Genomic DNA, 105,739 nt, shown 5'->3' on the forward strand with positions numbered 1-105,739 from the left:
CGCTGGTAGGCAAATCTTGTTACCTTAGTACAGAGCTAGGCTAACTGTTTCCACTATGTACGCAGATGCTGGCTGAAGTTTAATATTTAATGGACAGTTGTGAGAGTGGTATTGATCCTCTCAGTAAGAAAGTGACTACAGACGTGTCCCACAATGACAAAACAGTTCCATTATTTGTCACACAGCTGATTTGTGCACCTGATGGCCTAAATTCATGCTGTGTGTCTGCATGTGTAGCCTGTAAAGTTATGTTGTTTCTTAACTTCCTGGAGTTTTTTTTTTTTGCCTGGCAAGCACTCAGAGCCAAGAAGTAGCCCTGCACATAACCCCAGTAAAATGGCAAATTTATGTTTTACATTTGGTTTGAGTACAGATTAAACAAACAAGATATAGTTTTAAGAGGGGCTGGTAGGTGCATTTTGCCATCTTCAGACAGAGCCAGAATAGCTTTTTCTCCCTGTTTCAAGTTTGTGTGCTAAGCTAAGCTAATTGACTGCTGGCTGTATAGCTTCATTTTTCTGAGAGTGGAGTCTGTCTTTTCATCTAACGCTCCACCAAAAAGCAAATCTATCATATTTCCCCAAATGTCAAACTATTCCATTAAAATCTCAAATTTGTGAACGCTGCTCTGTTTTTACACAAGATGACAGATGAATATTTGTATTATGGGATTAGTCAAAGCGGTCAGAGTTAAGGTTGCAAGTCTTGAATTTGCTGTGTGCATGATTTCACTTCAAGCCCATGCTCAGTATCGTTTGAGAATCCACACAGGTGAGCGCGTGAATGCACAGGAATGCGCGTTATTTTAACATTATCAGCTTGTCAGTCATTCCTAAAGGGCAGTCATTCAAAAGCCTATAGGTCCCCTGTAAGGGCCCTGCTTCTTGATAACACCTGGTTTTAAGGAGATCAGCTGGAGGGTTTGTCAGTACATGACAAGAATGGACACTAATCCCAAGCTATACCCACTGGTCCTGCATGTCTCTTGAGTGGGATAATTGATTCCCACACCCTTCTTAAAACACACTCGCCCCCTCTTCTCAGACCCAGCAACCAAGAAAACAGAGCTTGTTTCATTCTGGTGTCGAGGGAACATGGCCGTGAGGACAAAAGCGTGTGGGTTTCTTTTTTTTTTTCTTACCAGGGCCCCTATGAGGGTTGAACTGAGGGCTGTCATAAGTGTTGTAGGTGGTAGCAGAAATTTGTTTGGTAATGGACACTAATCTCTTTAGGCTGTCAGGAAATTTTTCTCTCCCTGCTGTGGGAGATACTACCTTACCCTCCTCTACCATTTTCTGCCTCTCAGAGTATCTATCAGAAGCTAACATCCATATGTAAATTAACAAAATGCATTATAGATGTAGATATTATAGATCCTTCCGAAAACAGCATATCAGATATCCATGGGAAAGTCACCCTTCGGTAACAGAGTAAAAGAAGTCAACTTTGTTTCAGCTCCAAGTGTGACTGGAATACTCACTTCAGATTAAAGCGTTAGCCTGCAGTGTTACATTTCTTTGCAATTACAATGAGGTTCCTCTGGGCATTGAGGTCAGTCCATGCACAGACTATTCAAATGAGATGGAATGTGCTATGGGATGGTGATGGAGTTTGAGTTATTTCCTTGAAAGGTACGATATCCTAAACTGCATACAAACCATCTCAATGTGCAGTACATATTTTTGACCAATACTGTGTTTAAGGCATCTGCTGTATGTCCATTTAAATTAGACAAATCAATAGATCTGGAAAGATGTAGATGGTATAACGCAACACAGGTTGTAACATAGAATATGGTATCATATTGTACATAAAAAAGTAATTTTGAGTCTAGAACAAAGATTAGATTCCTCTTGTCTCTCCTCTGAGTCCTATGTATTAGCCTTGGTCTGACCTTGCCTTGATATCGCATCCCTGGAGAGGAATGTAAATCGTATCCGTCCAATCCCAACCCAGTTACCACCAAACTCCTCGTTCTCACCACCCCTACTCCGCTGCAGGGCCACATGATCTTTTCCATGTACCAGACATAATTTGTGGCTTAGGTTTGGAGGCTGACGGTGCGTCTGCGCCACTCTGCTGTTTCAGGCGTCGGGTGTAACATGTGCAGCAGTTCTCAGGATTCAAGAAAAGTCCATCCTCAGGGGCTGGAGAGGTAGCTGTTGTTTTTGAAACCTCAGTAAAAGCACCCTCGACCTCCTGTGATGGTCTGATTGCATCACAGAGAAAAAACAAATCCGATATTGCTAATAAATACATTTTAACTGAGGTTGAGGGGGAGCGAGGAGCAAAACAACTTTTCAAAATTCATAAAGGACATAAGGAAAGATACCACTAAAAACGGAGTTCTTTCCCCCAGATTTACTAACAGAAACCAAACAGTAGCTGCAGTTTAAAGAAGGAGCCCCTTACTATCAGAAAACACTGTAGTGGAACTTAATCCTGGTGCTTCATTTGTGGCATGTAACCTAAGGTCCATGCACATTTTCGAGTGAAGTGTTATGACACACTCGAGCCAAATTGTATGTGAGCATGTGGCAGCTTGTCCATTCTTGAAAGTGTTTAAGTAGGCACATCTAAGCTGCTGCTACTCTTTAACTGTGGGAGGCAAAATGGTCGGTTGCAGTAAACAAGATCTTCCAGAAGAGACTTACTTTTGGCTTGGAGTGACATCGAAGAAATGATCTTTACTAAAGCATCTTTTGCTTTATTTTATTAAAATTTCCATGCCATTGGCGGCCAACGGCTTTGCTCGCTCAAACATTAATTACATTTCCTGTCTTGCAAACAATGACATTATTATCTGACATTAATATCAAACCGCAGTCTGCTAGGGTTTTTATTGCCAAAGTCGCATTACGCTATCCACTCTTTGGTTTCCCAGCAACCTGTGAAACACCCTGCTTCATTGCTGTTTACAGAATCGCAGTTTTCTATTTGCCCTTGAACAAACACGGCCATTCATTCCAGGTTCACTTCATCTCAGTCGAGGAAGCATTTACAATCACACAACATAGTCTCAACAGTAAAAAGTAGTGACATGTGAAGAATTTGAGCCAGGAAAAGTACAGGTTGCTGGACAAAAACAGACAATATTGTAGGTGTATAGTGAATGGGTGGTGCTCTTGACCAGCAGGTGGTGTTGATGGAATGGTGTGATCTGCTTTACTTAGCGTTAATGAAACAAGACGGGGTCCGGCGGAGCAGCTGCAGTCTGCGCAGCCTCCCTCTCAGCTGATTGCGACCCGGGATGACCCAGAGAAAAGTGTCATTGTGTGGAAAGGACCAGAGAAGAAGAAAGTGAAAAAAGGAGAAATGGAATCTCAGTCTGTTTCTCTCAGCATTTGATAGAAAACACTACACCCTGATATGACATGCAGGGCTGTTCCTGTAATTAAAGCTGCGTTGTCTCTTCTTGTTTTCTACCCTCCGGATATTCTTCCCGCTGGCTTAATATGTGACCTCAGTGCTAACACAACTATCTGAGTCCCTCTGAGGAAAAATCTTGTGACCAAAGACTCCCACCACAGACTGTTTAAGACTTCAGTTACAGAAAAATAAACCAGACTTAACAGCCTACACATGTGGACAGACAGAATGATGAGATGAGGCCTTCAGGTGCATCTACGTGCTTCTCGTGACTCCTTCTTTAGATTAAAGGATTAAAATCAAATCAGATGTCTGCTTTACCATTTTTAAATCTTGCCACTGCTTTTGATACATGTGGACTGCTTGATAATAACTGAAATCTCAAGGCAGAATGGGTAGGATATGTTGATCACAGTTAAGCCTTCCTCTTGGATGTATTCTTACGATCTTGCACCTGGTCCCAACATTTTTAAGGAGATTTGCCCTCACGCCCTGCATAGTAGTATTGACTGTGGGCCTACACACTCATTGCCAAAAGGTTAATCCCAAGGATCTAAACACAGCAAAATTAAAAAAGAAATCTAAAAAGAAGTCTATAGTCTTTTTTTTGTTGTTGTTGCTGTTGTTTTTGAGGAATAGCCCACTCAATCTGCCTTAAGTACTGGGTAGGTGTATATTGGGTGCTGTTTTAGTGATTTCACATGGAATTAGATCTTAGCGATAATGATTTAAGATACTTTCATGTGTAGTCCTAAATCATAATATACAGGTTTTTTTGCAATGCAACCTCAGTCTGAACACTTGTATCAAAACCTGGGCGACTTTTACATCACCAGCAACTGGCCACAAGCATCTCTTTGACAGATGTAGTTAAAGGTAGCCCGTGACATGCTGAAATTTTGGATTAAATCTGTTTCATTGAAGCCATTCATGCCACAACCCAAGCAGTCCTGTGTCTGACTCCGTGCAGAAGCAGCAGCCATTAGCAGCTAGACAGGACATTAAATCATCAGTTGCAGTCACGGAGTTCAGCAGGGATCAGTGCTTGGTCCTTTACTATTTTCTGTGTATATGCTGCCTTTGGGTTAAATGTTTTAAAAGCAGATTGCAGAAAAAGACTACTGAGACAAGTGAATTCTGAAAAATCAAAAGTCCAGACTGATCACTTAATCACATTAATGGTTGTTGTCTTTAATCATTACTCTTCACTGTCAAAACTTCAGGTTCACGTTAGATAACAGGTTTAATTTTGTTCATCATATGAAGTCTGTTGTCCAGTGTTGCCTCTTGCTAAAAATCTTGGAATTGCTAAACTTAGAAATTGTAATTTATATTTTTTTTGCATCCTGATTAGATTACTGCAGCTCCCTCTATCAGTAAAATTTATCCACACTTCTGGTGTTTTTATGATACGAGGAGCAGAGGACATCAGCCCTCATGCTAAAATAATATACAGTACAATAAATGTTGTATGTAGGTGTGTTCTCGCCTCAAAACTAACAAACCTCAAGGACTATAAAAACAGTTTACACTAAGATTTGGAAGTTGTGTCCCATTATTTCTCTTATCAGAAGTCTTTTTACACCCTGTATTACCAAGAGGCGAGCAGGCAAGATAGGGACGTCAACGCCTGTGGTAATGCCCATCCTGAAGATAAAGTCTACGCAGAGGCAGACCTCTCACTTTGTTTCCCATGTCCGAAGACCCACAGGGATGAACAAAGGAAAGTGATGAGTTGTTTCCAGGTGTAAGCTCGCAGAGTGCGTCACAACTTATGGAGACTCAGCTATCCTCCCTTTCCCTTAAAGGGTTGTAACTCAATCTGAATCACATAAAAAGTAAGAATCTTTGTTTACAAGGCGTCTCTGTGTGCTTTTAGTCATCATCTCTCTGTCTCTAACTCCACATTTGAGTTTGTTTCTGATGATTATGTGCATAAATAAAGCATTTGGCACAACAGATTAAATTGGATAGTAAACGCGAAAAGATATTAACTCAAGTTATTACAATTCCTAGACCATATTTGCTTTCATTTATTTTGTTTTATTATGTTTGCTTGAACTTAATATTAAAAACTGATCAAACATTCATAAGGTCCACTTCTAGATCTTCCACCAAGAAATCAACACAAAACCCTCTAAATTCTAAAAACAAATTTACAATATCACTCTGATGATAAAAACTGGAATAATTCTGAACATAAACACATTTTCCAGGAGAAGTTAGACCAGGTCTTTTTTTTTTCTTTTTTTTTTTTTTGCACTTGCTGTATTTATATTTTACTCCTATTTTATTTATTTACCTAGTTTTACCCAATTTTAATGTATTTTAATGTCATTTTTATTTTTTGTATGTCATTTTTTTATTTTGTTTTATTTTGTTCTATTTTGTATTTTTATTTCTTTTTTTTTTGAACGCATTTCCTTTCTTTATCAATAGACATTGAATTCTGTTTTTGAAAGGTTCTATAAAAATACACTTCTTATCTTAAAGTAAATAAACAGTATACTGTATATGTGTGTATTTTAAAGTTCAGCAGTGACAATAGATTGTAATTCCATAACAATGCTGACATCTAGTGGTGCTGTCACATTTGTACACAACAAAGATCTTCAAAATCATGATACAGAAGCTGTGCTTTGATTTTATTTGTAAGCTGTGTCTTATTAAGACACTTGAATGAACAAATGAGCATGAGCAACAGCTTCTTGGTACACCAGGAAAATATTCATGGAAAACTCAGTGAAGTAATGAAAATGTGATTAGTTCAATATTTTTGTATTGCATGATGTTGATGTAGCTGCGTTATGTCAAACAGAGGGAGTCTGACTGATGCAGAGCAATGACAAGACTCACTTGTCGGACTTGCGGGTAACGGCACTTTGCTAAATGACATCATCATCGCAGTGAGGTCACCGTGGGCACACAGAGGTGCCATGATGTCCTTCTGTTTGCTCAGGGGAAAACCTGAATGGATTGACTGCAGAGACAAGGCTGGTGTGATGAATGTGTTGAAAAGTGTGGAAAAGTGTATTTATTGTGTGACCACTTGATATAAAATAACTCGACTGATTTTTATGGTATGCAAAAGTTAAACATGCTTTATGCACATTTAATCACTTATTAAGCAAACTATATGATCTACATTCAGTTGCCATAAGTTGAACAGGCATCACATTTTTCTCATGCATTTGACACCCTTGCTGACTTGGCCTCTGGGTCAGTGCTGACAGCTACTGGGGAGAAAACAGGCCCACTTCACAGCTGCCCTTATTTCCAGACTTCCTCTCTGCAGCCACCCATACCCTCCAACTTGTATGTGGAGCTCCCCGCATACTTATCGCATGCATGGAGGTTTGGTCATTCAGTGACACTATCTGAGTTAGTCAGTGTTACAGAATAAATGCATACTTGACGATGACGGTTGCAATTATTAGCAGCAGTCAAAGTGAAATTGCTGGACACAGCAGTCACAGCATTAGTAGTAGTTTATAACTTCTTGAATTTGTTACTATGGCAATTATTCCATTCAGTATTACTATTACTATTATTTTAATCTCTGGATGGCTGACTGCACTTTTGGTGTCCTATCAAAGTAATGTTAATCTTATGTGAGCAGTACTGAAAAAACATTCAGTCCTTGCACTGCTTAAACTACTTGGTAAAAAAAAAAAGCAATACCACAAGCGAAAGTTTTTCTTAAGTAAATGTACACATAGCGTAATGCAGCAAAACAGCCCTGTCAGTCTTTCTAAATATTACGTTATAGTAGATTATAGCTAATGCATGTAGCGTTCTAATGTTGTAGCTGATCTGGGTGGCCCAGTTTGAAATACTTGATGTAATTTTCAGTAGTTTAATCTGGAACAAGTAATCATATTTTATAGAGTGATAATCGGTTATCTATGTAAAATCTGCAAAGTAACTATTAACCATGGCTGTCAAATAAAACGTGTCCCGGTGAAATGTGGAAAATTTAAGATAAGATAAAATAAGATAAGATAAGATAAACTTTAGCGATTTCACATTGGGGAAATTCACTTGTAGTGGCAGCTCACAAGAACAGAATTTAAAAAAAGCAAAAAGTTGAAGTATAAAGTAACAGAAAAATCAAAATACTCCACAGTACCAGTGTGTGAGAAACAGTGATAAACTGTGGGTGGGGTTCTTATGTTTCATTTATCACTTTCACGTGAGGAGTTTTAATTTAAAGTTTTTGTCATGGTTGCAGTACATAAGAATCTCCACTAAGTGGCGCTAACATCCTTTTCCCCGCAGCCCGCAGAGGCTTTAGGACGCTTCTGTCATGCGTTGTACTTTCCAGACGAGTCGTTAAAGTTTCGTACATGAACACTCTTTGGAAATTAGAGGATAATGACAGGTTTGTCTCAGTAAATATCGTACGAGTTAACGATGAGTCACTGGAGAGCATGAGGAATAATACCGCACAGCGAAACCCCGCACAGATGCATTTCCACAGGCCTGCGTGATACACACAGCGCAAAGACGTAAACACTCTCAGCCCATGTTGACATGATACATGTGGCCTCGATGAAGATGTCAGAATTAGCTCGGACAGATTAAATAAACTTAGAAGAGTCGTATCTAATTCATTTCTGTGACAATTTTGGTTGCAGAAAGTGGATACAAACAAACAAAAATGCACCAAGAGCTGAATGTCATTCTGCTAAATTATTCTCATTATTATTAGTCATAGTAGCAACAGTAATAGTATTACATAGCCTTCTAAAGAACATCCTCTTCACTGAAATAAATGGCAGACAGCGAGATAATTCAACATCATTCATTTCTTGCGTTAGATTTAGAGAACTGCCTTCAACCCTGATGTTGCACAACTGGGACTGCTCTTTTTTAATCACCAGGTAAGCATCGGTGCCTGTAAATGGAGAGACAGATCAGCTATCAACAGCCACTTGACACTGAGGAAAGGAAACAGACAGTCTGACATTTAAACTCAGCGCTGCGGCCAATTTGATCGAATATTTTGGTTGGAATAAGCAGGCTGACAGCTGATCGTGCGGACACTTTTTTAAGGTTGGGCTCCTGAAGCTGTGAGCTGTTATAACACTGCAAGTTACACCATATGGAGAAAAACTTGCTTCCTTTTAAATGAGTGTTTTTGTTTTTTTGTTGTTTTTTTTTTTTACAAAATAAATGCCAGACAGAACATTAACATCACTGTTTTGCCATTTTATAATCCCAGAGAATGCTTTAAGATTATAATTTTACAGCATACTGAATGAAAGACGGGTTTTTAGTTCACATGTTAAAGAATAAATAAATGCAATATAGGGTCAAATCATTAGGGACATCTTTGAAACATACCGATCTAGTTTCATTCAGTTCATTGTGGATCCATCAGTCTGAAGGAAAACCTTCCCAACTTCTAATTTTACATTCATGGCAAACAGGGACAAATAAAGGGCTGGAGACCATAATAATGGTCCCAAGCAATTCACACATATTTATTTCTGCATTTTAGAAGCTTCAAGCCAGGGAGTGAAATCCGGACAGGTTGTTATAGCTACGCAATCCACAGGGGTTCCGATGTCTATTTAAAACCCCTCAGACCCTCCCTCTCTCCTTTAAACAACATTATATATCACACACACTGCATGCTAATGCGACCAATTCTCAATGAGCACTAAAACACATCTTAAAATTAGCTCATTCTGGTGTCTGAGTTCAAACTGCCTGACTAGGCAACAGCGGGAACATATCATCAGAATTCCCCCTTTGGCAATACCTGCTGATTGGGTCCTAAAAAAAGCAAGCCGCTTTTAACTTTTAATATTTGGCTCCCGAGTTGTGCCACGAGTAGTCGCGAAAGATAGATTTTCCTTCAGTTTTTTTTTTTTTTTTGGAGGATAGAAATTAAAAAAAAATCCATCAGCGCTGATTCGTTTTGGTTTGTTTTGTTTGTTTTGTTTTGTTTTTTTCTTCTGCTGTTAAAAATCTGTGTGCGCATATGAGCGCGCATGTAGGCTTTCTGCTGGAGACGTTTTGCGAAACTTTAAGGATGATATACCTTGGATGTTTCCTGTTGCTCTGCGAGCTTACGCATGTCATGGCAAGTTATCCCATCTGGTGGTAAGTTTTATTTTCATTATATCCCGAACAGATGGCGGCATATTTATTTTAAATGATAAGATAAGCATCTGGTGATCCGGTTGTAGTTTTAATTTCGTGTCTGTCAGCAGCGGAACGTTTGGGTGCACTGATGGTAAAGCTGTTCCAGCTTGATTTTGAGACGTTTGACACGAGTGTTAACTTTCTGGGGTGCAAGATGGAAGTAATTCAATGAGGGAGGGGGTGGCGTGGGGGTGGGGGAGGAAACACGTGAGTAAATGACGATTTTTTAATTTTAAAACTATAGCAGAGGAGCTGCCTGTGGAAACCAAAAGCATCCGACGAAAAGGCACATTTCTGTCTCGTGTTTTCTGTGTGTTTGTTATGGCGCGGACCTCGACATTTGTAACGTGAACGATGCAATTCGACTGAAAGCGATTTTCATATCCAGAGTGCAGCAGGTGCAAAGTTTGCGTGCTTGCAAGTGAGTGGCTATATGTGTGTGTGTGTGTGTGTGTGTGTGCACGCGTGCGTCCTCTCGTGTGTGTGTGTAAAAGTATCACAGCATAAGTAGGCTATGATATCTTGGCCAGGGTTCAGCCTTGATGCTTTGTACAAACTGGTAACATAATGAATGCATTGTCCATTCTATATGTAAAATATCATTTAGATTAATGTTATAAGAATAATCAAAGCAACTTTTTTTTTCTTGTCGTTCTTGGAGCTCTTTTAAACATTACTGCAGCTGTAACAACCATATATGCTGTGATGAATATCATGGGTAGTGATATGTGATTTTTTTTAATGCATGTCTTCACTTTCCAAATTTCCTCAAAATCACTAAAAATAGCTGATGTCTTCTCGTTTTCTTCCTCTTTTTAACCACACAAGAGGCACACACTTACTGCAGACCATGCACTCATGAAATTGTAAATAAATAGTGCAGCAGGCTTAATTACTCCTCATATTTAAGAAACCAAGGAGTGACTTTTATTAATACTTTTTTTTCACTTTTTAATTGTTTTTGGATAATTGGACAGTCACATCTCCTGGTGATGTTCAGTGTTCATACATGATCCCACACACACGCTACCACAGATGTCTTTTTAGCAATAACACTTTTAGCACTGTCTGTTTTTAAATAAATCCTTCACTATTTAGGGTTGCTTTTAGGCGTACCCTAATCTGCTTCCCTTGATGGGTCCCCTCGTGGTAATACTGATGAGAAACTAATTACACGCACAGCTGGAAGGAAATCCTGATAAAACAGCGGACCCTCTGCACCGAGAGGTGGAACAAAAACTGACCCAAATCAGTACACGCCAGGTCCTAAAAGTTTGTGCATGCAGTCAAAACAGATGCTGTAACAACTCAGCTGATGCTCAGTTTGTTTGGTTTTTTTTTAACTATACCGTATATCTTTTATCGTCTGATATGTCCATGTTTTGAACTTTTTTTCTTAGATGCCAGTGTATGTGGTGCCATGTCTTAGCCTCTGTTGATTGACACACTCGTGCACACTGACAAGAAAGGTCTTGAATTTCAATCTCCGTAAGAGCTTTTTCTTTTTTTGCGGAGCCAGTTATGAATGACACAATAGAGAGAAGGTTTCCATTCTGTCATAACAGAAATGCAACTTACTTCTGTGTTGATGGTTTGATGGTGGGGGGGTGGGTCAGGCCATTGACTGAGCATAACTGCAGAAGCAAAAGAGAGGCAAGAAAACATAATGGGAGCAGGTTTACTGTACTCCTACCAATACAAACAATCTCTGACTGCGGAATTTGCGCATGGTCTCACCTTGAGTTGAACACTGTTGATGTAGTATTGGAGTTGTTGGGTTTTTTTTTCTTGCAAGAGTAAATCTGATGTATTTTTTTGTTTCATGGCAACTCATCCCAAGTCAAATAGTGCAGTTCCTTTTGGATTGCACTCAATACGCCTGCATTGTCTCTCTGTTTTCAATCAGCAGGTCAGCTGTCTAAGAGCTGTCAGTTCTGTGAAAAGCGACCTGTCATGTTTTGCTGACACACTCTGCTGAACTTGGCTTCGGGTGGCCATTGGAGCTGCATCACTCTCAACCCTCTGTGCCACAGTAGTCTCTGGGGATAGGGATATGCACTAAGACAGGTTCATGTCTGTTTCTTCTCGACCTGCCATGACATAGCCTGGCTGCACCCGCCACCCCTCCACCCCCTTCCCTAGTCCACCCCACCTTAGAAGATAAATACCTGGAGGTGAAAGCTTGCCGCACATTCCTTTTCCCAAACATATTCTCTTGATGTCAAAGTCGGCTCCAAGGCCCCAGGGCCCACAAGTAAAGTGGTAATTCTAAGGTACCCTGCTTGGGCTTGCTGAAATATGCATTAAACCTGCGCTGGATACACTTAGATGAGAGGGGGAAAGTCTGTACTGAGACAAAAATTGAATGTGATATACGTTTTGCTTAAGTATTTATTTGTAACAGTTTTCACTCCAGTGTTCAGCTGACAGCTTAAAGTTTAATAGCGTCTCTTTATCAGTTATGTTGAATATCAGTATCCTGGGCAGCTGGTGTGAAGAAGATGAATACTAAATACTAAATACTAATAGATGCCTAAAATTTATGTTAAAATACTTGTTAGAGCTGGTATCCAACAACGCTGTTCTTCATGCAATAGCTCCTTTAAAAAAATCATAAATCATCTCTGGTGGAACATGCCCTGCCTCATCTCTTAGGCCATTTCCTAACACAGGAAGAGGCGGCGTGGATTACTCAGCTCCGCTGAGACAGACGCTGGTGATGAGCATGAGTAGAATAACCTAAGCACAATGAGTCACAATGGTTTTGTTTGACACGCTTTGGGGTGATGACCCGGCAGAAATGCATGCAAAAAGACCATCACAGATGTAGTCCTGATGAGTATTAAATGTCATTATAGACTACAGAGAAGAAGAAGAAAAATATTCATTAATGCAAAAGTCTCTTTTTGAATATGAAGTTGTGCCATTTAAACTTGAGAGTTGCCACATTCTTTATCTGTAAAGGAAAACAAAGCAGAGGGTGTTTTAATACCAGACTGACAGGGGACTGCAACTTATTAAAAATGCCAACCTGCAGCGCTTGAGTGAAGTTGTACTTGCTTTTGTTAGCTATGTTTGTTGTGCATTCTAGAAACAAACCAAAAGTCTATACCAGTTTGGGATGTGGACTCAGGTTTCTGCTCGGGGAATGATGTGCTTCAGGGTATATGGACTGACAAGGGCCAAAGAGGGGTCAGCTTGTAATAGGAGTGCCCTTGTTTACTGATGGATGTTGCAGACAAACTGCAGACAAATGTGATTTCCTCTGAAGTCATTTTCAACTTGCTATTGCTGACTTACTGGGTGTCTCATTTATGATTAACTATAGCAGTCTAGTCTGTAGAAATTAGGTAAGAAATTCTGTTAAAAACCAGCGTGACACATAACTCTGACATTTGCTTCAGGGGAAATAACAGCATTTAACCCGCCAGGTCCATCCGAGGGCTTACATACATCTTGACACTGGACAGGGAACATTAAGTATAATACTGAAAATGAAACCTTTAAATCTGAAAATATGATTGAGGTATTCAAGGTCAACATGTTTCGCTGCCATGTTGTTAGCCAGGGGGCATTCGGCTGAAGAGTTCTTTTCTTGGACTGTGAGGTTCTAAAGAAAGCAGCCTAAGGCCAGTGTCAGGAGTTTTGGTAATCTTGTTGTGATCAGCAATTAGTCCTTGAACAACGGTGAACAGGTCAACGGATAGTGAGCTAACTGAGCCACAAAAGACTGCACACCTGCTCTAGTTCTGCCTTTGTGCAAAAGCTACAGTAACTGTTATCAAGCCCATATCACTCATGGGAGGATCAGCAGATTACTGCTGCCAGCGTTCAGTCTTTAATAGACAGTCGAGGTGAAATGACTTGACTCGATTGCCAACAAGCTACTTTGTAGTTACTCTGCAGAGCATTTGCCAAAGATAATAGGAACTCTAGGAACGCTATTAAAGAATCAAGTAGTCAAATATTGATTTTGGTGACATTTCAGTAAAAACTGTACAGCTCGGGTCAGCAGGTCATGTAGTTATACAATAAATAGCATTTATTTATCTAAATTACATTTAGGCTTATGTATCTGGTAATGCCTAAGGACAGTGCAACAACATGTTTTTCAAAATTGTCTTAATTTCATACTACACAATGATACAATGGATCTCCCATCCCTGATGATTGGTAGTGATTGCTAGTTTAAAAAAGTCCTAATTGAGAGGACACAGAAAATGAAGACAGAGAGACAGAAAGAAAGCCATAAAGGGAGCGACACAGAGAGATGTAATCAGTGAACCAAGTTTGCACTTGTTATATCCCAGAATACCTTCCTCAAAGGAAAAGGGGGGGTTGGGTTCTGTGTTACACTTAATACACTCTCTGAAGTTTCAGTGTAGGGTTTGCACACTTATTACCCTAAGCTGAAGACCTGTTAAGTGTGCGGACACTTAATAACAAGGTGTAGCTTTCCAAGTTGTCAGCTTAAGGTCTACGAAGACCTCTCGATGCATTGTGGACTTTCATCTTAGACAGAAACATTGCCTGATTCTGTGGTAGCAGGACTGCAATTTCAGTGAACTCAAAGGCCAGGTGTCTGCAGAGAGGGTAGTTGAAGGGATAAAGATTGGACACCTAATGGTAGCATCGGATACACCAAATAAACACAGACAATCAAAGATACTCAGACATAAAATTACATTGCACCTGGAGAGGAAAATTAGTCTCCGACTTGAGTGGTATTAAATTAGTAAATAAAGTCACAGGCAGGAAGATAAGATGCAATCGTGAAAATGCACCAACAATGTTGACTTCCCTTCTCGTTGTAGGTCACTAGCAGTGGGCCACCAGTACTCATCACTGGGCACCCAACCTATCCTCTGTGGCAGCATCCCAGGTCTGGTGCCCAAGCAGTTGCGTTTCTGCCGGAACTACGTGGAAATCATGCCCAGTGTGGCTGAGGGGGTGAAGATTGGCATCCAGGAGTGCCAGCACCAGTTCAGAGGCCGGCGCTGGAACTGCACCACAGTCAATGACAATCTGGCCATTTTTGGACCAGTATTGGATAAAGGTAAAGTTACAGTGCAAAGAATTGTAACTTTTAACAAGATGTGCAGTGTGCTCTTGTTAACATCATTGTAGTGCATATAACTTGCCTTTGATGCTAATCGTTCATGCAAAGAACCTGTCAGTTTACCATCCCCGTGATTTACTTGACATGTGTGATTAGCATGCTAATTAAGAGAACAGAGGTGAACCAATGTAAGTAAGAGGTGGCCAAAAATCTACATTACCAGGACAAAATATGACAAACATGGCAGCAACACAACATCATGTAAGACCTAGATTTATGTACAGATTGTCTTTGGAAAGAATAATTCTTTTGACGACAGTAAATTGCGCCTTACAGTACTTTTAGTTTGATGAAGTTGTCTGACCCTCAGAAACCCGAATTACATTTCCATTTTTTTGGACGTAATACCCCCTACTATGATCTTAGACGGTCTTAGTTCTTCGAAACAACAGCAAGAAGACTAGAACTGAAAATCATTATCATTTTGCTGATTAACTCTTCCATTAACAATTCTATATTCTCTCAGGCTTATATTTGCATTAGAGAAGCTGAACTCCCTGCGTGCATCATCCATTATGCTCAGTCAAATCCTTGTTTAAATAGACTTTAGACTGAACAAGCTCTGAGAAGCCTGTATGCATGAAATAATGTACACAATTAAGACGAGTGAGTTCTGTCTTGTTGGAGTTTTCTTTAGGAGGGAATTCCCTGTGATTGCTCTGCTGTACAATCCTCTGAAAGGCCTTACACAAAATTGTAATTTGAGTTATGTAGCTTTCCAAAATGCATTTTTCCACATTATAGTCTGTGATGATGTGTTGTGACTTCCATGACGGGCTCAGACTGCAGAAATCCCCACAGTACAATATAAAGTTTGAAGAAAAAAAAACAAAAGTCATGTTCATTTCTCTACATTCAGGTATTGTATACTTTGTGGAATTAATCACTTGAACATTATGCATCTTAGAAAGAATAGTTTGACAACTGGGTAAATTATTGCCCAAAGTTAGATAAGAAGATTGAAATCACCTTCAAATCTAGTGATATCAATCTTTTCATCAAACTCTTGTCAAGTAAAACAAATGAATGTATTTCACAAAATGCCTTTGATGCCTTTGGTAAGTAGAGTAGATGATTTTTATCACAAAATGTTCAAAGTGTCTCTTTTTTGTGCGTTCTTCATTTCTTGCTAAGTCTAAAATGATTTACAGGCTTGAGAATTGAGAATGAGCGCAAAACATAGGGGTTGAGGGTTGAGGATCTCAGACTGTCACCTTGTTTACGGAAGATTGATGCAAACACAAGGGGTTGGAGGTCAGTCAGGGCAATTGCTTTTAATAAACTCCTGAGCCAGTTGATAGAAGGGGCTTGAGCTCAAGTAGGTGGCTAACGATAGGGGTTCTCAATCCGAGCCCCATTGTGGTGCAAAATGCCACCACATCTCTCCCATTGCCTTCCCTCTCAGGACTAAATTGCAGGGATACAGAGTGGAAAAGGGAGGCAGCTACTGGGCTTCAGTGAATCATTTTGATTGGATTAAGGTCACTGAGGCCCTTAATAATGTGAGAGGTCAAAGCAGCTGGATTAAGTGCTTTTGTCAGAGACCAAGGAGAGTGCCTCTTGGGCTCACAGACCTTTGATAACGCTGAGTAGGAGAAGGTTTCCATTTCATTGGATCTGATTGATGCTGGTGTTTGTCTGTGCAACAGGGCCATTGTTCTCACTGGTGTCTGTTTGTCTGTGATTCAGACTGTTCTGTGTTGGTTTCCTTCTGCCTTTTTGGGAGCTGAAGCTGAAAGTAAGGGTAGGCACCTCTACAGGCTCCAGAGGCTTAGTTCCTAACATTTAGCCTATCACTGCCCAAGTCCCCTTCACCTTCACAGAGGACATTAGAAGTTTGTTTTACAGAGGTGGATTAAGCAGAGTACCAGAGGAATGAATGACATACACCATTAAGGAGAAAAGGTAGTTCTATGAATTGAGTTGAGGCAAAGAATAGAAGATTTTACATTTTACAGTTTCTGCTTGTGGCAAAATGCTTTAATCACTCACACAGCTTCCTTTCAAACACACATGCATAAACCTGCTTGTGCCAATCACACATTGGCATGATAGAGTAGAGTTATTCCAACCGATAAAACGGACACAAGATTCTTCTATGTGCACGCTCCCAATACACGATTTGATCCTCTATGTTTCTCTCTCACTCCACACCCCAAATCATGAGCCCTAGCTCCAGGCTATGTCTGCGTCAGCACTCATTAATTTACATTAACCAAAGTGTCAAAACATGCACTGCTGGAATCTGCCTGTGATGAAAGGTAATAGAAAGCTGCGCAGGTGTTCTTAGGCCGCAGAGCCAATCCCAGAGCTGTTTCGGCATCCTTGGTATTTGCAGAACACCTACCTACTATATGGGTATAATCAGGCTCCAGTTTATGAGTCATATGATAAAATTATTGAGGGCAACTGTGCTACAAAGAGTGGACGGTCACAGTTTCACAAGTGTTACCACCCACACAGGTATAGACATGCACCGTCACTCTTCTACTTGAAACCATTAAATCTAAGTGAAGCTCATAGGAAATTCCTATTACATAATGTGTAGTGAAATGTGGAAGGGACTGCAACTATTCAGGTTGCTTTGGCTCTGGCTTATCTACACTTCATTTCCTGTAAGTAACCCTTCCTTGTCCAAACTCTCTATACTAGTTAATCCTCCTAAGGAATTAACCAGAATCATTAAGTCTCATCTAAACTAACTGGGCAGGGGTCGGGGGATGTGGGTTACGACCTATGACCTGAGGATGAGAAAGTGTAACTATTTAGGATGAGCTAAGAGGTCTCTGCGTTTCATGAGACGTATGTCTCTCCATGCTGGGGGAGGGAAGCAAGCACACCAGTATATCATTAACTCTGGGCAAGAAAGAAAGAAGGGGTATGGTAAATGGAGTTGATGGGGGGACCTTAGCCCCACTCCCTGCTGGGCATTGCTCAGAGCACAATATCTTTGCAACCATGAGATTAAGCAGGAGAAAAACTGCTTTTCCCCATTCACACGCCCTTTAGATTGTTTTATTAAACCATTTGAATAGGGATTTCCCCGTCTGCCGACAAGCGGGGTCCAGCCAATGCATAGTTCTCTGTTGCTATGACTTAACTTGGTCCCCACTAATCACTGGCCAGGGCAAATTTCATATAAAATATCTGGGACCATTGTGGGACTAACACAGCATGACAGTGGCAGCACAATAGGGGATTCAACCCCCCAGCAGGTTGTAGGGACCACTTGGCCTGTCAGGGTCTGGCAAAGTTTGGTGGAAGAGCGCTGTCAGTGTCCTGAAATACCACAAATTGGTTGTAAAGCAAAGAGACAACTTAAGAAAGACCAGGTGTTTCCAGGTAAAGAAAATGCTATCACAGGTGTATATAGCCTCAGAGTTTTATATGAAACACCACGCAATGTGGTGTTGAGGTTTATATAGAAAACACACATCTCATAAATGATCTATGTTCTGTATTTATGAACATGAAAATGAAAGTGAAGTTAGAATGAAAACGGCCAGTTTCATCAACTAAAAAGTATATGTTTGTAACTTGTGATGAAGGTTTTTGCACAGTCACATTGTTATTATGATTATTATTATTTGTAGATACTTGAGGAACTCCTTTTTTTCTGGGTCCACATTTCTTTGCACTTTTCATAAATCAAGCTCAGCATTTCGTGACACATTCAATTAAATTCTGTTAATATGCTGATGATACAACCTTGTATTGCAGAGAAGAATGTGACTAAACTGACAGCAAAATCTTGGTTCAAATGAATTGTATAGGTAGAAACTTTTATTCAGTATGAAATGTAGTTAAAGAGTTCCTTAACACCTTGAAGGGATATTTTAAGTACCTTGACATTTAAGACCTATGCAGTACTAACACCCTGGACTTCAACTAATTCATAGTTGCAAAATGAAAATTATGAATCACTGTAGACAGCTTTCTCATACTGTGATTTTATAGCCTTCGGCTACCTTGATTGCAGAGAAACTAATAAATCCAAATGATACAATCTGTGATGGATGCAGAAAGTGGGATCTGAGGAAAGACAGCAGAGGTTATATTTTGAACATTAGTAACCTTGTGAGTATACAATAGTAGATTGCCGTGGGTGGTGGAGGATGCCAGTAGACCTTTTCTCTTGCATCATTGTTTCTAATGCCCTTTAGTCCTCAAACTGGTTGGGACCTGCTGTAAGGGAGGAGCTCCTACTACTGCTTTATACTCCTCCCTTCTTTCTTTTCTTTCTTTCCCTCTGTCGCTCTTGTTCTTTAGACAGAAGCATGTGCTGACTCTTAATCTATCTCATACGCACGCACATGCACACACACAATCCCAAATTTCACTATTGATCTTTAACCCTCTGTGTCCATTTCTTCGCTCTCTGTTTGTTCATGTGTTGTCTTGTTCTGTGGGGTTCTTTCCTTGTGATTGTGCAAGACCATACAAGTACATATATTCAGGGCAACCTCTCTGTCATGATGAATTCTGTTAGAGCAGAGAATTCTCAAGCAATATCTTTGCTTCTACAATGCTGAAATGTTGTTTGAAATTGCATATCTGGACACTACAGTCCCATCTCCATGTTGAGTTGTGAGGACAACTCCATGTTGAGTTGTCCTCACAGTGTGAGGCAGTTTCCTAACCTTTCAAAAGCTTAATTGAGTCTCTTAATTATAGGCCTGTCAGGCCCGTCTCTTCCTCTCATCTCTCTGGAAGATCCTGATCCCTCTGACTCATCTGTTAGCTATGTCAGACAGAGGCATAGAGACCTTGCTGGCATTATTCAGAGACAGGACAATTGATGTTTGGACTAAATGAACTTACACAGTAGAACACCTTGCTAGATACCTAAACACATGTAACCAACAATGGTAATGTACTCCACAGTATGTATAGTTTGTTTCATCTTGTTGTCTTGGCTTGGGTTGGGAAATATTTGCTTATACAATCAAACGAGACTGAGCACAGGGAGATATCCATCGAAACAGGCGGTGATCTACATTCTCTTGCAATTATATTATACAACTGTTATGAATTAAATCCTGAAAATAATCATTAACATCAGAAACACATTACTCATGTGACAGTCCATGATTATATAATACTGCAGGATGTTGCTTCTGAGCATTTTTCCAGTGCTCTGTGTCTTACAGATATCTGAATTTCTCTTTCCAGCCACTCGAGAGTCAGCATTTGTTCATGCCATTGCCTCGGCGGGAGTAGCATTTGCAGTGACCCGTGCCTGCGCTGAGGGTTCAGCCACTATCTGTGGATGTGACACACGCCATAAGGGCCCCCCCGGTGAGGGGTGGAAGTGGGGTGGCTGCAGTGAGGATGTGGAGTTTGGGAGCATGGTGTCCCGGGAGTTTGCTGATGCAAGGGAAAATCGTCCTGATGCACGTTCAGCCATGAACCGCCATAACAATGAGGCAGGAAGAATGGTGGGTTTTCTTATAGCTTTGCTGATTGTGTTGTAGAGGTTTTTCTAGTTTCAGCTGGTTGATTAACACATTTTTTTATGTTTAGTCCCTCAGCGACAACATGTTCCTGAAGTGTAAGTGCCATGGGCTCTCGGGCAGCTGTGAGGTCAAGACGTGCTGGTGGTCTCAGCCTGACTTCCGAGTTATTGGTGATTACATGAAGGATAAGTATGACAGCGCATCTGAGATGGTTGTGGAGAAACACAAGGAGTCCCGCGGATGGGTGGAGACCCTGAGACCTAAGTACAACTACTTCAAACCCCCCACAGAGAGAGACCTGGTTTACTATGAAAGCTCACCCAATTTCTGTGACCCTAACCCCGAGACGGGCTCATTTGGCACCCGTGATCGTGTCTGCAACCTGACGTCCCATGGCATAGACGGGTGTGACCTCCTCTGCTGCGGCAGAGGTCATAACACCAGGACTGAAAAGAGAAAGGAGAAGTGCCACTGCATTTTCCACTGGTGCTGCTACGTCAGTTGTCAAGAGTGTGTGAGAGTCTACGACGTGCACACCTGCAAATAAGGATGTCTTGTCTTTTCTCACCCAAATTTAAAGACTCCTGTAGGCAAAAGAACAAATACAGCAATTTACCTACAAGAAATGAAAGACTGTCTCACCAGTCAATAGAATCCAGTGGCAGAGATAATAGCCTTGTGTTTTGTGCTGCAATGCTAAAAAGAGAAAAAAGTGCTAACAACAAAAAAAAAAGAGCCAGTCTCTGCCTCAGTCGACTGAAACTGTTATGATGTCAGATGTCGACATCACAAAGCATCGTCCATATGAACTGTGATGATGGTAATGTTGACAGCAGTGTTGATATCTCTTACTAAGACGAAAGGGTATTCATGTACTGAAGTAGGAAAGGAGAACTGTCGGCCAATTGACAAACACCATATTGGTGATTTTTTTTTTCTTCTTCTGTGTTGTAATTACTTTTGTTGAGAATAATACAGCACTGCCAATGCTTTCAAGTCTGTGGGGCAAATAATGAAATGTCACATTTTCTTCAATGTTTAATAATCATTTATTTTTGCCAGAAGCAGATTTATGAATAATTTACTGGACACTCAACAGCATGCATTCTCCTCCTCGGCATTATATGTATGTATGTGTATATCTGCAAACTAACACATCATTGTGTGAATGAGGTTTTTTTTTGTTTGTTTGTTTGTTTACTTTTTTTCTTAATATTGTTAATATGTTACTGTTGTTTGGGTAAGAATGCACTTGCACCTGAGTGAATGTAGTTATAATGCTGCAATGTGTTTACGTACACTGAAATTCTTAAGCTAATGAGCTAATATCTGCTTCAATTGACTAATTTTATCTTGAGAGTAGACATGAGCCACATCCACTAAACATCCAGCAAAACTACAATACACACAGTCTGTACATTTCCTGGAACACCTGAAAACACTGAAAGCTTTTTCTTAAGAGTAACAATGCTTTGAACAACATCAAGAGTTATGACCAAAGACAAGAAAAGAAGACCTCCTGTCAAGTCTGCGCTGGAGTGAGAGGTGTAAACGAATCTGAAAGGTCAGCACTTGTGTCCCCTTGAGAAATATGAAGCATGTCCTCCTTGTTTTTGTCAGTATTAGCAATGTCTCATGACTGGGTATGGGAAAGCTTATTTATAAAAGAGATTGTTTCATTTACACACATAAGATATTCTTTTATTTTATTATCTGCTGAGAAAGAAGTAAATTCTGTTCTCCCTGGTAAAGTAAAACACAAATCGCAAACAAACCGCACTCTAAGCTGTATCATATAAGCTCTGTATAGTGCAGTACAATTTGCAGTTGTAGTAAAATGATGACCAAAACCGGTGTATGTGATTACTCTTAGCTGTGGCTTCTTGTTCCCCAAACTAAACATGACAAGCAGCATCACTGAAACTATCAATACTTCCCTTATTTTAATGCTGCTAAGTAAAGATAATATTTGTGTGTGTGTGTGTGTGTGTTGGGGCGGGGGGGTTGAAGTGTGTCTGTGTGTGTTTAGGTCCTTAAATACAGTGTGTCTTTGCCTATCTGTGTTATATTCTTGCATCTATTGATTCTTTCTATGAAAGACATTTATTACGTATGGTTTGGATAAGAATGTGAAGTTTTGACTAATTCTTGCATAATGTAATTCCAATTTTAACCAAATAGACCAAAATAGATTTTATGTTATTTTAGTTGCTATGGTTTTGTAGTCATTGCTAAACATCAGGGCAAAATTTGTTCATGTTGCTCTTTTGTTAGAAAGATTTGTTAGAAAAAATACAACACAGTATTTATTTATTTGGACAGTGAAAAACTACTGAAAGCTGAGACAAGACAACTTAAACAGGTAACATAGTGTGCATGCCATTTCACTAATAACCTTGACCGTGAAGAGATGTGTAAAGTCACTGATGAATTATTGTTTACAGCCAACGTCATGCCATGTCTCAGGCATGTACAGTTCTCAGATTTTAATCAAAATTGCCCATCCATGATTACTTTTCATCCTGAATGAAAATATTAATAAGCAGCCGTAAACACATTTTCATTTTAAGTCATCTTCAATAAACTATACAGCAGCATTGTCAATACAAGATCTGTTATCTTGCATTTATTGCTGTACACTTTATATGTTTTGATTGCTTTTGTGGACAGTTTGCCTGTGTTCTAATTTTTTTTGTTAATTCTTTAAATCCAAAGTTTTGTACAAACTAGTTGCATTTTTATGGATTTCTAAAATTTGATGGTTTTTTACAATTATTTATTTCATGCTATGTACATATTAGTAAGTAAAGGTATATATTTGCAGAAATACATTTTTTTAAAACAGTGTTGTGACTTGTAACACTGTAGCTTTTTTTATTTTTGCCTCAACTCTGTGTTTTCCACTGACTGCACACAGGTATCGTTTGTCATGCTGCCTGTAGTAGATTTCTAAAGTTAACTCTGTAACACCAAAATAAAGGAATATAAACAACCCGTTCTGTTATCAGTGACAGAGATTAATGCAGTTGCTGATTTTTGTTAACAGCCAAAGATGGATCAATGGCCAGTGCCCATTGACCTCCAACCTCTTGGTGCTTACATGTGTATGTGTACGAGTATGTGTATATATGTACTAGCTGACTTTAAAGGTGATGGCACAATGTGAAATAAATAAGTAACATTTTCCTGAGTTTTCAGCCCTCAGATGCATTGGACAATGAAGGGAATCTGTTTTACAAATAACACTGACTCAAAACCCTGACTTTGTCAAATTTAGACCATTTTCATCAAGCCATCAGCTTGCTCCGGTTTCCAGTTTTTGAACTTGTGGTGGGTGGTGTGAAGCCATAACTGTGACTTTCCATCAGCAAGAAAAACTTGTTGGGCAGTTTAGTTTTGTTGTAATTAGTTTTTTTTGTTGTAGTTAAGTTAGTATTAGTGGTTGAAAGAAAGATAAACTGTTGGAATTTATTACAAACAGCCCCGATGGGAAAGTGAGAACAGTATGCGTTTTCCCAAACTGAACACAGCTACACTGTATAGACAAAGGTGTTGGACCACTTGACTATCGCAAAAACAGAGGACTTTAATGACATTGCATTCTAAATACACTGACAGCTTTGTAGCTGTAATAGCCTCTACTCTTCTGGGAAGGCTTTCCACAAGATTTTGTTTCTGCAGGAATTTTTGGCCATTCATGCAGTAGAACATTTGTGAGGTCAGACACTGATGTTGGACCAAAAGGCCTGGCTCACAATTTCCATTCCAGTTCCTCCCGAAGGTGTTGGATGGGGTAGAGGTCAGGGCTCTGTGTGGGCCAGTCAAGTTCTTCCACACCAAACTCATCCAACAATGTCTATGGACTGTTGGAAGTTGGAAGCATTGCATTGTCCAACATGTCTTGGTATGGTGACGCATTAAGATTTCCCTTCACTTGAAGGGCCTAACCCAGCACTGTCGCCTCATAGGAAGAGGATTCCAGGTTTGAATCTTGGCCCTTTTATGTGGAGTTTGCCTGTTCTCCCTGTGCCTGTGTGGGTTTTCTCCGGGTACTCCGGCTTCCTCCCACAATCCCAAAAACATGCACATTAGGTTAATTGGCTACTCTATATCGCCCCTAGGTGTGAGTGTGTGGTTGTCTGTCTTTGTGTGTTGGCACTGGCGACCAGTTCAGGGTGTACCCCGCCTCTCCCCCATAGTCAGCTGGGATAGGCTCCAGCTCCTCCGCAACCCTGACGGATAAGCGGTATAGAAAATGGATGGATGGATGGATAGTGTATATACAATGGCACACTGTTTGACAGAGGAAAGGATTATGTGTTGGAAATGAAGCATGAATGATAGCGTGACATCAGTCAAAATCAACTTTTGAAGAGTGTAAAGTAATATTTAACAATTTGAGGCGACAGTATCATTACGGTCGCCCTGGGACCTCAACTCACTGCAACACAACACATCACAGACCACAGCGGAAGCTGTTCCCAGAGAACGTTAAAAAATGATGCACATGGCTGGGACCTGTTGTTATGTTTGTGACTCATGAAGTTACTGAAGCTGGCTACACGTGAGTGGTGTTGGAAAATTAGTTAAATTGTAAGCTTTTTCTGTGAGATAACAAGACTCTTCCTGCCATGTCTGGGCATGTGCATCACTTTTTAATCTCCCCTGGAAACAATTTCGGTTGTCGTGTATACCACTGCCGGCACTTTTGTATTTGACTGAAATCTGAGGGCCACTAAAGAGATCCCAAAGATGATTGGTCCAGGAGCACCCTAATTTGTTTAAGAATTGCAGCAATAAGTAAGTTTTATAGTGGTTGTAGATTATATAGATTTTGATGTTCACAAGTCATGCAATCTCCTGTAAACTTGTGTGCTCCAAATAACTGAATAAGCTGCAGATGGTGCCACTCGAAGAAGATAATACTGCATCCCACCACAGATCATACTGATGTTTTACATCAGTTTCTTAAGCACAAAATGAAAAATGTAATCACAGCGACACACTTAAAATATGGATGAGCTGTCAGTCATGAAGACTAATAGATTTAGGCCATAATACCTTAACATGGGCTATGGATTTGTCATAGGACAAAAAGAAGGAGAAAATAAAGCTGGACTAATAATTGGATTCCTTGGAAAGACTGCAGAAGCCAGCTGTGCTTTTTGGAGAAACAATAACAGGAAAAAAAATCTCTGTGATGAGAGGTTAGAAATAGATGAAGCTTTGTCAAAAAGAAAGATCTGATCTGAAGATAGATTAGGGTTTGGATGTGAATAGAGCCCACCAGTACCCCGGCTCAGCCGCTGGACCCCTGATAGTCTTTGAGCCCTGCAACAATGTCACCACCAGAGGCCAGGTCTCACTGCTATCTAACCCCATTATCTCACAGAAAGATTGATACACACCCCCTCCAGAGTGGAAGCATCACAAAAAGTGATACCCTTCCGTTCTCATTCATGTGATTTCATTAGTCTTGCCCACCCCCACATCAAACTATATTTTAAGCTGTCTTTCACAGTTTGTTCTACGACTAAACCTCATTGCTTGGGTGAACTTATTTTCCCAGACATACATAAAAATGCTACGGCATTCAAACTGTGCTTTGTGACGGGAAATGAACAAGGACTTGTTGAAGTGTATGAACTCCTGGGAGCTAGCCAGGTTCAGGTTTGGTTTAGTAACTGGGAGGTTGTCAGCAGCTCATTCCACACCTCGACCTTTGGCACTTTTCACACCATCTGAATGGGAAAAAACAAGTACGAGACATGAAACAGATCACAGGATGGACAGAAACTCCGGCCCTGCAGCAACGCTGTCTTTTGGTTGAAGGAAATGGGCCCTTCCCTTCAGCCATACCCACCTAGCAGCTTTGTCACCCAAGTGAGATGAACATTGTTAGCAGATAGTTGCCAGAGGAGGCTACAGCGGCTCCAGTAAGGGAGATGGCATCCTGACTGTGAGAACTTTGACGCGACCAGACTGTAAGAGGCACCACCCAATAACCATATAAATGAGAGACAATGGGCCTAATTGCAATCAGTGTCCTCTTTTCATTTTATGTCCTCAGTTTCACCCTGACATTCACAAGAGACCAGTGCATGCATTTCAATAAAGCCATGCTGTTGTAGGGCAGACGGAAGCAACATATATACAGTGGAGTGGTGCAAAGGCCCACACTCAAATGACATGATGCAAATACTCCCACTGAAGTCACACTTTGGTTACAGCCACCTTCTGCTTCACTCTTCTTGAGGTCTTTTGATGCTAAGTTGAACGGGAAAAATCACTGTGAACAAGCACGCAAGCTGGGATGATTTTTGATGCCTGTTTAATTTGGTGTTTCGTTTGGTGTTTTTTGGTGCAAAAACTTTGAAATCACAGTTTTAATGTCAAAAGAGGACAGACAGCTGCTCTAATGCTGAAGATGAAATGTGTTTGACTGTAGCTTTGAAGAATGTGATTCTCAATGCTCTTCTTGTTTATGATGTGGCTCACACACACCAAAGGTGACGGGCCAAAATGAAGCTACAGAGGGAAGTGCAGTGTGTGGGCATTTCATTATGTAACTGACTTTGAAGCCAGTCTTTTGATGTCTATGTGTTCGTCTGACTGAAACTAGATCACTCCCTTGGATACTTCTTCAACATATTTTTTAACACATTGGACCATTCAAAATTGGAGATTATTGAAAGTAAAAATACATTTGTTGTAACAGTTATTGTGCACTGCCACAGGCTGATTTGAGCAACTGATGCAAGCAATTACTGTATTAAGTAAAATATCATAAATTAATCCTCCATCACAATGTTAAAATGACATTATTAAGCCTTGTTATTCCTGGCCTACAAGTGACGATATTTCTCACTTCTTATTTTCTAAATAAATAGATCCTGACAGCACTCACACCTTCACCCAACACTTCAGCCACTCAATTCTAACTTAAGAATCAACAATGTGTTGTTTATCACACAATACTAATCACTTTTTTTCCCCTTTGCTTCTTTTAGATAAACATTAGACACAGTGGTCAGACAAAATAATCCTCTACAGATAATTCTTTACACTGAGAAAATAAAACCTCTCTCTGTAATTTCTGTGTTAAAACATCTTAACATCTGTAGCATGGCATTATGTTTTCACATTTACAGCCAGGGAGGGGAACGTGCGAAGTATGTCACCTGCCTTGAATGAGGATGATGGGTTATCTGTAAGATTTCTAAAGAGGACAGCCATCATCAGAAAAGATGTGACACCTGTAAAGCAGCCTTATCCCCTTTTGAAGTGCCTGTTTGTATTGTTGAAGCCAACAAAGGAATTTTGCCACCTCTGTACTTACAAGAGAACTTTAGTCAAACTGGGGAGGGAGGGGGGGGATATGGGAGACAGAGTAATGCACCACACAGTCGACAGGTGTGTGTGTGTGTGTTTGCAAGTGAATATGTGCACATTTGATTACCACGCTGACTGCTCTGTTCTGGCTCCTTAGTTAAAGAAAGAGTTTTTTCGGGGGAGTCCCCTGTCTTCAGGTATCCTGCTGTAAGATGTGGTCTGGTAGTAGTGGTGGTGGTGATGGTGGTGGTGGGAGGGGGTGTCAAGCCTGGAGGTTGACAAGGGGTCATCATCCAGATCAGTGTGGGCTGGGGATGTAGGGTGGAAAAGAAGGCAGACATGATCACTCATTAGTTACCTTTTCACCTCCCTGTAGCTCCCAGTGATTCAGCAGGCAGGTTGAGTATGTACTTCCAGTTTCAGTCAGATTGACTAGTATTTATTTGTTCCTTAAACAGCTGTACAATTATTATGTACCTCTTTTCATACAGCTGTGCTTCCACTTAGAAATAAAGTTTCATTTCCCTGCAGACAGGACCTGATTGAGAAATTTTAGGGCCCTAGGAGAATGGGTCTGTTTGGGCCCCTCCACATCTTCATCATATTTTATTGCATCCAAAAACAGCCAAAGCGAGATGATCCTGTGTAGCTTATATATAAGTCTTGGGTGAAGTAACCAATCTGAATATCACGCCCCAAAGAGTTGAGCTTCTTGAGCATTCAGTGTTCTAATGTGAGTGAGGAAAATTTAAAATTCCCCAAAATGCTGATGTTTGATTGTCAGCTTTAGCTCTTCTGAGGCCTTGTTAAATAGCTAATGAACCCACATTCATACAGAACGTTTCCAGTTTAAAGTAAGGTTTGAAAGCAGAATTTTTACTTGTGGTTGAGTAGTTTCACAGTACAGTGTAAGTACTTTTACTAAAATCTCAATACTCCTTCCACCACTGAGTATTTCAGTTTAGCAGCAATGGAAAGAGTTATTTTGTCTGTCAGCAAAGCATAACATAGGGTCAATGGTATTTTCAGTCAGTTACATGTACTTGAATAATTTCACAACAACCACAGCAAATAAAAACCTGTCCTTGCAGTAATAATTTAAGCAACAGGTTAGAATTACTTTACTGGTTGTTAGAAATATAATTGCTGATTGCTGATTGTTTTGTTTGAGAAAAAACGGTCATGGCCAACAGAAGTGAAAAAATAAAACTTGTGAAAGAGCTTTTTCTGATTACAGCTAACACTGCAAGGAGCAAAACCTGAATGTAAACTGCTTAACAGAGAAAACAAAAAAAAACACCTTCAATTTCATCCCTTTTCTATTCCAGTTTCCCGTTTGGTTTCCATGCATTTTTCCATACAGTGGCTCAACTAGGAAACAACTCATTTAGATTTAGGAGTCTAGAGAGAAATTTTGTTTTAATGAAACCATATTGTCAAACAATTTAATCAAATATTACTCTAATCAATATATTAACAAACTTGATTTTATTGTGTATCCACCTTTTTAAAGCTAAATTGTCAGTGGCTGAAAACATGAGCTCAGTGTGAACATGAGGCCAAAATGAGGGGAAATAAAGATGTGCGTTCGAATTCATCCGCATTACTGTGGGCATCTCCTGAGTGAATGAGATTGGGTATATCAATTACAAGGTGGCTAGCAGGGGAGAGGAGCTGGGTTATCATTAGCAGGGACTGGCGCTGGCCTCTGGTAGTTCCAGTAATTACCTCACAAAGGGTGGTGCTTGCCTTCCCACTGCTTTTCCCACACTGCACTGCAGGCTCAGAATTCCAATCGGCCCCAGACCTGCAATCTCCTCAGTTTTAGACAGCAAATTACTGACAAGTCCCATTCTTCACAGCACTGTAATTGCTTTTTAGTGCTGTTTTTATTGAGGCATCCCCAACCCCCTTGCCCTTCCCTCAATAAAGTCAAGTCAGGGAAGGGGCGAAGGGTTAATATAGATAACATTAGTACCTAATTGGAAGGTCTTGGACCTCAGGAAAGTCTCTGTCATTTTTTGAAATCTCTTCGTAGTTCTTGAGTGAATATAACTGTATTTCTTTAATAGATGGTTTTATAATAATAAAGAAAAAAGTTTTCTTTGAAATCAATGCATAATTAGTTCCACATTCGTTTTAAAGATATGTGCAAACACTGCAATAATGCTCCTACATGTGTCTGCTCGAGAGAAGCAATATCATCAAGGCTCTTCACATCACATACAAAGAGAGACACTGATCATCTTGGCTACTCTACAACTTAAATCACTTTGTGTTGTCTTTCCCACCCCTGCGCATTACTCTCTCAATCTATTACTTTGTGGAAATCATTAGTCTCCATGTCAATACAAGCTCCGAGCAGAGAAAACATCTCATTATGGGACTTAAAGAGATCTGTAGCATTCTTGGCTCTGTCAAGCTGTTCTTCCTTTCTTCAATATAGTTACTTTCCTTTCACTGAGAGGAGAAATTCTCAACGTTCCAATGCCGGACAACCAAACAGTTGCCATTTGAGATGGGAAAAGGAGAAAGAATGGAAAATGGCTGAGGGATTAGAGGATCTAAACAGGATAAAGGGAGAGGAGATTCTTGGTGTGATCTAGTTTAGTTTGAAAGATGGAGAGTCTTAACAAGGATTTGAGACTTTAGAATTCATTGTGCCATTATTTCCATCCTGTGCAGTTTCAGTTAAATTGTTTGCCATTTTGTGGCCCTTAGAACCCATGGGTCTTCGATCTTTACGTGCAAGTGCACGCACATCACATAAAATTATTGTGACACATTTTGCTAATTATTCCTTTATTCAGAACCATTTCCAGTTTGCTCCCCCCATGTACGTATTTGAGAAGTGTTTAAAAGATCTCATGCAACTGGCATTATCCTTTCACCTTGCAGTCTTTTCAAGTTTTTGATCCCCCAAAGATGGAATAGCTCTACAAAGACCTAAGCCAAACAATGACAAAGAAATCAAGAATATATGAAGAGGCAAAATGCAAAACACAAAGATCAACGGAACAAGGTTTAAATGCTGAAAAGTGATCTACATGTCTCCTGTTTTCTGTCTATGCATCAAAAGCGACTACATCCGGGCTTTATTGGTGGAGCAGCCCTAGGGCTACAACCTGCAATTGACTCGGGTAGCAACATAATTCGCCCGTGCCTTTATGTGTCCATCTCCCTGTCAGTGTGAGCAGGTTGACACCTCTGACCCTGTCAGGGTGTCAGATAGCTTGTCAGAAGCCTTCAATAAAGTACAATGACAAGCCCTCTAATGCATTACCACACGAGTTCTACCCAGAAATGAGAGGCCTGTAGTCTTTCCAGCCTCAAGGCAGACAGGTGCGCTGTCAAGTAACACAGACCAAACACGCACACTCACCTACACACACACAAACACACACATACACATACACAAAGATCTCCTTGTGAAAACAATGACCAACAAAAAGACAAGTTTTCATGTTAAATATCTGTATCAGCATTTCTGGATCAAACAAAACACCATGATATTAAGGAGAAAATACCAATTGTTGGAATTCTCATTATATTTTTTGACCTGTGATGATCACACTTGAATGCAATGTTCAATATGTGTCCAAATTCATTATTCAGTCACTGAAGGATTATCTTTAAGGGGCTTACATAACCAGGAGAGAGATCAGTTGTCAGTGGCAATAAAAAAATACCTTACCTGGACCACCTTGGGAGCATGTTATGCCTTTCACCATGAGACCTCTCCAAAGGGCCCACAGGGCCACTTACAGTCAACTTATCAATGTCATGGATGCCTGAATCTTGGGGTAATAAGGTGAAACCATGTTACAAATCATTTGGCATCAACATGACAAGCGAAAAATCCCAAACGCAAGATCTGGACACCTACCTGGTTTTGATGCCACAGGTTTTGGTTGGTGCTGGTTGTCCTCATGGCCTTGCTTCGACTTGCTGTGCATTCCAACCAATTATCTACCCCAAGGTGCAACAGGTTCACACTTTAATCTTTGATGCCTCTTCCAATGGGATATAGTTGGATTTAAAACAGGGAACAGGGGTGGGACAACCCTTAAAAACCTGTATACATAGCAAACATGAATCAACTTCAAACCAACCCACTGAGGGAAACAAAAAAGTCTTTCAAAGACATACTTTTATCCTCACCATTGTTTCATCTTGCAATGGCTCGTCATAGCCCATGTGGATGCTTGAAGCAAGTTTCAAAGAGAGAGGTGCCGACATTACCTCAAACATTACAAAAGTCAAAATGTCCTTTGGGTTCATGTAGAAAGGGGTAAAATGCTCTAAATGTAGGTCATTTAAAGGGTGCTGAGAATTTGAAGAAATGGAGCATGGTAACGTCACGTCCAGTCAAGTCATCCTTTACCAGAAAATCCAATTCCCTGGCATGGACGTTGTGTTCTTCCCTTACACCTTGCCAGTATATCCACATCCTGCAAGCCAGCAATTCTCATTGCTAATACACCCCCCTCTCCCATGCCAGAGGCCCCCATGTTCTTTCTGAAGAAGTGCGTCCTTGAAGAGCTTGTCTCAACCATCTGTCACGGATGTCCCAGGACATCTCCCATCAACACCAATGGCTCCCACATATAGTGGACCAGTTGTCATTTGAGGAGTGAAAGGGTTACCAGTATTTAAATTACATCATGCAAATAGTTTCACATTTGCTCACAGTTAAAGATCATTTGTGGCTTCAAGATAGAAGAAATTTGTACTTCACAAGAAGGTTCTCCAAGCAAAAGAGTTATGGCTGATAAACTTTATAATATTTCATTTTCTTCTTGCCTAGACTCACGGTTTACTATTCATACACTTCACTGCCATTAAACTAGATTCATCCCCTTGCCTTTGTTTCCATAATCTGTGCTGTCAAAATGCATGAAAACCTTCTTCATGCAGTAATGACTCAATATGGAATCAAACATTTCCGCATGTACCCGGGGCGGAGTGCAAAATGTTATGTAAATCCCCTTAACGACCTTTTCAGGATGCCGACAATCACCATACAAAGGTGATTGGCAGCCGACACTGGTGCACATTTATCCTTTTGCCCCAGCGTGTCTCTCTCTGTAGCGCCCCCTACTGTGAGTGGCTTGGGGTATGGTGCCCAGTGGCACTTGTTGCCAATGGAAGAAGCCAGCATGGATCCTCTCATGGCAACGATGCCGGTTGTTGTAATAATGTTCGGTTTGTTTCCTGCTTCACACCTCCTTTGGGATTTTGCCCGACCTATAATCCAGTACATGAGACGCAGAGGGAGGCATCCCATGCCTGTCCATCCGAGTTCCAGCACTGCTCGGCCCAAACCAGCTCCTTTGTACAATCCACACAGCGGTCTTTTGGTTGCCTGTGGGCCATTTCATAATGTGAGTCTATTATCATGATTTCAATTATTATTGAGACATACAAATTCCAATTTCAAAATAAGGAGGCTTAAAAACTGCAGATAACATTTGTCTCTTATGCATACTCACATATTTTCTCTCCCTGTCTCGGTTGCACACACATACACACACCAGATCAGCGTTCCCAAGCCCCTCACTGAGCGTTTTTATCCTTACTAGGCCTCGGCTCAGAGGGGAGTAAGGCCCCTACTGAGATCCTTACCCACTTCCTACTGTGAAGCCTATTTGGCTCCTTGGCAGCCCTCCTCCATTCACAAACTGCCATCAATTTTCTTTGATTTGGGTATGACTGACTCAGTGACTTGGACAGCGTCTCTCAGATGATGATGTTGCAGTACACACTGCCAAAAAATTTACTAAAAGCATAACTTTTTCTGCAAAATAATGTATACTTCTTTGAAACTTACCAGAGTCCTACTGTAGCCGTCCCCTCTGCGGTCATGGCCCCGGGGTGGGGAAAGGTGTTCTGGGGACAAATTTGAAACAAATAAAGAACGGATTTTATAAAAGAGAGAGAGTGCACACATGGGTCTGTGTGTGCGCATGTTTGTGCATGTGTGTGTGTCCACAAGTGGTGCCATTAGAATTTGTTTGTGTGTGTGTTTGAGGGGGTGTGTGTATGTGTGTGTGATATATATACACCACCGTTACTGTCCTATTTCTATTCCTCTGTCCACACATCACAATAGTCAGCATCTAGTGAGATATGAAGCCGAAAAGGATAAAGGTGGAAGGAGGCGAGTCGTCAAATGGATATTACCACTGTGTTTACCTGCAGGTCATGGAAAGGTGGATTGAGCGCTACCTCTGGACCTTTACTGTACCCTCCACTCACTATATGGTATGTTGTAAAAGTATATTTTGACAACGTCAACCCAAGAAAGTTTGCTTTTTAACATTTTATTTTAAAACCTTGTAAAATAAAAAGAAGGCTCAACCACCGTTGGAGATGTTCTTAAATTCTGAGACTATGTGATGGACCACTGAGCGTTATTTCTGTTCCATATATGTCGCTTAAATTTCAAGTGTACATCTTAGAAGACAATAATAATAATTCATCTGCAGAGGTTTTCAGTCTAAAGGTATAATATTTCAGAAAAAGTTATCTGAGATTCCAGATATGTGAATTGGCTACAGTAGAAGATACAGTTATAAAACATAGTTTTGACAGGTTTCGTTGCACGTGTTTGCCCTGATCTCTGCTGTCACACCTGGCTGCACCTGTGCTTTGACTGTGCAAAGAATGAGAATGGAGGTGGGGTTGTGGGGGGTGCCTTTTTTTTCCAGCTGCAAGGAGGATCACCTAGCAGTTTATAGCTACAGTCGACTTTTTGTCTCGTTACACTGTCCGACTTTTAAAAGCTGTAGTATTTTCCATTGAGGAATGACAGAAGCGCTTATGTGTTGATTCATATTGGTCCAGCTGATACAGTTAAACCCTAAAAGGAATGTCAGCAGCAAAAAATTAAAGATGCGTAACAGTTCCAATGTTGAATGACAGTTGAACAACAGGTTTTCCTTTCATAGCCTTGTTTTCATGTTGATAAATCTTGGCATGGTATTAGATTTTACCATTCCAGAAAATGTATGTGTTTTAGCTAATTAGACAAACAGTACAATGAGGAGAGTGAAACGCAGATTTGACCTTCCAAACTATTCAGTACTGTGCAAACTTTGGTGAGTGTCTAATTTACTAAATACTAGGGAGAGACTGACTGTCTGTGACTGACTGTGGTTGTCATTCTTTAAAAGAAAGAGACACCCACAACACGACTGTGGCTGTTGCAACACAAGCGAAAACACCACACTATGTACATCAGTGTATTCTAGATAAGGCAACCCTTTCTAGAGCTGAAAAATATTTTCTTCAGTTTACTGTCAAGTGTTATTTATTATGTGGAACTGATTTTGAGAAGGTTAGATAAACCCATAGACTGCAGAATTTCCTTATATCAAACAAATGTATGTCATTTCGTGAATTTAAACCATGACACTCATCAAAATTGGTTTGGTTTTGTTGTTTGGTTGTTTTCTTATTTTCATGTGGCTACCTGTTTAGAATTTAAACAATCTGTAGTAAATGTTTTGGCAGTATGTTCAAAGACCTGCTTCCCCTAACTCTGCCAGCAAAGTGCTTTTGGTTCAAATGCTATCTGCAAAAGACAAATATCAAGAGAGAGGGTAAGATATATTATAAATGCTGAGGGCTTTGTTACAGTAAATCAGAATTTGAAACATTTCTATGTTTGATTGTAACACTGGCTGAAAATGTAGAAAAGTTTCCTACTGAAAACTGAGTAAAATGTGTGGATGTACAAGAATGTAAACAATTGCTAGTCAGTAAACACCTTCCACACACACAAAAAGTCAGGAGTTGCTGTGAAAATATGCTGAAAGCGATCACTCTGGCATTTGGCAGGGCAAAACCACAAATTATGGTTGTAGAGTGAGACAGCATTATGAGCCTTCACTGTGTGGTCCATGACCAGCTATAGACCCTGCTCCCCTGCTGCTGTTCTCTCCTGCCCTTCTCCCCTCCTGCTGCCCCCTCTGCTGGGGGTAGCAGGCATAGTTGACCCTGGTTAAAATTCAACCGGCCCAACAATAACATGGTCGGACCTTTCCTTAATGACCTGGTCATGGATCAAAAGGAAGTGGAAGTTGAAGAGTTTGAAAACAAATGCCTCTATAGATTTAAATGAATTTAACCTGCGCAATACAACAGAGAACAGGTCACCACCAAGGTGCTCCTTTGGCAGTAAAAGATTTCCACTTTATAAACTTAATCTAGAGTTTAGAAGATGTATATACAGGGAAAATTTAATCATTTCATGGTACAAATGAAGTTTTCATGCTGTTTCATATCAGACTTCAGATGTATATAATCAGATTTAAATGTGTACAAATGTCATTTTTGAACTTTTAGATGCATAATTTACCTCTTTTTATGATATATGTATTGTAATTTGAATTTTCTATTGCAATTAATTTGGGCTATGTCATATCACATGTGGCATATTTAGCCAGTCAGTGACTATTCTATATTTATACATCACTCCTTATAAAATATTAAGCATAAAATTTACAAAAATGTGATGTAGCACTGCTTCAGCAGAGCTCAGTATCTTGCTTGACGAAAAAGAAGAGGAGAAGAAACAGGATTTAGATGAACTTTCCCAAAAGAAGAAGAAAACGCTGAAACAAGATTCAGATCCAGTTTTTCAAAGATGATTTTTCTTGGGCTACAACAATTCAAAAAAGAATTTCACTGACAGAAATGTGGCTGCATTTTCGAAGGGTTATGGGGGTAAACATAGAAGAGCCGATCCATGTAATTCTCCTTTCAGCCACAGGGGGCGACACCTCCCAGGCTGGTGATCACGGAAGTTTTTGGAGTTACGGAACCTCTGACGTGTCAAACTATCGCCATTTTCCTGAGGAAGGAAACGCCTAGAAGAAGGAAGGAAACGTATCAGCCGTGTAAGTGTGTTAGAGACGTTTTCATGAAGCCAAATTATTGCTGTTTTCGCTGAATGTGGTCGCACAAGATGTCAAGCGTTTGCTGACAAAATCGTCTGTGTGACGGAGGTTGCGATTGTCAGGACGCTGAGAAAAAAAGCGTGACTTGATGCTATGAGCTAACTTTACCAGCTAGTTAAGTTATTTGATTTCCCATCTTACATTTGCTTATTTTCTACTCATGTGAACAGAACCTGTAATTTCTGATGAAACAAAATGCAATAATTGTTTTCATGATACTGCAAAATAGTCTGTGAATAAACTGAAAAACATCTGAACACGTTGGACGACTGTTAGCATTACACATTAGCAAGCTAACGTAATTGTGTTTGTTTACGTAGGTCAGTGGGGTAACTGTTAGCATTGCACCTCGGTAAGCTAAATGTCAGAGTACTCCTGTGAGCCATCTTGGGTCTCCTAACATCTAACTTTTTAGATGTTTTTAAGCAGTTTATTTGCGAAGAGCAGCAAATTGACAAGGTGACTGCTGCTTATCAGAGGCTAGTTCTGCACGCAAAGAACGCCGTGAGAAACATCAGTATGTAGCCTAGCAAATTGAGCAAGTAGTTGTTTCATTTGCGGCTACAGTATTTGTTTGCAAGAGAAAAAATACGCGCAACTTGAGAAAGAAGTTAGTGGCAAGTGTTGCCCAACGACCTTGTAACCAATATGTTCCAAAACAAGAGATGCTTAGCCCTATTACTGGGATGTAATTTCGATACATCAAAGGGAGTAACTGAGGTACAAAAACAGTGTTTAAATCCATTATTTCCAAAGACTCGATGCATGTTAAAGTAAAGAAGAAGAACATATCGAGGGCAGTGGAAACATTGTTTTCATCAGAGGTGAGAAATGTAAAGATCTGTGAATCAATAACTTTCAGAGGCCCGACCCACTGCTAGAAAACAGGTTAAAAATAAATATCAAATTCGCCCCGAGGTTTGCCCAGGAATTGTTCTGTGGTTTATGTGAAAGTAAATTGTAGCGATGGGTGCAATAAGTGGGTGACGTTTTGCATGTTAGTTGAGGGAGAAATGGAATGGACGGGCAACTCATCTCAGTGTATTTGCCAGTTGATACATTGGTCTGTAAAAAAGAAAGTCAAAAGTAGTCAAGCCAAGATCTTCAGGTACTTTGTTTTGTTCGACCAGCTGTTCAAAACAGAAACACCTTCGTTTTAATCTCACGTAAACAAAGATATGCTGTCAGTTTTGGGTTTTTTTTTAATATCAACTGACTGACAGCTCTACTCCAAATCATGCTGGACTATTAATCACACTCTTCTTTATGCCACCCTAATTTCGACTACTGATGTTATTGATGTCTGATGTTTTATTCATTTTATTTTCCATGGTTTCTCCTCAGGTGTTTTAGATTTTTTTTCTTTGTTTTCTCTTTTTTTCTTCTTGCCACAGTAGGTTCTCACCACCAGCCGCCATGGGGAACGTGTTTGCAAATCTTTTTAAAATGTTTGGTAAGAAGGAGATGAGGATCCTCATGGTTGGTCTGGATGCTGCTGGAAAGACGACTATTTTGTACAAGCTGAAACTTGGCGAAATTGTGACTACTATTCCCACAATAGGTAAAATAATGATGTTTTGCCTGGGGTTTTGGCTGTTGTGTATTTTACATTACACAATTTTCACATGTTGTGTTCTTTTGTTTTTTCTTTTAGGTTTTAATGTAGAGACAGTAGAGTATAAGAACATCAGTTTCACAGTATGGGATGTTGGTGGCCAAGACAAAATTCGACCACTGTGGCGTCATTACTTCCAGAACACGCAGGGTATGTTCAGTTGTGTCTGTATGTCAGTATTGTTGGCTTATATCTGTGACTTTGGAATGGGCCTTTTTCAAATATTCACTGAATTTACACTGCTTTTATTTTAAAGTTTACATTGCATGCAAACCCATTTGTTTGCCATTTTCTCCTGCTCTAGGTCTCATCTTTGTTGTGGACAGCAATGACAGAGAGCGGTGCGAAGAGGCTCGTGAAGAGCTCATGAGAATGTTGGCAGAGGATGAGCTGCGTGATGCTGTGCTATTAATATTTGCCAACAAACAAGTAAGTGATACTTATTAAAACTCTGTATGTCATAAATATTTCGCTGTAGGTTTTTCTTGTTGTGTTCACAGGACTGGCTTCTGATGTTTTCTCACTGTACTGTTTGTAGGACCTTCCAAATGCTATGAATGCAGCAGAGTTGACAGACAAGTTGAATCTTCACCAGCTACGCAACAGAAACTGGTACATCCAGGCAACTTGTGCCACCACTGGGGATGGCCTCTATGAAGGACTGGACTGGTTGTCTCATCAGCTCAGGAACCATTAACAATAATCTGCTATCCACAACTAATCTACTCCACCCTGACCTTACTCTCTACTCCTAAGGTGTTGAAACTGAGTTACCTTATCCAAAAAAGTACTAGATGCTGTTATTTTCTCAAACATATGGGAAAGAGGTGCAGGTGTTCTATTCTTGTAAAGCTGTTTTTTTGTTTTTAATTGTGAATATATTTGGTAATGGGGCAGCTTATTGCACTGTTACAAATGGATATTTCTCTTTCTGGTTGTCTGATAGCCATGTATGCATTGAATATGAAAAGGGAAGAGAGGGAGTGAGAACTTGCCAGCACGTTAGCTTCAGTACCTCAGTGCAATTTGATGACTTGCTGTCATTGAGTGACATAAGATCCATGAGGTGCTTCGAATTTTCTAAAAAATTGAATACTGACGCACTACTTTCAGCTACTGCGGTTACTTTAACCAGTGACTACCTGTACCAGCCCTCATATTTTACCATTTCTTTAAAACTGGCACTGACTGTTTGTACTGCACTGCAAGCCCTCTGTCAGAGTAGAGAAGTCCAATCTGTGGACACTTACCCAGCGTTTGTGATGCAGTATGTTGGCTTGAATGGAGGATTTCAGTGCATTGATCTCACATCTGTCTGCTTTATGAGTGTTTGAAAGGCAGGTCTGTTGAGTCAACGTTTTTCTATTTCTGACACTCAGGTTTATTATGTGCAGTCTTTGCAATATACTTGTTATTAAATCTGCAAGATGCAGGCTTGGTGGTGTTCAAGAACTACCATATTTACTGGGTGTTTACATCATTAGGCTGCACAGGAGCTACTTATTTCAACAGCCATGTACTGTAACTTGTTATGAGTACTGTGTTAGGTAATTGTAACTTCAGAGAGTTGCACACTGCAGTGGCCCTGCTGTTTTTTTTACTAAAGGCTTTAGCAAGAGTGCCTTTTTTATTATGTTGGCATTTTAATGGCAATACAGAATCAGTTTCAGCTTTGTTTAACACAATGCCAGTATTCTTTTTGTGCTTTTACCTTCTTATGCAAGACATGTCGCTTCTTATTTTCAAGCTTCTTTTCTAAAATTTGTGGGTATGATTTAAGTGCTCTGAAGATGTCTCACATTTTTTGATTTATTACTGCCTAAATATTTAAAAATGATTTTAAACAAACTTAAGAGATGATTCTTTTTTTTTTTGAGGAAAAGGCACTGGAATTAAAGTGACTTGAACAAAAATGTTTCTGCATGAGATTTTCATTCTTTCACTCTGTGCAATAAGATTGCTGAATGTTAACAAGTGGGATATATCTTTTCTAGCTGTTTGGTAGTATTATTTTGCATTGAAAATTTGTGCACCCCTGATTTTTTTACTTAAGTACAGTGCTCTGATGACTGGTCAGCTAACAGAAAAAGGGATCAATACATTTTTTTTAGCTATTTATCAAGCAAAGAATGCTCTGTTTCCAGCTACTCAGATTGTAGCTGCTACTTCTCTGTTGAATAGTTTCTAAAAGACATTCAATTTGACTTAATAAAAAACAGTTCCATTTTGATTTTTGCCTGTTGTTGAGAAGAAGTAATAAGGAAATGTCACTTGGCCCTGGACCTTATTTGAGCAGTTTTCACAATTGTTTCAGGTTCAATGATAAAATACTAAAATTTTACAACGAACCCTGAAAACTTGTTTTATGGCAACCTTTCCGGGCCGTCACCCTTTGACCCAAAGAGAAATGTGGTTCCCCAAGGTGGTGTAAACCACCTAATGTTTGGGTTGAAGCAGTAATGTGGGGAACACACCCTGTCACATTGTGTTGGGGTGGCAATGTAGGACAGCATTCTTGCAGGTTGATTAGGCTGCTATGGTTAATGCAGCCAAGCCTATAAAACATGGCAGGAGAGTATGGTGGTGGTGGAAGGGGAGGGAATTTGAGTCCTGGGTCCCTCGTAGGGCTGCTTTGTGTGGCCTCCTCCCCTGCTGCTCCATCAGCTTGGTTTGTGTGTGGCGGTCTAACGGTACTCGGTCATATAAAAGGACCAGTCTGGTTTTTTGCACTCTTCTTTATGAATGCCTTGCTCTTTTTTAGTGCACCCCCCCAGGTGCCAGCCCGCAGAATACTCTCTTTCAGACCAATTCAAGGCAAATGCAAACACTACACTCTATTATAACCAGTGGAGAGCATTCCTATGGTATCACACCAGCCAGGGAGCTGAACGTAGAACGGTGAGGGATTAAGGAGCGCTGGAATGATTGAGAAAAGAAAGAGCCTGGAGCTGCTGAGTACCGCAAGAGGAACAGCGGGATGAAGGAGATGTCCAAGGACCAGAGTGGCACCTGGAACATCTCAGAAAAAAAATTAAATACAGAAACAGAAACTCACTTGCTTGACTTGAAAATGTAGGCCAAATACTCCGAGAGATAGCTACAACGTCCCATGCTTAAGTGTAAATATTTTGATATTTGATGATGTTAAGTCTCTTGAAGAAAAGCTGCAAGGTGTATGATGCTTTCATTCGGTCTGTATCAGTTTTTGAGATCTTTTACTTAAGCTGTCCTAAACAGAGCGTCAGGGAAGCAATTTCTGGGTAAAAAAAAATCTCACAACATTAAAGAAATGATTACTGTTGCAGCAACAACGTTCTGAGTTGATTGTCCAAACATTAACTGCCACCAGACCAAGGCCAGACATGGGAACAAAAGATCAATGTGTTTGCTTTGCAAAACAAAAGCACTGCAATCTATAACAGAACACACAGTATTTGTTGGTTTATTCAGTGTTAAGAAAACCAAAAACAAAGACAAAAAACACCAGTGTCCCATGACAACTGACTGGGTGAAAAAGTTAAAACGAGGCCAACGCCTGTTAGTCAGACACATCGACCCATCTCCATCCACGAGGTCTTCAGGGCCAGTCAATCTGCTGTAGTGGCTTCTGTCCACATTATGCGTCTTTGAATTGGGGGGTGGGGTCGGGGGGGCATCAGTCGTCCGAGTCTGTGTCGTGGCGCCGCCTGTGGCTTTGTGCGGCACCAGCAGGGGCCGTCTTGTGGCTGACAGGGTTACGGGGGACAGGAGACCCCCCATCAGAGGAGTCTGTGTCATGTCGCTGCTGCCGGTGATGGGGGTTGGAGGGCTGTCGTTCAGCCTTTGCTCCCCCCCTTGAATGGCTGTCATGGGGTCTGGCTCCACTCTGACTATGGTATGATGGATTATGATGATGGTGGTCCTTTTTCTGCCTGAAGAGAAAAAGGAAACAAACGGTCCATGATTGGGTCGCGGTAGATCGGGTAAGATGTTGTGATGCTGGGGAACAACAAGATGCCAGACATTGACAGAAAACACCAAATGACTGCTGTAAAGGAATACAACTGGTTATTTTGTGGACACACTTCTGTATATTTAACAATTTATGTAAGGAATTCTGGACCCCACCACCATATGCCAGTTTATCTTATGACTCCTCTCTCACCAGCCCAAATTATTGAAGAACATGAAGCAGATAATTCAGTTTGGTATGTCCCCCCATTCTTATACAAATTATTTACAGAATGTATCCATGACACATATCCAATTTGCACGTGTTTGCAAATTTGAAAAGCTGATACGTTAAGATGCTGTGTGTAGGACAGTAGCTTAGTGCCATCTAGTGATGACTCGGGCCAGAATACAGAAAGGGGAGCAAATTTTGATTATACTCTAATAAAATATAGTACAATATCGCTCATTAATGCAATCTTATAGACCCCTGTCATAATTAATTTTGATCTTCTGAAGCCACACTTTGAAGTCTTCCTGTGATTCTCCTTAAGGAACAGGTGCACGTGGTGAAATGAACCAACCTCTTTCGTTCATCATCCGACTCGGATGAGGACGAGTCTCTTCTGTGCCTTTTCTTCTTTTTTTCCTTCTTCTTTTTCTCCTTTTTGCTCTTTTTTTCTTTCTTTTTCTTTTTGCTCTCGTGCCTACAGAGTTACAAAAAACAAAACAAAAACAACAACAACAACGGTAACCAAAAGGGGTCAAGATCATTACAGGGTCAAATATTGTCCAGTAGAACTAAGTGTTTTTAGTGTCGTGAACATCACATAGGTCTGGTGGAAACTAATAACATGCACACTCACCGCTGTTCCACGTCCTGTTTTTCTACACTCTGAGACACCGTTTTTGTTGAGGTTTCTGGACCAGCCTCTGTCTTGTGGTGCTGTGAAGAAAGCATTAATCTTTGTATCAAGTTGTAGAGTCAATGACATGAAAGTCTCATCTCTTAAAGTCTCCTAACTACAACAACATAAAAAAAGATATTCAATTGTATTTTTTCTTTAATTTGCGCATTGTAGACAACTGAATGATACAGAGTCTTCATCTTAAAAATGGTCAGTGACATTTTTACTTACTGTAAAAACAGGCAAGCCGATTTTTGCTGCCTCCTTTTCCTTTTGCGAGAGCAGCATTTTCCTTGACCCTGCACTGTAGACAGAATCACTTGTTTATAAGTGAACACTTAGCAATCACAGTGCATTAAGATAAAGAGCTCTCTTGCCACCACCTAAATGTCAAGAACATTTCACTGAATTGTAACAGAACAAAAACAAGCCATAGTGAAAGGCAGAGACAGATATTCTCTTTTTCCTTACCCATACAAACAACACTATTATCAAGATAACCTTGACAAACGGGAACTTACTGAACTGAAACTCTCTGTAATGCTGTATTTACTTATAAATAGGACGTTACGTGCACAAAAATACTCACATTATGTAAGTCAATACTTGTACTTTCTGATTTTTTTCTTATTTATTTATTTATATTTGCTTTGTATATGAATCGTTACAGTATATCAAAGTATTCAGACCCGCTTCTTTATGGGGCTGTTTTTCAGGAGTTGGGCTCAGTCCTTAACTTCCTGTGAAGGAAAATCTTAACGCTTCAGCATACCAAGACATTTTGGTCAATGCTATGCTTCCAACTTTGTGGCAACAGTTTGGTGAAGGCCCTTTTCTATTCCAGCATGACTGTGCCCCAGTGCACAAAGCAAAGCTCCATAAAGACATGGTTGGATGAGTTTGGTGTGGAAGAACTTGACTGGCAAACACAGTCAAGTCCTGACCTCAACCTGTAAAGCTACATATGCATTTAGAATGTGATGCTAGTAAAGACTGTAATGGTCAGGTGGTTCAACACTTTCGTCTATACAGAGTATTTGCCAAAGTTGACAATGTTTTAAAAAAAAAAAAAGAAAAGAAAAAAAAATCTACATCACCTGGAGCTTCCCAAGCCTGAGACACGGTCCACATTTCTCTCTTCACCATCAACCTCTTCCCTCCTGCAAACATCTACAAGGTCCTGGGATGAAAATTCAAATCATTTAACATTTTCAGTGAAGACAAGTTCGTTAAAAATGTTCACAAGCTTTTGAGTGAAAGTAAATCCGAGCAAAATGTACCTCTTTAGTCAGGCCAGTTGGTTGTCTCTTTATATTCTTGTGCCCACTAGATGGAGAATGGAAAAAAAAACAGAGTATAGTTATTGGCCCACACTTGCGTTTATCAGCCATTTCTTTTAGGAAAGTTATACGTACAGGGCAGCCATCAGTGCCTCGTGCTCTGCAGCCTTGATGGCAGCAAGTTCTTCTTCTCTGGACAAAACTTTCTTGCCTTTTTTGTCTTTTGCATACCATGTCAGATCTTTGCCTTTTTGCCATCGTCCTACTGGTGCCATCAAAGAATTCCCTGAAAACCAGAGAGAAGAATTTATCTTATCTTTATCTACTGTACTGCACAGCTCAGTTTTACACTACCGATGTAGACAACCCATGCGGCTACTCTACGGACACCAAATAAAGACGCAAACTGTATGCTCTAATTGCACCCTTGGTGATTTTGATAGATGATTCGCATTTGTCATGTCAAGTACTGCATTGAGGTAAAACACACGAATGAAGTAACCCGCAAAAAAATTAAGTCACTCAGTTTAATTTATTGTCAATGGAGCATCTCCAAAGGATGTCAACTGATGATTTCCGTCACTTCTGGGAACTATTGCATAAACATAAAAAAGAATGGGTGAAAGTGCGATAACAATTTCCAACACAAATAAAGTCAAGACAAAAACAAACAAACAACATTCCCTCAATCAGTCATTTTCTTTAAGTCGACTAACTGACTAATCACTACAGCTCTGCAGTGGTGTTGGTGACTGTAGATACAGCCTTGACTATACAAACCCACTTGTAAAAAATTGTTATTAAACTGTTTTCGGTAGACTTTTCCATTTGATGTAACACGTGAAAAGAGACGATTTTACTTTGGAAAAGTTGCACATTTTGGCTCGCGTCCTCTCCCTGTCGGTAGTCACAAAAACCTTTTCTTTGGACCCGCAACACACTGAAATTTGCGCAACAAGTTGTGTATTGTAGTTTAATCGCTGGATGCCAAACACGGCTGTGAGCGCTACGTACTTCAGGTTCGACATGCTGACAGCGGTGTGCTCTCATATAGCGGAGAGGCTACGTGTGTCAGACAGAGGGAGCAATATAAACTCGGACCTGGCGTTAGTGGTGGAGTGGACAACGGGACTAACACCAGCCCAGTCACTGTGTGATGAGGGACTCTACAACAAAAGGTACTGAGAGGAAGCATGTGGAGTAGTGAAAAGCACGGTGTGTTGTTTAACTGCGATCTGAAGTTTTGCTCTACGTGGTTGCAAGTTCACGGAGTGCTAATAGCAACGTCTCTGCTTAGCGCCGATAACGCTTATCGCTGCCCATCTCTTTTTAACTTACCAAGATAATTTTCTCTGTGTTTATCAACTTTTACGTCATCCCAGTTGAACTGGTCCTGGCCCCCTCTGACTCCTCCAGATCTTGAAGAACCAAACATTTTAGCCAGTTACTGTGCAGACTTAGAAACAACAGCGTCCCGTTAGCTCGGCCAGCTGAATTTAGCCACGTTAGCACATTAGCAGCACAGTTGGTCAGGCCTTCGGTATTCGCTCATCCGGGGAGTTTTGCGGTGAGTTTAACTTCCCTGTGTTGATCGGAACAACTTCTTTTCCTGTTGTAGTGTTTACTTTGACCACTGACATCAATCGGGTAACTGCTGGTTTCCAGAAAGACCTACGGGGAAAAAATAGCTTTTTAAAACAACTCAAGCTAGCCTATGCTATATAGCTGACGTTACTCTGAGGCCTAATAGCTGTCGTAATATGTGTCTGGCCGATAGTATATGTGTCCATCCGTTAAGGAAGAAACTATAGCTACCAGTCTGTTTACGTATATATTTAAAATGGCTGCACGTATGTCGTCTACTCGCTTTGACTGATGTTGTCAAAAATCAACGTTTCTGTGTGTTTCTCGCGCACATTTTCGACGCCCGCGAACGTAACGTGTTGATGTTTTGGCCCGCAGTGATGACGTAGGTAGCACAATTTTCCTTAATGGCTCTCACAGGAAAGGCACAGTGGAGTGGAGGGGAGAGAACATCCTCCGGAGACGGACCTGCAGTCTTGGATTAACGTAACTACCGATGTACATGAGATATTTTTGCAGGCAGTTGGCAGGTAGGAAGGAGGGCATTTGTCTCGTTTCTCTTGTGTTTGAATTGTCTGCCATATCACTGTAGCTAAGGCTGCCATTGATTCCCTTCAGTGTGATAGGAATCAGATTGTTTCTTCTGCGTCGTTGCAGAACAAGGCGGTTTCCGGGTAATTAGTGAGCAGGAAGTTTAGCTGATGCATCATTACTTGTAGTTAAATAATCAGTGTTAATTGTTACTGCAAAAGAACGCTGTCTTGCATAGGTCTTCATGCTCCCAGTACTATTGCTGTAAAGCAGCTTTAACGCCGCAAAGAATGATAAGACAAATGCGTTAGTCTTTGCAGATGGGAAATCATCAGTGATAACTGTTATACTTTGTGTCATTTATTTTGAAAGCAGTCCCATGTACATCTGTTTTAGTTATTGTGTAGACATTGTACACACTATATTGATATTTCAAAAAGCCCAGTTTCCCCACTGATTGACTGATTGACTGAATCATATACAGTGATCCATTAGAGCCTAATGATGAGGTGTTTGAAAGCCCTGTCTTTAACACAGCCAGTACTTTCAAGGTCAGTTAGTTTATGTATGACTATAAAAGTTATCCAGAAATCCTGCCCCTCAAAATCAATGTACTTTGTAAGAAGCAATCACTTACACTTTCTTCAGGAAATGTCTTTCTCCAGTCTGTATTTACAATCCTAAAAACAATAAGCAGCAAATCACACCGTTTTTGTTGTGCTTAGCAGTGAGTCAAAGTGCACTTTGCGATGCCTGAGTTTTTATCTGTTAGATAATTCTGGCGCAGTATTACCAGCACTTCTAACATTCACTCGATGATACTAAAACCATGCAAAGTGCTACTCTGCAGTTTCTGTGTGATCTGTTAGGATTAACGCAAGATAAAAGTGCGTTGCAGTCTCGCTGTTAGGCTGAATGAGGGTGAGAAATGATTGAACTTGTGCCCACATTGTGCACATATCACTTCCACATTGGGGTAAAATGGCCTAACACTTCTGCTGTATTGACGTTGCTTGCTGTATGTTGTACTTTCTGCAACAACTTTTCACTTCCGATTAATCTGTCAGTTGTTTTGTTTCTATGAATCAAAAACTTGTTTGTCGACTTATCAGTTAGTCGTTCTAGCTCTCCTACTGAACACCTAGCAGGCTGCATCCAGATGAAAGACTTGATGGATCTCACATGATTTAAGTTTCGCTTTGGGCAAATATCTGTCACATGAGGGTTTACTACACATGGTCAAAGTTAAGCACTGTGCAGCTGATTGTAAACTCACATGCCTCTCATTTCCTGTCAGGCAACCTCTGTGTCTGTCAGTCAGATTCATCTGCAACTTTGGTTAATGTGTGCTTTGTCTGTTTTTTTTTGTTGTTAAATAAATTATATTCCAAATACTACTGCATGAGGGTGAAGAGAGAGAGTCTGTAACCATAACTCTACAAATGTAAAAAGAGATGTGGAATAAATTGTTAACTGAAAGCATAGAAAATAATAATAGAGTAAAATAGAAACTAAACAAGGCCAATTAAACTCACATTTACAGCCTTAGTATGCTTTACTGGTGTTGTAATGAGACTAATAGTGCAATAACATCTCAGTATCATATTGAGAAACAACAAGAAAATGTTGCAGCCCTAAATCTTTCAGTATGGATACAGGAAGCCAATACAGTTTATTCAAATAGAATCAAGGAAAACTTCGGAGGAAAATCCGGAAGTGGAGGTTTTGGTGGTGACAGCCGTTCCAGGGCCGAACTCTAAAAATGTTGAAGCTTCTTGACTGGTTTGTGAAAAAGGAACTCCTGCACCTTTAATTAACCATGTTGCTGTTTACGGGAAGCATTCAAGAGGCAATGGAGAATGCCTCTTGTCATTTGCACCTGCAAAGACAACGTCGCTGCATCTGGTTAGCCTGGAGACAAGAAGCCTCATAATGCTGTGATTTTTTTTACTCTTGGCTATAAAAAGATCTTGGAGGCTTGACAAAGTCCAACACAATTTACTTTTATTTTTAGATGGACTAGGCTAATATATATATATATTATTTGTAAATAAATTTGTCATCATGTCATCTGGAATACCTCATTTTTGGACAAATTGCCAACTTGTCTGATACCTGACATTGATGTAAGTAACAGGCCAGTAACCATGATTGATGTTAGCTTTTCACTGTAGCTCTTTTAGTAGCTCAAATCTCACTGCTGTGGCTGGTTTCCTGTTTCTAATATGTGTTTGGATGATGTTCATAGTTGCAGGTCAGCTGATCCTCCTGTTACACGGCATTCTTTTCTTCATCCATGTAGAAGATCATAAACACAGTTACAGTAACTTAGAAGAATGGAGGATTGTGTCTTAGCCTTTGGAGTAGAAATAAAACACACACGTCTTTTCTGTAACATCAGATCTTTGTGGCTAAACATTTTCATACATCAGCATTTTAAATTTGTGTTAGTCAGCTAAATGTACCAGTATGTAAACATGGTCCTGCCCTCCATTTTTATCTCCTCCCTCCTGCACTTATAAGCAATCAATCTGCCAGCACACGATCACACCCTCCATGTCCGGTTGCATTCCCAGTCCGCTTGAGCTCTGTGTGTATTGATGAAAGGTAAGGACAAACACGGCAGACATTACTTAATTTTTAACTTGAGAAGCTTACCTTTAAAAGTGTGGGTAATAAAAGAAAGGTTATGAGGTACATATCACAGTACAGAGGAGGAAAGTTGTTGAAGTAGCTTTTTTACAAAGTACTACAAGTAGTATACTTAGTCTGTACGTGTGTCATTAATTGGATGACTGCGTTATTTAATTTCAGTGAGTTTAAGTTGTTGTTACATGAGCCCATATCTATATTAAACGCAGTTTTTCTTTCCTATCCTCTCCTGTCGTCTGTCCTTTTCCTGTCATCACAACCAGAGTAGGGCTCTCCAATTAGTGAGTAATTGCTCCTCGGAAACCTGACGTCTTGCCAACCAGTTGATTGCCTCTGCTCTTGTGGGAGATGTTTTTGTCCTCATCATTTCGTTGGCCTTTGAAAACTACTGGGTTTTCATTTTATCATGTTTGTCCCACTTGTCTAAACATGTTAAACTGCTGTAACAGGTCTTTTTTTTTTTTTTGGCCACGAGCAACTTTGGTTCTTTTATGACTCATGCCGTCGGATTCCAGTGGATGTATGTGATTTCTCCAGCCTCACCCACTTGTTTTCTTGCATGAATTCACTTCTCCATCTCTTCTTCAGCTATGGCTGGACCCAGGCCTGTGGTGCTTAGCGGCCCGTCCGGGGCGGGGAAGAGCACTCTGCTGAAGAAGCTCATGAAAGAATATGACAGTGTCTTTGGCTTCAGCGTCTCCCGTAAGTGTTTCACGCCAGGCCTGAGCACTTAACAGTAAATTTGACAGCACTCTGGCCAGTCATGGGGCTTATAAGTGATAAAGTACTGGCAAACCTGTAGGTCTCCAAGGTTTTCTTGGAGATGTAGATGTATGCATGTCACTCATAAAGGCAAATGCAGTTTATTTTTTATTCACATAAGGCTGGGACTAATGGTTATTTCATTATTTTCGTTTAAGCATTTCATCAGTATAAAATGCTTTTTATAGTTTGAGTTTTGTTATTTTAGACCACCTTTGAGAAACTGTTTTGTTTTGTTTTTTGCATTGCATTGCATTGCATTTGCTGCCACAATTTGTCAAATAATCAGTTTAGCTGATTGATTAATTAATCACAAGTAATCAATCAAATTTTAATTGTTAAAAAAAGGGACTTTTTTCATACATAAATATTAAATGATAGATTAGACAATGATGAAAATCATCGTTAGCTGCATCCCTAGATTTGCTAGGAAACTTCTTGTAGACTGATTTTCTGTTGATCAATTGAAGGATTCACAGATAAATTCTGTTGGCTCTAGATTGAAACAAAATACAGACTATGACATAAATGTCTTGTCAACCCCCAGATACAACAAGAAATCCTCGACCGGGAGAAGAGAACGGCAAAGGTACTGCACATTATCCTCCTTCATGATCATCGTCACAGTTAATGACATTTTTTAAGTCAGTAGTATTGTAGCTTTCTTCACCTGTATTCTTTATTCTGTTTTGATTGTCAGATTATCATTATGTTACACGGGAGGTGATGCAGGCGGGGATTGACAACGGCGACTTCATTGAGAACGCAGAGTTTTCGGGGAACATGTATGGGACGAGTAAAGCTGCTGTGCAAGATGTACAGGCCAAGAACCTCATCTGTATACTTGACATCGACATGCAGGGTGTGAGGAACATCAAAACGACAGACCTCAATCCTATCTACATCTCTATCCAGCCGCCGTCCATGACAGTCCTGGTAAGCGCCGAATGAAATGGGTAGCGGGTTTCGCGCGCTCTGACTATTTGAATGCCTTTTGGACGTTGAATCAACATTAATTCATTGGTATTGTTTCAGGAAAAACGTTTAAGAGAACGAAAAACAGAGTCAGAGGAGAGTCTCCAGAAACGTTTAAAAGCAGCCAAGGTGGACATGGAGTTTAGTAAGTGACTATTGCTTGTTTGCAAAAATGTAACCACATAAGCAAAAACTCCACTCTTAATGTAATTTTATCTGCTTCTAGGTAAAGAGCCTGGTCTTTTTGATGCTACAATTGTCAATGATAATTTGGAGGAGGCCTATGGGCAGTTAAAACAAGCTCTCCTTGAGGTGAGTTAATATTGCAGAATACAGTCCTCAACATTAGCATTGACCTTCTCATTGACATTTGCACACTGAATGAAAATGTTTTTATGTAAACATGATTCAGTTAAAGTGAGACTGTGACTTTCGTGAACGTAATGAAATTAGTCTGTCTGATGTTAGCTTCAAATGTTAGCATAGCTGGCAAACTTGCTTACTAGCCCACATACAGTAGTAACCCAGAAGTAGTAACTGAAGCGGTCAAGGGTTAGCATATCAGCAGTTGTCTACATTTTTTGTGAGATTAGAGATTACCATCCAAAATCTTGTTAGAGTTTGTTTTTGTAGTTTTAGCATTAGCCTACTTAAGTCTTTTAATGATTCTTTGTTTTGGCCAGAGATGGCATGTTCAAACAACTCGTCAAGCCAACATGATCTTAATTAGCCAGTTAGCTACAGTTCATAAAACTGACCATTGGTAACCAGTGTCAGTCAGTTTGTATGGCTCTCTGTTTAAGCACTTGTTACACTTAATTTTAGCATGATGTGTAAGCAACTTACTCGTGAATGATGGGAAATGATGGCAAATTCAACGTGCCATTGTCCTGTAACTTGTTGATAGAGTAGTCACTGTATGTCAAAAGTTATGCAGTCTTACTTTAATTTTCTTAGTCCATTGTTGTAGATTTGAATACATTTCCTATGTGTATTATAACATATTTTCTTCTCCTTCTCTAGGAAATTAATAAGGTCAAGAAAATCAAGATGTCTTTGTAGGAGACAGCATCACATATTTTTATTCTCATTCAGCCACTCCTCACGAATCTGCAGACCTCCATTCCAGTCGTGAACATTCCCTCAGGTGGTGGTCTGTTAACCTCAGACATCCCTTAATGGATACACACAAATATGTAGGTTTTACATGGTTTTTAGGGGTAGTTATTATCAAATAACATGCTGTTTTTTTTACTGACAAGTGCTTTCCATATTTTTTATTTTCATTTGTATGAAGAAAAGATACTCCAGTAATGCTTACTTGATATATGATTGGTAGGGTGTGCAAGATGTTTTGTTGGACAGGGTTTAGCGAATACAGATATACTGCTTGCAGCGTTGTCTTCTCACCAATCTGGACTAACACAAAGAGTACCATAACTCATTCTGTCATGGAATTGGTGGGTTTTCAAGGGCGTGAAAAAGTATTCCTCGATATGTTGATTGGAGGCAGCGAGTTATGTTACTCTTACAGTAAATTGTACTGTGCTGATGGTATAAAGATTTAGAGATAGTTAAATATTTACTTTTATCTGGATCAACATAAGCTGTTACAATGCAACAGCTGCTCTTCCTGGGGTCCATACTGGTGTCAGACACAGTCAAAGTCATATATCAGCATTCAGGCCCCTGCACACATTTAGTTAAGGAAGGAAACCACATCAGAAACCTCAGCACTACAACTGATTTCTGGAAAACATGGCAGGTAGAGTAACATGCAAGTCAACTGTACTGTGGAGATAATGAAGCTATTTCAGTGCTGGTAAATGCTTTCCTTTTACAGGTTTTTATAATGCGCCACAGAATGTGCTAACTTTGCTTCGTAAATATAAACACTGTTGTGTTCTAGTAGGATTAAATCCCACGATAGAGGCAGAAAATGTTGCTTAAAACAACAAAAAAAAAGTCACTGTGGGGCGTTATAACAGAACAGTTTAACTGTTTGTTTTACAGTTGTAAATTTGTAACTTTTATATTGTGTGACTATCATTTTGCAGCTTCACCTGTACAGTAAAATGACACTCAGTGGACTGTTTTGATTCCTAACTAAAGGTGAGATTTTTAACTTCGAATGAAAATGAAATGGTAGTGTTTCTTTTTTATATATATTGTTTAGAAACAAGCACACAAATCTCCTTTTACTTGAAAACAGAATATTTAGGACCCGTGTGTAATTTGGTATTTTTTTTCCATAATACGCGTCTTTTTTCAGTTTGAAAGTGTTCACTGAAATACCGTAGTTAAATGTTACGTCACCATCAGTGAAATGCAGTCCCTTGGTTTGCCATTTGAACACGTAATAACTTCTAATAAGTATGTGCTTGTTGTGAAAAAAATGCCATTATGTATTCCTTCAATCCATTAAATGTTCAGCAGTAAGACTATGTTGTCTGTTAAAACTTAAACAAATGTTACAAAACTGGAAGAATTATCTGTATGTGTGTCATAAATAACAAAGTGTGAAAGAATCTGGCCATAGTTACTATTTGCGGTACATTTATTTCATTTAGATTTAACACAGTAACACAGTATGCAAACATGTTTCTAAAAGCTACACATGTACAGTACAAGCAATTACAATCCGTTAGTGCTTTAATATTAATACATAACATGATCATTGTAACTGACTTCAACACAACACCACAAATCTTTAAGGGGACAGTTACTGTATTCTACGCACTTTTTAAATAGCAGTAAAAAGGTAGCAAATGCTGTGAGCTCAAGAACTTTGCATAAACATTTCCTTGCAGTCAAAAGTCAGACAACATTACAGATCTGGTTACTCCAGGTTTACACATCTGGTTTCGGGAAAGCAAATACATGCAGTCACTCGTCTAAATATCTGTCGCTTACTCATGAATATTCCTGTGATATCCTGTGAATTTACAGGTAATTGCACTGCATTAACAGACACAAAAATGTCTAAAAAGCAGAGAAACATTCAGTTCACAATTAATGGTAAAAACATGTTTCACAATGATAAGTGACGTAAATGCAGTCAAATGCATAAATCACCCATAAACAACTGAAGTAGTAGAGAACTTTATGTTTGATTTTGACCTCATCAGTTCTCATTAACGTCAACATTTGCTGCTCCAGGACTTTAAGGCACTGCAAATGTGCAAAAGGCAACATTTTTTGGAAAAGTACAAAAGTAAAACCAAAAAAAAAATATTCTTAGCTAATCATACTCTTATTTGTTATTTTATGAGACTCTACTAACAATAATGTTTGGATCAGTTAATAGTGGTGTGTCAAGATTCATGATTTTGCGAAGGTATGCACAAGTCAAACATTCCTTTCAAACAAAATTAAACTGAACAGAAAATGAAATTGTTCATCAGTAAAATCTTCCTGATTTCTGTCCACTATATATATTACACAGCACATACCACACATGTGTCATAAAGCAGTTGTAACAGAGCAGTGACTGCAACTTTCCAACTCACCTAGTCCAAAGAGACCATCTGACTCTAACCATTTGTCAAGAAAAAGACCCAGAGGATGAGCCTATTTTCTGATTGTAAGCTTCAAAATGGAATGGTTTGTCAAATGCAGTAAATATACTTAGGATACTTAGGTTAGGATATGTCTCATTCATCATTTAAGCAGAAATGTCCCCAATTAAGACTAATAGGGTTTGTGGTACCAAATTTAGATTACTACTTTAGTTTACTACTACTAGTCCTGATAAAGGTCGTCACTGATCTGAAGAGTGACAGGGTTGCCCACTGATGTGTAGCCATAGGTCTGAGTTGACACTTTGGTTTTAAAGCTCTGCTGCCCACCTTCGACTCTCTGCACCTCTGAGCAATATGAAGGCTTCACTTCCAGTTTAGCGTGGCTCACCGGGATGGGGACGTATCTTTCCGTCCTTGATGGGCCTCCGCTTTCTTGGGGGACAGCAGATGAGAAAAGGCTGCTGGAAAGATGTTCCCTGAAGCGACTGAAGAAGCCGCTCCTCTGCCTCGGGGCCACGACTGGCCGCCCTACATTAAGGAGCACCGGCTGTCCTACTGCAGATCCGCCGATCTCCCTCTGGAGCACAGAGATCTCACAGGGCTTATCTGCAGCAGGGTTGTGGGTGCAGGAGGAGCCGTAGGTCTCTCCTTCTTCTGGGATGTAATCCTCCAAGTCTTCGAGGGTGAGGATCCGACCTCCTTGTGTCAGAATCTGAGGCTCCTGCTTTCTGAACGAGTTACAATCATCATCTTCGTCACTGGGTTCAAAGATGACAGTTTGTTGATCGTCCTGGTCCTCGCTGTCCTCTCCAGCTGGAGTGAGGACAGATGAGAGCTCCTGTGGCTCTCCAGTAACTCCAGAGACAGAACCAGAATTGACATGACCCTCCTCTTCTTCCCAGGAGAGCTGCTGGCTGCTGACCTCTCCCTGCAGCTGGGCCTGCTCCACCAACTTGTTGTTGGAATTGTTCACATTTGGGTTTTCTGGTGGAGACCTTCTGGGCCTGGAGGGAGTGGCTGCGCGATCAGACCCTGCTGGTGAAATGCCTCTCCTCCTGGGCAGCCTGGGGGATTTATTGACCTTATACTCGATGACCTCCTCTACCTCAACCCACCTGGGTTTGCTCTCCATGGCCCTGGCTTCAGCCCCCTCTGGTTCAGTAACATAAAGGGTTGGGATGGTGGTCTTTCTCGGAGTGGGCACCCTCCTCGGCCTAGCTGTAGGAGGCTCTGGGGTGGAGGTCTCTGAGCGGTGTGCTCCAGCAACTGTCAAGCCAGGGGACCTGTGCCTCCTCATGCGTGGGTTCTTCACCACAGTGGTTATAGTCTCCTCGCTGGAAGAAAAAGAAAGCAACAACATAGACATTATCACAGCTACAGTAAGAAGTGACAGGTTCAAAAATAAATGCTGAGTGAGGAGCTGCAGAAATGAAGCTGCCAGTTAAAGAAGACAACACCATGGTGAAGACTGCCCATCCTTTCGTCATCCTTGTGATAAAATCCTTTGCACTCAGGCTTTAAATACTACACAACAATGCATACATGGGGCCAAAGTGAGAAGTGCACACATGAAAGCACTTAACTTTTAAAAAGCAATACACAGCAAAGCCAAAAATAAACTGTTCAGTGCATCTGTATCACAAAGCCAACAACTGCAGAGGACATTTGTCCTGAAACTAACACTCCTGAAAATGTTTGATGCTGAAAGATAACTTCACAGTTAGATGAAGCTTTTTCTTATAGTCTAAGTAAGGAACTGTCTATGGGAACACGTGTAGAGCAACAGACATGCTTCAGGCAGAGGGACAATTTTATCCTGTTCACACTTACATGATGATGGTTTTCTTTGGGATTCTAGTCTCCTGCTCAGTAACTAAGGGGAGAAGCAGAATAAATAAGATTTAATAGACAAAATAAGAGCATTAGTTTTAAAGTTAGAGTTGAAAAAAAAAAATATTTCCCCACACAAACACACTGCATATGTATATATATTTTGTGAAGAAAAAGTCACGTGTTCCTACCTTCAATAGTGATGGCCTGCTCACCAGTTCGAGCCATGGCAGAGGGTGGAACTAAATCAGCCGCACACTTGGCACTGCCCAGACGGTTGGACAACTGGCAAAAGCAGGGAACATATTTTTAGATATCAACTGACTTAAAATCTTGGGTGCAAACACAACTTCACAGCTTATTAAAGTGATTGAGAGTTACTCTGCAGAGAATTTCTGTCCACAGGCAATGTTTACAACTTCCCAACCCCACTACATATTAGCTTAAATAATGACCAACCTCACACTCATAGTGTCCCAGGTCTCTCTCTGTCAGGTTTTTGATTACCAAGACCAGAACCCCACTACGGGTCTCGCTGTAAGTCTGATACTTTTCCTGGTCAGTCAGCAGCCTGCCATCCTTGAACCACCTTGACAGTAAACAAGTACACACAGCCAGAGAAGACAGGAAAAGGTTAACACCTGAGCAAAATTTCAAAAGACCTCATGAATTTAAAATGTGAATAAATTTTATTGATGTGTACCCACCTGATCTTGGGACTGGGGGCGCTCTGTATGATGCATGTGAATTGAGCATCCTCACCAGCAACAAATACAGCATTCCTCATTTTATTCACAAAACGAGGAGGCACTACAAGAAATATGTCAAAATATAACATTTTAAACACTACAGAGGTTAGTCATGAGAATACTGTGCTGGAGTGTTCTCTAAAACAGCTGAATAAAACACTTCCTTGTCTAATTGCTAACACAATAAATTGGCTTCACAAAAATCTATTTCTTCATTCCAGAAGGACTTTAATTTGGCCCAAGTACAGTAGGACTCATTACTGATATTTTCTGTGTTGCATTTTCATTATAATCAAAGCATTTGGGTATTTTAGGACATTATCACACTGTACCACTTACCCTGAACGGTAATCTTGCCAAGAGTGCTGGCAGTGCCAGCTGAGCTTGTCGCAAAGCACATGTACTGGCCAGAATCATCTGCTGTCATATTATCCAAGATCAGAGTGCAGGAACCATCAGGGTCTTCAATAATGATGTGATGTGGATCTGCCTCCACAGTACGTCCATCTACATTCAACACGTAAAACAGTGCAACAAATTTGGCCTCAGATGCTGTTGGAGCATACTGTAGCATCACTCCCATGTACTGTCCAAGAGATCAAATGGTTAAAATCAAATGGCATACCCTTGTACCAAGTGACTTTGGGTTTGGGTACTCCAGTGGCTTTGCAGGCCAGTTTAACCGTCTGTCCGAGCTCTGCTGTGCAGTTTGCCAGAATTTCATCAAAGTCAGGAGGACCTGTGAAAAGAATTAAATAATTAAATTAATCATGAAATGTTATGTTTCAAAGTGGGGGAATATTAAAATGCATTCTGGGTGATAAAATAGAGAATACAACAATGGAAAAAGTCAGACTGTGTGTGTGTGTGTGTGTGTGTGTGTGTTACTTACTCCATGCAGGCACGCTGTATCGCTGCTGCAGTTCTCTAAGGTCTCTCAGCCATGAGTTCTTGATGATGACAGTTCGGGCCTGCAGGGTGTATTTCCTCACTGAGTCCTCCCGTTCATGCCAGATCTCAAAGGCGCGGTCATCACCCTCCACTGTTTCATTCACATCAATGTTGTTCAACTGCAACAGGATGACAAATACAGAAAACATAATCTGGCTGCTGATGAAAAACGATGACAGTACATTAAAAAGTACATCAAAATTACATTAATAATCTTACCTTCATCATGTTCTTAAAGACATATGCTTGTGTATCAGTGTTGCTGTCTCTCTTGGGTTTGCAGATTATACAGTAGTTCTTAAACAGGAAGACGTGACGATGGTGACCTCTAGAGGACGTCCTAATTCCTGGAGCCCCTTCCCACACTTGGAAGGGTCCCTCGTTTGAAAAAGGGGGAAAAAAAAATCAACATACATTACATTATCAAACAGAATCATACCTCTAATCACTGGGATAATCAAGGACACCACAATATCTCTATCTACCTGTCTAATTGGTTCTCCCAATACTTCCAGCGTGGCAGGATAGTTCTCGATCATGGAGACATGGTGGGTATTCTCAGAGCGCTGAGGAAGCGCAGACACCATGGCATACGCTTCTTCCAGTAGACAGCAGTTCTGGCCATTTCTTGCCTTGTTTCGAATGAGCTCCTGAAGGTGTTGGAGAAGAGATTTCAGTAAAACTGCCCGACTTATGCAAGTGATGTATTTCTCTCCGTAATGAACCTCAACAGAGGTCATATTGTGTATCAAAGCTGTTCACCTTGAGGACAGCCTTGTACTTCTGAATCCTTTCCAGTGGCTGTTGGAGGCAGGCGTTAATGCTGCGCACAGGGGGATCTGCGGGGTCTGCACTGGCTTGTGCTTTTTCAGTGTACTCCTACAATGTTGTGAAAGACAGATTCTTAGATTCATCCCCAGTCACCCTAATGATAAGGTTTTTACAAAATAGCAAATACAAAATTTTTAAGTATACAGTACAGTAAGAGTAAGACACCAAAGAAATTACAGCCTTAACTATGATGGCATATCAAATTACTTACTGCCCAAGCCACAGTATAGCAATAATAGTTCTGGCATTACCTTGAAGAAGCGGTGGACGGTCTTATCACTGACAGCAGATTCAGCCTGACCCTGACCAACAAGATACTGGAGGTACTTCTCGAAGCCTTCCTTACTCTTCAGGAAGCACATGGCCACATCATCATCTGTTTCACAGTCATTCAACTTTGGGAGGAATGTCCTAAAACAATTAATTGGGGGAGTTTTAATGCATTGAAAAGTTTTCTGTGAAGTCCATGGTCATTTTTGACATTTTTCGGAAAGGAGAATGTTCTGCTGGCGTGGAAAACACATCCTTTGTCTTCTTTTTTTAAAATATCTGACTAAAATGACAAGTCATGACAAGATCAGCTTACTTGCTATGGAAGGACTTGATATCATCAACGTTCCTGAATATGGTGTCCTTCTGGCTTGTGACCTCAGGTGGTGCATCAGGGCTGTGTGCATGCTTCAGGTGATGGGAGGTAAAGAAGTCTATCTCTTTTACAAACTCTGATTCACCATTTACCAGGTCTTGGATCATTTGGCTAGGGACAGGAAAATGCTGGTTACGATACATTCGTTGGTTTCATCATTAGCTTTCTGAGTGTAGATATGCTGTACTTACAATAATTTCCTCTTGTATTCACCCTCAGACACCTCCTCAACGCTTGTTTCTGGAAGGTCAGTTGTGTCAGCAGAGAGCTGGAAGAATACACAGTTTTACTATTAACTTTAAAACAACAAAAGGCCTCAAGAATGAATTAATAGTGATGATTAAAGTTTGGATGTTTTGCTATCTATATCTTCAAGACATACTTTGAGTTTCTTGTCCAGGTAGGCGGGTGAGACCCAGCCTTGGCGGGATGGTGTTGTTTTGGTGGGTTTGGTCCTCACCAACCATTTGAGTGGATGAGCGGAGTCCAAAACCTCAACGTACTGTCCCTCCTTCAGAGAGATGGATTCTTTGCTCGCTATGGTAGGATTGTAGTCAGCAGTTGCCACATAGATGTCAAACATCTATAAAAAATAGCAGAATCAGAATCAGAAAAACTTTTATTTCCAGGCAGGTTCCACCTAAGAGGAATTTATTTTGGCATCTAGTGCAGCATTTATACAATATATAAGACCAGTATGTTATAAAGTTCCTTATTCTTGCACAATCTTGCTTGTTTATGTTTCTACTTCTCTGTGTGTCAAAGTGTTGCTTTCAAAAGCTTACACTTTGCTGTACATGTACATTTTCCCCAATTTCCCAATTGAATTTGGCTTACAACTACTAACATTAGATCTCCTGCCACTCTTGTCCACCTGTTCAAAAAAGATCACGGACAAAGTAACATATAGAGGAAAATTTGTAATAAAAACAGTGTCAGTTTCAAGGAAAAGCATTTAATTTGGCTAACTCAGATTGCTGAATCCAATACAAAAATTGAGGTTTGTAATAAAACAAGTTTAAACATCAAAATATCACATCAAGACTGTATCTCACCTCTCCCCTGGCATCGCCCTCATCAGATTCAGAGGAGGAGTCAGCAATGAGGGAGGGCGGTCGAGAGCGACCGTGATGAGGTGATGGAGATGGGGTCTTGGTCTCATCATCACTGTCGATACCTGGTACACGTAATGAAGCTGGGGCAGCCAGGGCAGAAAGAGGAAATCAGGATCTCAAAGCATGTAAATAATTACCCCTTTTCTAAAATTTTATATGCTACTTCAAAATAATTATTTGTCTTTTGAAATGGAAAGAAAAATATGAAATCCACAAGAATACATTTCAGTCTAAATGCTTTGCTATGACTGTTAGTATCATGAGAACATGCAAGAAAAAGTTACAGCACAGACAACACAACACAGGTCTGTCTGTGAGCAGGTCATCCAGCTATAAATTGATGCAACGTCATAGTCATTTCAAAATCATTCTGAAACCCATTTGGAAAAGACAGAATTATGGATGAATGGATGGAATTTAGTGATGCATAAGGAGGTATAAAATGACAGACAGCATGGAAAGGGAAAATATTGTAGCCACAAGATGAAACTGTAGTGCCTGCACCTTAATATATAAGAGAATTCTTCTTCTGTATGTAAAAATAACTGTAAATCAAAATTGTTTCCACAAGTCTTCTGCAGGGTCATCTAGCACATCAAAAATGTCTCAATGGAAAAAAGTAAATTAACTGCAAAGCTGATGCACTTGGGATACATACTGGTGGTTTTGGGCCAAGTTTTCATCCACTGGAGCACTTCTTGATTCTGTAAGTTGTCTGAATAACAAATTAATGATTGTAAGAGCATTTAATTGTTTGGGTTGCCAAACTGATGGATTTGAAAGTGGTAAAGAAATTATGTCTGTATGAAATAATGAGAGTTTTTCAGTCATAAGCTCAAGGATAAAGCAAAACATGCAGAAAAACAAGCAGGAGGAGGACACTCCTTTGTCAAGTTTGGTGTTAAACTCAAATCTATTGACATGTGAATTCTAATTCAAGAATTGAGTGCAACAACATTCTCATCAACACTTTGACAATTCTTGAATAATACAAATGAATTCACTGTAGTTCAACCAAACCTGACCAGCAAGTAACAGTACAATTAACATAAGCACTGTTTGCAGCATAACGTGGATTACTGGTAGACTCTCAGCATCTTTGGTATTATCAAGTAGCAAAGCCATTCATGTTTCAAATGAAGTATCAGAAACTACTACACTGAATAATTTAGCAAAAGGATAGTCAACCTGCAGCTTTTTATTCCAACCACAGATAACATCTGGTGATTTTAAGAGATATGGTCTTCCTCAGGGTAAAGGCATCCACAGCATTTAAATTACCAACAGTATGTTATCTGGTCACAGTTAGCTTGCTACATGCATGATGGTGACAGGATTAATAATTTCACAATGAATAAAACAATCCGTGATTCTAATCTGACAAAGACTTAATCCCAGTACTGGATATTAGTTGTACATGCAGCATTGTTAATTTTTACCATTTTAATTAAGTCATACCGTAGCCTTTTCACTAAAAAAGTTTCAATTTAATTTTAATTGATACATATTAATAAATCATTATGTTGACACTTATTGAAGATAATTTACACCAGTTTACACACCCTGACTTGCCTAAACTAAGCATGTTTTATTAATGACAAATGCTAATTCAGCTCAGCAAATACTAATAGGCCTTTTCATATATGTAAATACAAAGGTGTGATACCTTAGCACATGTTTGATTGATATTTGGTAAGGCCGTCTGGAAGAAAATGCACCGGCCTAAAACTGAAGCAAAACTCAATGGTATTTTATTCAAAAGACTATGATCACAAGTAAAACCAAAATTTGCTGCCAAAATAAACACTGCAGTCAACTTTTCACATACAGCTAGCTTCCCCAGAGCTAAAATCTCTCCCTTTTTTTGTCCATATCTTACACTAAATGGGCTACTACTGTAGTGGGTACTACATCTAAACACCTAAACAATTTAGTGAATAACAACATACCCTTTTAATTTAAGCCATTGGCACATTGTGCTTTATTTTACTTTAAACCAGACTTGAATAAGCCTGATTGTTTTACTCTGAGCTTGGTGTGTAGAAACACAATACATTCAACTGTGAAGGTTAACTCAAGTCCAGCTTTTTCTATAAATCCAGCTTTTTTATGGCCCCTATTTTTACACTGCTGAGTACTTCTGGTGGGAAATACTGTAAACTGTGACTAAAACTGATCTCAAATTAACAGAATATGCAATTGCACAGATGTATTGATCCATAACATACACTTACCCTGGGTAATCTTTGCTGATACCATTTCAGTGATCTGGGAGGTGAGTTTCATGAGGAATTCCTCTGTACCTACTTCACCTAGGTAGGGGATTTTAGCCTCTTAAGGCACACACAGAGAGGAAAGAACTCCATAAATACTGCAGTATTTATAAATAGTATATGCCTGGGTATAGGATGACATGTCTCACCTTTTCCTCTGTTAGTCTCCTCTTCTGGAGGACTAACTGTAATCCCAAGAACCCTGAGGAAAATTAAATAACATTTGGACATTTTCTCATACATACAAATGCACTGTATATGCAGTACATATCTTTTTATGTGCTATGCCATTCTGAATCTCAAATCTCCAGAGAAACTTACTCTGAGGCTTTGGTCTCTTTCTTTGGCTGTGGTGCTAGGGGGCAAAAAAAATAGGAGAGGCAGTGGCATATATACATATAATTATATTCAAACCCAAGAGAAAAACTGCTGGTATGAGTATAAAGGTCAATATAATTCATACATAAGGCGTCTCTGCTTGACTTACTATCATCAACCTCGAGATGGGCAGTGCAGATGGACTGTCCTGCCCTATTTGTTGCAATACAGGTGTAGGCACCGGTGTATTCTGTGCCAACATCCATCAAAATGAGGCTGTGCTGGCGCCCTGAGCTTGCAATTTTGTATCCCTTGGTATCAGGCTTGATCCACAGGACATCTTCCACTGTTTCCTCCTTTAGCCAGGAGACCATAGGTGTGGGGGAACCTAAAAACAAAAAAATATTCAGTTTTTAACACAAGCTGAAAGACACTTTTAGGATGTTTGCAGATTACTGTGGGTGTTCGTGAATATTAAAACAATCACCCAGTAAACAAACCTTCGACTTTGACAGACAGAGTGATGCTTGCTCCTTGTTTCACCTTCCTGTTGCTAAACCTTTCAAGGAAACGGGGTGGCACCAGGGGCTCCTTGGGGTCTGTGGAAACAAACAAAAGGTATAAAATAAAATGACAGTCACTCAGTTGAAAGTAGTTGTACCTGAGCCAAGTCTGTAGGATAAATGTCAAAATTACCTCGTTTATCTTGCGGCATAATCTCCCCTGGACCTGTTGCAAAATACAGCTGTTACAGTATCTGTAAACATCTCAACAGCATTTTTCAAATATAACATCAAATTTTAATACTGTAACTCATTTTGTTGAGGGGGTGCAGGTAACTATTCATGCATGTGTATACATACTCAGAACAATCAGTCGGGCAGAGGAGTAAGCAGAGCCAGCCACATTGCTGATGTAGGCAGAATACTCCCCCATATCCTCTCTCTTCACCCCCATGATCTCCACACCATGAACATCTCTTTCTGCTAACAAAAGAATCCTCTCTGAAGGTCGCAGAGGTTGGCCATCTTTGAACCAGTATACTCTGGGTTTGGGGAAGCCTGGAAAACAAAATGTATTTCAGAAACAACATTCTTTAGTCATGGGTAGCTGTCTGTGAGTTTACTTCTTCTATAAGGTTGGTACAAACAAGTATTAATTAGCTACTTCAGATAAAATGACTATTGATAATGATTAATGAACTCACCCTTTACTTTGAGCTGCATTTTAGCAATAGGTGAACCTGGACTGACATGAACATCATGAAGCTCCTCCACAACTTGTGGTAGCTGATCATCTTCAGCTACAGACTCAAATGTCTCCGTTTCTCTGCACAAGGAGAGCACCACAGTACACTGCAACAATTCAATATTCACATTTATCGATATTTTTTAAATATGCATAAACAGCTAAATTCACCTGGACATGTAGCCCTTGGCACTGACATATGAAGATGTCTCAGTGGCATCAGCAGCAGTGTCATAATCTGAGCTGCAAGACACTGATAGACAACATTATACAGTGATCAGTGAAACAATAGACAATGCGTGTGTGACTATCTAATTTTTGTGTGTGTAATGAACGTTTACTCACTGTCAACCCTGAGTTCAGCCTTAGTGGCTGCAATGCCGCTGCTGTTTTCAGCTGTGCAGCGATAGACACCCATGTCAGTGGGCAACACAGAGGTAATGATGAGTTGGTGGCAGCCTTCCAGGTCTTCATTGATCATATAATGGTCATTCTCCTCCAGCAGTTTGCCATCCTTATACCAGCGAATGGTGGGAGGGGGCTTGCCAATCACGACACAGTCAAAGCTGACTGGATAACCATCTGGAACATCCTGACTTTGTAGCTCTGTCAAGAACACTGGGGCAGCTGGGTAACAATAGCAAATAGTCAGAAAATCAAACAGTTAGAAATAACCACATCAAATGTTTCAATCAGAGAAACATGAAGACCACATCTGTAGTGTGTTATGGGGGAATTTGTAGTGGGGACTTCCCCTACATTCATTTACATTAAAATGATAATTGTAAATTGCAAAAAAAATGGTACAATGATCCTAACAGCCACTCTCATATATTTCTTACCTGGAGCTCCAGCCATCAATGCAGGAGTCTGTCTATCTTGAGTCGGGGTCTGTGTGCCATCTTGTGTGTAGCCCATCTTTCTAATTCGCAGCTCCACTTTGAGATGCCCTGCTTCCAAGATAGTGGTCTCCACAGGAACCCCATGGATTGTAAACATCTCCTGGAACCTCTTTGAGGCAACCTCAGCCTCAGTCCGTGAATCAAAGCGAATATAGATGTAAGTGTCATCCTCCCGGTAAGAGTGGGGATCTGGGGGACGCAGGTCTCCTTCATCTGCGCTGACAAATGGTTCTTCCTCAACATCTGGTGGGAGACGTGTGCGCAGCAGGCGGCGGAGACGTCTGCTTGCCTGCCTCAGTGACTCATCCAGCTCACTGCCTGAGGAGCTCTCAGCCTCGCTGTCGGCGCTATAACCCACCGTCAGTGGTCGCCGCCCAGATGATTCTCTCGCCGTTCCTACTGTGACCTTACCACTGTGAGATGAGACTCCAAACTTGTTTGTGACCTCACAAGTGTAAACCCCAGTATCCTTTGTGGTGACAGCAGTGATGACCAGTGAGCAAGTGCCATCATTGTAAATATCAATATGGTGGTGTTTACCGTCTGTCAGTGGTTCTCCATCCTTCAGCCACTGCACCTTATCAGGCTTCCCTTCTGCCACACATTCAAGATGTATAGTGCCATTAGGTTCTTTGGTCTGGTCTTTGAAGACCTCTTTAAAGACAGGGCGCATGTCTTTGCGAGCTTTGTAGCCCTTGAAGGCAGCCTGAATCTTAATGGCAGCCTCTCTGAGCTCAGGCTCATCCTCCTTACTGATCTCCATGATTTCAGTCTTGTCCGTGGACACCTGTTTTTCACTTGTCTGCTGGCTTGTGGTCGTTTGAACTTCAGTCTTCTGCACTGTTTTCTGCTCTGCCATCTGGAAATGAGCAAAGAACCTCTCAGTGGTCAGAGCCTCTGACTCGCTCGTGGTTGTGACAGTAGACTTGCTGCTTTTCTTGAGATAGGACACAAGTGTTGAACCGCCAGAAACAGACTCATCCTCAGAGCTGGTGCACAAGTTGGAATCCGTGAGCTTCTTCTTTGGCACAATGACCTGCTCCTTCTCCCCTGATTTTATTTCTACTTTCTCTGCCTCCTTCAGCTCCTTCTCTGCAGACTTTCCTTTACCGTCCTCCTCAGGTTGTTCAGAGATAGAGTCCAGGGTGGGCTCTCGACTCATGCGCCGCTTCTTGGCCAATTCCTCCCACAGGTCATGAAGATCACCTTCTTCAGCAGCTTCCGGGGGCAGACTGGGCTGTCCCAGTTTCTCAATCTCTACCTGTTTTTCCTCTTTACCTACAACTGCAATGTGAGTTTTCTATGTTACCAAGGTGTTTTAAAATTTTTTATTTTAAAAAGTATCTTACACAACATTAACCTACTTAACTCTGTTGATTATGAAAAATACTAACTTAGCATCAAGGGTATTCCTAAAGACTTTAAATAGTTTGAGAAGGATATGCAAAGGGAGTTGTATGACCACAGATGAATTTCCAGGATAAACAAAACAAACCCGCATATCAAACAAACAATCTCTTACCTGAAGAAACTGCCTGCAAGGCTGCCTCTGTGTAACAATGAGAAATCAAACACAAATATCACATAGCAGTTTAGAAACATCTCTTTTTAGGTAATTAATAGCACAACACTGTACTATAATGTCAAACAGTACCAAGTGCTTTTTAACAAAGGTTTTGATCTAGTATCTCCATCTCACAAAAAAATATTGTTGATAACTAAACAATATTAAGCTAAATACTAAATGAAAAAAAAACAACAAAAAAACGGGACCACACATCCACTCACCAAGTTGCACAGTCTGAGGCAACTCAACAGGCTCTCCAATCCCAGCTCTGTTGATGGCTGCCACTCTAAACCTGTAGCCACTTCCTAGGTTAAGATTTTCAACCACAAACTCTGTGTTGCACACAGGTTCAGAATGACAAGGGAGCCAGAGGGCACTGTCTACAAGCCGCATCTCCACCCTGTAGCCCAGAATAGGACTCCCTCCATCATGTAAGGGAGTGAACCAAGAGAGGGTGACAGCTTGTTTAGTCTTACTGAGGACCTCAGGGTCCTCTGGAGGATCAGGTACAGCTGTTAAGATAGAAAGAAGCAGGAATTAAAAGTTTTATGATAATGATCATGAACTACACAGACTGCAAAGTTTATCTGTCATACTCTGATTTCTATAGTATCCTGTGTAGAGTTGCAATGCGGAGTACATAACTGGAATACATAAGTATTTGAAACATCTACATCTAAAACATCTAAAAACTAAATTCTTTAAAATAAAGATACAAAAATGTGAAATATTAAAAACACTTTCACCAAACACTTACTGATGATGGTGAGCTTGGCCAAAGAGAGAGCATCTCTAGCAGCAAATGTAATTTCCTGCTGTGGCAACAGAGGCGCCTGTCTCAAGACAAGGCGATAAGAACAGCCATCAGCCCTCATAGTCCAGAGGTCACTGGGCCTGATCTCAACTCCATTAGCATACCAGGCTACTTCTGAAGCAGGGACAGGCTCAGTGAGCTCAACACAAAACTCAGCTGTCTCTCCCACTGCAGCCACCTTGTCTTCAAGACCCTTCACAACATCCAGTTGCCAGCCTTATGAGAGAAAATCCACACAATGAAGCATAAAACCTTGTCAGATAAAGTATGAATATTAGAATGGATAATTCAGGTAAGATAAATGTATATATATATATATTGATACAACTTCATAATATTTTGGTATATTAGGATGACTCACCTTTGACTGAGAGTTGGGCAGATGTGGATGCTGTACCAGCCTTGAAAGTAACTATGCAACTGTCTTTAATACGCAATTCCTTCAGCAGGAGCAAGTGACGACGACCACTCTCAAATGACACAATCTCAGCACTCTGTGATTCCTTCACTGGTTTCCCATCAAGAAGCCAGCAGCAATCTTTGCTCTCAGGACGAGAGAGGGCACACTCAAACAGCGCTTCACCTCCATCAAAGGTCTCTACATTCTCCAGGCCTTGGACAATGTCAATGGGTTTGGCTGTAGCAAACAAATGGAAGAATAAGAAAAAAAGAAAAAGAAAGAATGATCAAAAAAGCACAATCAAAAAAGATTTGAAGAAGACTGCGATGTTTAAGCTAAAGGGCAGAAAGTTTGTGATGATCAGCAACTGATCAGTTTATTTAGTTGTATAACTGAGATATGAGGGAGCAGAGGAGACTCCCTAAAGTTTGGTGCTCTTTCCATGTGGAGGGAAGCTCACCTTCCACATGAAGCGAAGCAACCACGCAGGTCCCCTCTGCCTCACAGGAATATGTGCCCCTGTCCTCAGCAGACACGCGGCTAATATACAAGCGAGCCACATTCCAGTCCTGCTCCACTACCACCCTTAGGCCATCGGACTGCAATGGCTGCCCGTCTTTCTTCCATTGAGCTTTGACCGGCCTTGAGTACTGGCAGATGAACTCAGCCGGTTGGTTTTCAACCACCCGAAGGTCCTCCATCTCGCTTACCACTTCAACTGTGGGATCTGAGGTAGGGGTTAGGGGTCATAGGGTCAGGTCTTGGCCATTAGATATAACGATAAGAACAGGGCATGCCGAAGGACATATGGGCTTTATAACCCCCAAAATAACGTTGAAAAGATGCTTATAAGTGAGTGATGTTATCTTTTTATAGACTGTCCAGCACAAATTTTATGTGCCATGGTAGAGTATCTTAAAGTATATTTCACAGTTTATTGTGACGACTGTCTTGTCCATTATGGTTTATTAAAATGAACAGGGGTCAAAAAGCCCAACCGTCAAGGTTCAGGGTAATGATCACAGTCAAGGGCCAAGAAGTGCTGGCAGGAGGGGCTTATACATGGACACAGATGCCAAACTCATAAGGTAGGTATAAGGGGATTAAGGGTTTTAGTGCTTGAATGTTAGGGGTCGGTGGGATGGAATAGTGGAAGTTATTAAACAGCAGCCGGCCTGAATGGATGGGTGGAGCAGCACTTTCCTAACACAAAATTGTTGCTAATCAGTGATTCACTAAGTCTGTACAATAAAACTTGGACAAAACCATAGATACTGAACAGCAACATCCGTATCTGTGGATAAAACCATGAAATTACCAAACCCATGAATACTGTATGTTATCCACTGAATCTAATCACCAAATTTGCACACACAGGGCTGTACCTTTAACCATACAATAATCACGATCATGCTTTTGGCTCTTACCATTAAACCTGAGAAGGCACCACTTGAGAAGTTAAGAGTGATTATTCTTAATCAATGACTCAAGAGATTCCAAATCAACGATGTTAGGAAAATCCAATCTCTTCTTATTCATTTTCATGATCTCTATAAATGCTGAGGGAATTCTGAATGGGTTGCAACACTGGATTGTCATCGGGATTGAGAGGTCACTTATATGAACCAAAGGACATTGCTTCAAATACATCGAACAGGAAATTACAAAATAGCAGGGATACATCAGAGACATCAGTGAACAGGCAGCATCATCCACTGCCATTGAGCTAGCAGGATTGCTAGCCTCAAGAATATGGATTGACTCTACTGACACTATAAGAATACAGAAAACAACAAATGCCAACTGACACAGAACGAAGGCTGCTGAGGCAGTCTAAGAGCATGTCATTTTCTGCTCTTATGTGGTTGCTAACAATGGTTGCACAGAGTAGCCACCAACAGTAGTACATTCTTACAAAAACAAACAAAAGTTCAGCCATTGTTGTTGCGTGGTTGATGTGTATTTTAAGGTCACATTAAAATTCATGTACCACTTTTATGCTAATCCCTGAGGGTCATCATGGGTTCAACCCAATCCCAGCTGACACTGGGTACACCCAAGAAAGGCCAGGAAACACAGGGCTGACACATAGTGACTGACAACCATTCATACTCACATTCACATTCATATACAGCCAATTTAGATTTATTCTGACCTAAACTGCATGTCTTTTAACTGCACCCACAAGCAAAGGGAGAATATGCAAATGCCATAGACAAAGCATGTCACATCTCATTTTGACATTTTTTGTACAATCAGAGCAAATCAGCAATAGAGGAAGCTTTGAAAAGTTCAAGAGCTACAAAGCTACTATGTTCCCAAAGATAAACAAATAGTTGTGACAAACAATCATGGTCTCCAAAGTGAGAAACATAATCGTGATTATCATATATTTATTATTTTGGCAGCCCAACATACAGCACAGAGGAAGGATTCCGAAAGAGTAGCCAAAATAAAGCGTGAAGTGTATAGTATAATTAATATTTTTTTTCAATTGACATTAAATGCTGATAATGAAACTTTACTGTGGTGCTGCACCCAGTTTTATGTTTTGGTGGTATCAAAGCATACAGCATGGAAGTCTTTACTGCCATTACTATGGCTGATGAAATGAGAAACAATGCTGCTCATGCACGATGAAGCACCAAAACGCAAAAATATCCAATTACAATTCTGCAGTCTGAAAAATCATCTTTATCACACGATACCTTTGACTAAGAGCTTGGCTGTTGATGTTAAACTGCCAGCTTTGAATGTGACAGTGCCAGAGTCGTCTGTGGCCAGGTTCTTTAAGGTGAGCGTGTGGATGTGGCCTGGGCTCAGTCCTATCTCACTAAAGGGGCTGTTCTCCAGCATGGTGCCATCCAGCCACCACTGCACCTTGTTTGGTGCCCTACCAGACAGCTGGCAGGAGAAGGTTGCCCATTCCCCAACAAAGACGTCCGTGGTCTTAAGACCACACACAATGAAGACTTCTTTCACTGTTGAGTGAAGAATACACATAGGCATACACTATGCGTCTAACTTGCAAATTATCAGCAACAGAACCACATATTAAACAAGACAGACAGAAAATAAAATCACAGATTACAAAGACGAAGTCCGACAGTCTGAATTAATCTAATCAGACTGAAGTAAACAGGACAGACGCTACAGTATAGAGAGTGGCTACCTTGCACAGCCAAAGAAGCTGTAGTGAGTTGGTCTCCTGCATCACAGGTGTAGTAGCCACTGTCTTCAGGCTCCAGGTTTCGTATACAGAGCTCTTGAATGCACCCTTCCTGTTTCATCTCATACTTCTTACTGGGCTGGAGGACGATGCCTCCTTTCCTCCACTCAACACGAAAACCTGGCTTAGACAGCTCACAGCGCAGGGTGATATCATCACCCTCTATGGCATCCTGGTTCTTGAGCTCTTTGCGGAAGAACGTTGGGGCACCTGATGAGAGTTTAAAATGGGAAAGTTTTGCATCAGATGTTGAGATGGAAAGTTTGGCATCAGAAACTGAGATGACAACACAAACATCTCTGATGGACTTTAGTAAAAGTTTTGCTGATACAGATTGATGCCAGGCTGTTTGTGTGGTTGAAGGAAGTGGATGTTCAAGAATATTTCAGATGTTCATTTCATCCCTATCTTGGTCCACATTCTTGAATCTGATCAACAGGAACGAGAGTTTTTTTCTTTTTTTTTTTAAAGACGTGGCATCTTTCTTTACCTTCCACAGTCAAGGTGACGTCACAATGTGCATCTCCTGTGTCACAGGTGTACGTTCCTGAGTCATCAGGCACCAGGCTGTGGATGCGAAGCTGGTGAAATGCTCCGTTGCTCTTCAGGTCATACTTGAGACCTGATTGGATGTCCACATTGTTTCTTCTCCAAGTGAGAGTGGCCTTGGCGTCAGAGATGGTGCAGGCTAGAGTGACAGTTTCACCCTCTAGTGCCAAAGTGTTATGTGGCTTCTCTAGTATCAGCACTGTGAATATGGGAAACCCGAAACTAGACTTAATAATGGAAATTATTTAATAACTCATATGCAGTCTTTCCCTTTTCCCTCCCTTTACAACCCTGACATAAATAATTTAAAAGCCATAGAAACAAAAACACATGCACGCATGCAGTGACTATTTCATGTCATTTTACATATTTGACAGCATAGTGAACAAAGATCTGCCAAGATATACTAGCATCCTTTCAAGTTAGTTATGTAAAAACAAAAAACAAAAATCCTATAAAAGTGTATTGAAAACAATCCATTGTCAAAAAACACTGTGCTCCTTTAAAAGGAATATTTGTGTTAGCATTTTGATAGAATTTGTTTCTATCTCAATACAGAATACAAAGAATGGAAAAGTGTCTAAAGGTTAGGATGGTGAGGAAGACGGTGTCAGCAAATTTCCATTTGCCAAGACAAAGCTGGTTGATGGAGATGGATGTGAGGAATAAAAATCTCCAGTGGCCATGTCATCTCCTTTACCTTTGGGTTTCTCCTCCACTAGAAGACAGGCCACACTCTTCTCTTCGCCCAATACGAAGGCAACATCCCCTGATTCATCTGTGGTCACCATCTTCAAGAGCAAACGGTGCACTCTGCCCTGACTGCTCATTTGATTCAGATCGTTATTTTGGAGGAGGTTGTCACCCAGCCACCATTCCCCGGTTGTCACGCCCGAGTGTGACAACTCAACCTCAAAGACAGCATCCTGCCCAGTGGTCACAGTAACATCGCAGAGTTCTCGAAGGATGCGCACATGCTCTGAGGGTGAAGAGGATGATGGGAGATCAGCGATCAGATCTCACCTAATTTTCCAGGAGGCATCAATAAGAAGATGGAGCCTTAACTAAGAACCTCATTTTAATACTCACTTAAAACTTCATGCCTCAGGTTTGATCTCAGGATCATGGACATAGAACTGTACCATTTTAATGACTGTCAGCAATACTAATCTGACTGTCAACTCCCAGAATCCTCTGTACTAGACTTTGCATGAAATGTGAAAGTTAACTATACCAGATACTACAAATTGAACAAACCTTTAAAGAAGACACCTATTTGTATTATTTGTAATTTGATGGCTCACAACAAATATGAATGAAAAAATAGTAGAATAGAAAAGTGTAGCCAACATCAGGTAAAACTGGTAAAACTCCAACTACATGCCAACATTACACTTAAAACTCCAGGAAATAGATGCTGAAGATGCTAGAAGATATGATCCAGTACTTCTTAATGGAATGGATGAATGTAAAATGAACTTCAGGAAGGATGAAAACAAGTAGAAACAAGGCACAGGGATGAGATGAAAGTGTTACCTTTCACAGTCAAGGAGGCAGTGCTTCTCTTGTCCCCTGTATCACAGGTATACTCTCCAGCATCCTTCACAGTCAGCTTGTGTATGACCAGGATGTGAGTAGTAGCTCTCTGCTCAATACTGTATTTTTCTCCTTGAGTGAGCACAGTTGAGCCCTTCAGCCAGGTCACCTTGCAGTCTGGACTCGATGTCTCACAGGATAGGGTGGTCTTGTCTCCTTCAGTGGCCTCTTGACTTTCCAGCTCCTTTTTGAACAGTACAGGTGCAGCTGCCAGAAAGATCATTATTGGTTAGAATGACTGATTTCAAATTTGTCTTGGGTAAACACCACCTCTACAGATATACACTGTACTCACAAACAACATTCTTTAAACTATACAATTCTACCAATTCCATAACATCAAGAAGCTTAAACCAGAGCATGAAAAGGGCTGTTTCAGAGTTTAAGGTAAATGACTGATTCATGAATGATTCAGAAAAAGAATCTGCAATTGAGTTAATCATGAAATGCATTCATGGACAAATTATTGTTTTTGTTAGCATAAAACAACACAAAGAGTGTTGATTTAAGAGTGCTAAAATAAAATGCAAAAATAATCTTGAAAATCAGAAGTATAAATGTACTTTCTTGTAAGGACAATATACAGGTTACAGGAAATAAAGGGAAGAGTTTGGGGATGACATGCAACAAAGATTGTTTCATCATCAATCAGCATAAACCCTCAGATCAACACCACATAATTATATATTTTCATTTATTAAATAGCATAATGTAATCAATCACTGAGTGAATTCTGATGTTGTACATCAAGTCATTTGGATGCACAGTGAAAAACAACCAAGAAAGTTTACAGTGCAGAAAATATGAGGTAAATCAGTAACAAGGGAAAGAATCACAAGGAACCAAAGTGATCAACATGACCAGCATGTGATCTGATTATTGAATCATAAAATAACAGAGAAATGTTTTTAGTTCAAAGTCAAATGTAAAGAAGAGTGAACATGCAAATACTCCAGAAATGTCATGGAAAAGGCAACAAAGTGCAGATTTTATTCAAATATGGATGTGAGATGAATGGATAATAAATCAGTAAAGTGAAAGGAAAATTTAAATAAAAAAATGGAGCCTCAGGAAATTGCAAGCATCCATGATTTGGGATGCTTTAAAAGAACTTAAAAAAATGGAGGAAAGGAGTCCCACAAGGAAGATGATATAGGCAAATGATGTAAAAGTCCAAATGTTACTATGGAAGGAAAAGGGCAAGTATTCATTCTTGTCCCAAAACATAAAATGAATGACATTTCCCTTACCTCTGACTGTCAGAGACGCAGTGGAAGTGTGGTTACCCACAGTGAAAGTGACTGTTCCTGAGTCAGCTTTTGTGACACCTCTGAGTGTGAGGCTGTGTAATCGGCCCTCGGTCGTGATCAGGTTCATTTCATTATTCTGCAGTGGGATATCTTGGAGTTTCCACTGAGCCAGAGGTGCCTCCTCATGAGAAACCAGACATTCAAAGCGGACATCTTCACCTTCGTATACCACACAGCTTTCCAAGAATTTCAGTACGTGAACCTCGACCTCTGTTTGACAAATAAATTCCTGAAGTGAGCATGTGCTTGATAAAGACGTAATTCAAGTTGTTCAGGTTGTGATCAAAGTGTGATTAAACATACAAAGATTTCCATTGAGCTGGAACTGTGAGACAGTGAAAAGTATAGGGTGTGTTAATGCTTGTGAAGAGAGATCAGAGACAGGCACAAAGAATGAGATGAGACTGGTGATCAAGCCCAAAAAAGTGTTTGTGTGACAGACACAAGTGCTTTGAAAACACTAAACTGCAAAGCAAGAACACACGTGGGATGAGAAATAACACTTGAACATGGGACGGGATCTCCGGATGAACGGTCATGCTCAAGTATTGGAATGATGTAAGACATGCAGAAAGACTCCAGATGATGCACAGAAAGGACAGTCTTAAATGCAGCAGCTCCTACCCTGCACAGTGAGGACAGCTGAAGTCCTATGGCTGCCTGTATCACAGGAGTATTCTCCTGAATCAGCTCCCTGCAGTTTATAGATGATAAGCTCAGCTATGGTTCCTTCCTGTTTCAGGTGATACTTGCTGCTGGATGCCAAGACCCTGTCACCACACCTCCAGACCACACTGGCTCCTGGCTTTGTGGTCTCACAGCGGAGACTAACAGTTTCTCCTGCCTGTCTTTTAAGATTCTGCAGCTGGGTTTTAAACAGGACAGGTTGGGCTGCAGTAGAGGAAATGAAGGGAACGTAAATAAATTAACATTGTTAAATATATATATACATATATACACGTGTGTGTGTGTTATGATATAGAGTAAGCTGTCATAATTTATAGCTCTGCCCCACACATAAAACTGCTGTGTTAAGTCAAAAAGTACTTTTACTTCAGTAAAAGATCTGAGTACTTCTTCCAACAATGAGCATAACTAAAAGAAAAGACAAGCCTCTTATGTATTACAATTCTCATCACACACTTATCGTACACAATAATGTATAAACACCTCATCATTAACTAACATTAGATAAGACAAAAGCTTGTATTTTTTCATTCCATTATTACAGAAACAACCAAGTCTTCAATTAATTTGCAACTTAAGTATCCCCACTACAAACAACAGGTTTTAATAAGCATACCCTTCACAGCTAGATGTGCAGTGCTTTGACAGTCCCCAGCGTCACATGTGTAACTCCCAGAATCCTCTGGGTCTACATCATGAATTACTAGTACAGCCAGATGTCCTGTCTGTCTAATGCCATACTTGGCACAAGGACAAAGACCAAGTTCTTCTTTCCTCCACTCCAAAGGAACACCGGGTTTAGAAAGCTCGCAGTGCAGCCTTACAATGTCCCCCTCATCAGCCGTTTGGTTTTCAAGCTCTTTTGTGAAAGTAACTGGGGCAGCTGATAAATGACAAAGAATAACCAGATGTTTGTTCACAGTAAAAGGTCAAAAATGGCAATTAAGAAATTGAATGAGTTCAAAAAAGGGTGTAAAAAATGAAATGAAAGACTAGAAAACAGCATGAGATGATGACAAGGTGGTCTCCACCCTACCATTCACTACAAGAGAGGCTGAGCTTGTTGTGTCCTCTGAACAGCATGAGTAGCTTCCTGTGTCTCCAGATCCCAAATCAAAGATTTGTAGTTCATAACTGAATCCCATCTGTTTCATCTGGTACTTTTCTCCACAACTCAGGATTTGAGTTTCCTTTTTCCACTCGACAGGAAGCCCAGGTTTAGAAAGCTCACAGTGCAGAGTGACACTACCTCCTTCTTCAGCTTCCTGGCTCTCCAGGCCTCGAACGACTATGACTGGAAGAACTGGGAATTCGATCAGTTTGATGATGTATTGAACTGGCAGGCTTTCAAATTAGATACCAGATGAAGACTACAGTGTGCTTTGTAGAAAGCACACACACAACAACAACAACAACACTGATGATTAGCCACCAGCTAAGTATTTAACAAGCCTATCAAACATACCTTATAATTCTTCCTATTATCGAGACAACAATCAAGAAATCAGCAAATATGGCATTCACAAATGAATATAAATTGAGCAAAAACATGCTAAACTGATTACACAGCAGAGAGACGACTTCAGACGCCAGAGGCTTTTCAATGTATGCAGGTGGAATTAATTTAACTGGAACTTAATTAGCGAAAGAAATAAACATAGAGGAGCACAATTTAAGAGTAGTAATTCAATATCAAATGAATAAAGGAACAAAGGATCCTGCCAAATTGATAAATTAGACAAAACACACCAAAAATTATGAAATCAATGGAGGGGATTGATTGACTCCAACTAAATGAAACTCCCAATATGCAATTTCCAACTAAACATCCAACAAGAACAAATGAGCCAAACTACTGACAAAATGCTCAAGACACAAGAATGCTCTCTCACAACATAAGAGTCTTTGGCCAAACTCATGCCTTCAAAAAACCTGCTCAAACAGAAATCTTTACAACAAAACCACAAACCTTCAGCTGTCTCAGTGGATTTCAGTTCAGGCGTTCAGTGAACTCGTTCATATTTTGGGCGAACGTGAACTGAACGTGCTGTATTTCCGTTTGATGAACGTTAACGTGAACGCGTTCATTCTGGCGTTTGTGAACGGCGCTCTCTCACAGTATAACTTCGTAGAAAGACTAATACTCTATTTGCGTTATATTAAATCGTTTTTGACCTAATTATTTTGCACTGAAATGAATTAATCTGTCGGCTCTGACAGCGTTTTCCATCACGTGCATCTGCGCAATATCATAGTCCTTGATTTCCCAAAATGCGATAATAATAATAATAACAACTGACATTTCGCATGTCCTCGCACAGAGCGAGATTGAACGCAGCTCAGCTTCGCGGGACACGAATAAACTGTTAACTTAAAACTTTTAAACACAAAAGGCAAGTTTACTTTAAGAAAAAAATATTTAGTAAACAAACCAGATCAAGACGAGTGCAGAAACGAAATAAAGTGCATAACTGAAAAATAAAGTATAAGCTCAAAACAAATAGCCTACAAACAGTGAACACAGCGAAACTACGCATTAGGCTAAAAAACAAACAAACAAATTAAAAAACAAACAAATGCAAAAATCCAATAAATAGCGTGGTCTGGGTGTATCGGGGTGCTGCAGTTGTTGCGAGCGGGTGCACCTGCAGTTATAAAACGATTATTAGACTAAAACATTGAAATATGCCAATTCTGATATATACTCTAAACGGACGGAGCAACCTAACGCAGACAAGCTAGCTTACCGTTTTTAGGTGATATGTCATGTTTGTAGTTGAGCTGTGATATGCAAACTGTTGCTTGCAAACTTCATATTCGACTGTTTTTTTCCGTTATCTGTTTTTATAAAATGCTGCCACACTGCCGATGTCTTTGACATGGTAGAGACGGACTGATTATTAATGAAACGCTCAAAATTAAATAAATATTTTTCAAACCACCGTAAGTCTTCTACTACGTTCTTCAATCTGTCTCTAGTGGGTTGGACTAATCCAAAATAGTGAAAATAAGGGGGGTGTTCTGAAGACAGACTATTGCCTGTGAAATCGGGGTGCTTTGAAAACACCCGCATTAGCATTTGGTACTTTCCTCCTGATTAAATTAACACGACAAAAAATCGACCAATCAGAATTTTGGTCGAGCCAGAACGTACCGACCAATAAATCGACCAGTCGACTAGGGGATTACAGTCCTACACAATATACAGTATGCCTCACAAACTCACGTGTCTTAAGAAAGAGAAACGCTGTTTTTCTTCTTCATAGTATAATAACTGCTTTCAAATTTCATAGTTCCTGCAGTCATTCAGTTATGTCATGTCTACCAAAAACCACAAAAAGCACAAACGCAAACACAAGAAACCACTGTGTGAGGACAGTGGGAAAACATCACATAACAGCTATGGCCAGGTATTAGTAACAACATTCAATACTAAACCATCTCTCCCTACATTCATTGTGACATTCTATTAAGCTAATTAATAAACCAATTTTGCCCCTTGATATAGTACAAACAAGTTGCAGCCAAACAACGTGCTTGATACGCGACATTTCAGTAAAAACACGCATGAGCAAAGACAGAACACCTGCATTTGATGGTGCAGGAGATGTGCCAGGAGACGATGAGGAAGCACAAGGCCAATAAAGAGCAAGAATGTCAGCGTACCTTCCACTGGCTCTTTGGTCTCCTGCCTCTGTGTATCTTGTTTTGCAGCTTTTCCAGCAGCACTCTTTTCGGCTGGGACAAAACACAACATTAACCTCGCAATCTCGCAGTAATGAGTTTTCTAAACTGAAGACAGCAGATGACCATAGCCAGTAAAGCACACAAATGGCCCAGTTCACTCAGGCTACTGTTGCCTATTTACACCTTGGCATACTGACTAACCCTAACCCCTCCTTAGCATCAAAACAAGGGGTATGCAAAATCTGTGAGAACAAAAAGCCATCAAAATCAATAAAGCTACAAGCAAAAACAATAAAGCCTCTCTTTCCTCCCACAGATCATTATCAATGATCAAACAAACAGCAACACGCTAACACAGAACTACCGTGAGAAGAGCTATAAACACGTAGCATCAATATGTTCACTCAACACAGAGCTGGAGTAACCAAAGCATTAAAACAACTGGACAAAACACAGTATTTGCCACAAAATGGAGTATTTTTCTCCAGAGTGCATCAGGAATAAGACAACTGGCGACCATGTTTACAGTACTGACAGATGTCACAGAATCCGACAAAAGACCATGCAAATATGTTTCATTACCTTCACCTCCCGAATGGAGCTCTTGTGGTACTCTCTGAAGCTCCTGTTTAAGGAGCTGCTGTTTAGGTGTCTGTCCAGTAGATGGCAGGGTCACAGCTAGGAAATTGAACATTAAACTCACAAATCGAAATTACCTTAGGATACCACTGACTACATGCAATGTAATATAACAGTGGGTGGGAACAAAAACACCACTCCTTTCCAACAGGTTTCCATGCAGCACGTGACAAAGACTCCAAAAAATCCACAGATACTGAGACTAAAACGATTTTCTTCACACAAGCACAGATCATGTGACAAGTGAATTAAAAAAAAGCATAATTTACCTGCATGCAGAAGATATAGCCATACTGAAACCACATTTAGCCTTAAGGCAATTGGATGAAGCAACATCACACCATGTAAGCCAGTTCATGAACCAAAATGTTTCTAAGCAACCAAGACATAGAGTGCCAATGTTAAGTACTGAATAGCTTAATGTGTTTGTTTCTCACTTTTGTCTTACAAAACGATGCATTAATTACACATGAACATGGGCAAAATAATCAAGAAAAGTTAAGAGTCCTTAGAGAATTGCCTTCCACTGTCTCATGTATCCCTTTTCTCTTATGCCTGCCTTTAGCAGCTGCAGATGGAGACTCAGGTATCTTGGCTCAAATGCAAACATGAGATGGAAATAGAAATGCCACATAAACTATAAATGGCAGCAACCAGTGTCTCCGTCAGACCTACAGTTGATATGAACACATGAGCGCAGCTTGGAAATGGCACAAATTCAAAGACCTTCAGTCTTCTAAAACCGACACAAATAAGATATGAAGGACAATGAGTCATGCTAGACTTAAGTAAATTATGCACAAGTAAACTTTAAACAACAACAGATATCACTCTCAAATCATTAACATGCTAACGCTAAGTGGCACAAATACAAGCGTTCTTATTTATTCCCTCTAAATGATTTGACTTAGCTATGTAGGAAAAAGACTCGCATAAAAACTGCAAACACAATCCAACAATAAGAAGGAACAGTTGACACAGCAGAGGCACACAAAGCACAACCAAAAGAATACTGCAAGAATACATTCATCATAACCTACACAGGCCAGAATATATAGGCCCAATTTAAGGGGAGGCTGCACATGGAAACACAAGGCCATTATCAAGATGGACAGAGCACATAAAGCCGAAAGTCAAGCCTGGATATTGCCATCTTACTTCCATACCTTCTATTGTTTCTTTGGTCTCCTGACTCTTAGATTCCAGTTTAGTGGCTGAAGGAGCTGACAGCTTCACAGCTGAGAGGGAACAACTTGAAATCAGAATGATGTAGCATACTTGATCATCTACAGTACTGGGCCATAATAAGTTAAATTTCACCTTACAAAATGGCTCACAAGTTGTAAATTAATTTAAATAAAGAAATCAGCAAGTACCGTTAACCGATCATCAAGATCAAGATGATAAGATAAAAGAAGAATATTTTATGGACCAGCATACTAGTACATACATTATCAATGGTCACCACTGTTATCAATTAAAAGACAATGATGAAAAATTCAAATTGACAATCACCACAGACCACACTGCAAAAAAGCTATGTAAGCAAAGACATCCAACCACATACAACATGAAGGAAGAATCTGGTGAATCTGACATAAGACAGACAGATAAACAAAGACCAACCAAGTACTCTGACATTTAATGTGCCAGCACACAGACAACAAAACAGCAATAGAAGCATCACAGCAAAAGCAAATGCTTCAATATAAGTGCTTCAATGAAGAAAAAAATCAATATGGAATACAAATATTCCACCACAAAATATATATTCTTAATTACGATGACATATTTCAATACACTGTAAACATCTGAATTACAAATCCTCCTACCCTTAATATTAATGCTGGCAGTGGTCTTCTGGTCTCCACACACACAGCTGTAGTCTCCACTGTCTTCTGGCAACACTTTGTTGATAAGAAGTTCGTTCACCGAGGCCTTCTGCTTCATCTGGTACTTTTCTCCAGACTTCAGGACCTGTGTTCCCTTCTTCCACTCAACAGGGACTCCAGGTTTAGAGATCTCACATCGCAGAGTAAGGTTAGCTCCCTCCTCAGCCTCCTGGTTCTCCAGCTTCTGTTTGAAGGTCACTGGTTGGGCTGAGTATGTATCAGTTGGTTAGTAACCACTGGCATGCCAGTAGATGAAATGTAAAAATGTGTATTTAAACAAAAACACTGACAATTTACAATCCACAATGACATGCAGACACAGTCGCAAACATATTTAAATGTGTGCATATAACAACCTGTGGTATACAGTTTTTTGTAAATCTTCCACAGACCAACTCTTTGAAAATCCTCTTCCTACCCTTAATATTAATGCTGGCTGTGGTCTTCTGGTCTCCACACACACAGCTGTAGTCTCCACTGTCTTCTGGCAACACTTGCTTGATAAGAAGTTCATTCACCGAGGCCTTCTGCTTCATCTGGTACTTCTCTCCAGACTTCAGGACCTGTGTTCCCTTCTTCCACTCAACAGGGACTCCGGCTTTAGAGATCTCACATTGCAGAGTAAGGTTAGCTCCCTCCTCAGCCTCCTGGTTCTCCAGCTTCTGTTTGAAGGTCACTGGTTGGGCTGAGTATGTGTCAGTTGGTTAGCAGTCAGTAGCATGCCAGTAGATAAAATATAAAAATACATATAATGAAAGAAAAAAAAACACTGAAGGGTAGCAGTCCACAACACGCAGATTTCAAAACAAGCATGTCTAAACAGGTACATATATAAAGCTGTTCCAAGCAATTAAAAAAAAAAGTTACTCAAACCAACTCTTTGAAAATCTTCTTCCTACCCCTAATATTAATGCTGGCAGTGGTCTTCTGGTCTCCACACACACAGCTGTAGTCTCCACTGTCTTCTGGCAACACTTTGTTGATCAGGAGTTCGTTCACCGAGGCCTTCTGCTTCATCTGGTACTTTTCTCCAGACTTCAGGACCTGTGTTCCCTTCTTCCACTCAACAGGGACTCCAGGATTAGAGATCTCACATCGCAGAGTAAGGTTAGCTCCCTCCTCAGCCTCCTGGTTCTCCAGCTTCTGTTTGAAGGTCACTGGTTGGGCTGAGTATGTATCAGTTGGTTAGCAGTCAGTAGCATGCCAGTAGATAAAATATAAAAATACATATAATGAAAACAAAAACAAAACACTGAAGGGTAGCAGTCAACAGCACGCAGACTCCAAAACAAGCATGTCTAAACAGGTACATATATAAAGTTGTTCTAAGCAATTCGAAAAAAAAAGTTACTCAAACCAACTCTTTCAAAATCTTCTTCCTACCCTTAATATTAATGCTGGCAGTGGTCTTCTGGTCTCCACACACACAGCTGTAGTCTCCACTGTCTTCTGGCAACACTTTGTTGATAAGAAGTTCGTTCACCGAGGCCTTCTGCTTCATCTGGTACTTCTCTCCAGACTTCAGGACCTGTGTTCCCTTCTTCCACTCAACAGGGACTCCAGGTTTAGAGATCTCACATCGCAGAGTAAGGTTAGCTCCCTCCTCAGCCTCCTGGTTCTCCAGCTTCTGTTTGAAGGTCACTGGTTGGGCTGAGTATGTATCAGTTGGTCAGCAGTCAGTGGCACGCAATTCCATGAAATGTTAAAAAACAATAAAGCAAAAAAGGTCAAATACAGAAAAAAAATGACATATAAACTCCAAAACATGGCTAAATATGTACATGTAAAAGGCGATTCCATACATTTTTTTCAATATTACTTCATCCAACTCTTTGAAAAACCTCCTCCTACCCTTAATGTTGAGTCTGGCTGTGGTCTTCTGGTCTCCACACACACAGCTGTAGTCTCCACTGTCTTCTGGCAACACTTTGTTGATCAGGAGTTCGTTCACCGAGACCTTCTGCTTCATCTGGTACTTTTCTCCAGACTTCAGGACCTGTGTTCCCTTCTTCCATTCCACTGGGACTCCAGTTTCAGAGAGCTCACAGTGCAAAGTGACATTGGCTCCCTCTTCAGCCTCTTGGTTCTCCAGCTTCTGTGTGAAGGTCGGCGGCAATGCTGTACAATCAAGTTTTTGTCACTTGTCAAAATCAGGTGAAATAAACAGCTTAACAAAGGTCGTAAGAAAACATAAGGGCAGCAACAGGAGCAGAACTCCTTTGAGAAATGCAAAAATAAATACATAAAACTTTGCTGAAAAAGACTTCATGAATCCGTACCAGTAACTTTCAGAGTTGCAGAGGTCTTCTGGTCCCCACACACACAAGAATACTCTCCACTGTCTTCAACCCCTAAATTCCTAATCCAAAGCTCACAAGAGGTCTCCTTCTGCTTCATCTCATACCTCCCTCCAGCTTTGAGAATTTCAGAGCCTTTCTTCCACCAAACATCAGCAGCAGGTTTTGATAACTTGCAGCAAAGTGTGGCAGTCTCCCCTTTGTTCTTCTCTTGGTTGTTGAGCTTCTCTTTAAAACTGGCTGGCAGGGCTAAAATAAAATGAAGAATGGCTTGATTAAACAGGGTGTTGAATTTTGTTGGGTTATGATGGAGAATGGAGAATGATAATAGGCGAAGTTGATGTATGAGCTGTCATGTTCCAGTTATCCAAAGTTAACCTTTGGAATCCAAAATGATTTCCAGAAGTTGGTTGTTGTGGTTCCTTGCAGGTTTAGCTATGACAGTGCACACAGTGCGAACTCTCTTAATTAAACACTACAGTATGATAGCTTTTGAAAGGTACAAGGAATTACCAACAAAGACACATTAATGCAGTATGCAGTCCTTGCCAAACGAGGCAACAGGTCACTTTGGAACTTTGTATATGTTCATGGTTGTTGTTCACACGTTTTGGATGTGCAAACAGTTTCTCAGTCATAAGATTCCAAAACAAAGAGGACTGAATGGTGCAACAAAGGAGACTGGTACGTGACTGTGAGCAGTGTCAGTTAAGTTTGTCAACTGGGGATAAGTATACTTTCTGATCCCCAAGCAACCACAGAGATTGTGCTGGAGTCCCTGGGCTGTCTTATAGTAGAGCATGAGGGGGCTTGCCCACATCAGGCACATGATCTGAGCACCACTCAGTGAAGACATGTTCACACGTTCACTTCCCTTACATGGGGTTACTCCTTGACCAGCTTCATCCACTCCTGCCTACCCTGCTCTACGAAGTAAGAAGTGAACGTGTGGTGGGAATCATTTGACTGGTCAACACTAGACATGGCATTCTACTGATTACTGACTATTTTTGACAGCATTTTTGCACAAAACATCTATAAACAGAGGTTTCAAGAGTCCACAAAAGCAGCCTGAGTGCGAAAAGGAAGGCCAAAGTTGGAGCGCAGGACATCAGTGCAAGCAAGAACATATCTGAGTGCAAGCATACAGTTTGAGCAAAAGCAAAGTAACTCTGTGTATAAGCGGTGCGTGATGACAAAGTTTTGCGAGAAAGCTTTACAAAATCTGAAGGTGAAATCAATAAGTAATGGTCTTATATTGCTCTTAAATAAAGACAGAAAAAAGCCCCACACACCATACCATTTTTTTCAAATTTAAGCCATACAGGACATTTAATATTATAATAAAAACTAAAGTTAAAAATTCATAAAGATGATCAAGACGAAAACTTACCACTTAGTTGTATATATACATTCTTAAGTTCTTACCATTGACTGTGACCTTTGCCATGCTCTTGGCAGTGCCCACATCACAGGTGTAGATGTCAGTGTCTTTCTCCTCCAAATGTTTGATGGTGAGAGTTAACAACCCCCCCTTCTTGGACATCTCATATCGACCTTCAGCCTTGAGCTCAGTGTGACCTTTAAGCCAGATCACAGTGGATGGGGTTTGTGCAGTCTCGCATTGCAGGGTCACGGAGCCCTTCTCTTCTGCTTGGCTGTCCTTCAGTGCTTTAGTGAATTTATGGATAGGTTCTGTAAAAACAAAATAAACTTGTTATGACATAAGATTAATAGGTAAGTGAGTGACTGCTGTCATGGATAATTCTTTTATGTTGTCAAAGATAATAAGTGAGACGAATACATAATCTTGAGTCTCACCCTTGATTTCCAGCTTGGCTTTGGTGGTTGCACCTCCAACAACTTCACAGCTGTACTCTCCAGAGTCCTGAGCAGAAACATCATGGATGGTCAGCTTCATGATCTTCTCCTCTTGGGTAATGTCATACTTCTGGCTTTTTCTGATGGCTTGGCCTCCCTTGGTCCACTTTACGGTGGAACTAGCCTGTGTTACTTCACAGGTAAACACAGCATCTTCTCCTTGAACAGCACTAACATTCTGCAGTCCTTTCGACACAGATGAAGCTTTGCCTGCAAGAAAGGGCAATAACTGCACTGTCTTTTAAAACCTTAATATTTGTATTCCTTTTTCTAGGTGTCTTGAAAATATATAAGCAGCTTACCTTCAACTGTTAATGTTGCTTTGGAGCTCAGGTCTTTAATGTTGAAGACCACCTCTCCAGCATCAGCAGGAGTGACGTCTTTAATGGTCAGCATATATTTGCGTCCTTTACTGGTGATTTTAAAACGGCCTCCATTTATAATAGTTTGGTCATTAAGGGTCCAGGAACACTCATCTGTGCTCTCACGAGACAAGATGCACTCAAAGCTACAAGCCTCTCCTTCATTCACTTCAGCTGATTTCAGCCATTTGGTTATCCCAATGCCAATCTCTACATTTGTGACAGAAAGCATATGTTCGTGACAATGAAAAACTATATTATTAAGTAAGATGAAGGCTAACACTGTAAAACTGAATATCCCAAAGAACAGTACCAACCTCTTACAGTGACCTTCGCTTTAGAAACCTCAGTTCCAAGATCACAACTGTAGTCTCCAGCATCTTCTTTGGTGACATCCTTGATGATCAGCCCCAAAGACTTGCCTGTGTGCAGGAGTTCATACTTTGGTCCAGCCTTCAAGACTTTACCTTCTTTTCTCCATGTGGGAGAAACTCTGGGCTTAGATGCCTCACACGCCAGAGTTATCATGCCCCTCTCCTCTCCAATGACATCATCTAGAGACTTGAGGAACACGGCACGTTTCTCTGGAAGGGAATTGAAAAAGTGCAAAGAGTAGAGATACTGTAGGCAGCATGGGACAAATGTCACTTATGAACAAATGCTTCAATCAAAGTATGACTTCTGATTAGGGCTGAGCGATCATTTATATTTTGATATTGTTCAAATGATTGATATGATCATCAAAAGGCATTCAAATTGTTGTGAGGGATGGTTTACATATGGCACATTAGTGAAATGCCAGCATGGTCTTAATGTTGTTCCACCATAACCATTTCTAAATGCACAGCAGGGTGCAGATTATTTTTATAACCTGATATTCATAGAGTAATTTTATTTTTTGGTGTGCTTGCTCAAGCAGTGCACGATATTTCTTACCTTTAACCTTAAGTGTTACAGACTCTTTCACCTTGCGGACTTGAAAAGTGATAGTCCCCCCATCCTGAGGTGCCAGGTTCTTCAGTGTGAGCTTGTGAACCTTCCCTTCATGAATGATGGTGTTGACTTCATTCGTGAAGAGCACCTTGTCATTCAGAAGCCACTGTGCCTCTTCATCTGCATAGTTAATCTCAACTGTGAACACGGCATCGCTGTCTTCGTCAACCTCCATGTCAGCCAAGTGCTTGGTGACCTTAACTTCACGCACTGGACAGAAGAAACAAGAAACTTTTAGTTAAAGACCACTAAAGTCCAAAAGAAATCCAAAACAGTTGCTTTATGTTATTATCTCGATGAAGTATTTAAAGATCCATACAGTACCTTCCACAGTAAGTGTGCCTTTAGTCTTAGCGGGTCCAGATTGACAGCTGTACTCTCCGCTGTCTTCCTCAGTCAACTTTTGAATGGTAAGTTGAGCCCTTGTAGCATCTTGCTTCATGTTATATTTATCTGATGCTGTCAGAGGTACCTGACCTTTAAACCATTTAACCTCTTTGGGAGTGGCAGAAAATTTACAGGTGAGGATGGCTGAGCTTTTCTCCTTCGCCTTCACATCTTTGATGGGCTCTGCAATCTCAAGCGGACGCTCTAAATTTGAGGAAGAGTATGTGATTAGATATATTTACAGTATCTAACACAGTACTCAAGTGGCTAACTGCTGTATGAACATGATTCAACACATTTACCTTTGACCGTGAGCTGGGCTGCAGATTTGCTCTTCCCTGCTGTAAACTGCACAGTTCCTGTCATTGATGCTTTGGTCTTTTTGAATGTGAGACGGTGCATAGTGCCCTCTTTCTCCATTTCAACATCAGCGCTCTCCTGCACAGCAACTCCATTCAGAGTCCATGTAGGAGGTTTCACCAGTTCCATACTGATTTCAACTTCAAAAACAGCTGCAAAGGGTTCAGTCACTTCGACTGAACTAAGCTCCCGCACAATGCTGATGGACTGCTCTGAAGGGGTCATGGAAAGATAAAAGTTTCGTTAGAAGTCAATGGTAATACATGATTTCATAAAATAAATGCAATGTTGATTTATAGTGTCGGACCATACCAACAGTTTAGTCTTTTTAAAACTCAAATCAAATTTCAAATCCCATATACTATAGTATATTATGTATAGTATACTATTCTATACATTTTGCCAAATGCCATACTAGTGGTCAGAAATCAAGGAATGGCATCCAATATTTTGCATGCTCTATACAAATAATCTATTCTCCATCCATGGACTTTACCGGAATGACCTCTATGAGTTAGCTCAATGAGTATTTTCCACTAAACTGAAACCTAAGCGGAGGTATAATCAGTGAGAATGAATGAAAACACTTGCGTGGGTTACTTCACTTGCATCGGTAATACACTTTTGTTAATTTCTTTCTTGCACAAGTAATTTTAAATACCAATTAGTATATTAATTCATTTATAGGGTCAGGCTTGTTCCATAACGGCCAACAAATAAATCAAAAGACTGACAGACTCACAGATAGATAGAAAGTTAGAAAGATCGATAGATAAATAGATAGACAGACAGATACCTCATTGACTAGGAGTCTGATGGCTTGTTTTGCATAAATATCTTCTAGTATGTACTCATTACACAGTCATAGACATTAATTCCCTACAATCATAAACCTGACACTAAATCACAGTCAACCGTTGTCATCTTCCATCATGTTACCTTCCACAAGTAGTTTACAGGAAGTCTTATCATCAGCGGCATCACAGGTATATGTGTCTTCGTCACCCTCGTCCACGTCGTTGATGGTCAGTTTTCGATACACATCTTCACTTTTGATCTCGTACTTCTTGCTGGGTTTGATCTCCGTCTTGTTCTTGTACCACTTTACCTTTGCATTGGCCCGTGACACTTGGCATTCAAGATGACCACGATGCTTGTACATCGCTATCTTATCCCTGAGTCTCTTCACAAACTTGACTGGCAGCTCTACAGTAACAATAACACCGAATCAATGAAAACTATAATTTATGCCACAGAGCAAGATTAAAGGGTATTGATGCCAAGGCCTTGGCAAAGCCCTTTTCTAAACTCACTATAGGACAGACAGTGTTCATAACTGAATTACATTATATCCAAAAGCAAATAGGGCTAATTTGTAATGGAACATTAATGCTCATGAAGCACCATCACTTCCAATATTATTAGCAAAAGCTACTGCAGATAGCAAGAATCTTGTCTTGTTTATATGTCAGTGTTTCTATATCAGACACTGACATATAAACAAGAAACATCCTAAACAACAATTTATTTTAACTTTTTCTCCCATCACACTCCTGGAGATTTCTAATCATAAACTCCAAAAAGTCCACACTCACTGGACCTACCTACCTCCATACCATACCATACATTCATTGGTTGTGTTTCCTTTGCCATCAGGCCTCAATGAGGCATAACAATATAAATGCAAGTTGCAATTGGATTTCATTTAATCATTTAGTGTGACCCTTTACATTCGGCTCACAAAATCATTCAAAATGTTGTGGGCAGCTTATAAAATGAAAATTTTGATTATGAATGCAGACTGTTGCCTGCTATAATAATTTGCAAAATTTAAAATAAAATATGGCCTAAACTGTTTTTTTAAATATTTTCTGCTCTTTAAGAGATTTTGTCATACTGAATAAAAATAATCCGTTTGCAACCACACCTGAACATTGTAATTTAATAGTTAGCGTATCCATGCAACAATACACTGTATACTGTGTAGTGTTATGTGATTTCAGCACATAGCACTGACTTGTTTACCTTTCACTTTCAGCTTTGCAGTTGAAGAGGCCTTTTCAGCTGTGAATTTAATCTCACCCATATCGTCTGGGGTGACAGACTTAAACAGCAGTACATACGTTCTGCCTGGAACAAGAAATAAACAGCTTGAAGTAATAAAATGTTATTGTTAGTGAAAATCATTATTCAAGTAAATCCTATAACACTTTGTGAAGAGAAAGGGAGGTGAGTCACATTACTCATTTAATGAGGTCTTACCCTCTTGTCTCATCTTTATGTTGTCACCAACTTTGAGTTTGGTATTTCCTTTATACCACTGGCAGTCCACTTCATCGTGGGAGATTTCGCAAACAAATGCAGCACTCTCCTTTTCCATCACCTCCAAATCCTCAAGCTTCTTCACAATCTTAATATCTCTGGCTGCAGGGAAAATATTGTTAGATGTTTCTATGTATTGAAAATCTTTATCCTCCACCCTAAATAATGGTACCTCACTGACTCGTATGCTTCCTGGCATTACTATTAATTACCATGAACGGTGAGCTTGGCAGAGGTGTTATCATCAGTGGTGCGACAGATGTAAGTGCCTGCATCTTCAGGGGTGCATTTGTTAATGACCAAGGAGCGCTTTCGTCCCAAGGAATGGATACCAAAGTTCTTTCCTGGTTTCAGTTCCACATCATCCTGAAGATTAACAAATTTTTCTAAATGTTACACATGTACTGTGCACCTCTCAGTTATTTCACTCAGCATTCAGTAATAATTTTTCACCTTGAACCATTTAACATCTGCATTGCTTCTGGACACTTCACATTCAAAAGTAACCTTCTCCTTCTCTGGAACACTGATATCCATAATGGGTTTGGAGATCATGGCAGGAGGCTCTGTAGAATCAGCATGTGCCGGTCAGTAAGTGACTAAACTGTGACTCTTGTGGCAGAATGGCTGCTGCACAACAACAGAGAGATTTAGTCAGCCACGACTCTAAAGACCAGAAGCGGCCCTTACCTGTGACAATAAGTTTGCCAGAAACATGCACTCCTTCTGCTTGGAAGACAATAGTTCCTGCATCCTCCCTTTTGAGATTGGACAATGTTAGGGCATGCTTCTTTCCCAGAGCTGTGATACGACAGTTTGCCCCTGACTTTAACTTGGCCCCATCCCTGGTCCAGGAGCCTTCAACATCAGCTTGACTGAGCTCTACCTCAAGAGTTACTGTCTCAGTCTCATGTGCCTTGGTTTCTGTTAGGCCCTTTATTACCTGGATCTTCTTCACTGGAGGGAACAGGAGGAAATGATGAGTCTAAGTAAAGTTTCCTATCTCAATATTTCAATTCAAAATATACACACATTACTGGATAATAATTACATTCTCTTTCTATGATTAAGATATATACTTAAGTACAGTATAATGCATCTTTAAAAATATTTCTGAGGATCAGTCTTACTCTCTACAGTGAGTTTGGCCTGGGTTTTGTCATCCAAAGTTTCACAAGAGTAGATGCCTCGGTCAGCATTGGTCACACTCTTGAAGACCAGAGCCTGCTTAGCTCCATCTACCCGAATCTCCATGTTTCCTGCAGGCTGCAGCACTACACTGTTCTTCATCCACTTGACTTCATCTGATGGCTTACTGAGCTCCACCTCCATTTTCACTTCACTCTGCTCCTCCACTGTCAGGTTTTCTAGCTTTTTCTTAAATGTCACAGGCTCATCTAAATGGCGCGCAAAGAAATGTGGATTTTAATGAGTAAATTACATTAATAACACACTTAAAACAGACAATTTACTGACAAATGCATATTCTCACGTTGCACTTGTAGGGTAGCTTTGCAGCTTTTGCCTTCTGCGTCAATACTAATCTCTCCAGCATCTTTTTGGGTGACAGAGGTGATGGTGACTGAGTGACTGTTGCCACCGTGTTCAATCTTATACTTGGGCCCAACAGTGATCGGTATACTGTTGTGGAACCATCTCACAGTGACGTCTGCTGGGGTGACAGCACATTTAAATATGGCATCTTTTCCCTCCATTGCAGCCACATTGTTCAGTTTGGTGGTCAGCCGCACTACTCTGGGTGCTGAAAGGAGTGAGTGACAATAAATGAAGTATACTGATGCTGTATGAAAGAAAAAAAAAGTTTAAACTAGATTTAATTAATTAAACTATGAATTACCTTTTGAGGAAACTTTGGCAGAGGTCTTGTCATTTTTACATTCACAGCTGTAATCTCCTTCATCTTCTTTATTCATGCCAGTCACAGTGAGAACCCGCCGAGGACCATCTGTCCTGACACAGTACCTTCCTCCAGGTTTTATCTCACGACCATCATGCTGCCAGACAACATCCCCTGAGGCTTGATTAAGCTCACACACAAGGCTAAGTGTACCTCCCAAATCCACTGTGGCAGGTTTCAAAGGGACAATAAACTTCAAAGATGAATCTGAAATGAAAGCATGGGAGTTAAACATCAAAACAAAATCTGGCTTGTAAGGAAGTCTGTACATCAATTAAAGTTAAAGTTAAAGTGACATATTTTATTATCAGGATGTTCAAAACAATTCTAAGACTTGCCTTTAACTTGTACTTTGAATTCCAGTTTGTCATCAGCAGTTTGACAGGAGTATGAGCCACTGTCTTTCGTTTCGGTGGATTTTACTACCAGTGTACGAGAAAATCCATCTTTTCTCAGTTCATACTTGCTGCCCTCCTTGAGCTCCACACCATCTCTAAACCACTTCACACTACCACTGCCTGTGGTCAGCTCAGTGGTCAAAACAATGTTTTCACCTGCTTGAACAACACATGTATCGCTGACAAGCTTCTTCCGAAACTTGACAGCTTCATCTAAAGAGAAGAAGAGCTTCTTTTCAGTGCTTTGTGCAGAGAATTGTCAATCTTGTTGCAAAATTAATTATATTTCAAATATACACCACCTGTTATCTGCAATTTAAATAGCAGCTTCTCTGATCCAGCCTCACATGTGTATTCTCCAGCATCTTTTTTCTCCATTTTTTCTATCACCAGCTCGCGATTCTTGCCCTTTGACTCCATGTGGACTGTTTTGCTGGACGTCAGCAGCTTGCCATCCTTGTACCATTTCACCTCTGTCTTGGAATCAGAAACTTCGCAGCTCAGGGTAGCTTTTTGCGAGAGAGTAGCTTTCACCTCCTTCTGAACAGACTCCTTGTTAGAGAAGCCAGCTGGGGCCTCTGCAGAACAATGAAACATTTGAGCTAAACAAAGGGCAACCTACCAGTCAACCCCAAATGTATGGACACAGATGGTTAACTGACTTAGTAATGTAACCAAGGGGAAAACAACACACAGTTGAACAAAACAAATAAGATAAATTCAATTCTCATTTGTATACTTTTCGAAATACTAGTGACATCTCACTCATCCTACCTGCCACATGTATCTTAAAGGCCAGCTTCTCAGTCCCAGCCTCACAGATGTACTCTCCAGCATCCTTCCTCTCCACGCTATCAATCACCAGCTGCCGACTCTTGCCCTTCGACTCAGTACGGATTGTCTTGCTGGACGTCAGCAGCTTGCCATCCTTGTACCATTTCACCTCTGTCTTGGAATCGGCTACCTCACAGCTCAGAGTGGCTTTCTGGGAGACAGTGGGTTTCACCTCCTTCTGGACAGACTCCTTGTTGGAGAAGACTGGCTTGAGCTGGATCTCTGCAAAAGTATTAAAGGAGAACATCAAGGCATTGCCCCCCTTCATTTTAAAACACTGCATTAGAGCACTGAAAAACTGATGACAGAACCCGGAAAACTGCCTCAAAAACATCAAAACACCAAAAAACACTAAACAAAGAGGACAAAAGTGAAGAACAGCAAATTGTATTGAGTAGCTACTAAAGTTGTCACAATATAAACTTTGGTACAATACTGGTATATAAAAATGACACTCACTACTCAATACGAATATTCACGAAAAAGGAGATTCAAAGCAGATATTCAAAACTACAAACTTAAATCTTCCAATTTAGTTGCCTTTGATCTACTTGACCCTAAATTTTGAGACAAACAGACAGACTGCATAAATCACATATACCATTCCCTTTGATTCATCATACCTGTCACCTGTACTTTAAAGGCCAGTTTTTCAGTTCCAACTTGACAGCCGTATTCTCCAGCATCTTTCTTCTCTATGCTGTCAATCACCAGTTCACGAATCTTCCCTTTTGATTCCATGTGAATCACTTTGCTGGGACTCAACTGTTTGCCATCCTTGTACCATTTCACCTCTGTCTTGTTATCAGCTACCTCACAGCTCAGGGTGGCTTTCTGCGAGAGACTAGCTTTTACTTCCTTCTGGACAGACTCTTTGTTGAGGAAAGCTGATTTAGCCTGGACTTCTGCAGAAGTAACTGTAAAGAAGTGTGGTGGCAACACAATTACCGATACAAAAAAGGACTTGACTCTGCAGCACACACGCCACTTCAGATTTGCTGGACCAATGCAACCAAGCCATATAGATGCAATGCACAGAGCAGTAAGCATTATTAAACCATGTCTGAGAGAGAAAGAACACTGTACTTTGCGGTCATAAAGTGAAAGCAAACGGGCATCTGCAACTTGCTACAGAGAGACACAATGAAGAAGTTCTTTAGAAAGGAAGAAGTCAAATCTGTGACCAAGAACTGACAAACAAGAGAGGCACAAGACTCAGCAAAAAAATCAAAGTATGAATCTTGGTGTAGTGCATACAAGTGATGTACAAATGTAACAATCTGAGAATCCAAGTCACTATTGAGGACTGTGCCTGTTTAGTCACAGTAACCTGTGTGTTTTACATGCTATGTCTTCAAAAATCAAAATGCTAGATACATGCTGCATTCTCCTTACCTTCCACATGTATTTTAAAGACCAGCTTCTCAGCCCCGGCCTCGCACACGTACTCTCCAGCATCTTTCTTCTCCACACTGTCTATCACCAGCTGGCGACTCTTGCCCTTTGACTCTGCATGTATTGTCTTGCTGGTGGTCAACAGTTTGCCATCTTTGTACCATTTCACCTCTGTCTTCATATCAGCTACTTCACAGATCAAGGAGGCTTTCTGGGAGAGAGTGACCTTAACCTCCTTCTGAACAGACTCCTTATTCAAAAATGCAGACTGGACCTGTTTGTCTGAGGAGGAGATCATGAATGGGAATGACAAAAACATTTTCTCGGTCCATTGCTGTGTTAACACCTGCAGTACATGTTAAGAGCCACAACTGACAGAAATACTTTAAGTCAGTTCCGTCTTTGCCCCTACCTGCCAGCTGCAGTTTGAAGACCAGCTTCTCAGTCCCAGCCTCACAGATGTACTCTCCAGCATCCTTCCGCTCCACACTATCGATCACCAGCTGCCGACTCTTGCCCTTCGACTCAGTATGGATTGTCTTGCTGGAAGTCAGCAGCTTGCCATCCTTGTACCATCTCACCTCTGTCTTGGAATCAGCTACCTCACAGCTCAGAGTGGCTTTCTGGGAGACAGTGGCTTTTATCTCCTTCTGGACTGATTCCTTGTTGAAGAAGGCTGACTGGGGTTCTGATGGAGGAAGCATGGCAGGGAAAATATCAGATGCTGTTTATTGAGCACTTAATAATACACCTAATATATAACATCAAGATTTTGAAAATCCACCCTTTCCTTACCTGCCACATGTATCTTAAAAGCCAGCTTCTCAGTCCCAGCCTCACAGATGTACTCTCCAGCATCCTTCTTCTCTACACTATCGATCACCAGCTGTCGACTCTTGCCCTTTGACTCAGTATGGATTGTCTTGCTGGACGTCAGCAGCTTGGCATCCTTGTACCATCTCACCTCTGTCTTGGAATCAGCTACCTCACAGCAAAGAGTGGCTTTCTGGGCAAGAGTGGCTTTCACCTCCTTCTGGACAGACTCCTTGTTGAAGAAAGCTGACTGAACCTCTGAGGCTAATGCCAAGGAGGAATACAAATGTAGTTATGAGAACTATATAAGATCACAAATGACTGAAACATATTGAGACATTTAATTCTTCAGGGCACCAGTCTTGTTCAGATCATTAAAATATCCAAATTGATATAACATCTTATCACATCTTATAAATCTGACACACAAAGGTGGTTAAATGAGTACCAAGTAAAGTTCTGCAAACCCTTCACTCAAAGTATATTGATACAGTAGCTTACAGGCACAGGATCAGTCAGTCAGACTGTAAATATCTGTAGAATTTTATACATTAGTTAATCGATCAAGCAGTCCTACCTGACACAAATATTTTGAAGGTCAGCTTGTCTCCTCCAGCTTCGCATGTATATTCTCCAGCATCACTCTTCTCCGCCTTTTCAATCACCAGCTGACGAGTACTGCCTCTTGCTTCTGTGTATATCATCCTACTGGATACCAACAACTTGCCATCTTTATACCACTTCACCTCCGTCTTGCTGTCCGAAACATTGCAACTAAGAGTGGCTTTCTGGGAGAGAGTAGCTTTCACCTCCTTCTGGACTGACTCTTTATTGGAGAAGGCAGCTACAGCTTGAGTTTCTGTGAAAAAAAATAAGGTAAAGAAATTTGTATCTGTGATGTGCAGTCAAGTACTGACTACAAAGGCACCATACTGTCTTACCTTTAATCTTGACCTGGAATGTGACTTTGTCTGTCGCTGTCTCACAGGAGTATTGCCCTTCATCACATTTCTTGGCATTTTTGATGATGAGCTTCCTTTGAGTTCCTTTGGAGATGAAGGTAGTTCTTTGGTCCTCAGTGATCTCCACTTGATCTTTTCTCCAGACAACAGTAGCACTGGCAGGAGACACCTCACAGCTCAGCTCAAGATCTCCTTTAAGGGACGATGACAATCCCATAGGACCTCTAGCTTTGTTCAGAAACTTGGCAGGTTCATCTGAGAAAAAAATATATAGAAATTGAGCAATGACTTTTTAATTACTTGCTTATTTGAACTAGTCATAATTCAGTACTTTGCATGATCTGAGACAAAGGCAGTACTTGCTGCACCCACTCTGTAAATTTGTGTTTGTTTTTGCTGAGCATACCTTTAAGAGTGAGTTGCAGAGACATTTTGTCATCAGCTAAAACACACTCATAGATGCCCACATCTTCTTCAGTAACATTGTGCACCATCAGGATCCTCTTGCGATCAACAATCACACATTCATACTTCTTTCCCATTTTCACCTCCCGACCATTCCTCATCCAAACCACCTTAAGAAACAAACACAGAAAATAGATGTATATAGTTATAAAATAAAAGCTATGGTAGCAGGTTTAAACAACTGTTTCTCTAATGTTTACCACATAAAAATATTTGTGCTGACAAAATTCACACATTCACAATTCAAAACACAAAAGCGTCTCTCTTGAAGACTATTCCGCTTAACAATAAAATGAAATAGAAAATGTGGTGTACTGACTGTGTTGCTTTCCAGACTTCAGTTACAATACATTAATTCAATCCAAAGTGGTGATCATCTTTCCTTTCTCTAAGATTGTCTTCCAGTTGGAAGCTAAAATATATATCTGATATCCTTCTGTCACATCTAAAGATAGTTCAGTAAAATGCTTTATCAAAAGCAGAGATAATAGTGTAGATGACTAAATTACAGAAATTCTATCACTTGTACTTTTGTCATCTCCATAGAGCTATAAAGTTAAAGGTACAATAAAGAAAAAAAAGCTAAAAGTAAAACTGGAAGTGACATAAGATCCCATCACAAACCTGTGCATCATAATCTGACACCTCGGCAGCCAGCTGAGCAGTGGCTTGGGCACTGCAGGTCACAACCCCCGGCACATCTGACTTGTTGGTGAACCTAATAGGAGGGGCTAAAAACATAATTGTTACATAAAAAGAAAGTAAATACCAATAGCCTCCAATTCAACAAAGGCTACGAATCTACAAAGTTTTACTACTGAAAAGTGATACTACAACATATTAATATGATTAAAGGATTTTTTTTGGATTGATTTAACTGGCTTTGAGTACATACCCTTCACAGACAGGATGCAACTGCTTTGTGAGCCTCCGCCCACAAATTTGACTTCAGCCCCGTTCATCTCTATGGTCACAAGGCGGATGACCAGAGTGTGTACGTTCTTAGTCCTGGTGATGAGGTAGTCGGCTCCGCTGCGTAGGAGGCGGCCATTTAGAGACCAGAAACCAGAACAAACAGCAGACAGCTCCACAGAGATCGAGAACTCTTCACCAGAGATTGCAGCGCTGTTCACCAGGCCTTTCCTGATTTCAGCAACGGGTTCTGGAGACAAAAGGCAAACCAGACATGAGAACCCAATATCTGAATGCATGCTGCAACAACACATGGATGACAAAAGTCACAGAGATATTTAGCTTTACCCAAGTAGAAGCTTCCCGGCACCTCTAGGTAGGAACTCTGGCCAAAGTCGTTCATTGCAGAGATGCGGAATTGGTAGCTGGCTTCTTCGATGAAGTTACTGATGGTGATCTCTGTTGACACGATGGTTTCTCCAGCATTGCACCTCTGCCATGTCTGAGTGCCAACTTTCCTCCTCTCCACACAGTAGCCCTTGATGGGCACAGGGCGGTCGCTGTCAGGTGGAGACCACTGAATAGTGATAGATGAGTCAGTCTTGTTCTGCACCACAGCATCGACTGGGGGATCAGGAGGATGTTTCCTTGCAGCTAGAGCATAAAAAAGTGATGATCATGCTTTTTGTATGATCAGATAAGTATTTAGTGATTGTAGTAAATCAAAAGAAAACTTAAAGGATTTTCAGAAAATCATTTTTTGCTTGTATTTAAACCTGTTTTAATAGTTTACAAGATACCCAAATACTAAGAAAATACCAATCCTTTAATATAAGAGTGAGTAGTTTTTTCCCACATATTTTGACCCAGATCACTTCCTCACCAGTGACAGAAAATCGAGTTGAAGTCTTGCAGTCTCCAGCCACAAAGGCCACTTCTCCTGAGTCATCAGCCCGGCAATCTCTAACTGTGAGTGTGTACTGTCTGAGCAAACAGGCAATGGAAATACGGGAATCTTCCTTCAGCTTCTCTCCATTGCGGGTCCAGTAGGCGTCTGGGTAGGGATGCTCCAGCTCCACACAGAAAATGACAGTGTCACTGACAGGAACCACTGTCCTCCGAGGAAGCTTCTTAGTAATGTTGCCTGTGACATGGGAGTAAATAAAGTTCACATAAAGAAACACATTCAGTAGCATAGTAGACAGACCTTTTCAGAAGAAAGTTCCAAGGGTCAGGTATGCAGTGGATTGAGCCTGTATAATTTCCTATCTTTTAGCAATATTTTAAGAAGATCACATTAATTAATCTTGAAAATATCACTGCACATAAAAGAAAAAATCTCAACTATACCCAGGACGGTGAGCTCAGCCACAGTTCGACTGCCCTCATTCATCTCACAGATGTAAACACCATCATCGTTGGTGGTGACATTGTGTATGGTGAGACAACGCAAGGTGCCTTCCTGCTGCATGTGATATTTGGTACTTTGCTCCAGCCGCGTTTCCTCCATGAACCAGTTGGTTTGGGTGGCACTAAGGGGCACCTCACACAGCAGTGTGGCTGACGTTTTCTCTTGTACCTCCACATCCTGCAGCTTCCTCCTGAATGGCACCTTGGGTTCTGACACAGTGAAAAGTAAAAGAATGTTCAGGTTATGCAACCATGTTAATGGTGTTGCAAATGGCAGTCTTTATATAAACTTTATATTAATTTCTCCATGATCTCATTTATATCCCAGGATAGTGCAATATTAAAATGAAGTCTGAGAAACTAGATATGTGTTAGAGAGATAATCCATCGTTTTGGACATTTAATATGTAATTTTTTGTGTGGTGTGTTTAAATAAATCTTGCTTGCTGAAGCCACAGTTTGATAATTAAACCATGGTTGGGATATCAATTAATCAATTAAAAACTTTCAGTGTTTTCTAGGAAAGTACAATACTTTCTAAAGTAAATAATCCTAAATATGTTAAATGCTGTGTGTTTTGTGTGAACTATAGGTGTCAATGTGCTTACCACACCTACTATTAAGTGGAGATTGCAAAGTGTTTCCTCTGCTTCTCAGTTTTCGTACTGCCCTCTGCACCACAACTGTATCCATACCCATACTTTGGATTTGGGCCAACAGTTTTAACTTCAGGAATCAAGTGTTGAAACATGTGGAAGTCCACCTTGAGTTATAGGTGAAGTCCAAGAGGTTCAGTAAATCACTCAAAAGTATCCAGTAGAATGAATGCAATAATAACAAAAAAAATATTTGTGATATTTCCTGGAATGTCAATTCCAAAGCAAGGAAGTGAGCTGTTTTTGATGTGGTAGCTAAAGATTTTTACAGTGAAAATGTTCGATTGCGCAAAAACACAGTTTATACACTAAAGAAAGTTAAAGCTGGTGAGGTACAGTTTTGCTTCTAAAGTGAACCAGAGCTTGTAATTTATGCACACACAGCACATTAATAGGTTGTTTTTCCAATAATGAACTGACTTCCCTTTCTGCCAGGACGCTTCATTTCATTTCTGAGCAATGCATAATAATCCAACAAAAAGTTATTATATTTGAGGTTAAACAATGAACAATATTCTTCTCTATTGCATTGAAAATGAATAGAAAATTAAGCCAATCTTTTCTCCATTGTTATTGTATTTATTTAACAGACAGGCAAGTCTCATCTCAAAGCAATTTAGAAATAAATGTGGAACTGATCAAACTAACTATAAAAAAATCTGAGTGCGAGTGATTCATGTTGAGAAGTTGACTTGAGCAGGCTGTACAGCCTTAGGACACTAGTGGTGCCCAGTTCCACCAATACCAACAGTTTGTAAAACAGCCTAACCTGCCAAATAATCTGCCAAACCGATTAATTGTCAACTTTTAATAAAATAAAACATTCCTTTGTAATCTAGCAAACTAACAAACACCAAGGCAAACATCACAATGAAACAGACAGATCAGTGGCACAGCCCTCACTGTTAGGCTGAACGGAGATTTACAGCCAATATAAATCTACCACTCTAGAATGTCATCTCTCGGGACGGTTTCTTCCCAAGGGAAGTGACACCACCAGTGGTGCCAGTGTGCTCCAGTAAGTGAGTAACTATCTCAGTAACTGTGAACTACTCATCACCAGCAGAAAATAGATGCAACACAACACCTGCCTTCAGAGGATGAGGCCGAATTCAACCTTGTTGTGAAAAGCCACGTACATTCTGGGAGGTTTAAATGAGGCATTGATAAAGTGATTTGGACAACTCTTACAGTAGTGCAGATGCCGCCAATGAATTTATCCTCCCAACACTGAGGTTTTTCCTGTGAGCCAGATATGTCCGTTTTTATTGCTGTTAAGAACACATACGTGAGTCACACTGTTGTACTGGGTGACAGGTTCCTTCACTGCGATGAACATAGACACTGTAGTTTATTTTGAGTAAATTACACATACACCATTTAAGCCTTGTTTGGAATATGCTGTAAATGCTGGAGATAAAGACATGACCATCTTACCTTTAACTGTTACCAACACAGCACTGTAGGTCTGCCCAGCCATATTGGTTGCATTGCAGGTGTAGAGGCCATTATCACTTTGCTTGCAGTACAGAATCTTGAGGATGAAGTTCTCAGCTTGGTCCTCATAAATGACATGCCTGCGGCCCTCGCCGATGTTTGTTCCATCCTTTCTCCACATAATGTGGGGTTTAGGGTGACCCGTCACAAAGCAGCTGAGTTTGGCATGTTTGCCTTCAGTCACCGTGCAGGTACGGGTGAACACGCCTTTGGGCAGCTTTGCCAGCGCAGATGCCCTCAGCTCATGTTCCAGGCTCAGAGCACTCAAACCATCTCTGATGTTGACTGTGGAGGAGGAGGAAGAAACAGAGGAGTTGCTTTGTTCGGTGCGATAGATAGAAATGTCCTTCTTCATTTCCTCTTTGCGCTTTTGTAGATGAGAAAGAAGGGAGGTGTTCTTGTCTGCAGTCAAGTGGCGGGAATCCTGGGCGTCTACAACAAGAGCTGCCGCAGTGTGTGCACGGCCGACAGTATTCTGGGCCCTGCAGGCGTAGGTGCCACTGTCCAGATTACGTACACTTTGGATTTTTAAGGTGCTGCTCTCACTGTCAGAAACAATCTTGATACGGTTAGTCTCCCCCAAGTAGCGCCCATCTTTTTCCCAATCAAAGTTGGCTTCAGGGTACGCTGCGACCCGGCAGAAGAAAACAACGTCGCCACCCAAACCTACACGTGTGGAGGTAGGCTTAACCAGGAAAACAGGGGCCCTCTGAGCCATCTCTGTTGGCAGAGCCACTTTAAGGGTTACAGCAGCGTAAGCTTCCCCAACATTGTTTTTGGCCCGGCACATGTACTGCCCACTGTCCTCCAGTGTTAAGTCATAGATGGTCAGGCGGTATACATCTCCATCCTCCACGGTCTTGAAGCGGCCACCAGATGTCAACTTCAGCTTCTCCTTTTCCCAGGTGATCAGTGGGGTCGGGCTGCCCACGACAGTGCAGCTCAGTGTGGCATCCTTGCCTACACACACTGAGAAAGCCTTCGGGCGGGTGAGAAACCTGGGGACTCCTCCAAACAAGTTTGGATCCATTGTTCCTTCCTGTAATCACAGATGAATATTACAATACAGTACAAGGAAGAGGCCTGCAAGACATAATATGCAACATTGAACAGGACATGTCACATTTGTTTAATTGATTCTAATTATTTTCATAGCCAGAATAACAGCAGGTACAGTCTGACATGGTTTCCCACCCAGATATTTTTTCAGTTACTGGACAATAGATAAAAGTGCAGTTTCAAGTCACTGAAGCGCATTTAATACATGTTTAGAAAAAACAAACACAATTTCTTCTAAACCGTAACAAGTTTAACAAACAGGACCACATGTCAAATGATACAAAGGTTTTGTGACTTATTCTGTATTATTTTCTGACCGCACATTAAATTACAAAGACACCCACCTAAACGCACCCAAATCATTATGAGCTGTGACAGTTTGTTATGTGTACTCTATAAATATGTTATGCTATGAAAATAGACATAAAACCACAGTTCACATGGGCATATTTATGGCTGGCAGTTACAGTGAGTGTCAGTCAACGTAACCCTGTCCTGGCCTTGCAGACATTCATCAACACAAAGACTAAACTTCATACCATGTAGGCTATTCTGTAGGAAGGTAGTTTTATTAACACAACAACAAACGAATCCCCCTGTAACAAGGTCAAATAGTGGAGATATGTTCCTTTCAAAGAGTGACATTTACCAGCTTTGTCACCTCTGTGGCTTGAACTGCCTGTCCCAAAAATAACCTCAGCTGTCAGAGCCCGTCTCTGTCCATTGCCATTTGTAGAAGCGAGAGGGACATCAGCTGTTTGATAAAGCCTCCACTTCAGATATACACTTAGTTTCTCAAAGTGTGCGTTATTTACTCGCTAACTGAAACTTCTTTTTTAAAAAATAAATAAATAAATAAATAAATATGCCGGAACTCAGTGAGTGATTTGCGGTTTGTAAAACTGCCACAACTGGAGCACACAAGCAGCTCAAATTAAAATCCAAATCACATAACGTCACAGCCAGCCAGGTTAGCTTAACTTAGCTTAGCTTAACAGTTAGCAGACATTTTAACTATGAACCGTTAAGTTACAGGTGTGAGAGTTCAGTATTTAAATACAAACTTGAATTGAAATTATTAGCTTCAGTGAAAAACTCGGTAAAACTAATAACGGAACATTTGCTGATAACGCTATTAATATTTATTCGCCTAACATTACTATTATGTACATATATTTTTACCTTGAGTCTTTAGCCACTCAGGTAAAACGGGCGTTGAATCATGTGGGCTAAAACGTCAGTTGGCCGTCAACGGTTTCCGGATGATGGCCCACTGCAATGTCAGCGTGTAGAAATCCCACCAAAAAAATGTCTTCTTTGTACTCAAATATCCTTGAAATGGTTGTAAATCCAGGATGGTGGAACATCCCCCCAGTCTCCTGCGGTGGGCGGTGGACTATAGCCTTACTTTTTTCTTTCTTCTCCAGTAGCTCATGATGCCAAATAGCTGACGTGCCTATTTTGGCGCAGCCTCCTTTCCAAAATAGACTTGTCATTTACTGTGGAGATGGGAGTCAAGCTGTTGGTGAGGACGGGAAGGAGAGCAGATCAGGCCGGGCCTCTGGCCTGCTTCAGGCTGCACACTTAACAACTCATTATACTCATAACATCTCATAATTTTACTCACCTACGCTTTTAATTGTAATTCTGCACCAGTTAACCACTTTATTGTAACTCCATTTTGGTTGCTCTTATTCTGCTTTAAATGAGCCCGCACATCTCCCCCTTTCTTGTGTAATGTTTCTCAGCTGTATATTTTATCTCCTCTTAAAAAGGTTTAAATACTGCTCCATAGCCTTCTATGCACAATAAAACACAGGAGAGATACTGAATACTTTATGTTAACATTGCATCCATTTGTCAGATGTTTTGTCCAAAGCGACTTACGATAAGTGCATTCAAACCATGGAGCATTTTTTAAAAAATACTTCAAAGATGTGGGGGGGTTTCAACATAAATAAGTGCGAGCAAGGGTTGAAGAGGTGTAGTTTGAAAAGTGGGGTTTGCTGAACTTTTCTTCACTCAACTAAAAGTAGTCAAATACAAATAGGATATTCTGGGTCTGAAAATACTGGAATTTACCTTCAAAATACTCTTTGTTTCAATTAAAATATGTAATCTTCCCACGTATTCTAGGCCTGCTTGTAAGGTGTGGTTTTGCCTTTGGCTTATTATACATTTCTATATTCATTCAAGTGAGCTTACAATAAAAGCTTTAGAGGGAAATTGTTATTTATTTTTGTTTTGAGGCAAAATATGCATCTATCTCACATCTTAACGTATAACGTATGAAATTAAGAATATATTTATACCTTAAATATATATCTATATATAGATAATCTATATATATATATATATATAGTCTTTTTTTTGTAACCAGTGGTGTGGACTTTTATCACTTGACTCGAATGGGGTCAGTGTACACATCCACAGTCAGCCAGAAATGCTGAAAAGTTGTTTGGTATATGAGTATTGATGACTTTAGCAACTTTGCTGCCTACAAATCAGCCTCTTGTCACTGTATCTAATCTGTATCTAATGATCTTTTGGCTCACCACAGGGAGAGCTTGAGGATGAGCTAAATTAAATTTAAGGCAATCTAATGTGAAGTTAACTTGTGCAGCGGAGATCCTGACAACAACATCCAGTCCTTATCATGTCGTTACCGGTTTGGCACAGGTGTAACTCTGAACAAAACCCAAGAGTTGTTCTTTTCTTCCCTTTCTTGTGGACATCAACTTCTGAGAACAACTAGAAAATTCCTGTTATCGACATGTACGTATACAGTAAATATTAAGCCCTATATTTTTCGACTGAATGCAAGTGTGATTTGGACAAGCTGAAAGACTGATGAACTTGGCTTGTGGTGCTTTGTATCCCACAGTCCCCCTGTTGACAGCTGCTTTGCCCAGCTGGTCAGGCCCATAATGAAGTTATGACTTCATAATGTACAAAAGCCTAAAATACAGTAATGAGTTATGTGTATCTCCCATGACGTCTTCACAATGATGAAAACACTAAGCAATCATTCATCATGACACAACAAACAGGCCATTTGCATGCTAGTTCCTATTATTCTGTACTCTAACACAGATATTTTATCAAACCCAATGCTTATAGTGTCCAGTAACAAGGGGGAGCAAGTCTTACCCCTTTCTTTCCTATTCTTTGGCTCCTGTGGTATTTTCTCGGTCTTTCAGAGTGGGCTTTCCCCCAGTGCCAATGACTGACAGCAGCAGGTCGTCTGGACCCTGATTTAAACTCCCCGAAACTCTAGCAGACAGTAATCCACTGTTGCTGCTTGCCTCCACCTCATCCACTTCTGGCTACTGTGTTTGGTTTCCATATGCCTGGAAGCAGAGAAAAAGAATATAAGAAATTGACAGATAACTTTGTCTTCTGTGTCTGTACACATTCATCCAAACCTTTGAGATG

The 105,739-nt window shown here is 40.5% G+C and overlaps 5 protein-coding genes across 28 annotated transcripts; 3 read left to right on the forward strand and 2 right to left on the reverse strand.

Moving 5' to 3' along the window:
* Positions 1-8,943: 8,943 nt before the first annotated feature.
* wnt3a (wingless-type MMTV integration site family, member 3A) lies at positions 8,944-20,728 on the forward strand. The gene is made up of 4 exons (XM_046409492.1): positions 8,944-9,480; positions 14,337-14,578; positions 19,814-20,079; positions 20,165-20,728. The coding sequence occupies exons 1-4, from the start codon at positions 9,359-9,361 to the stop codon at positions 20,642-20,644; spliced, it is 1,110 nt and encodes a 369-aa protein (XP_046265448.1). The 5' UTR covers positions 8,944-9,358; the 3' UTR covers positions 20,645-20,728.
* Positions 20,729-36,187: 15,459 nt separating this feature from the next.
* On the forward strand, positions 36,188-39,920 carry arf1 (ADP-ribosylation factor 1). Of its 3 annotated transcripts, none has more exons than XM_046409000.1 (5): positions 36,188-36,332; positions 37,790-37,953; positions 38,047-38,157; positions 38,312-38,436; positions 38,546-39,920. In XM_046409000.1, the coding sequence occupies exons 2-5, from the start codon at positions 37,809-37,811 to the stop codon at positions 38,702-38,704; spliced, it is 540 nt and encodes a 179-aa protein (XP_046264956.1). In that variant the 5' UTR covers positions 36,188-36,332; positions 37,790-37,808; the 3' UTR covers positions 38,705-39,920. The 3 variants fall into 3 exon arrangements, with proteins under 3 accessions (XP_046264956.1, XP_046264954.1, XP_046264955.1); XM_046408998.1 differs by having other exon boundaries at positions 36,196-36,332; positions 37,787-37,953; XM_046408999.1 differs by having other exon boundaries at positions 36,273-36,332; positions 37,737-37,953.
* A 1,501-nt stretch (positions 39,921-41,421) lies between these two features.
* Positions 41,422-46,082, reverse strand: c13h1orf35 (chromosome 13 C1orf35 homolog). 3 transcript variants are annotated; one of them, XM_046408993.1, is made up of 9 exons: positions 45,941-46,082; positions 45,464-45,796; positions 44,261-44,411; positions 44,126-44,171; positions 43,943-44,025; positions 43,077-43,149; positions 42,804-42,883; positions 42,522-42,644; positions 41,422-41,918 (listed from the first exon to the last, which is right to left on the reverse strand). In XM_046408993.1, the coding sequence occupies exons 2-9, from the start codon at positions 45,558-45,560 to the stop codon at positions 41,663-41,665; spliced, it is 909 nt and encodes a 302-aa protein (XP_046264949.1). In that variant the 5' UTR covers positions 45,561-45,796; positions 45,941-46,082; the 3' UTR covers positions 41,422-41,662. The 3 variants fall into 3 exon arrangements, with proteins under 3 accessions (XP_046264949.1, XP_046264950.1, XP_046264948.1); XM_046408994.1 differs by having other exon boundaries at positions 46,042-46,057; XM_046408992.1 differs by lacking the exon at positions 45,941-46,082 and having other exon boundaries at positions 45,464-45,830.
* Positions 45,065-53,073, forward strand: guk1a (guanylate kinase 1a). 2 transcript variants are annotated; one of them, XM_046408997.1, is made up of 7 exons: positions 45,065-45,303; positions 49,481-49,594; positions 50,202-50,243; positions 50,355-50,590; positions 50,690-50,774; positions 50,856-50,941; positions 51,653-53,073. In XM_046408997.1, exons 1-7 carry the CDS (start codon positions 45,282-45,284, stop codon positions 51,689-51,691), a joined length of 624 nt encoding a protein of 207 aa, XP_046264953.1. In that variant the 5' UTR covers positions 45,065-45,281; the 3' UTR covers positions 51,692-53,073. The 2 variants fall into 2 exon arrangements, with proteins under 2 accessions (XP_046264953.1, XP_046264951.1); XM_046408995.1 differs by lacking the exon at positions 45,065-45,303 and adding an exon at positions 46,101-46,239.
* A 95-nt stretch (positions 53,074-53,168) lies between these two features.
* On the reverse strand, positions 53,169-104,032 carry obscnb (obscurin, cytoskeletal calmodulin and titin-interacting RhoGEF b). 19 transcript variants are annotated; one of them, XM_046408972.1, is made up of 81 exons: positions 103,487-104,031; positions 101,186-102,284; positions 99,033-99,302; positions 98,566-98,826; positions 98,031-98,336; positions 97,666-97,932; positions 97,395-97,501; positions 96,712-96,880; positions 96,285-96,560; positions 95,921-96,202; positions 95,326-95,607; positions 94,943-95,218; positions 94,531-94,812; positions 93,759-94,052; positions 93,076-93,357; positions 92,604-92,879; positions 92,242-92,514; positions 91,844-92,110; positions 91,478-91,747; positions 91,116-91,382; positions 90,676-90,942; positions 90,439-90,551; positions 90,198-90,351; positions 89,926-90,087; positions 89,689-89,793; positions 88,603-88,869; positions 87,606-87,875; positions 87,241-87,507; positions 86,860-87,126; positions 86,241-86,507; positions 85,864-86,133; positions 85,502-85,771; positions 85,109-85,375; positions 83,663-83,929; positions 83,235-83,501; positions 82,767-83,033; positions 82,283-82,549; positions 81,802-82,068; positions 81,324-81,590; positions 76,202-76,468; positions 75,782-76,048; positions 75,103-75,369; positions 74,419-74,688; positions 73,109-73,375; positions 72,273-72,551; positions 71,514-71,771; positions 70,967-71,233; positions 70,503-70,775; positions 68,255-68,521; positions 67,756-68,031; positions 67,338-67,610; positions 66,802-67,092; positions 66,536-66,562; positions 64,954-66,297; positions 64,457-64,738; positions 64,283-64,364; positions 64,071-64,192; positions 63,727-63,924; positions 63,560-63,592; positions 63,364-63,462; positions 63,033-63,251; positions 62,867-62,900; positions 62,695-62,747; positions 62,507-62,605; positions 60,931-60,987; positions 60,213-60,352; positions 59,540-59,740; positions 59,349-59,425; positions 59,098-59,268; positions 58,763-58,922; positions 58,443-58,559; positions 58,166-58,330; positions 57,900-58,058; positions 57,622-57,799; positions 57,355-57,468; positions 57,069-57,236; positions 56,688-56,790; positions 56,440-56,569; positions 56,172-56,265; positions 55,981-56,023; positions 53,169-55,484 (listed from the first exon to the last, which is right to left on the reverse strand). In XM_046408972.1, the coding sequence occupies exons 2-81, from the start codon at positions 102,273-102,275 to the stop codon at positions 54,371-54,373; spliced, it is 19,650 nt and encodes a 6,549-aa protein (XP_046264928.1). In that variant the 5' UTR covers positions 102,276-102,284; positions 103,487-104,031; the 3' UTR covers positions 53,169-54,370. The 19 variants fall into 19 exon arrangements, with proteins under 19 accessions (XP_046264928.1, XP_046264929.1, XP_046264933.1 ...); XM_046408973.1 differs by lacking the exon at positions 103,487-104,031 and adding an exon at positions 102,954-103,245; XM_046408977.1 differs by lacking the exon at positions 81,324-81,590 and having other exon boundaries at positions 103,487-104,032.
* Positions 104,033-105,739: the final 1,707 nt, after the last annotated feature.

Source organism: Scatophagus argus, chromosome 13 (genome assembly GCF_020382885.2).
Source record: "Scatophagus argus isolate fScaArg1 chromosome 13, fScaArg1.pri, whole genome shotgun sequence".
NCBI classification, from domain to species: domain Eukaryota; kingdom Metazoa; phylum Chordata; class Actinopteri; family Scatophagidae; genus Scatophagus; species Scatophagus argus.

Excerpts from the sequence above, each read along its gene's own strand:
- wnt3a (XM_046409492.1), top strand. The coding sequence starts at position 9,359 with ATGAGCGCGCATGTAGGCTTTCTGCTGGAGACGTTTTGCGAAACTTTA. Across the intron at positions 14,579-19,813 it reads TGGACCAGTATTGGATAAAG|CCACTCGAGAGTCAGCATTT; the intron begins GTAAAGTTACAG and ends TTCTCTTTCCAG. Across the intron at positions 20,080-20,164 it reads ACAATGAGGCAGGAAGAATG|TCCCTCAGCGACAACATGTT; the intron begins GTGGGTTTTCTT and ends TTTTATGTTTAG.
- obscnb (XM_046408972.1), bottom strand. The coding sequence starts at position 102,275 with ATGGATCCAAACTTGTTTGGAGGAGTCCCCAGGTTTCTCACCCGCCCG. Across the intron at positions 96,203-96,284 it reads ATTCCAGGTCAAGATTAAAG|AAACTCAAGCTGTAGCTGCC; the intron begins GTAAGACAGTAT and ends TTTTTTTCACAG. Across the intron at positions 67,611-67,755 it reads TGCCCAACTCTCAGTCAAAG|GCTGGCAACTGGATGTTGTG; the intron begins GTGAGTCATCCT and ends TTCTCTCATAAG.
- guk1a (XM_046408995.1), top strand. The coding sequence starts at position 46,206 with ATGTACATGAGATATTTTTGCAGGCAGTTGGCAG. Across the intron at positions 46,240-49,480 it reads TTTTTGCAGGCAGTTGGCAG|CTATGGCTGGACCCAGGCCT; the intron begins GTAGGAAGGAGG and ends TCTCTTCTTCAG. Across the intron at positions 50,591-50,689 it reads CGCCGTCCATGACAGTCCTG|GAAAAACGTTTAAGAGAACG; the intron begins GTAAGCGCCGAA and ends GTATTGTTTCAG.
- c13h1orf35 (XM_046408993.1), bottom strand. The coding sequence starts at position 45,560 with ATGTTTGGTTCTTCAAGATCTGGAGGAGTCAGAGGGGGCCAGGACCAG. Across the intron at positions 44,412-45,463 it reads ACACAGAGAAAATTATCTTG|GGAATTCTTTGATGGCACCA; the intron begins GTAAGTTAAAAA and ends TCTGGTTTTCAG. Across the intron at positions 44,026-44,125 it reads CAACTGGCCTGACTAAAGAG|GACCTTGTAGATGTTTGCAG; the intron begins GTACATTTTGCT and ends TTTTCATCCCAG.
- arf1 (XM_046409000.1), top strand. The coding sequence starts at position 37,809 with ATGGGGAACGTGTTTGCAAATCTTTTTAAAATGTTTGGTAAGAAGGAG. Across the intron at positions 37,954-38,046 it reads GACTACTATTCCCACAATAG|GTTTTAATGTAGAGACAGTA; the intron begins GTAAAATAATGA and ends TTTTTCTTTTAG. Across the intron at positions 38,437-38,545 it reads TAATATTTGCCAACAAACAA|GACCTTCCAAATGCTATGAA; the intron begins GTAAGTGATACT and ends TACTGTTTGTAG.